This window comes from Chionomys nivalis, chromosome 3 (genome assembly GCF_950005125.1).
Source record: "Chionomys nivalis chromosome 3, mChiNiv1.1, whole genome shotgun sequence".
Taxonomy (NCBI): Eukaryota; Metazoa; Chordata; class Mammalia; order Rodentia; family Cricetidae; genus Chionomys; species Chionomys nivalis.
Genome location: NC_080088.1, coordinates 71,270,054 through 71,412,785, shown reverse-complemented (window position 1 = coordinate 71,412,785; position 142,732 = coordinate 71,270,054). Strand labels below are relative to the sequence as shown.

At 46.2% G+C, this 142,732-nt stretch overlaps 4 protein-coding genes across 7 annotated transcripts; 2 read left to right on the top strand and 2 right to left on the bottom strand.

Annotated features, from left to right (window-relative positions):
- Window positions 1-44,423: 44,423 nt before the first annotated feature.
- Window positions 44,424-46,876, bottom strand: Crygs (crystallin gamma S). Its single transcript, XM_057764661.1, has 3 exons — window positions 46,816-46,876; window positions 45,302-45,669; window positions 44,424-44,696 (listed from the first exon to the last, which is right to left on the bottom strand). The coding sequence occupies exons 1-3, from the start codon at window positions 46,874-46,876 to the stop codon at window positions 44,424-44,426; spliced, it is 702 nt and encodes a 233-aa protein (XP_057620644.1).
- Window positions 46,877-52,480: 5,604 nt separating this feature from the next.
- Tbccd1 (TBCC domain containing 1) lies at window positions 52,481-98,408 on the bottom strand. 4 transcript variants are annotated; one of them, XM_057766101.1, is made up of 8 exons: window positions 98,205-98,408; window positions 80,665-81,043; window positions 72,566-72,721; window positions 63,190-63,556; window positions 60,852-61,038; window positions 60,248-60,745; window positions 57,898-58,045; window positions 52,481-53,142 (listed from the first exon to the last, which is right to left on the bottom strand). In XM_057766101.1, the coding sequence occupies exons 2-7, from the start codon at window positions 80,998-81,000 to the stop codon at window positions 57,916-57,918; spliced, it is 1,674 nt and encodes a 557-aa protein (XP_057622084.1). In that variant the 5' UTR covers window positions 81,001-81,043; window positions 98,205-98,408; the 3' UTR covers window positions 52,481-53,142; window positions 57,898-57,915. The 4 variants fall into 4 exon arrangements, with proteins under 4 accessions (XP_057622084.1, XP_057622087.1, XP_057622085.1 ...); XM_057766104.1 differs by lacking the exon at window positions 98,205-98,408 and adding an exon at window positions 94,949-95,015; XM_057766102.1 differs by lacking the exon at window positions 98,205-98,408 and adding an exon at window positions 83,368-83,419.
- Window positions 98,409-98,696: 288 nt separating this feature from the next.
- On the top strand, window positions 98,697-114,940 carry Dnajb11 (DnaJ heat shock protein family (Hsp40) member B11). The gene is made up of 10 exons (XM_057766030.1): window positions 98,697-98,957; window positions 104,310-104,466; window positions 107,238-107,335; window positions 108,663-108,795; window positions 111,017-111,159; window positions 111,544-111,626; window positions 111,842-111,899; window positions 113,063-113,174; window positions 113,449-113,608; window positions 114,237-114,940. The coding sequence occupies exons 1-10, from the start codon at window positions 98,890-98,892 to the stop codon at window positions 114,299-114,301; spliced, it is 1,077 nt and encodes a 358-aa protein (XP_057622013.1). The 5' UTR covers window positions 98,697-98,889; the 3' UTR covers window positions 114,302-114,940.
- Window positions 114,941-134,877: 19,937 nt separating this feature from the next.
- Window positions 134,878-142,116, top strand: Ahsg (alpha 2-HS glycoprotein). The gene is made up of 7 exons (XM_057765352.1): window positions 134,878-135,143; window positions 136,716-136,826; window positions 137,576-137,660; window positions 137,977-138,140; window positions 139,254-139,355; window positions 140,861-140,944; window positions 141,512-142,116. The coding sequence occupies exons 1-7, from the start codon at window positions 134,931-134,933 to the stop codon at window positions 141,800-141,802; spliced, it is 1,050 nt and encodes a 349-aa protein (XP_057621335.1). The 5' UTR covers window positions 134,878-134,930; the 3' UTR covers window positions 141,803-142,116.
- Window positions 142,117-142,732: the final 616 nt, after the last annotated feature.

Here is a 142,732-nt window from a genome sequence, read left to right as displayed (position 1 = left end):
GTACTCTATTGTGTAAATGTACCACATTTTCTTTATCCGTTCTTCAGCTGAGGGATATCTAGGTTGTTTTCAAGTTCTGGGTATTACAAATAATTACAAACATAGTTGAGCACATGTCCTTGTAGTATGATTGAGTGTCTTTGGGGTATGTACCCAACGGCAGTGTTGGTGGATCTTGAGGTAGATTGTTTCCAAATTTTCTGAGAAATCACGACACTAACATCCAAAGGGGCTGTACCAGTTTGCGCTCCCACCAGCAATGGAGGACCATTCCTCTTACCCCACATCCTCTCCAGCATAAGCTGTCATCAGTGGTTTTGATCTTGGCCATTCTGACAGGTGTAAGATGGAATCTCAGAGTTGTTTTGATTTGCATTTCTCTGATGGCTAAGGATATTGAGATTTTTTTAAAGTTTCTTTCAGCCATCTTAGATTCCTGTTGAGAGTTCTCTGCTTAAGTCTGTACCCCATTTTTTATTGGATTATTTGTTCTTTTGATGTCAAGTTTCTTGAGTTCTTTGAATATTTTGGAGATCAGGCTTCTGTTCATTGTGGGGTTGGTGAAGATCTTTTCCCATTCTGTGGACTGCCGTTTTGTCTTGTTGACTGTGTCCTTTGCTTTACAGAAGCATCTTAGTTTCAGGAGGTCCCATTTATTGTTTCTGTCAGTGTCTATGCTACTGGGGTTATATTTAGGAAGTGGTCTTTTGTGCCAATGCATTCAAGTGTACATGCCACTTTCTCTTCTGTGAGGTTCAGTGTGGTTGGTTTTATGTTGAGGTCTTTGATCCATTTGGACTTGAGTTTTGTGCATGGTGATTGATATGGATCTATTTTCATTCTTCTACATATTGATTTTCAGTTATTCCAGAACCATTTGTTGAATATGCTTTTTTTTCCATTTTATATCTTTAGCTTCTTTGTCATAAATCGGGTGTTCATAGGTGCATGGATTGATATCCGGGTCTTTGATTTGATTCCATTGGTTCTTCTGTCTGCTTTTATGTCAATACCAGGCTGTTTTCATTACTGTAGCTCTGTAGTAGAGTTTGAACTCTGGGATTGTGATGTCTCAATCTTTTGTTGTTTTGGCTATCATGAGTTTTTGTTCTTCTATATGAAGTATTGTTCTTTTGAGGTCTGTGAAGAGTTTTGCTGGGATTTTGCTGGGCATTGCATTGATTATGTAGATTGCTTTTGGTAAGATTGCCATTTTTACTATGTTAATTCTACCTACCCAAGTGCATGGAAGATTTTTCCATTTTGTAGCATCTTCTTCAATTTCTTTCTTCAAAGGTTTAAAGTTCTTGTCATACAGGTCTTCCATTTGTTTGGTTAGTTACCCCAAGGTATTTTATGTTATTTGTGGCTATTGTGAAGGGTAGTGTTTCTCTCATTTCTTTCTCGGCCGTTTTTCACAGAGCCGATTTCTTTATGGGCACATCTGTGAAGGATTATCTTGATGGTTATATGATGTAGAAAGACCCAGCCCATTGTGGGCAGCACCATTCCCTAGGCAGATGGTCCTGGGTGTTATAAGAAAGTCAGCTAAGCATGGGCCACAGAGTGAGCCAGCAAGCAGTGTCACTCCATGGCTTCTGTTCCAATTTCCTGTTTGAGCTGTTGTCCTGAATTCTCTCAATTTTCAAAATGATTTAGAACCCGGAAGTGTAAGCCAAATAATTCCTCACCTAAACTGCTTTTTATCAAAGTATTTTACTATAGTAACAGAAAGAAAACCACAACAACTGCTATGGGAAGTTTGAGGCTGACTTGTTGGAAATCCATGAATGAAACAAAAGACAATACAGACTTCCTGTGGCATTCAAGTAAGCACTCAAAGAATGTCAGAAAGCCGGTTTACTATTCTAGTGAGCAGAGAGCCCCGCAGAGTTTGCAAGATTGCTGCTTGTCCAGAGGTGGCCTTTGTCTATAACTGATGAGGGTTTCTCATGTGTCAGCTACTATATCTAGATTTGGCTTGAAAGCGGGGCACTGTGGCTTGGCTGAAGTGACTAAGAGATGTGTTGTGACTCTTTGACTGTCAACTGCTGCATCTTGTAAGTGAAACCTATAAATCGTCTCACTCACGAGCCCCTCCCCTTGGAATGTGTCTACCAGATACAAGAGCCAGGGGAACTTTTTCACTGATACATGGACAGTGATATTCGTGGCAATTCAGTGACCCCACATAGAATTAAAATCTGAGAAGTGGACTGGAGAGATGGCTCAGTGGTTGAGAGCACTGGCTGTCATTGCAGAGGACCTGGGCTTAATTCCCAGCACCCATATGGTGGCTCACCATCGTCTGTAACTTCAGCTCCAGGGAGTCTGATGCTGCCTTCTGGCCTCCACAGGCACCTGATAGGCACATGGTACACATACATGCAGACACGCAAAATGCTCACACACAAAAAATAAAAAACAAACATAAAATCCTCTTTAAAAATCTGGGGAAAGGAGATAAAATATAAGCAAAAAGTAACAAATCAACAGGAACTAAATTAATAAAAAGAAATTAGACTTATAGCAAAAGGTTGAAGACATTTCTAGAATATGTTTTTTTTTTTTTAAATTTCTATCTTTTCCTGCTTCCTTTGTTTCTAGACAAGGTGGTAGAGGCACAGTAGTTATCAGGGGTTGATTATCAGAATTACACAGAACCAGAAGGAGAATGGAAACAGAGCTAAGACAGCAACCACTACCTTTAAAAAATAACTGGTGTTTGTGCACTCAGGAGACAGAGACAGGTAGATCTCTGTGAGTTCAAGACTAGCCAGGTCTACAAAGTGAGTTCCAGGACATCCAGGGCTACAGAGAGAAACTCTATCTTGAAAACTCCCACCCCTGTGTCCCCCAAAAATAGCTCTCAAAGCTGAGTCTGGTGACTTAGGGCTTGTCATCCTAGCTACTCAGAGAGCTGAGACAGGAGGCTCACAAGCTAAAGACCTATGTAGACTACAGACTGGGTTTAGTCCAGCTTGGCAGCTTTGTGAGATCCTGTCTTAAAGTAAAAAGTAAGAGAGGGGTGGGGCTGGAAGTCTACAACTTGGCGATAGAACTACACTCTGAGCCCTGCGTCCCTCATTTCAGGATCTGAACTCATTCCCCAAATTCGATTATTGTCCGGCTGTCATTTGCCCCATTTCCCCATTGCAGACCAGGAAGTGAGAAGAGCGGAAGCTCCTAACCCTCCTCACATAAGTGACAGATCTCTTAGGCTAGCCCAGAGACTGTGAAGATAAGCAGGAACAAACAGGTCCCTGTCTGCATCTCGGTAGGGCCAGCTCTGTCACAAGTGGCCCTGGTTGAGGAGAGCACTGTTGTTCCCTCCTGCCGTCACTCAGCCTGCTGCACCTTGTGCGAAACTATTTCATCAGATGCTCTGAGCCAGCAAAATTCCCACAGCAGAAAAGTAAGTGGAAGTCTTGACACAGATGTTCTAGAATCTAGAATGTCCTCCAGGGTGCATCCTGCCCCACACTGGGCTCTCGGGGTAACAATTTTAGACTTGGAACCAACTCTTTTACTTAAATTTAGCTTCTAACTTGGCGCATAGTAACTGTACATACTTGTGGGGTAAGGCTGGCCTTTCGATTCATGGAACCACATGTAGCGATTTAGTTAGCGAGGGCAGAGCTATCAAATATTTGTCATCCCCTTATATTATTGATAGCATTCAAAATCCTCTCTTTGAACTGCTTTAGGATGCACACTAAATACTTTAAAATCTTTATACTTATTTATGGCGCTTGGGCCTGGGCTGGGAGTGGGGGATTGTCACACCTGTGGCACAGAATGTGTGCGAAGGCCAGTGGACAACTTTCACAAGTCAGTCCTCTTCCTCCACCAAGCAGGTTCTAGGGATCGAACTCGGGCCCTCAGGCTTGGCAGCAGGTGCTTTACCCACTGAACCATCTTGCCTGGCCCCCTACAGTAAATGCTTGTTAACTGCAGACAACTTCCTAGCAGAATGCTAGACCTCATTCCCCTGTTTCCACTGCTGCTATCCCCAGTCTCGTCTCTTTTCTGCTGCTGTGCCAAACATCTTGACACAAGAGCACCTTGGGTGAGAAAGAATCTGGTTAGCTTATAATCCCATGTTATAGTCCATTGTTGTGAAGTCAGAATCAAGCACCACATTCACAGTCAAGAGCAGAGAGAGAATGATGCCTGGATCCCTGCTTGCTTGATCCTTCCGCTCCTGCATTGTTCAGGATCTTGCCTAAAATGATGTCACCCACATCAAATATCAATTAAGGCCAAATAACAATCAAGACCTCTCCCCCCCAGATATGCCCACAGGTCACCCTAAGGTGGATAAAGGTCTCAGTCTCTCCTCAGCTGATCTGAGGTTGGCATTTAAAGAGATCCATCACACCAGTGTCTTCCCACCTCTCTAAAGCTCTCAAGACCACCGTTCTACTCGAGAGCAGGGGCCGCGGGGCCTTACAGTCTCTGTGTCAGTGGATACTCCAGAGATAATCACTGAGACTTGTCTCCCTGAGTGATGGTGATTCCTCCTGGGGAAGCTGAGAGCAGCAACCGTGTGCCCACGCCACCCTGGTGATGGATAGTGTAGCAACAGCATGAAGTCTTTCTGCGGCTTTCCACTTCCAAACCTCACAAAGGAGGCAAGAAAATGCCTCTTCCTGGGCATGACTTTCCCTACTAGTTTTGGAAGTTTCTAGCATTGTTGGACTCTCTGAAAGCTTCATCCTCCATCTGAGAAGGTTGTAAAGGATGAAGAAAAGAAGGGAGATGAAGAAGATAAGGTGGAGGAAGAGAACTCTATAGACGGAAACTCTATAGATGCCTTTGCCCTGGTCCGAAGGACTCAGTCTTTCTTTCGGGCGATCCTGAGAGAATCAAGAGAAAACAGGACATTCTTTCTCTCCACTGCACAACTATGGACTATTTTGGTTGGTATTTTTGTCTCCTCACATTTTTTGGCTTTTATATCTAAAACAAATAAATAAAAACAGCGTGTTCTGTGAACTCTATAGAATGTGAGCTAATTCGGTCTTGTCCTTTCTAGACCCATTTGTAGGCTCTGTCCACAGCCCACGAACATTAGAAAATAACTTGTCACCCACTCAACTCCCCGTCTTATTCTTAAAAGAAAATATTTATATTATGCCACCGAAAGGGTTTCCATGGCAGTGATGACTACAACACTATCGCCTTAGCAACCAGTTGATCTGTCTTGAATGAGTTGAAATCCCCTTCACAGACAAATAAGGAAAATCTGTCAGTAGCCTTGCTGGATTCTGGGGAAGCCTTTGAAGACGTGTCTTCACCCACTGCCTAGATCCCCGTTAGCTCCTCCTCCTCTGGCATGGCCCCTCCTGCCACTGTGAGCCCTCTTAGTGGCCCCTTTTCTAAAGCCCACGATTCAGATCCTCAGGGGAGAAAGCAACGGGTTAAGGATTGGTATTCAGAGCCATGCCAAAGATAGCAGGAGGCAGGAGAAAGACACACACTGTCCTTTTTATAGAGGCCTGGAGCTCAGCCCTGTGGACCAATGCATGCGTTTTCATTCTCAGCTCAAAAATATTTTTGAGGAGTAAGTTTTACCAGACCAATCAGCCCTGAGATGGCAGATTGCCAGAGCATGTCGGTAAGTCTCTTTCAGGCCTTTGTGGAGTGTGGATCAAGGAATTTCTTATGAAACAAGATATATCATCGTCTCACCCAAAGTCATCTGGGAGATCCCTCTGCTTACCTACAGGAACTGCACAAAGAACACTGGAACAAGAGGATCCAATATTTCTCAAGCATCTTCTCAGCTATCAGCCACACACTCCTCCTTGTCAAGGTAGTTATTCGTGTGGTGAGCACTAGACTTCAGGATGCAGCTTCTGCTGAAGGGGCTCTAGTGAGCTGGCTACAAAAATAAATAAAGAGTCCTCTCCGGGAAGCATGGATTCCATGTGATGGAACCGATGGAAGCATCTCCATGTAATTCAGATTCCGTGTGATGGAATCGGAGAAACATTGCGGTGTAATTCAGATTCCGTGTGATGGATCCCAGGGAAACATCATGGTGTAATTCAGATTCCGTGTGATGGAACCCGGAGAAACATCATGGTGTAATTCAGATTCCGTGTGATGGATCCCAGGGAAACATCGTGGTGTAATTCAGAGTAATCTCTGGATTCTCCTTTCCCCCCTGACTTCACAGAAAAGCAGCTTGGAAAGCTCGGAGTACTGGCCTATTTTCTTTCATTTTTCTCCCATGTCTGACACAGGGGAAGCTTGTTTTTTAAGAGGGAGAATGCAGTGTCAATCATTTTACTAGTAGGCTAGCGAAACACATGGCAAACACCAGGAAAAACCATTTGGTGTGGTGACTTGGAGAAATGAATCAAATTATGGAGCCTGGGGTGATAAATAAAGGAGTATTGCTGTCTCTCTTTCCAGGCTAACTGGGGCTTACAGAAGTCAAGATGGGTGTCTTGTCCATGAGTGAGGTGTGTTCAGCCCAGCTCCAAAGCACAGCTTCAACTCCTGCACCCTCCTGCCATGAGGTCAAATGTCCGAATCAGCCATTTTCTGTTATGGAATAATCTTTTAATACACTAAACATGTACCTTTGCCAAAGCGACTTCTGATTGGTTTTAAAAAAGAGCTGATTGGCCAATAACTAGGCAAGAAAAAGTTAGACAGGAGAGCCGAACTAGGAGAACACTGGGAAGAAGAAGGGCAGATTCTGGGAGTGGCAGAGAGAATCAAGATGGGCAGGCCATACTGCCAAAAGGTACCAAGTCACCTTGCAAAGTTTAGATAAGAAATGTGGGATACTTCAAAATGTAAAAGTGAGCTGGTAATAAGCCTCAGCTATTGGCTGAACATTTATAATTAATATTACGTCGTTGTGTGGTTATTTGGGAGTGGCTGGTGGGACAGAAACTTCTGCCTACAATTTTCAGAGGAGTAAATCATTTTTTAAAAAAACAGAATCAAACATTTGCTTCAGGAGAAGCTGAAACACATGGCCAGAGCCCTTTGTCCTGTCTGCTTTCTGTCGCTGTGATAGAACACTGGCCGAAAACAACTCGGGAGGGTTTATTTGGCTTTCAAATCCCAATCCCGGTCCATCCTGAGGAGATGTCAGGGTAGCAACCTGGAGAGAGGAACTGAAGCAGAGGCCATAGAGGAATGATGCTTACTGGATTTCTCCCAGTGGCTCATTGTATTTTCTTTTTAAATATTTTTTTTAATTAAAATGTAATTGTATAATTTCCTCTGTTCACTTTCCTGCCCCCAACCCTTTCTGTGTACTCTGCCTTACTCTCTCTCAAATTCATAGCCTCTCAAATTAGTTTCCTTTAATTACATATATATATATTCATGTGTATATGTGTAAATATATAATCATGTGTGTATATGTGTACATATATACATACATTTATAAGTATATATGTATAGTCTGTTCATCCTATATAATGTTACTTGTATGTATATGATTTCAAGACTGACCACTCCTAGACAAAAAACTATAGGCAACTAAGAAATGCTAAGAGCAAAAGAAATAGTCTTTCCCAGGGAAGAGTCCCCCAATTGGTTATCTAATGCCAAGTGGCCATTTTTCTTTCTTTCTTATATAATCCAGGGTTACATAGCCAGGAGTGGTACCACCCATGGTAGGCTAGGCCTTCTCACATCACTCGATGATGATGATGATGATGATGATGATGATGATGATGATGATGATGAGAGCCCCCAAGAGGCTTGTCTACAAGGCCACTCTGATGGAGGCATTTTCTCAGTTGAGGTTCCTTCTTGCCAAGTGGTGCTAGCTTATGTCAGTTAAAAAAAAAAAACTAACCAGCACACCCTTCTTGGAAAGCAGAGTACCTGACAATGTCATGTCTGATGTATTCAGATATTTGACCTGAATGGCAAGATGGTGAAGGTGAACGGCAGGAGCTAAAGGTGAGCACCTGACAGAAACTTGGCCTCTGTAAGCATGTTTATTTGTAAGTGAAGCAAGCAGTATTTACACAATAAATCTCTGTTAAGCTTCTTAGGTCCTTGGGTCATGCTCAATGGGACTATGAAAGAACCCATCACTCTGAAAAACCTTCCACCCCTATTATGTTCCAGTGGCTCAATCTCACACTTAGGCAACATGGCGGCATTTGTGGGCTCTGGTGTATGTCGATATAAGAATTGGGGCTTACAATCCTGAACTAGAGGGTGTAACTTGATTTGCCTCAGAAACTAGAATTGACTTAAACTCAAGACATTGTGGGTGCCAACTTTAACCTGAGTCCTGCCCCCAGATTTTCTTAAGGGTCTTTTTTAATCTTTGTAAAGAGCCATATAAAATCCTGTTTCTGAACTCTAGAGTGGATCTTTGTTTCTTGTAACAGGAAGACTCTCTCCTTCTCCCAAGTCTATCGAAGACTGTGTTTGTACAATAAACTGCTGTATACAGTAGGCAATAGCTAGTGTTTGGGACAGGCAACCCTGTAGAATCCAAGAGCTAGGATTGAGCTAAGTGCCTGAAGTGGGGTACAAGATGCAACAGTCTAGTTTAGAAGCCAAGAGTTCTGTGAATAGCACATTCATCCCCTCAGGTTCCTACCTGGGATTCACCTAGATAGGAGCAAGGTATAGCTGATATTCTGAATATCTGAGAAAGCCAAGTAAAGTTCAACAGAATGGTAGGGATGCTGATCACACAGCCAAATGGAGCCTTAACTTTGATCTTCTGCAGTTTCAAGGCAGCTAGAGCAGTCATTTTATGACGTGTGAAGAATGACCTCACATCTCATATATTTGAACTCTTAGTCAGCAGGGAGTGGCCCTACTTGAGAAGGACTAGGAGGTGTGTCCTTGTCAGAGTAGGTGTGGCCTTGTTAAAGAAAGTGTGCCATGAAAAAAAAAGTAAGAATAAAGAAAAAAAAGACAAAAGAAAAGAAAGAAAGGAAATGTTCCTGGAGGTGGGCTTTGAAGTTTCAATAGCCCAAGCCAGCCAGCCCAATGTCTCTATCTTCCTGGGGCCTGAGTGTCTGGATGTAGAACTCTCAGCTACTTCCCCAACACCATGTCTACCTGTGTGCCACTATGTTCCCCACTATGATGATAATGGACTAAACCTCTGAAACTGTAAACAAGTCCCAGTTAAATGCTTTATAAGGGTTGTCATGGATATGTCATGGTCATGGTGCCTTTTCACAGCAATAGAACTAATACAGAATATGGTACCAGGAATGAACTGTGGGGGCCTAACCCAGTATGTTTCAAAGGGAAGAATACTAGTAAGTGGCCTAGAGACTGTTCTCATGATAGTTCGCCAAAGAATCTGGCTGTTTTCTGTCCTTGTACAAAACAAAAACAAAAAAACTGCCTGAGGTTCTATTGAAGAATTTTGGATTAATGTTATTGGCAAGGGAGAGTTTAAGACAGTTTAGTATTGACTCTACTGTATGCTTGCTAGCAGTCACTTTTATACAGATAAATGACAAGGAGCAAGCTGAGCAAGGGAAACCACAAAATGTACAGTTTGAGAAGAAAAGGAGCTAATGGTGTGTAATAGAGCTAAATCCAGTGCTCAGTGAAATAAAAAAGTTTCAAAAGAAGCCTGATGCTAAATAAAACAAAGTGTTGAGCTCAGGGCAAGAGCACACCCAGCTACACTTCCAACTTATGAGAAGGAATAAAGAAAAGTTTATGCACTGAGGGAAAACATCAACAAAAGGAAGGTGACACCGATGTAATTGACCAAGGAGGACAAGCTCCAGCACCATCAAGCATGAGAACTTAGCAGCTTTAGCCGTGTGGTTCTGATTTAGAGTCAAGAATACAAGAAAGGTCCTGAGTTCCTTGCTCGTGCTCTGTCTCCTGCTCTTGATTTGGACCTTGAGATTTCAGTCCGGTGCTCCAATGTGGGTCTTTGTCTCTGTCTCCTTTCATCGCCTAAATGTTTTTCTTTGGGTTCACCTTCTTAATTAGCTTCTCTAGGATCACGCATAATAGGCTCAACGTCCCCTATTCATGGCTAGAAACCAAATATGAGTGAGTACATCCCATGTTCCTCTTTTGGGGTCTGGCTCACCTCACTCAGGATAGTGTGCACCCACACACTGAGACAATGGAGATGTTCTATCAGGAACTCACCAAGGCCAGCTGGCCTGGGTCTGAAAAAGCATGGAATAAAACCGGACTTGCTGAACATAACAGACAATGAGGTCTACTGAGAACTCAAGAACAATGGCAATGGGTTTTTGATCCTACTGCACGTACTGACTTTGTGGGAGCCTAGGCAGTTTGGATGCTCACCTTACTAGACCTGGATGGAGGTGGGTGGTCCTTGGACTTCCCACAGGGCAGGGAACCCGGATTCCTCTTAGGGATGATGAGGGAGGGGGACTTGATGGGGGAGGGGGAGGGAAATGGGAGGTGGTGGCAGGGAGAAATAAAATTAAAAAAAAGAATACAAGAAAGGGGTTGTGGGATCTCCCTCCATGGCTAAGGAAAGCAATTAAGGTCAGGCATTTGTCAGGAGTGTCCCTGAATAGAATCCCATGGAGGCCATTGGGTGAAGCTTATAAGGTGAAGCCTGAATTGCGTTGTAGACCCCAAGATATTGGAGAGGCTAGAGCTGTGGGACACCTGCTAAGAGAGATTCTAACAGGGAGTAGAACCCTTCCAGAAGAGAGAACTGTGTTGCAGACAACAAAGCTTGAAGGAGTTGGAGATCTGAAGAGCACTTTGACATCAGACATGGAGATGCAGAGTTTGCAGTTTTCCTCGCTGGTTTTCTGTCTGACTTTGGTCCAGTATTTCCTCACTATGCTCCCTTTCTTCCCCTTTGGAATGATATATATTCTGCGCCAGTGGATGTTGGAAGTGTGTGCTCTGCTTTTTGATTTTGATTTTACTGGGGCTTACAGAGATTGCTATGAGTCTCAGAAAAAACTTTGAACTTCCAACTTTACGCAGTTTTGAGACTGTGAAGACTTTTGCTATTAGACTGAATGAATTTTTTATTTTTATATGGCTAAAAATTTCTGGAGGTTGGAGAGTGGAATGCGGTGGTTTGAGTAAGAATGGTCCCCATAGGCTCATGCATTTGAATGTTTAGTCATCGGAGACTTGCACTGCTTGAGAAGGATTGATAGGCAAGTCCTTGTCAGAGTAATTGAGGCCTTGCTAGAGAAAGTGTTACTGGGGATAGGATTTGAGGTTTCAAAAGCCCAAGCCAAGCCCAGTTTCTCTCTTTCTGGGACCTGCATATCTGGATGTAGAGCTCTCAGCCGCTTCTCCAGCACCAAGCCGGCCTGTGTGCTGCCATGATCCTCACCATATGGTAATGGACTCAATCTCTGAAACTATAAGCAAACCTCAGTTAAATGCTTTATTTTATAAGAGTTATCATGGCCATAGTGTCTCTTCACAGCCAGAGAACAGTGGCAAAGACAGCAATGATGAGAGGAGACTCAAATGGGTTGCTGGGTAAAATGGTTTGCAGCTTTTTACGGAGTGATGACCAAGGACTGAAATCATGTTAGCATTTGGCCAATTGGAAGACTTCATATTGCTTGCTCTTTTTTTCTGTTACTAGGGTTTGGAGATGAGAGGTCATTGTCAAGAGGACTGACCGAGTTCACTGTGTGGAGTGCGGAGAAAGGACTGGACAGCAGAAGACCAAAATGCAAGAGGAGCAACAACCACAGACACCAAGAAAGTGAAGACGACAGAAGAGCTCGCGAGGCTGCAGATCTCAGGACCACCAGGACACTGCCCTCAGAAAGCTCAAGGGACAGGTGGAGACCCAGGGAGGCAGAAAATAGAAGGGAAGTGCCAGCCACAGCTGAAGATAGAGAACAAAGCCAATACACTTTATGAGAACAAATAGCCTCCATCAGGAGGACGAGAGGAGCCCTGTGGTCCCAGGTCCCTCTTGAGTAGGTTCTCTTCTTCCTGCTACCTGTCAGCCAGTGTATGGCACAACCAAAGAGAACCGTGCTCTGTTCACATGTTGCCCAGCTGGGCACCAGGGACGGATGAAGTCCCATCTCATCTGTCTCTGACTTCAGCTTTGTCAGTTGCGGACCTGGACCTGTGTGCCAGCCATGAGTCACAAGCCCCTGTTGCTACCTCCGTCTTCACCCTGCAGGTGTCTTAAGCTCTCAGTTCTCAGAGCCAACAAGAAGCAACTGCAACATTCTGGGTCATCTCCTTTTCTACGGGGTGACCCGTCATCTCTTTTCTGAAATGAGGCAGGTTTGTTAGAAGAAATGGGGACGACTTACTTACAACTCAGTCTGTTATAATTATCCACACTAAAAACAAAATATGTAAAAAGCCATATATCCAACATATGTTTCCCAGGGATGGAGTGGCTTAGAAAAGCTTCCCGAGCTAGCCTGCCAACACCAGCCTTACTCCTTAGAGACATTCTGTCTGTCTCTTGCCTGATCTGCCTGGCTGTTTCATGCTCAGCTGTGAGTGCCTTTGCCGCAACAGGAATGGGACATACAGAGTGGAAAAAAAGGCAAAAATCCTTGAGGCAAAACAGAGGTAAAGAGAAACAGGTTAAAATATGTTTTAAGAGCTAGTGGGACACGCATAACTCCCAAACTCAAGGACTCTTTTTAAACCAGAATGCCCTCATTGTGTGTCTAAAGTCAGCCCAATTCTGTTCATTTCCTCCCTCCCAGCCCACTGTGCCCCTTCCCACATTCTCCTCGGGACACCTGGGGACTTCCCACTGTCCTTTCCCTGAGCATTTCCAAACCACGGTGCTGAGTTGATACATCTTTACACGTGGTCAGGTATGTTAGGAGGCTGAGTTATTCCCATTTCTGTTGCTGTGATTAAATGCCCCGACAAAAGAAAGTTACGGAAGAGTTTAGTTTAGCCCACATCTCCCCCAAGAACACAGTCCATCTTAGACTGGTGAGGCAGAAGAGAGAAAACGGGAAGTGGTGTCAATCTCTCCCCAGGGACATGTTTCTCCCATCAAGGTTCCACCTCCCAAGGGTTCCAAAACCTCCCTTAAACTACCAGCTAAGGACCAAGCATCCAAACACATAAGCCTATGCGTGACATTCCACATCCAAACAGCTACAGACACACTACTCTAAACAAGCCACAGTGTGACAGAGGACGAGTGACAGTCCTCCCAAGTGAACAATGCCAAGGCACAGATTCTCTAGTTAGCACACCTCTTGCCCATGCCTACCTGCAGGTCTCTCTGGACAGCGGGTAACCAAAGCCTGGGCATTCCAGCCCCTCACTCCCCATCCAGCTGTAGGATGCCTTTTTTCATCCTACGTGGTCCTGACTTCGGCATACACACACCTTAAGCTGGGTCACATGGTATGGACCTCCCCATTCCTAAAAGTCTATGAGTTAAGAATCCCATTTTCCTTTGGAATGGAAGGTTCTGCTTCGCCCTACAGGATCTCCATCACTCTAGCTCTTCTTTGGACCTGAAGGCTTATTCTCTCCCCTCGGGACCTCATCATAATGTCTGTGATGTGGCAATTTTCCTAAAAGTTTCTTCTGAAAGGTGATTCATCTTGGCTTCCTTTTTATAAACTTGTAGCATCTCCACCCCCCTCCCCACTCCTATATGCCCCAAGTCTATCTTGCTTATGTCTCCATATCGATCTCTATTAAGCACCTATCACAAACCAGGTCCTGTACGGAAGAAGACATCAGCGGATTAACTCCGTGTCCACTGTCCAAGAGTAATGGGTCCAGAATGAGTGTACCGGTAAGGGTGAAGAACCACAAAGTCTGTTCTCTCATTATTGCTCCAGAGTTTCACAGTTAGGCAGACCAAGACCTAGAGCTCAGCACCTATGTGCTTATAGTGTTCTATCATGAAGAGGACTTAGGGTTTAGGGATAAACTTCAGGTTCTCAGGCAGGTGATATGGAGACATGCAGTGAGGTCAGCAGAGACTGTGTTGAGTGGGAATATATGGACCGTTTTATCTTCACTCCCACCCTTCATCCAGCCTACTTAGTATAGAGACAGAGAAAGGGGATACAGTCCAGCCTCTTCTCTCTGTGGTTAAACACACTTGAGACTTGTCCAGCTTTATTTACATGACTTAACCAGCAAGCTCAACTTAGGCAGGCATAAGAATTCTCTGGGGAAGCTGGGTGGGGGTGGCACATGCCATTAATCCTAGTACTTGGGAGGCAGAGACAGGTGGATCTCTGTAAACTCAAGGTCAGCCTGATCTAGAGAGTGAGTTCCAGGACAGCCAGGACTGTGACACAGAGAAATCCTGTCTTGAAAAGCAGAAACAAAACAAAATAAAACAAAAACTCTGGGAAGTAAAATGTGAATTTCTGGGCTAGAGAAATGGCTCAGAGGTTAAGAGCACTGACTGTTCTTCCAAAGGTCCTGAGTTCAATTCCTAGCAACCATATGGTGGCTCACAACCATCTGTAATGGGGTCTGGTGCCCTCTTCTGACCTTCAGACATACATGGAAGGAATGCTGTATCCATAATAAATAAATAAATATATTTAAAAAAAATGTGAATTTCTGGGTCTGCTCTGGAGATTCTGAAATGAGCCTGATGTAACTAACTTGTCATCCAGAGAAAAGGGATGTGGAAGAGTTGAGCATCAAGCTGGTCCCTAGTACTCGGAATTCAGAATGTACTAGGCGAGCCCACTGTGACTCTTGGTTAGGCCTCTTATTTCCCCATACAACCTAAGGGAGTGGTGTGGGATAATGCCAGGGGACCCTCCAGTTATGACACCCCAGAATTGGGTCATTTGACAACTGCTGTGCACTCAAATGTCTTGAATTCTTGGGTAAGCAAAAAGACAGATTGGCCAGGGCTCTGGCCACACACATCCAGCTGCATGTAGTTCTTTGGGAAATGCTCTTTTAAGGATGAATCCTTGACCTGGTCAGAGCACGTTATGTCAGCCCATGCTTTCCCATCAGTGGCAAATGTTGATAAATGGGCCCCACCGGAGTCTCCACAGGTGCACTGTGCACTCCTATCACAACTGTCTGAATTCTGCTTCTTCCTGTTGCCATGTCTGATCTCCGAGGACGTTTGTTTACATACTAGGGAAAAGCTCACATCACAGACATAAAACATGGGACCCTTCAAGGGATGAGAAAAGAAGGGGGAACCAACGCCAACAAGAGGTGAAACAGACCCACCTTCCCTCTTGGAGTCCCAGGACATCACAGAGGGCACAGTCGTTGGGGTTGTACTTGAGGCCCAGACTCAGCTTTGCCACTTACTAGCCTGAGGAAGTGTAAAATTAACTTCTATGAGCCTCTTTAGAGTTTCTTAGCCTGAAAAAAAAAACAAAGAGGAATAATGAAGCTTACCTGCAGGGCTTCTGTCTTAGGTAGGGTTTCTACTGCTGTGAAGAGACATCATGGCCACAGCAACTCTTAGAAAGGAAAACATTTAAAGGGGAGGCTTACAGTCCAGAGGTTTAGTCCATTATCATCATGGCAGTACACAAGGCAACATGCAGGCAAACATGATGCTGGAGCTGAGAGTTCAAAGGAAACAGGAAGTGGTCTATCTCTCTGAGCACGACTAGAACATATATGAGACATTAAAGCCCACCTCCACACTGACATCCTCCAACAAGACCACACCTACCCCTATGAGGTCGCACCTCCTAATAGTGCCACTCCCTTTGGGTCCCATTTTCTTTTAAACTGTGAGATTTAAAGCCGATTACATGCATGAAAGTGTAGGCGCTTAGAATGCGGTAATAACTCTCGCCCTTCCCTCCACCTCCAGTCCTCCCTTGCTGGGCTCTGCTTTTGGGGAAGGCATAGCTACAGTCTCTTCAGCCTTAGGAATCATCCAACTAGAAGGTGTGGAGGAGTGAACCTCTTTAGTGTTATTGAAAAACACTCCAAAGAAGCATTTATACCAAAAGTAACTCTGAGGGAACAAAGGGACATGAACAAAGAAAAAGAAATAAATCCTTAAAATTCAGTGCAGATTACGGCTCCCGCATGAGCCTTTGACAAGCTTTTAGCAGTTGCGGTCTTCAGGGACAATGGTACCAACTGGAGCTGGGGGCTCACCTCAGTGAAAGATGGAAGACCTGCCCCTCCTGCAGGCCTCTAGCCTGTTCTCTCAGCCTGAGGACTGTGGGAGCTCAATCACTGATGGCTCAAAGCCCTCCAACTCACTGATCAGGCTTTGTAACTGCCTGAGGGCTCCCATCTAATGCCCACTTACCGCTTTCTTCCCATATGGCCAGTCATAAGTGGTCCCTACAAAAAAGCATGATGCAGCCACCTTCCCATGAGGGTTGTACATGCCATCATGTGCCCCAGGGCCTCCAAGAGACTGATTACTTCCACTAAGGTAGATGTTGAACAAACAGAAGAGGCTAACATAACCACTGCTGCCTTCCCTGCATCTGAGCTGTGGGAGTGGGGGTCGGGCGGCTCTTGAAGGGCAGACGACAAAAACACCACCAGGAGTCCTGGAACTCCACAAACCGCCACCAATACCCACGCTTAGCCCTGCAGGGTTGGGACCTCAGAGGACAGGGTCTTGTACAGCTGCCGCATTGAGAGCAGAGTTGGGTAAAACAGGCCGTGCTCTAATTTCAGGCAAATCATAGAGGGCTTCAAGCCCACCGCTCACAAGGACTGAAGGAAGTATAATGTTCTCAACTCAGCTTCCAGGTGAGCCAGGCAAAGGTAATATCAAAATGTAGGTTACCTTTGCCAGCACAGCTTCCAACCTGAGGAAGAAGGCCAAGATCAGCTCAGGGAGCTAGAGAGCCTGCCAGGGAGTTCTTTCAGGTGAGCCAGGGTAGGGTCCCAAGCTGGCATTGAATGTGTGAGCGCTCTTATCGCCTGAATACTGGGGCTATGGGTGTGTGGCACCCCTCCTAGCCGCACCGGTGAGTTAAAAGAAGCTGAAGGTGTTTAGCAGGGGGGAAAGAGGCATTGTAAGCACCTGGACTATACGTGTGCAGGCCCATCTGCAGGTGAGCAATTTGTCCTAATTTGGGGAAGAACTAAAACGAGAATGCAGAAAGCACAGAGAGGATCTCTGTTGCTCAGAATGGCTAGCAAGGAGCCACTGTGTTGAAGATTCGGAGGAATGACTGCTTGTCATTTCACAGAGCCGTGCCCCACGTACGATAGACATGCCCGCGAGTGTCACACCGGTTAGGGAGGGATAAATGGCCTCGGGGGATGCCTCCAGAGGTGAGGTGGCTGCAGGCAGCCTTCCAACAAGAAGGAACATGACCGGCTCTAAATTTTTACTTTGTCATGAGCAGATCTACCTGCCTCAGCTTCCACCTTTCTGCTTGCGGTCAATCGCTGTTCAGGAACTTGCCGTGGACTCTCTGTGGACAGGGACTGTGCTGGTGGGTCACGCTGAGTGCAGCCATGCCTGCACTGTAGAGACAGCCTTATTCCGCCAGAACGGGTGGTGGAGTCATTCTAACATTACATCCTTTTAGTATCAGGTCCTGGCCCAGTGAGCTCTGACACTCACCCTGCCCACACTCATCTTGCCTGGGTATGCATTATTTATAGGGTAACTGCTGGAGAGCTTAGCTTTGTTTAAGAGTCCTATGAGGGGACACTCTAAATGGCTACTGTTACAGGCTCTCTGTGGGTCATCCTTACTTTTCCTTGGCTCTTAATGGAGACTTACCGCCCTACACCCTAGAAAACCGGCCCCAAGCACAACCCTCCAGCGCTGTCATAGCTGTCCATCGTCACCAACAAGAACATCTCCGCATTTCAGAGCAGACACGGGAGGACCATTCTGTTTCTAGTTGGAAACACAATGACTCACAGGGACAACTAAGCATCTCTTGTGCTGAACATGCCTCATCTTTCTGTCCAAAGTGCTTTTCTGGGCTTTATGGCCATGACAATTTGGATCAATCAGCTGGAACAGAATGTGAACCTTGAATTTGTTTTGTTCAGTGTGTTTGACTCCCTTCTTGGCTATGCTGGAAGAGTATCATCAAGTTTTCCCTAGGATAAGAATAAAGCATCTGCCTGCCCAGGGAATGGCGGTAAGATGCTTTGATTCTCTGAATACCAACTCTTCCTTCAAAGAATGATCTTTCTTTCTTCCTTCCTTCCTTTCATCCTTCCTTTGTTTCTTCCTTCCTTCCTTCCTTCCTTCCTTCCTTCCTTCCTTCCTTCCTTCTTTCTTCCTTTCCTTCTCTTCCTTCCCTCTTCCCTTAAATAGGATTTTGCTTGTAGCCCAAGCTGGCCTTGAACTCAGTCTTTTTTCAGTCTTCCAAGTGATGAGATTACAACCATGCACCGTGCATAACTCTCATTTTTAGGGGCTACTTATTTGAGCTCCAGCATTATTTTCCTTTTTAAAGACATCATTTGGGGGATCTGCCAGTCTCTCATCATATGTAAACTGGTATGTAGCAGAATTGGAATGTCTTGACCCTAAATATGGAAACTGAACAGTTTCTAGGGAGTCCTTTCACCAGATTCTTACTCTGTCGCCCAATTATAGCAAGGGAGACGAAGAGGTGACCTATGTCAACCAATCAGAGTCTCCTCTAGGATTTTATATGTTGAGTAGGGTAACACAGAAATATCAGAATGGCAGAAGCAGCCACCTGAGTACTTCCTGTCCTGGTTTCAGGCCTGCATCTAAGCTCTCATCGAGTCTTCTCTCATTTGCATAAACTCTCTAGTGACTTCCTAATGAACCACATCCCCCACCTTTTTTCTTTTTCCTTAGATCATCTTTGAAGTCTCTGTCCAAAAACCAAAGAGGATTTCCTTCCCTGGAATCACTTTGATTCTCTAAAAAGAAACTAGGAGATAAAAAACCAGAAGACAAGGTATCGGGAAGTCAAAGAACTTTTCTGTCTCCTTTATTTTCCCTCCGGATGTTGCTGCTTAGTGACTGGCTAAGAGAAGAGCTGCTCCAATGGACCACAGTCACATAAGAGCCAAGAAGCCAAATCAGACAGCTCCCACTCCACCATTCCCGCGAGTGGCGCCTTCATACCAACGGTAGCATGCTCGGCCTTGAGTTGAGAGGAAGCGCCATTGCATTTACCAGTGAACGACAGCTCTTGGCCCAGCCGTGTCTCTGTTCTCATTCAACCATCTCCACGAGGGAACTCTTAGGAGAAAACCAAAGCAGCAGAAGGGATAGAAAGAATGGTATAGAGGCCGTTGTTCTGACTCATTGAGCCCAGTGAAGAAGAGGAGCTAAGACATTAAGAGCATGTGCTCCTTGCTTACAGCTGAAAGCACAGTTCATGCTGGGCACTCAGACTTGCAACGTCCATCTGGAGATGAGCTGAGAGTTTAAGTGACCTAAGAACTAACAAGGCGATGTGACTCATTCAAGCTAGAGATTCGTCTCCATAGCGTCTAGAATATTGGAGCTTGTTCTGGCCACACCCACCCTGAGGCACATCACCATCAAAAGACTGAGGAAAATCAAGATCTTGGAAAAAAGCAGAAGGATCTTATGGAGCAAAAGGTGAAAATGAGGAGCAATCTCTGTCACCCACATCTGATGGGGCCCGAGACTTCCCTGCCTTCTGAATACAACTGAAATCCATGGTTAGAAGCTTCACCACAGCAGCTTTGACTCACAATGAGGTAAATCTTCTAAACAGAGAAATCCAACTTACAACAGGTTATTTACAGGTTACTTATAGGAGGCTGACAGGGTAAGGGACAAGAGCCTGACCTTGAAAGAGTCAGTTGTCACACTGAGAGCCTTAGTCCTTATTTGAAAGGAAAGAAAATGACAGTTCCAACCTTCAGGGCTTCCTAAGGACCAATGAGTTCATACTTTAACCGGCACTGAGCAGTGTCTGATGGAGACATAGACTGGCTGTGGAGATGTCCAATATTAGCTAGGGTTCTGTTTGTGAGGCAGTGGAGCATCTAATACTGAAAGCGGTGGCACCTGGGATGTGTGACAGGTGTTAGAGACACTACAAGCAATTCCTGTACCCAATGTAAAATGGGATCAGAGTGGGATCTTGTGCAGGGGGCTCTGGTCTCACATCACAGAGCTACCACCCTGACCTTGAGTCAGGCATAACATCCCCAAGTCTTCGGACGAGTTTGCTCCCGAAGAATTCAATAATTGCACGCACAGAGACCGGCTATATTATTTGTCTGTTTCATGTTTCTGAAATCTCAAAAGGTAACATCCAGCATCTGTGGACTAACCGCCTACACGCATGTTTCCTGGCTCATTAGTGGTCAGGGTGGGCGTTATCAGTCCCCATCCTCCTCCCTCGGTACCCTGAAGCTCCCTGGATACCAGAGCTGGGCCTTGCAGCTTTCTGGCTGGTCTTTTTGTCCTTTCATGATGAGTGCCAGCTCCTTTCTAGATGCTTTGTGTGACTCACCCTTCTTTGCAATTAACTGTGATGTTCTGCTGGAGGCTTCCATTATAAATGATGAGAACAGCCACTTTGGCCTAAGAAGGGTCTGGCAGACTGGACTGTTTGACCTTGAGAGCTACTACCAAAGGACAGAAAATGAGCCCCATGCACAGATCATGCCTGGCTGGCTTCCTCCGGTGCCCCACTCTGTCCCTGATCCCACAAGGCATATCCTATCCCCAGGGTCAGACCTGTGTATTCACACCCACTCTCTGGCATCCGGGTGACTGACAGGAGCCAGGAAGCTAGGCTGGTGAGAGAGGCTGGCAAGAAAACATGCTGTTTCTTCTCTTGGAGTCCATCCTTCTTTTTATTCACAATGCTTTAATTGTACACCTACTCCGTGCCAAGCACACTGGGAATCAACCGAATCTGAAGCTGTTCTTGTTCCTTAAGCGTGCAGAATTCAACAGCAAGCATCGGCAGACCCCTGAACAGTCCCTAACTCCACTAGAGACTGGGCAGTTGTCACAGCAACACGAAGAAGAGGCAGTCCAGCAAGCCAGGGCCTAGAACAGCTTTTGCAGATGCCCTTTAACTCCGTCAGAACTCCAGGAGGTGTCCAAGCATAACCCCTGCTTTATAGATGAGGAATCCGGGGCTCTGAAGAAATGAACAACTCAACCGAAGTTCCATTGACAGAAAGAGAGAGCATCGGGAAAGATTCCCAGTCCAAAACCAAAGGTGTTTGTGGGTTTTTTTCCCCCAAGAAAGCCAGGTTTCGTATTTCTTGGAGGAAGCTGAATTTGCTTGGGCCTTAATAAGGCTGGAATCTTGTCGAGCAGCTCTAAAACGGAGGGCTTTCCTCCTTGCTCAGGACAGCTACAAATTGCCTACTACATGATGAGGCTAATGTCCTTCCCACTCTCTCTGAAGGAGCTGGTGAAGTCTGACAGTAAGCTGGAAAGGGCTAGCTAGGCTACTTGCTCTCCCACCTACAGCTTTGCTCCAACCCTAAATAATAATAATAATAACTTTACTTTCAATCCAGATCATATTCCCTGCCCTTTGAAACCAACAGCCCAGATTCATTTAGCCCCTGCCAGGGGACATTGCTCAGTGATGCACCATTAAGAACCCATGCAGCTCTAATGAACTGAGCACAAGCTCATCCCTGTGTTTCCTCAAGTTTGTTCCCACTGTGGGGCTTTGGATTATTGACCCTGGAAGATGACCAAGTACTGTGAGACAACCAAGTACCTCTTCTTACAGACCCCACAAAGAGGCTCAGAGAAGGGAAGGGGTGACTTTGGGAGCATGGGGAAAAGACATTAGATGAGAGGGAGGGCCAGACCAGATCTGCTGAGTGTAACTGCGGCGTTATCTAGGTGTTGGGTCGCCCCACTCCTTCCTCATCACCACTCCAACAACACGGGCCAGCATCCCATGTTCCATTGAGAGCCTGGACAGACTGAGGAGCCAGGGAAAGTGCCCAAGGTCACAGAAGAAACACAGCAAAGATGAGAACCCGTACCTACCTGTCTCTAAAATCCCGGCTCCAAAGCAGGAAGAAGCGGGTAGTTTCCTTCCACCCCCTTTGTGGCTTATGAAATCCCCTTTGCTATGGACCCTGGAGGTCTAGGACCCATAAGCTCACAGGGACTCCGTGTTGAATAGTTCCAGAGGGGTGTCCCAAAGCAGTGGGCAACCCCAGATAAGCACAGATTGACACATAGAAGACTGGGGAGAGGGCACTGGCATCTCTGGCTTCACTTCTGCGTGACTTTTGCAGTCCACAGAACAAAATTCATGTCTTTCCAACCTCCAGAAAATTGTATATCTCCCTTTTGAAAAATTACAGTCAGCCTGTAGAAGGCTCTGGCTTATTCTGGTGACACAGGGCCATCCTGTGGTCATTTCTCTGGACAGTCCATGAACTGAGAAGACTCCCCAAGACTAAGGAGTTCACTAAGACCTGCCTTCTCCTCTGGACCTACACGTGATCCTTTATTCCCTCTACACTAACAGTCCATGTGTGGTCATGAACTCTGGAGGCCCCATCACCATTTCAACACAGCCTCACTTCCTCCAAATTGCCACGTTACACATCTCTCATGCTTAAGTTTTTCGGATCTGTGGGCCCCCGCACCTCTACTCCACATCTCAGGCAATGGTGTCCCCCCTTGTTTTGTGTCCTCATGGTCTCCATGTGTACATTATTCCCAATATAAGCACCAGTCATTATTCATATAACATTGAGCATGCGCCAAGCACCCTTCTAAGACATATGTATGTGTGTGCACACACATGTGCACACTTCTCTGGTTCTCACTGTCTTCTGAGATGACATTGGTTTCATCTCTACTTTACAGGGATGGAATAAGACATGAGAGGTCAAGGGGTCACTTTCTAAGATCACTGAGCTTGTTAGTGGCAGACCCAGAAGCTGAGTTTCTTCATCAGTCATCAGTCTTTATGTGCCAGACTCTTTGGCTCTTCCTCTGGTCAACAGGGTGCTTGAGATGATGTCTTAGTCCTCCAGTATCTGTGCATCTGTGCTTGGTCCAGTGTCCCATCTACTGTAGAGTCTGGGGATATCCCCATGTCCGATCTCACAGTATGATACAACATTCCCATAACTCCAATGCATCTTCATGACTCATAACATGTTCTAAGCCCTGTTTTTGACCCCACCTGTATGGTGTGTTTAAACTTAGTTCTTCATCCTGTGAGACTTGAGGTATGCAATAGGCAGAGACACCCCATTTCTGAGTCAATCTTTCTTTGTCATTCAAAGGTACTAGTTATGTGTGTACACAACATAGGATTTTGGGTGATGGCAGCAGATTGGGCTATGTTCCAGGGACTGAAAGCATAGGGGAACAGCAATAAATACAAAAGCAAGTCTTCCACATCATGGCAAGTGCATTAGTTACTGTTCTGCTGCTGTGATAAAACAGCATGACAAAGGCAACTCACAGAAGCAAAGGTTTACTTGATTATGGTTCCTGAGGGATGGATCCACCAAGACAGGGAGGCAGGGCAGCAGATGGCAGGTGTGGCGGCAGGATCAGGAAGCTGAGAGTGTACATCCTTAAGTGCAAACACAAAGCAGAGAAAGTGAGCTGGAAGCCTTTAAACTCGCAAAGCCTGACCCTGGTGATGCTATCGTTTGCAGCAAGGCTAAACTTTTCTGTAAACTCTCCATATAGCACCACCAACTGGGAACCACGTGTTCAAAGGTACGAGTCTATGGAGGGCATATCTGTTTCAAATCACCACAGCAACCATATTTAGGTATCGTGTGATCCTTTCCCTGCGGAGATGTGAACTAACATCTACTCAACCCAGATAAGCCATTGACGATAGACCAAAGTAAAGATGCCAGCAAAGTCCAGCTCGATGTACCAGGGAGTGTGAGGTTGCCGGGGGATTCTTTCTGGAGACCTGATGAGGAGGGAGAGAGAAATGGGCTGCCATCTAGAAAACAAGACTCCAGGAAGAGGGGTCGGCCATCCTAGGGTTCTACCGTGGGCTTCTGTGGAGGACGAAGAACAAGGAACCACGGGGTTAGCAGCAGGGTAAGCCAGGGTGGCACTAGTGGAGTGATACAGATCCTCGTGGGTCATGGCGAGCATCTGGGTGTGCTGGGAACACCCCCAGAGAGACTGTACACAAACCCAGCACAATCTGACCCATGTTTGAAAGCCTGTGACATCTTCCTCAGAGTCCCAGCTCAATAGCAGTGTCTTCAGTGACACTTAGCAAGTCGTCCTTCCTGTTACTTCTGCCATGACTCAGAATCCGCCGAGTCTCCAAAGTGCCTGCGGTGGTTTGAATACGCATGGCTCAGTCTATGACTACTTGGCCCCCAGTTTGTGGAACTGTTGGTAAAGATCAGAAGGTGTGGCCTTGTTGAAGGAGTATGTCATGGGGAGGGGGAATTTGAGATTTCAAAAGACTGGCTTTATTTACAGCCCTCCCCCCATTTTGTTGGACAAATTGCAAGCTTTCAGCTTTTCCTGCCACCATGGTTTCGCTTTGCCATCATGAACTGTAACACTCTGCAGCGGTGAGCCCCAATTAAATGCTTTCTCTAATAAGCTGCGCTGGTCATGGTGTCTTATCACAGCAATACAAAAGTAGCGAAGACAGCCTCATTGTGTCCCTCATGATTCTAGCTGTCTTCAACTAGAAGTTGTAATCTAATAGGAGACAGCACTTAAGGAACAGTTGAAGTTCTGGTGGCATGAACTGGTGGCGGGGAAGCACAGGGGCCCTGTGAGCACTGAAAAGGGGGCTGCTCGTACAATGCATGGAAAGTTGGGCAGCTCTGATAGGACATGGCACTGAACTCAAGACCTGAATGATAAGGAGGGGTTGGCTAGGAGCAGAGGAGCCAGGCTCATGGCAGAGGAATCAGTGCTCTATAGACATCATGGTCTTGTTTTCCTTACCCACCTGTCCTTCAGTGCCTAGCAGGCCAACTCCATTGCCAGCCAGACTGGGCAAAACGGATCCTCCTGCCGAATACTGATGCAAAAATCTGTCATCCTTGGCTCCAAGACAAAGTCACATTTTAACCTCTGCTGGGCCTTTGACCATTCAGTACTTCCTCTTTCCTTGATAATTGACACCACACTCCCAACAGCACATTCTCCAGACTTCTGTGCTCTCTCCGAGACCTGACTTCATAATATAATAAACTCCTAACTCCTCACGTACCTCAAAGAATGTTTCTCTCTGCAGCCATCTCCTTCAGGGGTCTCAGAAAAAAAAATCATTCTTGAGTAAAATAACTCCTGGAGAGAGATTAGGCATCTGTGAGGCCTTGCCTGGATTTTACTGCTGAGTAACTTAAAAGACTAGGGTGATAAGAGTTCTTTCTTTATAGAAGGATTGTAGCTACAAATGTGAGTGCAATTCAGAATTAGAAAAAAAATCGCCTGTTTTATGCAGTCCTATTTGGTTTGAGTGAAAATTATGAGCAGATGAAACAATGAGCTCGCAGTTTCACAGGCAGGTTCTCAGGGAGAGTCCCGTGATGCCACCAAAAACCATGGCTTAATCTTATCACAATCACTAAGAATTGGTAGCCGATGATAGGGACCTCCTGATGAGGTAAAATATACAGTAATTTTGCTTTCACCCTGGGATCACTAGGACACTTTACCAACTACTGATATCTGGGATCCATCACACAAATGATCACCTTAAGTGTCTGGGGTACGGCCTTGGTCTAGAGATAGTATAAAGTACCGCCATATAAATCTAATCAACAACCAAGGTTGAGGTCACTGCCACATGGGACAGAAATCACCACATATGCTCATCCTAATCAGGCCTCTCAAGTTCATCTCCATCAAGCTGGAGAAATTTCCGTGGATTGAACATTGCATTACTCACCAAGGTAGATCATAAAAAGCCTCACAATTCTTCTGGTAGAACAATATTCTTGCTGCCTGGAAGAGTGGGCAAATCCAGCTCTACCCTGTCCTGTTTGTCCTTTTGACCACAGATTATCTTGTAACTACAGACTTTCCTGACTGGACAAGAAGAACAGCAAACAAATATGAAGCTATCTCCAAGAGAGTCTTGAGTACACTCAGACTTGGCCGTATTCCATTAGTTCAATTGTGACTGTTGGTTTACTAACAATGAGGCATAGTATGTTGTGACGGCCCTGAAGACCACGACTAAGAAAAGGTCACGCTAGTAAGAAGGCAGGCCGTCTCTCCGCCATGATTTCAGTAGCATCAATACATTTTTAAAGCAAGAAATGAAAGCAAGAAGTGACCACAACTATGCATTATGGGATGTCCTGTTCTAAAACTCTTTTTGTTAATCACACTTTTTACTTTTTAAAGAAGGCAAAATAAGCCCAATTACTTGAACTTATAAGAAGATTGACTTTAACACTGATCTCTGCTCCTCAGTCCCATGTTGTGAGCTTGCAACAGAAAAGCTGCCCTGAAAGATGTGCTTAGCGCTGAGACTGAGACAGTGGCACAGCTGTTAGGGAAGTAACTGCTAATCCTGAAATCTGCTTGAGCAAAGCGGCTCCCCCATTTTTGGCCAAATTAAAGCAAGCTTTTATTAAAATGTTAAGTAATGACCAAGGTGGAAACTTTCAGGCAAATGTCCCTGAAGCATGTGTTGTGGGGGCTTATAAGAACCAAATTCATAGGCCAGTGTACTTTCCCATGAAGCTTTTTTGTTATTTTTCAAGAACTACAACTCCCAGAATCCCAGGAAGTTACCAGGTGTTTGGAGCAGGTGTGGCTTACAGGTTAGCTTCCGGTCTAACATAACCAATCACTTTCTGCTTGGGTTTCAACCACTTCAAAGAAGAAATTCATCCTCCGAGGCACCGTAAACCTTGTCAAAAGCCCTTGGCTGGGGAGGTCATGGGCCCTATCGGGGAATCTACTATTATTGGTTTGGTAAAGGGAAATGATGTCAAACTTCCTTCTAAATACTTGTTTGTATCCACAGATTAGTGCTGCTCTCGGGCTAGTTAGAGAAATTTCTGTTTGCCATGGCAACAGTTAATGCAGACTTGTAACTGGTCAAGGTGCCGAGAATAAGTAAGTGGCTGTTGAGTGCTCAGCCCTTCATACCCCACCTCAAGGTTAGGGAAACTCTGTGAGAACAGAAGCAGTGTGTAAGAGCAGGAGGAGGGGAAAGAGTGTTAGGTGTCGTCTTCTAGGCAGGCTGTGGCTGTCACACCCACGAACCCACAGCTATAATGCTCACCTGCCGTTCCATCACAGATGGGGAGGGGCTCATAAGGTCTCGCACCTCTCTGATGACTAACATGGCTTGGGAGGTAGGGTCTTTATTAATACAGTCACTGGTAAGAGCTCAAATTAACCCCCACCTCGCCCCCATCCCAAGGCCAAACTCCTGCAACCAATCCTTATTAAATGCAATGGGACACAGAACAAAACCCCAAAATACCAAAGCGGAGGGGGAGTAAGGGAAGACACAACACGACAACACACAAACAACAACAAAAATATGTGACAGCAGAAATATGTGATTTACTTGGAAGAAATTCAGTGAGGGGGATGGGTAATGGGGGTATCATCATATTGTGTGTGTATGCCCATGTGTGTGCATGTGTGAGCACGTCTGTGTGTTCATGTGTGTGCGTGTGCACACGCTTTAGAATTCTTACAAAGCAGCTGGAACTCAGAATCCTGCATGCTGTTTGACCTCTTATCTGGGCATTAGGGAAATGGCTAACTTGTGTAAGCTGCAGGCGTGGTCCTCATAACAGTACCTGCCAATCAGTGTTGTGGGGAACACAACCTGAGACTAGGTTCTGAACTAGAGAAAAGAGACACACTTCCCCGCCCCGCTCCCGCAGGCCCCCACCCCTAAAAATACCACGTTTTGAACCAAGGACATCACACATGCTCAGAAAGCAGTCTACCCGGAGCTTCCCCCAGCCCCAAGATCTACACCGATTGACGTTTTCTGGACCCCCTGTGCTGTTGCCCAGGACCGTGTTGCTCAGCACTCAGATCTTGTCAGGGTAGGGCTGTTCCAGGTGCCAGAAGCCTGCATTTGCTCCAGCATGGGCCCCAGTCAGTAGCGCTGTGTCCTGTTCCCCAAGCCGCGTCCTGGGGCTCTCAGTCTTCAGCCTCCCTCGGGCCCGGAGGAAGGACCCTTGTGCCTGTTGCTGGCTGTGGTGGGTGGTGGGTGGAGGCTCTTGTTGGAAAGCTCCTGGGAACAGATGGGGTTTGACAGTGGCAGCTTGGTGTATAGTAACTAACTACTCATTATGAGGGGCGGTCCGGAAGGAGGCCTGCAGTTGAGTGGGCGACGGGGATCACACTGAGGGAAGTTGGCAAGCTGGAAGGCACCGTGTGGGCGGAGGCGCAGGCGGAGCTGCGGGGCAGCTTGCTCCTGAGTGAGGTGAGCAGGCTCAGGGGGCCAAGCATCGCTTATCAAGAGAAACACACTGGGTAACATTTGCTCAGCAGCTCACAGAAACAGCTTCTTGGGAACCTAGAGTCCGTGTACTGCTGCTGTGAGAGGCGGGAGAGCCGTTCTTTTCTTTTTCTTTTTAAAATTGAAATAAAGTGGGGGGGATCTCAGCGGGAAGCAACAGGTAACAAACTATTAAATGAAGAAGCATGGGAAGAGGATGAGGACGAGGGGGGATGAGGGGTGAGGGAGAAGATGGACACTCATGCAATAAAGGTTTTTCACAAAGTGGAGAGGAAATTCTGAAACAGACAGTTCTTCCTCCCCACCACCACCCCTGCCCCCGGGAGGGCTTGGGTCTTTTAAACGATTTTTAGTAGTTTAGGGTGATCCCCTTACCCTAATGTTGGTTTGTATAACTTAGAGAAGGTGGCGCCAATAGGCCATAACTTCATATAAGCTGAAACATGTTTATTACAGGCTTTGAACACATCTGACCATCTTGGACTAGTCAGCCCAAAGGGAGGTCCTGCTGGTGAGAAAAGGTCCAGAAGGCCTTTGTCTCAGGTAAGGACCGGGAAAGAAGAAGCAGAAGTTTGCAGTCTTCGTTATTTTTCCACCTGTCAGGGATCAACACCCACTGGAAAAGGTTCTAATTGCGTGGAGAATCTACAGATTTGCAGAGCCCAGTTATATGTAGCTGCCTTTGTAAGGGATAGGAAGATGAGATAGGGAGAGATCAGGAGTCCTGACCACAAACAAAACCAGATAGCTTCCATCCTTCTGGGAGGGGCTCTTGACCAGGGTTGTTCCATTGTATCCTTTTCCAGGCAGTGACTAGGGATCCAGAGGTAAGAGAAGTTGATCTCTCTGTCACTCAGCACTCCTGAGGCCACAGTTTGAGGGCGCTTGGGGGACAGGGCTGTGGATACACAGCTCACTCCTGTATCCTGTGGAGGACCTGGTGGAGATCAGCTAGAGGGGAAGAGTGTCTTGATAAGACAGAAGGGACAGGGCAAAAGGAATGAGGGAGCCTTGGCAAAGCCTGGCTCTCAGGATAGGCAGCCACCCCCTTCGGCCAGAACCCCTGCAGGGCTAATCTACTCTGGTCCTGGTTCAAAGGATGGCAAACCTGGAGGGTTTCCTTTACAGAAGGAAGCAGGGCCCCATGCACAGCACAGCCCATTTGCTTTGATGGCTGGAGCAACGGGGTTTTTACCCTGACAGTTCTTGACATTTTGTCAACCACGTGGGAAGTTATTCCTGCTGGCCCATTGTGCTACAGTTTAGACTGTTGCTGACACCCTTGGAAATGATAGGCAGCCTGGAAAAAGAGAGGCCTTTTGCATTTGATCCGAACAAAGTCCTGTTAGGAAAACATTCTTTTATTTCCAACATTCGGTTTCAAAGCCCCCTTTTAAAGTGGGGGTGGGGATGGGGCAGAGAGCTCGGGATGCAGCTCAGTGGTCTAGCACCTGCTGACAGCATGCAGGGCCCTGGGTTCCACATCCAGCACTGCAGTACGGTGGAGGCTAGGCTATGAAGTCTAGAATCGAGGCCAACATAGGCTGTATGGAGAGGCTGGGCAGGAAGGTGAGAAAAGAAATCGGTGCTCAGCTAAGCAAGATGGTAAGCCAGGACCTAGATTTGTCTGTATACACCAGTGGTTCTCAACCTGTGGGAGGTGACCACTTTGGAGTTGAACAACGCTTTCTCAGGGGTCACCTAAGACCATCAGAAAAGACAGCTATTTGCATTACGATTCATAACAGCAGCAAAATTACAGTCATGAAGTAACAACGAAAATAATTTTAAGGTTGGCAGTCACCGCAACACGAGGAGCTGTATTAAAGGATCGCAGCATTAGGAGGGTTGAGAGCCACTGGTTTAGAGGCTTTCTAGCCCTTCCCACTTCACTTCCTTACATTTGCTCATTTGCAGTGAACCAAACTCCACACATGGCCTCATCCAATCCTCAGAACCTTGATATCCACGAATTCCTTTAAGTCACCATTTTACAGAGGTGAAAACTCAGGCTTGGAGACGGGAACACAGCGTCACTATGGTTTAGGAGGAAACACTTGTCTCCGGGCAAAGAGACCTGGGTCCTATTCCTGGCCCTGCCCTCCATGGTCAGGCGTACATCCTCTCCTCTCAGACTTCCTTGTCTGCGAGAGTAGCTGACCAGATGGAGTCATATGCCCATCCGATCCCAAGGGGGCTGCTGCGGGTCCTCCTGAGGCTCGTTGCAGGGGGACAGTAACACAGCAGGACCTGCTGGGCCATCTGTTCATGTGCTACAGTTCACACCTCTGTCTCTGCAGCTAAACAGTTACAGTTTCTTAATCCTACCAGCAAGATGTCTAGAGTTCCATTAACTCCCCCATTAGACAGGACATGCCAAGCTGCTAAAAGTACCCCAGGGAGTGACACCTCACACTGTCATCTGCCTTTCCTGAGATTTTTTTTTAATTAGTGTTTGTGCTTATTAAAATATCGACTATGGGTTTAAAACCAGAGAACTCAAGACCAGAGTCCATGCAAAGGTGGAAAGGGGACCGTGCCCCATTCACTACTATGAAGGGGACAGTTGAGGGGTTAGGAGCTGCCCAGCTGCCTTTGGGAAGCTTCCGTTTGCTAGTGGGAGTCGTCACCCGGCTGTAGTGGCATTTCAGTTGTATTTTGATAAAGAAAGACTGCCTGAAGATCTGAGAGAAAAACAGTCCTGCTGGTCAGCCTTACAGACCAGGTTACGGTAACACGCACCTTTAATCCCAGTAACCACAATGACACAAACCTTTAATCCCAGGAGCCACACTAGTTGCCATAGAAATAGGGTAGTGCATGCCTTTAATCCCAGCCCTAGAAAGTAATATAAGACGTGGGGAGACAGCTCTCAGACACAGTCTCATTCTGAGATCCCGGGAGGCAGGATCGCCATTTCAGACTGAGGTCGAGGTAAGAGCCCGTGGCTGGCTGTTTTGCTTTTCAGATCTTCAAGATGAACCTCAGTTTCTCTCTCTGAGTTTTTATTAATTGTGCTGCACCCGGTGAATTAAAGCAGCAGCTGCAGACAGATGTGAGTAGATGCCCACAGAACTAGAGAGGGAGGTAATGAGGCCTTGTGAGGCATAGTGGACAGACTGAGTTTGAATCTGAGCTTTGTCAAAGGTGCTATGAGCTAATTCATTCTCTCTCTCTCTCTCTCTCTCTCTCTCTCTCTCTCTCTCTCTCTCTCTCTCTCTCTCTCCAGCATTTGTTTCATCATCCTTAAGAGGGGTGACAAGGATTTGAGTGTAAGGAAAATATCTGGGAGATGACACCAGGAAGCCCTGGTAAGAGAGTAGGTAAGAGAGTAGGGAGGTGGGACAGGAGAAATCTGTCACTCAGCTGCTCACCACGCCATGGAAGCCCAGTCCTGTTGCTGTGGGGAATATGTCCACTAACTTACATCATCACTAGTAGGGGATGTTCCTGGGGCATTAATGCTTAGCATTGCTGAGCATCCTCAAGACAGGCTGAGCATTTGCTAGAGGACCTGAATGGGTTTAGGATTCTGAGAGAATAATTGGTCTTCCTATTATCACTTCAAGGTGCAGAAAGAGTAACTTGCTTAGGTTATGCAGCTGGTAAGTGGTAAAACCAGGCTTTGTAGCCGAGTTGCCTGGCATAAATAATAATTATACTAGGCTGATTTTCTGAACAAAAATAAAGAGGGGGAGGAGGAGGAAGGGAGGAGGTGAGGATGACGCCAATGATGATAGTCACCTTCTCATCTGAGGCAGATTCCCTGAAGCCTGTCTTTCATTGTTGTGAGCCTGACTTCGTCTCAGGGAGTCCAAGTGGGCAAGTGTGTCTAGATACATGGGCTTGAACCATAGAGTCCCAACCCAGCTGCAGGATGTGCGACCCGGCAGCTGGCTAATGAATCTGGAGACTCTGGTCAACACCTCCCTTTCTCAGGCCAGCCTTTGGTCACATTCCCCTACTCACTCAGGATTTGTGCCTGGACCTCGCCTTTTCCCCAGACCCCGTGGCTGAGCACAGGCTGCTGCTTGTTCTTTCCTACAGGAGTGTTCTGCTTTCAGTGAGGGTGTGGGAAACCGGGAGGATGAGGGGGTCTTTCTGTCCCCTAAAGGGACCTGGGACTCTAGGAAATGACACAGCCCTTGACTCCCGCAAGCTCGCATTCTGAGGAGAAACGAGGGATGTAGTTGGTTAGCTGTGACTCTGGACACAGAAGACAGATGTGCAGGAGAAGTTGCATACGTTGTGGAAGAAAGGTATGTGTAACCAGAGCTCCTGTGGGAACATTTGAGTGCTTGCGAACGAGAAGAGTCACGGGCCCAAAGTGGACACAGTATCCACCACAGGAAACAGCGTGACTCTGATGTGAGTCCCGGAAACCAGCAAGAGCTTCCTCACCCCAGCTGTGTGTGACCCAGGCCTTAGGACTCCAGACCCTCAGTTGGTGTAGGAGTTCCTTCTGTTTGTGTGTTGCTTTCATTGTGTAATGAATAAAGAAAATGCCTTGGGCTAGTTGATAGGACAGAACTTAGGGAGGCAGAGTAGACAGAACTGAATGCTAGGAAGAAGGGCAGAGTAGCAAACGCCATGGATCTCCTGCCTGAGATGGACGCTGGTTAGAATCTTGCTGGTAAGCCACAGTCATGTGGTGATACACAGATTTAATAGAAATGGGTTAAATTGGGATGTAAGAATTAGCCAATGAGAAGTTAGAGCTAATGGGCCAGGTAGTGTTTAAATGAATACAGTTTCTGTATGATAATTTCGGGTGTAAGATAGCCAGGAAGCCAGGACGGAACAAAAGAGCCCACTCCATGCAACACTCAGTGGCCATCAAAGCGAGCCTGAGGCCATGTTTGCTGGCTGGTTTCATGTCACCTTGACTTGGGCTAGTCATTTTTGGAAGATGGAACCTCAACTGAAAAAATAATCCTACCAGATTGGCCTGTAGGCAAGCTTGTGACTCGTTCTCTTGACTGATGACCGATGAGGGACAGCCCAGCTCACCCTGTGGGAGGCGCTACTAGTCCTAATCCGATGGTTCTGGTGCCATAGAAAGCAGACTGAACAAGCCATGGGGAGCAAGCCAGTGAGCAATAGTATCCCACGGTCTCTGCTTCAGTTCCCGCGTCTAGGCTTCTGCTGAGTTCCTGCCCTGACTTTCTCTGTGATGGGGCGTGACCTGAGAGTTACAGGATGCAATCAGCCCTTTCCCACCCACGTTACTTTCAGTCATGATCTTTTATCTCAGCAATAGAAGCCCCAACGAAGACCCTGTTGTCTCGTGACAATGATGATTAAAGACGTGGACACACAGGGGTAAGCAGACTAAAATAGGCTTTATGGAGGAACTGTGAAGGAAAGGCACGAGCCCAGTGTCAGTAGGAGGGCCCTCAAGAGGGTTGCCGTGTGGGGGGTCTTGTATACTGTTTTTAAAAACTTTTATAATTACTTTTATTCGTGAGTGCATGTCAGGAGACAACCTGTAAGATTGATTATCTTTTCCACTACATGAGTTCTGGGAATCAAACTCAGGTTTTCAGGCTTGGTGTCAGCTCTCTTTGCTTGCTAAGCCATCTTGCTAGCCCTGTGGAGAATTTTTATGAGAATTTTGGCAGGAATTAGACAAAGACCAAGGTAATTTTTATGAGATTAATCAGTTCGCTGAACCTATCCTTGGTAAAGCTAATCAAACTGTCTCCGGCTCTGCATGCTCTTCTGGCCTAACCAGAGAGATGGTCACATGCTGTTCACCAGTTGAGGGTGGTTGAAGTGTGCCCCTGTCCTCTGTTTTCTGCTTTGACACTGCTGACCTTGGTCCCCTGCTGACCATTAACTAGCTAGCGGGTGACTCTGGATTGCTGCTCTTTGACTTTGGTTCTCTCCTTACTATCTGTTACACCGCTCTCACCATGCCCTTGCCACCTATAGAAAGCTGGCTCCTGTCACAACTCCCTAGAAAAATAACCCACAATTCCCTGAGCACAGGAATTGGAGGCAGGGGGTGAGGGTGCTACATGAGATCAGTCCCTGGGCCGAATAGAATGAAGGAGTTAGGCTCTCTGAAGCCTGCTCCTCTAGCAGTGCTCCCATTGGCTGGAACAATCTGTGTTCATGCTGTGAACTGTGGCGCTGGTCCAGTGTCTTACACTGTGATGGCTAAAGAAACTTCATTTTGTGCTAGACATCCATCTTGGTACCTAATAGCCATTTGTCTCTGACTCCAGTTCCTGGGAGATAAATCCCAGCAACCCTACTCCTCGACCCCACCCACCCGCCAATAAATGTGCAGCTATGATCATCTGCTTGCTATGATATGACTCACTGCTGATTTTTGGCTTACTTGCTTATGCAGACATTCAAGGATTATGTTGCATTCACCTTGACCGTTTGATCTTGGCAGAGCAGAACAAGCTCTTGTGGCTTTTGACTTTAAAAGCCCTTGCTTCACCAGCCTCTGGGCACACATCTCTGATTTGGGTTAGAAACTGTGGCCCTGCTAGCAACTTTAATAAATTTTTTCAATTATAATCTGAATTGAGTCTGGGGACGTTTTCCAGTCTTGAACTCTTCAACAACATCACGAAGAGAATGTGTCATGGCTCTGAGAGTTGCTGTTCTTTCCTGTACACACATGAACCCAAAAGACCTGAAGGGTTTACCAAGGAGATGTCACGCCACATGTTTTAGGAAGAGTGCCTGTGCTTGACAGGTTAGTGAGCCATGAAAGAGCAGGCGGAGATGCCACATCCCAGTCTGCAGCAGACACCCAAGTCGGGGAAGTGGGGGGACAAAGGGTGACTTTGAGACATCCTTGTAGGGTGGAATGGGAGAAAAATGATTTCAACATCATGGCTACATGCTAAGGGCTGGAGAGGGGGAGGGGAAAAGGGAAAGAGAGGGAGGATGGAGGAGGAGGAGGAGGAGGAGGAAGAGGAGGAGGAGGAGGAGGAGGAGGAGGAGGAGGAGGAGGAGGAGAGGCCAGCCCTGTCACCTATACCCTGGGTGTGCTCAGATCATCTGGAGCAGGATGAGGAGAAGGAGAAGAAGGGAGAGGGAAGAGAGGAGAAAGGAGGGGAGGGGAAGAGCGGAGAAGGAAGAGAGAGAAAAGGAGGGGAGGGGAAGGGAAGGAAATAAGAGGGGAGGAAAGGTGGGGAGACAGGGAGACTCTGGAGTCATGGAGGTTAGCTCAGAGAGAACAGACTGTGAAGAGAAACAAGAATAAAATGTCAGTGAGCTCTGATGCCTTAGAGACAGGAACAGGGAAGAAGCGGCGCACATGGACATTGGCCTCCATCTTTTCTGTTAAGTAGGAGGTTATCTGTAGAGACAGGTCATGTGATGGGGTTTCTGAGGAGAAAACAGTTGCTTGCGGGAGTGCATGAAGGAGTTGACTGGGGACACAGAGGACTGCCAAGCACAGACTGTGTTCTCCTGCACTGACAGCTGTCATCAGTCAGGGGACCAGATGGAAAGATGAGGTAAGACTAACCCAGCACAGAAACTGCACCCCATTAGTGAAGCAGGTACTGCTAGGTCCAGAGTTATCCTTGTGAACTATCAGAGGGCCATTGGTGCTGATTTGCTCATAGGAGCATGAAAAGAGGAGTGGATGCCTTCCTCAGTGACAGCCAGGGCAAACCTCTTTATAATTGTGAATTAAAAAAAAATGGCGGTCCATACATCAGATGCTTGAACATTTGAGCACTATAAATTTTAAAATGCTAGCACTGCCAGTCTGTATTCCAGCTGATGTCCTATCCACAGGATCATCTCGGAACGCAAGGTTCAAGGAGCTAAGATCTCTCTCTCTCTCTCTTTCTCTCTCTCTCTCTCTCCAGTCTGGCCACCTGTGCCTCTAGAACTTTTCAGACATGCTGGGATAAGATGGGGAGGGAGGCTAGACACAGACTAGGGTTCCTAGCTGCTGCCCTCTGAACCCAGGACAGGAATACAGCTAGCCAACTCTTTATGGAACAAGGCAGGAGGGTTTGGATGTGTCAGATCACCACCTCAAGATCCCCAGGCAGGTCTAAGCACAATACCCTAGTAGAGAGAAGAGGAAAGCATAGTTATTTTGTGGAAATGAGACCAGCTAGACACACGGTTCTGGAGACTTTAAAGACACTGCAAACCAAAGCAGAGTATCTGGACACAAGCCAGTTCCCTTCGCTCCTGAATTCTTGAAGATAAGAAGGGTGCATTTATAGCATAGATTCCTACTCATTAATAGAAAAGAACTCCTGATGTGTGGTACAGCACAGATGCATCCCTAAGCATCCTCTGTGTGGGAGAACCGGGCACAGACCACCACACTGCCTGATCCCACTCAGGACACTGGAAGAATTGGTACCAAGGGAAGGACAGTGGCTCCAGCCTAGATGGGAGCATCAGGACGGGCTTCAAGTAAAGGCACCTAAGACACAAAGGAATTTGACGGGGATGACAATGCTCAAACCTGATTTTGTTGGTGTTTACCTAGCTGTATATTTGTAAAAAGTCAACATACCAAACACTTTTAAAGGTGAACACTTTAAAAGGTGCATTGTATGATGTTCGGAGGATGTCTCCATGAACTTACCTTCCAAAGGTTAGTCAGAACTTCCTCACTTCCTAGGCAAAGCCTGTGACTTTGTCCCTGATCCATCCTCTCACATCCACGAGTCCCGGGCCATTCCTGCCTATGTGAAAGTGGAATAGCCCATCCTAAATGTTTCCCTGGTTGTTCAGAAACCCCGTAATCTTTGTAGACCTAAGAATGACTCTGAAGGCTATCTTTTTAAACAAAGAAATCAATACCTTTGAGGGGGGAAGCGGTGTTAGTGACCGACCACGGTGTTTCTGCAACCTCCGCTCTCAGTCTGAGAGTAACTTTGAACAGAAGACGAGATAGTCATTCTGACACAAATAGACAGATTGCCGAGTCTCTGTTGCCTGGGGGACCTCATGTAGCTGAGGTAACACATACTAGGCACACCCTCCCTAACTTGTGGACCTCATCCCTTTAAGCCCTATTCGTCACTTTGAGTCACTACTCCTGTGCCTCAGACACTGTTTGAAGCACCTGTCCTTTGACTATTACCAGACTCCAGTAAATTTACTTCATAGGCTAAAATTGTCAACTCTCCAAAGGCAAAGGGTAAGTTTAAAAGTGGGATAAATCCTCTCTACTTCCTTATTCCTCTTTACTCCATCTTGCACTGGTGGGGTGCACCGGGTGAGGGCGAGGATACCTTCCTGCCGTGGCTCACAATGATACGGAACTCTTTTCAAGCAAAGGCCTCTTCCTTCTGGGACCTGAGAACAGCGTGAGAAGGTCACAGACTAACAGTCTGATCTGAGTCCGAGGGGACACCAAGCTCTCACAGCCTGGACTGTTCTCCCACTATTACAGCTCCTAGGTAAGGAGAGATTTAGGAACGTTGTACCTTTGTTCCAGTTTTTAAGAGTTACCTTATGAAGAGTTCCCTAGGCAGTCATTTCAAAGTGGATATTTTCTCCTACTTTTCTTGTTTTCCAATTTGACATTTATTTTCATAGCTTACGTTTTCTGAGAAGATACACCCCAAAGCCAGGCCATCCAGCCCCTTCTTTGTTGGCCAGATCTTCTGTGTTTCTTTCCATTGTGAAAGAACAGGACTGGAAACCAGAGACGTGGAGGGCAGGGGGCAGGAGAAGATATAATACAACCAGCAATGCCTTAGCCTGTCAGTCCAGCGCATGTCTGCTCTCCTAATTCCCTCCCAGACCAGCACGCTAACTCCCACTTACATTCACTTGCACCTTAAGGGTCCTCGACACTGAAAGTGTGGTTATGATTATAAGAAACATGAGGCTAACAGTCTTCTTGAAATTCTCACACACGGGGAAACAGTTGGTATGGCCACTGTTTCAAAAGACTCTTCTTGATTCTGGGGCCCAGGAAGTCTGAAGTCACCTCTACAGGTACTTTGTCTTTCTGTGCCTCAGTTTACTCAAGTGGGAGGCATAGCTTCATCCTCTTTTCCCATAGTCAGGCTGAGAGCCAAAGTCCTGGGTGTCAAGAGCATCACTGGGACAGTGTAAGTGTAGCTGTTGCCCAGGAGCCCTGGGACACTGAGTAGGCAGGAACGTGGGACTCCCTCACAGCTGCAGGGGTGCCCGGCCTTTAGAGGAGTCTTCAGGAACTCATCAGTGACTCGTTCAAAATCCCCTCACAGGCAGCTCTCCTCCTGGCTCTTTTTTAGCCCCACTCCTGCTCATGGAAACAGTATGAAGATCTATCTGCCTTTCTGTACTCAGCACTGGGCACTGTAGTACCAGCCTGGCCAGGGCCACCAGACTTACTGTGAGCTTGGGCAATCCAGCCAGTGTGTATTAGGAAACCACCCTGATCAGCATTACCATCAGGACCCACCATTGTTCTGGCCTCATGGTTCAGTGAGCAGGCTGATGTGGCTGTTTGCTGAGCTAAACAATGGGAACAAATCCCTGCCTGCTCCCAAGAGGCAAACGCTGGCAGGATTCCCCCAGAAAACTAATCATTCCCCAATCACCCAACTGTGTTATGGCTGCTGGCTCACAAAGGGGACCACGGGTACTGGGAAGATGGGACAGGAGTAGAAAGAACTGAGATGAACTCAAGGGAGGAAGGAGGGTTCAGAGCCCAGAAAGGAAAAAAAAATGAGGGAGATTAACTTCCTCTTTCTGAGCAAGTAGCCACACCCACCACGTGCCCAGAGCACTCCAGACTCCCCTCTACTCCCCTGGCTCCCACTGCTCACCAGGCTCCTCCCTTTCTCCATCCTGTCTCCTCCCCTCCATCTTCACTCCAGAAAGGATCCCATAAACTCACTGGTAGACAGCTGAGCCAGGATCAGTGAAGCCCATGGGTTCCGAATCTGTTCATTCACTACCAAAGGGCTCCTCCTATGATGGTCCTTCAGGGACCTCGTGTTTGGAAGGTTTTTGGTTTTCGGGTAGCTGCCTTTGTTCAGTATGTACCCCTTTAAATTATAGAAAGAGCCAAGGCTCTTCTCATTGGCTCATCTACTATCAACACAACTGCTTGTGTCGTGTTGAATATAAGGAGGAAGTATGGGTTTGAAAACCTCTAACCTGTGTGAACCCTAGAGACAACCTTGTTATCTTTGGAAACTTTGGGAAGGCAGAACCAGGGAAGTGGCTAATCGGACAGCCAGGGGACGGACAGGCTGCTGGAATAGAAATGTGTGGCTCTTTTTCAAGGCTATGGAATGGCTTAGATGATTCTGATGTATTTCTATGAAGCATCTGCCAAAATTACAGCTACTGACTGTGGAGGTGGCTCGTTGAGTAAAGTGATGCTGTGCAGGCATGGGGACCAGAGTCTGGACTTCCAGGACCCATGTAAAAGCCAGGTGGTATGGGCAGCCTACCTATGATCTCAGCATTCAAGGGGCAGACACAGGGAGTCTCTGGGGCAAGCTGACTGAGTAGATAAATGACGAGCAAAAGAGCCTGTTTCAATATCTATAAGGTGGGGAGGAAATCGAGGAGGATACTTGACATCAACCTAGAGCCTCCATAAGCATGCACATACATGTATACATGCACCCCCACGTATGAATACACATCTGTACCTGCCCCCACACCATGTACATGTCATATGCACATTTCTGAAAGAATTATGGGATAAAGTAAAACACAATCAAGCTGGCTAACTATGTAAAAGACTGAAAGAAATTCAAACCACTCGGAACTAGGTAGTTACTACTAGAAAACAGCGGGAACCTGGTAGATACCGTGGTCCAGTGGATCCTCACCATGTCCGTCTCCACTTGCGAATCCTAACCATAGTCACTTTGTAATCAGCGGCCACTAATTGCTGTGTTTAAGGCTACTCATGGATGTGAGCAAAGAGGAGCCAAGATTGGTGACCTAATGCGTGTGATCCCAGCTGGAGTGGAACAAAGTCTACACCCTTTGGTCTCAGCTCTCACGCGTTGTACCAGGTTCACCTAATGTCATGAATGCTCTTTGTATTCCTGATCTTTCTGTTGATTATTTAACTGTTTTCAAATGCCCCCTATTGATAGCACCAGCATGTTCTCTAGTGCCCAAAGCTTGAGAAGGCTGTGACAGACCTTCACAGGGAGAGCATGGGCTGGAGAGTCGTTCATCCGGAGTGAGTTCCAGTGGTACTGGCTCTGAGGTCCATGTTACTGAATCAACAAGATGCTTCCAGTGTCTGGAAACAGAAGAACCCAAGAGAAGAGGTTTAGTGTTGTTCATTAACAAAAAATACTTGTGCCAGAGGCTCATGGAAACCTGATCTTACATCACTTCTCAGAGCAACAACTCAGCTCTTGCTGTCCAGGGTCTGTGGTATTTTTGGAACTAATGAAGATGGTAATAAAGTGCGCACGTTACATGTTTTTATATGTTGTTGTCCTATGGGTGAGAGTTGAATTCACTGCCAGAAAGGAACAAGATGCTGTAGTGTTTATACTAGACTGCTAGCTCTTAGGAAAATGTAGATGATCCCATGGCAGACCTGGTAGACTAGACCATTAAGAGGTATTGAGTCTTGTGGATGGAGACCTAGGTGGATCAGAGCTAAGACAGCAAGCTGGAAACTAGTGGAGTAGATGCTGACTTTGTGTGAGGGAGAGAGACTGTGGTATTTAGAGTTCTCTGATAGAAGGGGCAGGCTTAATGTGATGGTTCGAATGATAGCTGTCCCTCAGAGTCGTGGTTGTTTGGACTTGGTCCCCAGTTGGTAGCACTATCCGTGGGGAGGGGTTCAGAGGCATGGTCTTGCTGGAGGAGGTGTGTCATTGACAGCAGGCTTCAAGCATTTGAAGACTCTGACATTTCTAGTTGTCTCTCTGCTTTGTGATTATGGTTCAAGAGGTGAGTTTTCAACTTCCTTACCACCAGGGACCCTAACCCTCTAAAATCATAAGCCCCAACAAACTCTTCCTTTTATAAATTGTCTTGATCGTGGTATCTTATCATAGCAACAGAAAAAGTTACTAAGACACTTAGTCAAAACAAAACATAGCTGGGTGATGGTGGCACACACCTTTAATCCCAGCACTTGGGAGGCAGAATCAGGCAGATCTCTGTGAGTTCGAGACCAGCCTGGTCTACAAGAACTAGTTCCAAAAAAAAAAAAAAAAAAAAAAAGAACTAGTTCCGGGACAGGCTCCGAAGCTACAGAGAAACCCTGTCTCAAAAAAATAAAAAGCAACAACAACAACAACAAAAAGCCATATACAACCCCTCCCATCGCATACACCAAAGTCAAATGAAACAAACAAAATACAGAACATAGGCATGCAGAGGTAGCTTGCATGGGTCAGAGCACAGGGAGGACATGAGGAGAGGACAAACTGCATTTGGCACACACCAAGAGAGGAGTGGGAGAAAAGGAGCTGCTGAACGTGGAAACGATAGTGTGAAGGGAAACAGGGGTGTCTCTGAGTCTGTGGATGGAGACCCAGATGGCTCAGAGCTAGCAGGCTGGAAGCTGGAGGGGGACATGCTGAGTTTGTGTGAGGGAGATTTTGTGGCATTCGGAGCTCTCTGACAGCCAGGACGTGAAGCTAGTGGTCCATGGGTCCATCCACTGGGAACACAAATTTACTGTGCTTTCTTAAAACAGTGGATTTAAATGTCCCTCGTGGGGCCTGCGCCCGGTTCCGAAGCCTGCAGCATCCTGTGTGCTTTAATCCCAGCACAGTTTGTTGTGGTTTGCCTCCCTCTACACTGGGGGATGGGTACAGCAGATGCAGGTAAGGCTGAAGTCACGGTTTCAGACAAATGATGATTCTAGCATGTCCCACACAGAACTCAGGTCACATTTATGTTTATATTCCACCATCTGGTGTTTACTAATACGGCTCTGTGTTTCATCTGGCAGCTTCACCCTGGAGGCTTGGACATTGCATGCTGAGCAAGTGAACGCCATATCTGGGAAGTACTCAGTCTTGTCTCCGAGGAATGCATGGGATAGAAGAAAGGCTAACGTGGTTTTAGTGTGCCTTGCTCTTTGCTTTCCTGAGACACCGTTTCAGAGAACGCGATTGAGAGTAGAGATGGTAAACGCGGGCAGTAACTGTGCTATTTGGAGTACGCCTGCTGGATGGGATCTCAGCCCTCGACTCTAACAGCAGAGTCAGCGATCTTCTCGCCCGAAAGGTCTGGAATCTATGAAGAGAGGACAGATAGCTTCTGATCGTTAGCATCCAGTGCCGGAGAAACTGCTTTCAAGCAGAGTTAAGAGGCATGCGTGTGTAGAGTGAGGACGGCCTTTCTGAACCCGGGCGGCCGCTGACGGGCCTGTTGTTTGAGGGGCGTTGTTTTATGTCTCAGCAGCCATTTTTGCATCTCTCAGACTCTGCGTGGCTGTCCCGACACTGCTCGCCTGTGTTGCTGCCAGAGCTGGCCTCCTGCTGGCTTTGAACACCCTGTGATGAACGCCTAGGGAACAAGACAGTAGCTGCTAAGTGAGAAGAGGCCATCGCTAACTCACTGCCTCAGTTTCCCCACTGGAACATGACTGGTAAGATCTCTGAGGTCAGGTCAAGAAATTGCACTTTTCAAAGCCATGTCAGTGACCTTGGGTGTCGGCCATTTTTTTCAGTGTCCTCTAATGTGTTCAATGGAGAATGCTGGGTTTGGGGCTCCTGTGTTGGAGGTGAGGCAAGTTAGCGTCTTGGAAGGGTCCAGAACTGGCAGCGCAGTCGGCCCTGAAGCCCAGTGTGCAGCTTCCCACCCTTTCTCCTCGGTGTGTGTCTCTCTGACTCTCCCCAACCGTTCTCAAAGTCCTCACTGACAAAGTGAAAGAAAGAGGAACATAACAAAATAAATTCTAGGTTTGCAGTATGCATTGGAGTTTAGTGTTCTCATGCGTCGTCGTGGGTGAAAGACTATACAAGACATGAGCTTTGCCATTGAAGGGATTACTTTTACCCTTTATTAATTATAAAACTCGAGTGCAAATACAGACAAGAACCTGAGACAGTTACCATGGTAGTGATACACCCACCACACTGCCTTCTGGCTCCCAGAAAGGACCGGGCAACATTCTGGCCCTGTCTATCCAACTCGGGGTCACTCTTTCCCTAATCCTGGGCTCTCCAAGGCCTTGACCCATCCCAGCCAGCTGAATGTGAATTCGGCCCATTGAACCTAATGCCCAATTCAACTGGATAACGAACCACGACAGTGACGGAATTCCTGAAACATGCCGTCTCTTTTTAAGGACAGGTGCTTTCAGCATTTCCCCAAGCTCGCAGATGCCTTCCAATGCTCTTAGTGATTCCACGTCCTCATCAGGGTGAACTAAGTGAAGCCTTAGGAGTTACTCAGAGTGTAAAGACTCTGCTCAACTCCCTTTCAAATACAGCCACAGAGTAGGGACAAAGTACCACGTGTCCTTACTGCAAGCTCGGCACATCTGGATCCCAAGTGAGGGACACGGGACCACAGGAAGCTTGGCTACTTCCAAGTAATACCCTGGGTTGTGTTCTTGTTCTCAGTAGGGATCTTGTCTCCCGAGAGCGCTCGCAGTGGAGCCCCACTTCTCCCACCTTTTACATCTTTCGGGATCCTGTACTCACACTGCACACTAATCTCCAGCTGCTATGAGTTGAATGACTGAGCTGGCTCGGAGGGCTTTCGGAGCATAACTGTCCTAAAGAAATTCTACTTCTGCTACTCTCAGCATGGCAAGCGTGGTCCATTTGAAACCTCTTCTGACGTGTAAATTCGCTTACTTGTATAGACAGAGCACTACACTTATAGAGTGGGTTGGGAAGAAACAGATCGTTAGTATAGGCACTCTGTACATGGCGGCTCTGATATTTTCTTGAATTAATGCAAAACACAAGCAGAAGGAGCCATTCTGTGTGAGTGTGATTTCCCAGCCTTCAGTGCGCTCTCATCTGGTTTTGCACAAAGGTCTAGACTAGCTATCTGATAGCTGAACAGTTCTAACTGCCCACTGTGTGGGGTTCTAGTTTGTTGGTTCTGAAACACAAATAAAAGGCACTATAGTCAGCAGTGGGATGCATTCCAATTCTTTTATTTATGATACCTATTTGGACACCAGCCAGCCAGCCTTCGGCCCCCAGGGAGGACTCTGTGACCCCGTTCATGCCATCACTCTGTGATGCGGCGGAGTGACTGGACAGCAGGGGAGGTTGCACCCCAATCGATGGGCTTCCGGTATTCCTTCTTGTCCAGAAGATACTGTCTGCCACGGTAGTTGGGGAGCTCATAGAAAATCCAGGTGCCTTCTAGAACCTTACAGGAGTGGACCTCTCGCATCCGAAACTGCTCCATGGTGGAAGGGCAATCTTCTGTGGTTTCATGCATCTGACCATTAAAATCGCCCTTTTCAAAGAGCTGAATCTTATACTGACCTCCACTCGCCTGAAACACAGCAACAAAAAGAAATAAACAGCCATTATTAAAGAAATCATTAGCACTTCAGGAACTTAGAGGGCAGCATGGTTCACAGCCTATCACCCTGAAAGCAGGGTCATCAGAACTGTCTCTACTATAAAAGGCTGATTTTATTAAGAAAAGTATAAGTTTTATAAATATATATGAGGTAGAAAGAGAGTCGTAGAAAATTAATATTTAGTCTGCACCTGATCTGATTTCAGCCAAAAAGGTTGGGAAGTGAGGTCATTTAGTCTAGTGATGAAGTAAACTAAGATTTTCATTCAGTCAACAAAGCCTAACTACCCGAGAAGAAGTAGAAAACCTTAGGAAAAGATGTGTGGTAAGAGGGGCTGGAGAGATGACTCAGCAGTTAAAGAGTGCTTGCTGCTTTTCCAAAGGACCTGAGTTCAGTTCCCGAAATCTATACCAGGCCACCTGCAATTCTGACTCCAGGGGACCCAACACCCTCTTCTGGTCTCTGAAGGCACCTGCACGCAAATGTGTGTGCGTGTGCGCGCGCGCATGAGTTAAAACCTTAAAAAAGAGAGAAAAGATGTGGGGTTGGCCACACAGCAAGCTCCCCGACTCACCAAGTGAATAGCTCTGCAAGAGCCCAGGCGGTCGTTGAGGCCCATCCAACACTGGTACTCAGGATACTCGCCCTGAGGTAGGACGTACACGTGCCCAGCGAAGTTGGGCCTCTCATACACAGCCCACGTGCCTCCTTCCACTCGGATGGAGTTGCAGCGACTTAGGTAGGAGTAGAAGTCGGCACAGTCACACTCGCAGTCATAGCGGCGGCCTTGAAAATGTTTGTCTTCGTAGAAACTGATCTGAAGCACAGAGCAAGCAGAGAGCTGAGGAACTGGGCGACGTTGCGCACGCACAGGTGAAAGAAAGCTCGCGCTCACATTGGGACGGCATTCCCTTCTACTGTGAAGAAAATCACACACTTCCACTTTACCTCACATTTGGCTTCTGGCAATTTCGTCAACAAATGAGTTCAGGTCTTTCTTAAAATGGAGCGCAATGAAAGGATGTTCTAATAGAAGCCAGTAGTCGCCGAACTGCGGGTTTAAGTTCCTACGGCCCTCTATTCATACTGGGAAGTGCTGATGCTGATGCAACGGAGACCTCAGAGTTTTGATGTTTGAAATAGGGGACACCGGACCCTCTGGGGGTTCATCAATCGTTTCTAAATATCACCGTGAAAAACCAAAACAGACACCCCCTAGCCCTTGTTGCACAGTAATTCAACGCTCAGAAAAACTGCCGGGTTGTAAGGAAACGGAGAGTTGCGGTTGAGGTGGTTCATTTCTTGGCATTGTGCCGCCACCTTGTGGTTGATTTGATTTATTGACAACAGAAAAGCGCTGTCAATAAATGAGCAGAGGCCCCATGTTGCGTTTTTGAGTAAAGGGCGAGTAGTTTTCTAAAAGGAAAGGAAAGGGACAAGACCCGTCAAAAAAAAAAAAAAAAATTCGCGAAGAGAACAGCCCGTATTGGGAACTAGTGCACAGTGAATGTGGTAGACCGAGCTGGAGTTCGTTCCCTGGGTGCCCGGAAAGAGCAAGATCTAGGAGATGCGGGCAGCTGCAACAGCAAGCACTCTAGGGTCAGACCTTGGTGACCGTTAGATGGAGAGAATGAACGTCCGCAAAGAGCACAGGACCCTTTCCCTTTCCCCCTGTGTGACTCTTCCCCAGGGGACACTCCCCGAGCTGTTCTATTCTGCCTTGATCTTTCCTGTCCCCCTCCTGTCCCAAGTCTCTCGCCTCTAGTTCCTGTTCCCTATTTTTTTCCTTTCCCATTTAAAAACAAAACAAAACATGTGTTTCATTTCCTCCTCCTCAAATTTGTTTTTCGGCTCCCTCTCTCACTTGAGCATAGCAGATTTATAGATACATGGTACGTGTGTACAGATGAGAGGAAAAATTCCAGCACAGCTTACTAGCTATGTGACTTCCTTCGGGGGGGTCAGGGTCAAAGTGTGTCCTACAGAGGGGTGTTCTGAGGGTAAAATGGAAATAATGGTAGTCAAGAACAAAGTTTAATATTTGACTCAAAATTGCCAATGGAGGGGAAGGGGCTCATGGGAACCCACCCCTGCCTGAGAAGCTATAGGTAATCAAAGGTTGCTGGGAGAGCGAGTCACGTTCCTCCATGGTACAGACACTCCAAGTCAGTCGTTCTCCATCTTCCTAACGCTATGACTTTGATCCAGTTCATGCTGGGGTGACCTCCGACCATAAAATCATTTTTGCCGCTTCATAACTGATGAATTGTAATGTAAATATCCAGTCCACAATGGGGCTGCGGACCCACAGGTTGAGAACCACTTCTCTAAGCTGTCCTGCTCAAATAGCCCACACCCATGCAAGCAACCCTAATTAAATGCAATGGGACTGCATGCGCGCTCACACACACCCACGCAACACCGCACACAGAACTAGCGAGGGGGTTACAGAGAAGAGGTTTGTACCTTATACACATGTGCAAAACTATAAAGCACACTTTAAAAACTGTTTAAAATGCAACTGCTCAGTTTGTATGTTACGTGTGTGTGCGTGTGTGTGTGTTTAGGGCTGGCCATTTGGTAACCAATCAGTGTGCTCTTCCCCCACTCTTAGGCATTTCTTAGTCTCCTGTAGTTCTTTGTATTAGGTTGAAGTTTCATGAGCTTTCACCCTTGCACTTTTCTTTTCTTTTCTTTTCTTTTTTTTTTTTTTTTTTGGTTTTCGGAAAGGTTTCTCTGTAACTTTGGAGCCTGTCCTGGAACTAGCTCTTGTAGACCAGGCTGGCCTCGAACACCTGCCTCTGCCTCCCGAGTGCTGGGATTAAAGGCCTGCGCCACCACCGCCCCGCTCACCCTTGAACCTTAGCAAGCCCATTATTGTCATCCTTGTGCAGGTTGGGCAACCAAAGGTAAATGTTTAGAAAGACAGTAAGCTGTTTTTGTTGTTATGGACAAAGAGATGACTTACAAAGATCATTAGCTATTCAAGGCTAGCTATAAGCCCGTGGGCTGCAGCGCAAACCTCCCGCTGCTGCTTATGTGGGCCATTTTCTTTTCCTTCCATCTTCCTATGCCACGTGAGTTAACACATCAGCGTTTACACTCCAACCACTCAGTAGCACTGACCCTGCACCCCGGAGTCTTTTACTGTGACCTATGATGAGATCTTCAGGAAAATCGAGTAACTTCTCTAAGAATGGACGGGTTCTACATGCCTTCCTTCATATCCTGAATTTACTTTTGAGCCGCGACTTACCAAAAATGATTTCGTGGGAGCTATGCTATGGCAAATAAGGTTGAGGATTTTAATTCATAGGCTCTCACATTGACAGTCCTGCACATTTGCCTTATAGCAGTATCTGAGAAGTACATATATGCGCAGAGTCAGCATGTTGTCGCCCCCCCCCAGGCCAGCCAGTCACCCCACGTTGACTCCAGTGTGCATCCGTTTTCCATGGAGCTCCAGCCCCAGCTCTGTTCGGTGGATGAAGGCGGAAATGTGAAGCCTATCCACTCTATTGCTGATGGAGAGATGTGGCCTTTTGACATAAACTTGTAGAGAAGAGCCAAACCGTGCTGGTTTTTCTAGAAATTACTATATAATTTGTGTCACATGTGAGTTTATTTTTGAAAATTAGCCTACCAATCTAAGCAGGAAAAAAAATCTGGATTATCTCTGAGGTTAATGAAAATGTGCTTAATAAAATCTGTTGCTCTTGTGAGTCAATGTGCCTCCAAGGTAACAGGTAACAAGATGGTGAGAAAGGCCGGGCAGTGAGAAAGAACAGGTGTTTATATGTACACGATGTTGATGTACTAGCTTCCCTCAAGGCTCTTCAGAGTTTTCAGTGGGACATAAGTGGAGTGGTGTGTTTTACACTAGACAGCCCTTCTCCCCAACATCTGGATGGCTGTTAGTTCTATTTGTCAATGAGGAAAAAGAGCATCAGGCACTAGCTAACCAATCACAGAACAAGTTAACAGGAACAGACAACATGCATGGTAAGCACGCTTCTTGTTAGTCTGTCTAAAGATGAGGAGGCCACTGTGATATCAATCTAGATGGAGTTTCTCCACTATACTTGGGCCGAGCTTTGAAAGGTGTCCCTGTCTCAATAACAACAAAAACAAAACAAAACAAAAAACAAACAAAAAAACTGAAGGGGCTGCTCTAGAGGCAGAGAGAGAGAGAGAGAGAGAGAAAGAGAGAGAACAGAGAAAGAAAGCAAAGAAAAATAATCAAATAACTAGATGCATCATATGACATTAACATGCCCTAACATGTCTGGGGTCAACAGGAGAAACTAAATACGGTCGGAATGTTGGGTATTAGATTTAGGAAGAATCTTGGTGGTATGTTTATTGAAGGTGGAAAAACACACACACACACACACACAAAAAAAAAAAACACCCCAACCTTGTTTTTAGAAGTTGCTTATCTAAATACCCCAGTCAACAACGCAGTGAAGTTAGGTACTCATCAAAGGGCATGGTAAAGCAAATACAGCCCGGACGTTAGCAATCAGAGTATCAGTGAAAGACAAGTATCCGCCACACATTTTCCTTATTCTTTCAAGACTAGTAAGTCTGAAAGTTTTCAAAGCAAGGAGCTGAAGGAGGGAGGGATCAGGCACCACACACCGACTCCACCCTTCAGCCTCACTGATTACTACAAAAGCTAACAGAGAATCCCTTCCTTCCCAAAGCCTTGTCTGAGCGGTCACCTCCAGACAAGCAGTTGAGTCAAACGTTGGTGAGGACTCTGCCTGGAAACAAAAATAACTGCTTGATTAAGATTAATTGACTAATACTGTCAGATTAAGTTCACGGGACTGGCCTGCCCACTGGCCTTTTGGAACAACAGTTGAGGCTAAATTAGACATTACAGAATGTTGAGTACATTTCTAGTACAGTCTTCATCATGGCCTATTCCTGAGATTTAAATCATCCGTTGCCAGAAGGTAGCCCTCATGATGGTTTCGGTATTGCTTACCCATACAGTACTTAGCACAGCACCGTTGCTAAAGGTGAATCTTTAATGTGTTAGGTGATTCCGTCAGACTAGAAAACAAGCCGTTCTCCATCTCCTCCTCCCATCCTTGTCCTTCAAGCACTAGTTTCTTCCCTAGGCAGAAGCAAGAGCCTTTCTGCACGCTGCTTCCAACGTGTCCTGAGATGAAGAGCCGAGAGCTAAGAAGCCTGCGCGGTGTCTACTCACCTTGGCTCCGGTTTTAGACATTGTAGGTGCAGAGACTGATTCCGCACCTACTGAAGGAAATGCAGGAGTAGCCCCGGAGCCACGGCACAGGGACATTTATACCAGGCTGCTCTCAAATCAAACATTTGCTTAGTCATGAGAATTGGATCCAAAATTTGAGTCAGTCGTTTACAGTCTATTGATGCTTGCTGGAAAAACAACTGGGATTATGAAATAAAGGCAGGCTTCGTCGCCTGTCTAATGCTCACCCAGCCCTGCTGCATTCTAGACGCTGCTGAATCAAGGCACCGACCCAGCCAAAGTTTTAAAAATTCAAAACAAGTTTTTCTCTGTGCAGCTTGTTTTTTCAGCCAATGATGGACATTCCTAATGTCTTTTTATTCTTCGACAGAGAGCACACAGGAGAACCCAAAGACCACCATCTACTTCAGGGCAAAAGTGAGGTTTCAAGGACAGATAAATTTGCACCTAGAAGTTATGAATGTTCTTGCCTTGGGTGGGCTGGGAGTCACTACAAAAATACAAACAAACAAACAAACAAAAAACACAATGTAAAAGCTTTTAATATGGACTATATGTAGATACGGCTCTTGAATTTGATTACTTCCCTATAACGAGGTAGGAAAATGTCTGATTTTGGTAAATGTATGCTAACGTGTTTGGGTAAAATGATGTCGGCAGTCCACTCACAAGCTCTGATGTTAATGACAGAGAATAGATGAGTCAATGTGGCAAAATGTTAACAATGGGTATTCTAGTCAGAGAGTATACGGGGGTCAGTGTCCTGTCTTGTTTGTTTTTTAAGAATCTTACTTTGTTAGGTATCTCTGGCAGGCTTGGAATTCACTGTGTAGTTGAGGCTGGTTTCAAGGTCATGGCAATCCCTGTTTCCCAAGTTCAGGAATTACTGGCTTGCCACACCTATTCTTGCAAATGTCATTCAAGTTAGAATTTTTTTTTGCAGACACAAATTAGAAAGAACTGTGGCTCGTAAGAGAGTGCCAAGTTATATAGGGACAGAAAGCTGCCTTAAGACTCCAGAACTTTAGGGCTGGAGAGATGGCTCAGTGGTTAAGAGCATTGCCTGCTCTTCCAAAGGTCCCGAGTTCAATTCTCAGCAACCACATGGTGGCTCACAACCATCTGTAATGAGGTTTGGTGCCCTCTTCTGGCCTGCAGGCATACAGACAGAACATTGTATACATAATAAATAAATACTTAAAAAAAAAAAAAAGACTCCAGAACTTTCCAAGCTAGATGCTCTCTCTGCCTTTACACTGGGATGTGCCTCTAACTTTAGAAATGGGATGAATGATGGAGGAAGGTCATTGGTTAATTAATAAAGAAACTGCTTGGCCCTCATAGGTTAGAACATAGGTGGGTGGAGTAAACAGAACAGAATGCTGGGAGGAAGAGGAAGTGAGCACAGATGCAGAGCAGCTCCTCCCAGAGACAGAGGTCATGCCTGTACTCTCCAGGCCAGATGTGATGAAGCTCCGACCCAGGATGGACGTAGGTTAGAATCTTCCCGGTAAGTGCACCTTGGGGTGCTACACAGATTATTAGAAATGGGCTAAATTAATACGTGATAATTAGCCTAGAAGGCTAGATATAATGGGCCAGGCAGTGTTTAAAAGAATACAGTTTGTGTGTTGTTATTTTGGGGCAAAGCTAGCCAAGCGGCTGGGAGCAGGGTGGCAGGAACGCCAGCCCGCAGCTCCCCACTACAGATGAATACAAACATACATTTGTGCCGTCTCAGAGAAACAACAAGCCAACCTTCAGTTTCCCTGGCCGAGTAGTCTTCTTCAGTCAGTTTCTCCTTTCTGCCTTTCTACTATAAGTGTCCAACAAATACCTTTATAAACGGGACACCCATGAGAGCGGCTGATTTAAAAAGGCAAATGTGGAACTGGAGAGGCTCAGTGGTCAGGATGGCTTGCTGCTTTTGTAGAAGCCTGGACTTCAGTTCCCAGCAGGCACAGAGGCACTCACCACTGCAGCTCTAGGGAACCTGACTCCAGAACCTGCACTCACACGTGCATACCCAGAGATACACACATATAGACACATTCATACTAATAACAATACATCTTTAAAGACGTGGCAAATGCGCCTTGACATGTGGATCACGGAGAAGCGAATAACGAAGCACAGAGCGTATCTGCGTCCTCAATTCTGTGCACTTCCAAGTACCGGATACCCGCAGAGCCCACTAGTGCCACCCAGTGGCTCGGTGTTGGCTCAGTCTTTGTTTACTCGAATTTCACGTTAAAAACTATCAAGGCTTCAAAGACTTAGCAGGCATTAAGAGAGCTAATCTTACTGGAGGGCCATAGCAGTGGCTCTCGGAGGTGGTAACTATTAATTAAATACCCCATGTCGGTGACTAGAATCATTTCACTAATGTCTTAAAGAACAAGGCTTCCCAGGACCATGCAAACTCAACTTTGGTACAGTAACAGAAGAACAACAAAAACATTTTATTAAATTAAAAGTAAAACTTATCTTTTTAACAAACAGGAAAAATTACTCTTTAGAGTTTGTTTATTGAAATTTGAAGTAAAAAATAAAAATAAAAAATTTTACACAATTTTATATGCATTTTATACTTTAAGGCCTAAAATACCATTTTATAAAACTATCTCTGCTATATTTATATATCAGCTGACCATACTGTCGCTCTTTTTTAAAAAGGAGTAGAAATTTCCTTTTAAATAGTTACAAAGAACCAGACAACTCGTTTTGTTTTTCGAGACACAGGGTCCTCACCATGTAGACCAGGCTGGCCTGGAACTCACAGATCCGCCGACTCTGTCTCCGAATCCTAGGGGTCAGGCATGTGCCACCACACCTGGCCAACTTTTTCTGCTAGGACCAAACCCTTTCATCATACAAACTAAAACATGAGGTTAGCCTGTGAGCTGTACTCAGCCACTTAGACACTAACGTGTACATACATCTGCCTTGCCCAGTGCTCCATTTGGCACAACATGCATGGGTCTTCTAACCTTCTACACGTAAGATGTTTTTATGAAAGTCAGAAGCTAAAATCCAACCTAAGTGCGCACAGAACAGGAACCAACAAGGGCGTTAAAAAGAGGGAAAAGGCCGAGGTCTCGCAGGCAGCAAGGCTCCCTTTCCAATACAGTCTCCAGTGGGCACCATCCTCCGTTCTTCCTCACTTTTCCAGAGCCCTGCAGATGAGCAAAGAGAATGTAATGTACATAAATTCATTTTCATGTTTCATGCAATTATGAAAACTTTTATTTATAAACTCATATGGAAGACCATGACAGTTTGAAAAGGAGCGCACCAGTGGGAGGGGCACTTTCACCAGGTGCTGGAGGAGGTCCTGGGAGGGGGCACTTTCGCCAGGTGCTGGACGATGTCCTGGGCTTTTGTTGTGTCTATTTGTTCTGGAGTAAGTAAGGGCAGAGGTCAGTGGTAGCCTTCCACCATGGGGTTCCTGGGATTGAAACATTCTGTTTTTTCAAGGCTAGCTGTTGCATAAATTTCTGAATATAGTAAAATACAATGAATTCTTCACTTTAGAAAGCTGAGATGCCAGGCTCGATGGCACACACCTATAATTCCAGCTCCTTGGGAAGGTAAGACAAGAGAATTGCAAACTCAAGGTATGCTTGGGTTACAGGGGAAGTTCAAGGGCAACTTAAGCAATTAGCAAGATCTAGGCCCACAAACAAGTACAAAGAGAGCTGTGGATACAGATCAACGGTAGACTGATCACCTAGCACACGAGGCCCTGGGTTCCATCCTCAGTACTACCGAAAGAATGAGAAAGAAAAAGAAAAGAAGGCCCCAAACAAACAAGACGGTGAATTTCTTGCTATGTGAACTATAAAAATAAGCTTTTGCCTACGCTGGATCCCTAGTTTCATCTCTGAAAGACAAATGCTGTTGACATTTTTATACTCTCTCAGAAATCCTGTAAGTATATAACCAGTGTGAGTTTGAAAATCTCACTCTTTTGGTGGGATTTCTAATGGGAATGGTTATCTAAATTGTCGGCCAACACTGATCTCACCCCTTACTCTCCAGTCACTGTGCTATGCGGGAGAGGCCTTGCTCTGGAGCAGGGCAGGTTATTAACTAGCACAGAGACAGTGGACCAATAGCTCGGCCACTGGAGGAAGTCACATCCTCCCCCAGCAACCATTCACTGGAGGGTGGGGTAACGAAATCCTTATTTATGATTATGCGTGGGCTTGTGGTGTTTGTGTGCATGCATATCCAGGCCACAGTGAGCCTGTGAAGGGCAGAGGACAACTCTGTGGAGTCACTTCTTTCCTTTTACCTTTACCTGGGATCTGGGGATCAGATTCAGTCGCCAGCTGGTGACCCTTTTCCCACTGAGCCACCTCCCCACCACATTTCCTTATTTTGAAGTGAGCATTTCCACTTCTGCATGTTTTCCTAGGAACTACTGGTCTATAGCCTATGTCGATTTTCTACTTTTAGTCTTTAAAAGCTTGAAAATAGCAAGTTAACTTCTATGGTCCATCGGCTGGAGTGCAGCTGAGCGGTTGAGAGCACTTGTTGCTCTCGTGGAGGACCCAGGGGCAATTCCCATCACCCACGTGGTAGCTCACAACTGTTATTCCAGTCCCAGGAGATCTGATGCCCTCTTCTGCTCTCTGGGTACACATGTGGCCCACAGACACATATGAAGACAAACCACTCACATACATAAAATAATAATTTTTAAAAAAAAATCTAAAAAGAACCCTGGCCTACAAGAGGCCTCCAACAACAGCTCCGCTCCACGCCATTCAGCTGGGGTAGGTGGGACTCAACCAGGCACAGCCTGGACTTCCTACCACAAGACTCCAGCCCGCTGCCTTTGGGAACTCTCACGATCTGTCTGTGATGAGGAAGCACAGTCCTGTCCAGCACCGTGATGGACTGAGTGGGACATGGAGACCCACATGCAGGCCTGGGACGGTCACCCTGGCCTCCAAGGAGAAACCATAGTATGGTGAGGGAATGTGTGGTGTGGTATGGGAGAGGGAGACAGAATGGTTCATGTCCTGGGGACAGAGGCATATATATCTAAAGAGATGAAAGAGATGAGGAGTGGAGTGGGCTAAGGGAAGTGGCTTCATTGCCATCCAGGGCCATGGTGATCCTGGGCCTGGGTAGCCATAGTCTCTGTTGATGTCCATGGCTCCTGATACCACCAAAAGCTGAGAGGACAGGAGTGTAGAGTTGTCCCTGCCCCTCACTTCCTGCAACACTAGGAAAAACTGGTCTTGCCCCTCACCAGCTGAGGCATGCATGCAGGGAAGAGGGTCCCACACATCATCTGGGCAGCACAATAGAGCTGACCCTGTTCTCAGGGGAATGGGAGAGCTGGTCCTGAGGGAGTGAGAATGGGAAAGCAGGTCGTGCCCCTCTCATGTGGTAGCATGGGTGAGGGAAAGATGCCCTCCTCCCCTTGACCCTCTCTACTTGCAGCAGGTGGGGGACCTGACCCAACCCCCCACCTGGGGCGAGGGTGAGGCAGCCCTTAGTGTGCGAGAGGGCACAGCTGGTATTGCTATGAGATGTGATGGTGCGAGCGAGCGAAAGATGTCCTCCCCCATGGCCCCTACTGCCTCCAGAAGGTGGGGGAGCTGACCCTCCCCTTTACCAACTGCAACATGGGAAAGTGGGCCCTGCACCACAGCTGGGCAGCAGAGCAGAGCTGACCCTGTTTATAAGGTCATGGGTGAGCTGCCCCAAGAACATACGCACGAGAGATCTGGCTCCACCATATGGTGGTATGGATGAGAAGAGATGCCCTTGAGGGCTCCACTACCCCTCTATGCCTGAGGCGGTGGGAGAGCAGGCCCTGCACCTCACCTGGGCAGCACAATAGAGCCAGCCTTGTCTAAGATGTGGGTGAGCCAGCCCCAAACTTGTGAGGATGGCAGAGCTGTCCCCACTACTCATCTGTCATGCGGCAGCATAGGTGGGGGAGAGATGTCCCCCCTTACCCCTTGCCCCTCACCACCTGCAACAGGTGAGGGTGCTGACCTTCCCCCTTACTAGCTGGAGCACTCGGAAAGTGGACCCTGCTCCCCACTGGGCAGCACAGTGGAGCTGACCCTGTTGGTGGAGTTTCAGGTGAGCTGGCCCTCAGAGTGTAAGAGTAGATAGCTGGCCACACCCCCAACTCACCCACCAAGGTGCAGCACTCGGGAAGGTGGGCCCTGCACCTTGCCTGGGCAGCACAGCAGTGCTGATCCTATTAACATGGGTACAAGTGAACTGGGGCCAAGAATGTGAGCTTAGGAGATCTGTGCCCCCACCCTCATCTGACATATGGTGGTGTGGGCAGGGGAGAGATGCTCCCTCACCACCCCTCGTGATGGGTGGTAGAGTTGGCCCGGTATGAGCAGGAGAGCTGGCCCTGTCCCTTACCAGCTGCAGCACTCGGGAGAGTGGCCCCTGACCTCACCTGGACAATCCAGTAGAGCTGGCCCTGAAGGGCCAGGTGTGGGAGGGCCAACCCCGAGGGCATGAAAGCAGCTCACTGCTGCAAGGGGTGAACAAGCTGGAGGCAATGCTGGAGAGCTCACCCTGGTGGGGAGAATGGCTGACTGGCTGACCAACCCTGTCACTAGCCAGGCTCAGAACCAGTGTATGAGTTGGCCTACCCCAATGTCCACTCCATCTGAGACCTGCTGGAGCACACGAAGGGACCGGTCCTGCAGACCCAAAGCTGCAGGATTTCCACAACACAGGGAAACAGAAGGAAAACCAAGAGGAGTCCCGGTGAGGGCCCAGCATCGATAGTGTAGCAGAAACCAGAGGCCTCGAGCCAGACCAATGACTCTGCAATGAACTCTGCAAGTAAAGATGAACAGACAAAAGGGCGAACTGTGTGACTCACTGGGCCATACTACGGCTTCCGTGACGAGAGTTTTCCTGTTTTCTTTTTGTTTTTTCCTCTTAAATTTTATTTTGGGGGAGGTCGCATGGGCAGAGGGCAGATGCAAAGGGATGAGAAAATGAATGGGATTGAGATACATGATGTGAAAGACACAAAGAAAAAAATAAAAAGAAACAGCATTTGGAGTAAGTAATTCTCGTAAGTTTATTTCTTTCTATAGTCTCATCTGCATATTTAATTTACGACTTTCTTCTAGTGTTCAGTAATAAAATATTTATTTGGACAAATTAAACTAACCTATTAAAAATGTTCTATGTGTGATTATTAAAGACCTGTTTTATTAAATAGTTTGTGGTGATAGGGAAAAGCTATATTAGAGAGGAGGAATAGAACTTAATGCCTGGGCTGGGAAAGAGAACTCAGCAGCTAACAGCATACATTGCTTTCCCAGAGGACCTGAGTGCAACCTCCAAAGCCAATGTCAGTCAGTTCACAACCACTGTGACCACAGCCCCATGGGATCTGACACCTTTAACCTTCTCTGGGCACCTCACTCAACCACACACAGAGATAAACACATACCTGTACTTACAAAAACTACTAAAAACAAAAACAATGTCATTAATGGAAAAAAAACATTTTTAGTGCTACAAAAATTGCAAAAAAAATAATAATAAATAAATAAATAAAAAAGGGCGGTGGCGGTGCATGCCTTTAATCCCAGCACTTGGGAGGCAGAGATATGTGGATCTCTGTGAGTTCGAGACCAGCCTGGTCTACAAGAGCTAGTTCCAGGACAGACTCCAAAGCTACAGAGAAACCCTGTCTCAAAAAATAGATAAAACTTGGCCGTGATATTTGCCCAGATTTCTCTAGGTACCTCTTGAATATTTTAGTTTTCTCTTAAAAAAATATGTGGGTATGTATCTAGGCGTGGTGGGGAAGAAGAGAACACTGGCAAGGAGAGCATAATCTAATGCACCTTCTCTTCTGTTTCGTATGCGATGGAAGATTTCCCAAGAGTCCTTAAGTGCTCCGTGATCTAAATGCTCACCAGTGGTCCATGCAGGTCCTATCCAGGCACTTGTTTGGAGGCTGCTGAGTGTGGGACGAGGCTGTCCAGCTGTTGCCGGTGTCCTGTATTAATCAACCATTCATAGAACTTGTTCTCCACAAGGACCTGGAACTGCTTCCTCTGTTCCCTGAAGTTGTGATTGAGAGCAAAAGCATTTGAGAAGGCAAACCCCAACAGATCTACTCCCGCAACACCACTGAAAGACTATTTCTAGTTACCCCTCAGTTCTCACTGTTCGGAGCACAATGACAGACAACATCTCAAGGTTTGTTCGCTGTCACAGTCTTACTAAAGACAGAATGAATGAGGCAGTGTTCTGACTGATGGGAATAAATGCATGAAGAAAAGAGACTGGTCTATTGCCCAGGTTGGCACACTGTGATCTCTGTGTATGTGTCCCTGTCAACTGTAAACCCTTGTAGGGAATATGGGGAAGAAGCAAGATAAATATATAATACAAAGCTAGGAACTTATAAGAAAACGATTTGTTGGACAACAGTGGAGCATCAGGTGACAACACAGTGTTACTGGGAGTGCTATTGTAGAAAGAGGGTTGACAGACGATGTCTCTCCAGTACACACTTGAACAGAAGTCTACATGAAACAGCGGAGGAAGCAAAATGACTGTGTGGAATGGACTACCAGACACAGAAATAGAAACAATAAAGGCCCTAATGCGACAGCCTGATGCAGGTAGCAAAGAGAAGAGTAGCCCTACAGCTGGGACAGCTCGCACATCAGCCTGGCTGTGCTGTATTTCTGCAGGACACAAATCCACAGCATCCACAGGACACCAAGAGCAGCAGTCAGCCTGATTGTCAAAATGCGACCTAACCTGACTCAGTTCACTTAGCAAGTTTAAGGGCCACTGTATGGCACCCAGGATCCCACTTTAGCTTCTGCCTTTCAGACATCTGCTCCTCCAGTACTTCAGAGACATTCAAGACTAGCCCTCGCCCCATGCATACATCTCATTCTTAAGACCCGTTACAAATTTTACGTCCTGATATGCCTCCCTTAACTGTTCACACTGGTGTCTTCTGACTCTGTAACTGCATGCTATGTCCCTGGCTTCTGGAGTTCAAAGTCCAATATCCCTTGAATAAATAATTGGGCATAACATAGTATTTACAGCTATATCTGTTATCCTGTGAATGCAATTAAAAAATAAGTTATTTCAGTGCCCCTAAGTAGGATGAAAGACAATATTTTACACTGCAAATCTAGCCTTACAAAAACAAAACTACTCTCCCACTTTAGCATGGACTAAGGAAAACTGACAAGAACTAGCAACAATCCATGGTCAGCCTTGGAAAGACGCCATTCAAGAATGTGAGTTTAAGTCTTTGGTGTGGTGGGAACCATTAAAATCTCTATTTTTAAATAAGGTTCTTGGGGGATTCTAGTGCCGAGTGCAGTGCAGTTAGGAAGCCACCAGAATAGTCCATGTGTTAGAGTATGCCAATAGCTAAGTCATTAAGGCTGAATCATGTCCCATCTTCTAGGCAAGACTGCTTCAACTCATATAAGTCTTACCTCTGCCAAATAAACGTAAGCTTATTTTTATTGTGAGGAGGAGTCTTATCATGCAGCTCCCATTAACTATGAATTTGTGATCCTCCTGCCTCAAGCCTTTTAGGTGCTGGGATTACAGGATTGTGCCACAGAGCAATTTCAATGTCTTCAAAAAAGGGAGCCTAATACCTGAGTACTGGCTTGTTCCCATCCTCCAGTAACAACAACACCTAGAATACTAACCTGCCTGTTCCCGTCCTCAGTAACACAGCACCTAGAATACTAACCCGCCTGTTCCCGTCCTCAGTAACACAGCACCTAGAATACTAACCCGCCTGTTCCCGTCCTCAGTAACACAGCACCTAGAATACTAACCCGCCTGTTCCCGTCCTCAGTAACACAGCACCTAGAATACTAACCCGCCTGTTCCCGTCCTCAGTAACACAGCACCTAGAATACTAACCCGCCTGTTCCCGTCCTCAGTAACACAGCACCTAGAATACTAACCCGCCTGTTCCTGTCCTCAGTAACACAGCACCTAGAATACTAACCCGCTTGTTCCCATCCTCAGTAACACAGCACCTAGAATACTAACCCTCCTGTTCCTGTCCTTCAGTAACACAGCACCTAGAATACTAACCCTCCTGTTCCTGTCCTTCAGTAACACAGCACCTAGAATACTAACCTGGGTTCAAGCCCTGAGAAAGGATGCACACGCCATTTAATTAGTGTGGCTGGATACTATAAAGCATCCAGATTAGTCTTCCCATCAAGTTTCATACGAACAGCAACACTGACTCTAGAAAATACTTACTTCGTCAGACGAGCCTCCTTCACAGTTTTCTGCCAGACCTGAATCTTCTCCTCCCTTTGAGCCAGTGCTTTCTGGTAGGCAGCGGGGAGACCCCCGGGTATCTCTGCTGTGTCCCCTTCCATCTCAAAGGGAATAATAAAGACGTAGAACTCACACGGTGGCAGGAGCTGGAAGACGCTCGTGTCACTGCTTTCTCTGCACACAACCATTGGGTTATCCCAATAGTTGGGTACCGTAGCGAGGCCTGTCCTGGCCATGTGGTCCTCCAGCATTGGGTAATGGGTATGAAACGGGGCAAAAGTCGCTCTTTGGTTCCCAGAGAGAATAAGTGGGCGTGAAGGCGTCAAGACGTGAAAGGTGCAGCCTGCTGTGGAAGAGATGGACAGTCGGTGGCAAACAGCAATGACTTCCACGTTCTCACAGTCATGTAGGTGAAGAGCTGTCTCCACGGGACCCAACACGAAGGTGCTATTTCTGCATTTTTCAATTGTCACGGACCTGAAAAATTTTTAAATAAGTTAAATTCTTCTGAATTAATTACCTAGAATAAAATTCTGACTTAAAAAAAAGAATCCTCCCCAAAAGAAAATATCAAAATGCTTACCGCAAGGGGGAGAGCAGATATATGAAAGACTCATTGCAGCGATGAACCCTGACGTGAGCTCCCACTAGAGTGTCTGAGCTCTTGGCCAGTGTCTGTTTGTAAACTTGGCTCATTACCACCATGCGGTGCAGCGGAGGGGACACGTGAGTATTGCAAGCAATCTTTGCTCTTTTGGTCGTACCTTCCACTATTTAAGGAAACACACAAATAATAAGATAGTTGCAAAACAAACAAACAAAACCATTTTTTTACCCATGCCTAACCTCAAATACATGTGAAGAAAATATAATATTTAAGAGTTAGGGGCTGGAGAGATGGCTCAGAGGTGAAGAGCATTGACTGCTCTTCCAGAGGACCTGAGTTCAATCCCCAGCAACCACATGGTGACTCACAATCCTCTGTAGTGAGATCTGGCGCCCTTTTCTGGTGTTCAGGCAAAACATGCAGTCAGAATACTGTATACATTATAAATAAATAATAAAAAAGGGAAAAAAGTTAATGACAAAGTACTGTTGATTGTTCTTTTCTGTGAATATGCAATCTTTCAAAATTATTATGAAAAATATAAACCTATTGTTATGCCCTAGTTTCTGGTTCTCAAATGAATTCATGGAGCCAGATTTCTGATGCAAATTACATGAGAGTTTTTAATATTCAAACTTAAGTTTGGACCAATACCTTTCCAGCATCCCTGCATGGTGGGTGCAGAAAGTGTGGCAGGGAGCCCTGCGAGGACAGAACTTTTAAAGGGGAACCGCTGTAATCAGGGGAGTTCATGTCCTGTTGTCTTGGGATTGGTAAGGAGTGCATAGGATAAGGTATTTCTAAAACCACTGGTCAATTTGGGGTGTGAAAACATAACAAAGAGCCATAAATTACTGACAAGGTATCTTCAAGGACAGGATGCCTCCCAAGAACATCTGGACCTCATTAAATTTTATGGTCCTGCATCCTAGTTCCTTAATTGGCTATTTTCAGGGTATCCACTCAAATTCTGCCATCACAGAACACTTCTAGAGCTGAGATTGGGCCCTGTTCTATACGGTCCCTTGTAATGGACTTCTCAAATCGCCCTAACATCAGTTCCACAGCCCTCTCAACTTACTAACAGCATCATTCCATAAATTCTACCTGAGTTCATGTCTTTACCCCAATTTCATTACTACTCAAGAGCACATCTTCCCCTCACAGGTTCCCTCCTAACACATCAGTCCAACACTTGCTTCTCTGCCTGCACTTCCCACAAACCATGAAATCAACCTGTACTGGGCCAATGTGGAAAGGATACACAAATATGATAAAATTATTTTTTTAAAAGACTTAGCTTTTAATTGAACATGATATATGGTTGTGTAGAAAAACAGCATTACAAAGTTTAAAAAATAGTTTATTATCTTACCACCTCTGTTAACATTTTAATATACTCTTTGTTGGCCTTGAACTCACAGAGATCTACCTGCCTCTGCCTCCTGAGCGCTGGGATTAAAGGCGTGTGCCATCATGTTGGGCTAATGTATTTTAAACATATACGGAAGCTATTTGTATGCCTATCTTTGAAACTCTGAGACTAGAAACATAGCTTACTATTTTTTTTCCCTCAACAACTTGGCCTGTCACCTAGCTCAGTAGCACAGACATCTGCAGAAACGTTTTCCTGGTTCTTCTCAAGAGCCCACAACATTAGAACCTATCTGTTAGCCATGAGAGATGACCAGGGATAGACAATGACATAGCAAACGCCGTACTCTTGCTGTTGTTCACACGATTTCGATTTTAGAAATATATTCTGTGCCTGTACCTATGCAGCTAAAAGACCCTCGTCTCTAAAGTCTGATGTGATGTCTACTGGTCGGCCAAATTCTGCTGCTAAATAGAAAATCAAAAAAGCCTCAAGCAAATAAGCACCTGGCAGCAAAGGAAGAAAGAATCAGTGGAGGACAAACTATAGTCATGTGAACCATAACGAAAAGCCCAAGTCAACTCTGAGGGTCCTGTCTACCATGCAAGTCACATACAGAAGATGGGTCTGCTCTTATACTGGCCTATTTTTCATTTACTTACTTAAGGTTTTTTCCCTGTACTTTTATCATATGTGTACAGGCATTTGGCCTGCATGCATGCTGTGTACCACATGCATGCAGTGCAGAGACAGGGTCTCACCGTGGAGCCCACTCGTAGCCTTGTGTTTGTGATTCTTCTGCCCTATCTTCCAAATGCTAGATTACAGGCATGTGCGACTGCACAGGCTAGCAGACATCTGATCATTAATACACCAGAAAACAGTAGGTTTCCTAGTTGGCCAATTTAATATTAGGGAAAATATATTTTAAAAAAATACCTTGGTGAGCCCAAGCCAATTTCTTCCCAGATTTGAGGCAAGCAGATGGACCAAATGGATTTGTAGTCAAAGAGGCTCTCAACCAGGCTTCCAGCTTACAGAGAGAGAACGTCTTGGAGACCTTTGAGAAGCCACTGTCCGCATGCAGCGGTTGCCACAGGGCAAGTTCATGAAGGGGATACACCTTCCTGGTTCTGCTCACGGTGCCTTCGATGAGGAAGCTGAGTGCCAGGATGGCTTCTCGAGACAGCACACTACTGTGGGTTGAGTGGAAGGACGCGCTAAGTTGGCCTGGGTCGAGAAGCAGCTCGAGGAGATCCGACAGATGGTCGCAGACGAAAGCCTGGTGACTGTAGTCATTCCAGTTCTAAAATAAACAAAGAAAACCCGCTCAACAGAATGAAGATATTCTGTAAGATAAAAGCTTTATATTTTAATTATACTGTGTTTACATGCATTCTCATTCTCTCAAAGAATGTAGGTAGCTATGTAAAAGTGACCTTTGTGTATAACGTATTTGTAAACTAACTCAAAAGCACTACAGATTCAACACCCCTTATCAAATATGTTGAGAACAGAACTGTTTTGAATTTTTTCAGATTTTGTAAAACTGACATTTTCACCCGAGGATGACATTTTCACACCTTACACACACACAGCCCAAAGGTAATTTCATACAACATTTTTAGTACATGTGTTCAGCTGCCATCTGATTAAACATGAAAAAAAGTATGGTAGTCACTCGCTCCAAAAAGCTCTGGGTCTCTTGGTTTGCAGTCACGGCTTTACGGCGCACAGATTTAACAGAAATGCCACCTTGGGAAGAAGGCTTGAGTTGGCGAGCGCCCCTGGTATTTGCCTCATCTATGTGGAACATATTTGTCTGGAACCTCGGGCTGGCCTGGACTGTGCTAGATGATGAATAGGCAGACTGAGTAAGACAGCTCTATCCTCAAGGAACTCAGGAGCCCATGGTGAGAAGACAACAGAGATACAGGAGACACCCATGTAAGAGCTGCACGGAGATCTGTAAGGCATTCTCAAGCTCAGAGAACTCCCTCATCTGAGGGAAAACATCACGGCGGAGTGCTATCTGAGTAAATTCTTGATGGATGCTGGAGGTGAAGTGAGCAACTATGAAAAAAGACATTCAAGTAACAGAAATAGCAAAGACTTCAGCTCTGTCAGAAAAATAAGTTCTGGGTGGGGTACAGGAAGCATAGTGGGAACAGAAACTAAAACAGCAGGCAGGACCAATCACAGTAGGCCTCGATCGTCAGCTACTAAAACACGTGGACTATAGCTGTCACGTCAGAGACATTTAATCCATATATTTTTCCTCTTTTAATTTTTTTCTTTTTTAAAATTTTATTATTTTTTATTAAATTTATTCACTTATTTTACATTCCAACCTCAGTTTCCCTTCTCTCTTCTCCCTCCATTCCCTCCCCCCCCTCCTCCCCTCTGCCCCCCTAGTCTATTTCTCTGTTTCTGTTCAGAAAGGGACAGGCCTCTCATGGATGACAACAAGCATGGTATATCAAGTTGCAGTAAGACTAAGCACTTTCCCCCACATTAAGGCTTGGTAAGACAACCCAGTATGAGGAATGGGTTCCCAAAAGACTGCCAGAGCATCAGAGACAGGCCCCACTCCCACAGCTAGGGGTCCCACAATTGAGCAAGCTATACAACTGTCACATGTCCTGTGCAGGCTCCCTGGCTGTGGGTCTAGCATCTGTGAGCTCCTATGAGCCCAGGTTAGCTGTTCCTGGATTCCCTTATGATGACCTTGTTGTCCCCTGGCCCATAAAATCCTTCCTCCCTCTCTTCAACTGAACTCCAGGTGCTCAGCCCAGTGCTTGGCTATGGATCGCTGCATGTGTTTCCATCAGTTACTGGATGAAGGCTTTCTGATGACATTTAGGGTAGTTTCAATCTGATTACAGGAGAAGACCAGTTCAGGCTATCTATCCGTTCTTCCTAGGAGTCTTAGCTGGGGTCGTCCTTGTAGATTCGTGGGAATTTCCTTTGCACTAGGTTTCCACCTGACCACAAAATGTGCCCCCAATCAAGACATCTCTTTCATTACTCTCCCCCCATCCTGCCCCCAATCTGATCCCTCATGTTCCCATCCCCACCCACCCTTAGTTTACCCGGGAGATCTCTTCTATTTCCTCTTCCCTGGGAAATCCATGCATCCCTCTGTGGGCTCTCCTTGTTACTTGCTCTCTCTGGGACTGTGGACTGTAGCATGGTTGTCCTTTACTTTACTGCTAATATCCACGTATGAGTGAGTACACACTATGCATGTTTGTCTTTCTGGGTCTGTGTTACCTCATTCAGGATGATTTTTTTCTAGTTCCATCCATTTGTCTTTAATATTCCTGATGTCACTGTTTTTAACAGCTGAGTACTCCATTGTGTAAATGTACCACATTTTCTTTCTCCATTCTTTGGTTGACTGACATCTAGGTTGTTTCCAGTTTCTGACCATTACGAATAATGCGGCCATGTACACAGTTGAGCAAGTGTCCTATGAGCGAGCATCCTTTGGGTATATGTCCAAAATTGGTATAGCTGGGTCTGAACTAGGTTGATTCCATAGTGGTTGTACAAGTTTGCACTTCCACCAGCAATGGAGGAGTGTTCCCCTTACTCCACATCCTGTCAAGCATAAACTGTCACTAGTGTTATCATCTTAGCTGTTCTGACAGGTGTAAGATAAAATCTCAGAGTCATTTTGATTTGCATTTCCCTGATGGCTAAGGATGCTGAACTCCTATAGCTGTTCAATGTATTTTTCCTTTTAAATAAACTCTTAAACACTCATTTGGATTCCAGTTAAACAGGTCAAGGAAGAGCAATTTTAAGATTCAATCGACATTTCTCATTCTTGTTATACCCATGGCAAGCAATATAAAAATGACCATGATAATAAGGAATCATTGACAGAGTTAAACAAACAAACAAAACCCACCTGTACTTTACACAGCCCAGCAAAGTAGGGTCTGACTGTAGACTAAACGCAGGGTGACCGGCCATGATCTAATGATGAAGTCAAGCAAGAACAAGAAGTCTGGGTAAGAGCAGAGGAGGCAGGATGTAAAGTGCTCTTCTGGGACCGAATCAGTGAGAGCCGGCAGCTACTAGGTATGGCTAGAACTAGAGAGTGCTCAAGGAGGCAGGCGTAGCTTCCCCCAGGCTATGGGAAACAAACAAGTGTAGACTGTACTACAGGGATACACACTCGTCTCCCAAGCTAAAGCAGAACCAGAGCTTATTACAGAGCAGGAACTGGAGAGCCATATGTTCCTCTTTCAGAGGCCACGGTCTCACCACACACCTGTTCCTCAGATAAGAAGAGGTCTGTGCTTCAAGACTTTCTAATCCGCAGGTCACTCGTGGGCCTCATGGCTATTCTACTAGGCCCCAATGCCACGTAAGAACTCACACTAGTTAGTAAATTCTTCAATCTAAAGGGTCTAGGTCTTCATTTCAAATCAGACCAGTGAAAGTCAGGCATGGAAGCACAGGCTGTCATTTCAATTTCTTAGGACACTCAGGCTAGAAGATCACATATACCCAGGAGTTTGGGGTCAACTTTTTTTTTAATATAATGAAATTCTGTTTCAACAAAGTCAAAGGTGTAGCAGTGAACAAGCTACTCTACTGAAGAGTCCACTTCTCCATGTTCCTTGAGCCTTAGGTGTAGGGACTATGCTATTGATGTACTGGTGGGAAGTCCTTTTGTCTATGTGTTGTTTTTATTGGTTAATGAATAAAGTTGTTTTGGCCAGTGGCTTAGCAGAATAGAGCAAGGTCAGAATTTCAAGCAGATTGAGGAGAAAAGAAGGTGGAGTTAGGGAGAAGCCATGTAGCCACCACAGGAGACAGATGCCGGACAATGGACTGAACCTTACCAATAGGCCACAACCACACGGCAACACACAGATTAATAGAAATAGGTTACTTTAAGAAGTAAGAGCCAGCTAGAAATACGCTTAAGCTACTGGTCAAACAGTATTGCAATTAATATAGTTTCTTTATGTTTATTTCGGGTCTGGGCAGCAGGAAAATGAGGCTGGGTACTCCACAACCACTTATTCCCTGTATTTTGACCACAAATGAAACTCTGCCATTGCCTGCATTTGCTGAACAAAAGAAGCTGCTTTGATGAGGGGTGAGAGATACTCTCATCTGTGAACATGAAGACTCGTGTTTAGAACACAGCTAAACTACACTGATTTAGCATAGTGGCAGCAGTAGGTCCTCCTCTAACATCTATGCCTTCTCCAGCCATAGGAAGTTATTTGGCTGGGTTTACAGCACTAAGCAAGAATCCTTTCCCTCAGATCCGATTAGACAGTTGTTGGTTACCTCCAAGATTTAAGTGCTGCTATAGCACTGTTGGAGATACACGGCCAGGCCAGTCACTGTTGTGGTTTGTAGGCTTTAATTGTGGCAAATGATAGAACAACTGTAATCCAGAGGACCAGAATAACTGCTTATATTACAACAGAGAAGCTGTATCTATGAAATTTTAACAACATGGTTCCATTAAAAAAAGACCTGCTGGATAGTGGTGACACACACCTTTGATCCCAGCACTTGGGAGGCAGAGGTAGGCCTCTCTGTGTGAGTTTGAGGCCAGCCTCCAAGCTACAGTGAAACCCTGTCTCAAAAAAACAAAACAAAAAAACAAAACTATAGCCGGGTAGTGGTGGTTCAAGTGGTTCTTTAGTCCCAGCAGAGGTGGGGGCTCTTTATGAGTTCAAGGCCAGCCTGGTCTACAAATTGAGTTCCAGGGTAGCCATGGCTGTTACACACACAAACAGAGAGAGAGAGAGAGAGAGAGAGAGAGAGAGAGAGAGAGAGAGAGAGAGAGAGAGAGAGAATAACAACAACAAAAAGACCTGCATGATGCCAGCTGACACGCCAAGGTGGATGGGGAGGGATTTCATAAGACCTCACCCCCAGATAAAAAGGTACAGGAAATCATAGCTACTAAGAATCACTTTTCTCTAGAAATAAGCCCTCTGAGAGGTTATACAATCCTAAGAGGTCAGCCTAAACACACACACACACACACAAAATATATGCACACACATACACATACACACAAAATCTATGCACACACACAGCAATAATAATTAGGGAAGAGACCATGAATCCAAAGGGGAATGGTGGGAGGAGATGGGTACAAGAGGGAGGAGCAGAAATGATGTAAATATAGAACTCACATAAAAATCTCAAAAAAGGCAAGATAATTAGAATTAAAAAGCTCACTCATGATACAACATAGGAATTTTAAAAAGATTGACTTATTTATTCATTCACGTATATGTTTCTGTGCCTGAGTGTACGTGCACATGTGTGCTGGTACAAACAGCACACTGAGTGTCCTCGATCTATCACTTTCTATCTATTTGCTTTGTGGCTGCGTCTCTCCCTGAACCTGGAGCTCACAATTTCTCAGCTAGGCTAGAAGCCATCAAGCCAACAATTCAACAAAGGACTTTTTTGTTTTTAATTTCTAAAAATTACTATTTTATGTGTATGGGTATTTTGCCTGCATGTATGTCTGTGCACCAGGTGCATGCCTGGTGCTGGTAAAGGCCAAAGGAGAGTGTTGGATGCAGTTTATATACCTACACTATACGTACAATCAAACATTTACTGACAATACGCAGTGAGAAACCTATTTAAGGTGAAAGCAGAGTTTGCACTGGACAGAAGACAGAGGGTCAGCAGCCACTTGGGTGAAAAACACCTCTCTAAAAGAAGCTCAGGCTGAAAGGCAGCTCTGCAAGCAGACACCTTGCAGAACGATTTGCAGCTAGAGAGAATAAATGAATACCAAAAATGGAATAAACTAGGGTTTCCTACTGACTAAGGTGGCCAAGGCTCTATACATCTTACTGAAAGAAATTCTTCCAAATCATATGGCAATGACATACTATCATAGCTACTTGACATCTGGACTCAACCTGACTATATCTGGAATCAACTAAAACCCAAGATTTCGGGACCACAGGTAAGGGATTTTCTTAATCTGGTTATTGCAGTAAGAAGATCCACCCTAAACCTGGACCACAGTGGTGGCAGTCCCAATAGAGGACTGGAGGAAGGAAGCTCTGCTTTGTGCCTGCTTGTAACTTCTTCAGGATTCCAGCTCTCCGGGAACCCTCTGGGATACAGCACCAGACTGGGAGAGCAGAGACATGCAGCCTCAGGGACTCCACGACTACCAGATTCTCAGGCTTTCTACTGTGAGGCAGCCATTGCTGGTTACCTGGACCACATCTGGTATAGAGTCTAATAAATCCTTTTTACTACCAGTACTGTTCCTTGAGAACCCTGACTAATAGGTGCACCTTGTATTCTAAAGCAGAACCCAGTAACAAGACTTCCTTCTACTGAATGGTTCTGCTCAAATGAACAAATGCAGAAAGGGATTTGTTCCTGTAAAGTCGAGTATTTTGTCTTAAGTATTGAAGGGTCTAACTACATTAAAACTGGGAAAAGTTACAGGAGTATAATAAAGGATCCCTTTAAGAATGATCTTCAGAGCTGAGTGGTGGTGATGCACACCTTTAGTCCCAGCATTTAGGAGGCAGAGGCAGGCAGATCTCTGTGAGTTTGAGGCCAGCCTGGTCTACAGAGGGAGTTTCAGAACTGTTGTTAGTTACACAGAGAAATCCTGGCTTGGGGAAAAAAATGATCAAAAAATATATGAAGCAGAACTACCCTTCAATTAAGACTAAGAATTCTGGGTATCCTGGGATAGCTCCACAAGTGTTGAGTATGTGCCATGGAGTAGTAGGGCCTCACACGTTCTGAGCACCTAGAACCTTACAGTTCTATTTGGTACAGTATGGCCCTGCTACTGGTACTGTGCAGATGGACTTCCCAGAGAACACACTGCTGCACCTACAAGTGTCCACCGCACAAGGTGTGGCCCATCGAGTTGGGTCACCACATGCTCCAGTGGCTGCTACATCTTCCTTGAAGGATGACTTGAAAAGTCCTAACTATGTGAAGAAATCCCAATCTTAAACACAGAGAAAACTGTGAAATTAATACTGAAAAAAAATCTTCATCAAAATTTACGCAGTATTCTTTCACCAAGACTAAAAGTCAGAGGAAGCAAGGATGATGGCACTGGACTTCATGCTGTGGGACTGGAGGTTTGAAAGCAGAGTCAGTTGAAGAAAGCAAGAGAAAGAAGAGGTAGTGTCGTGTACTGGAGATGCAGCAATACCCCAACAGAGCGAGCCACACAGACACACAAGAACCAGAGAGAGGGCTGTGGAGATGGCCCGGGGTGTAAGAAGACTTGCTTCAGAACATCAGGACGCACACAGAAACCAGGCTTGGCAGCAAGTGCATTTATCTTGCTGGCCACAGGCACATCTTGCCTGGCTAATCAGTATTTCAGTGTTGAGAGTTAGATTCATTGAAGTCTTTTCTTTCCAACCAGCTGACGCAACACCTTCTGGCACTGTTAATACCAGCCAGCAGGGAGGCGGTTTCCTGGTCAGTTTGAGATTGGTTTCTCTGTCACTTAGCCAAAGTCTAGTATCTTCGGCAATAGGGTCTTTCCCATGTAGTTGTGACCAAGGGCAATGGCAATTACTTGCGTTGCTTTGGAGGTTTCTGAGGCCCCCTGTGCCTGTCAGGAGCCACAAGGGCTATATAAGCTGCTGCCATTAGGCTAATAAATGGAGGCTTTGACAACAGATCTTGCTTGGCCTCCTTCCTCTTTCCCGCCCATGTCTTTTCAGATAGCGCCTCTTTGGGACCCTGGAATAACTGATCTGCCAGGCGGGTTACAACCTTAGAATAACTGACCTGCTGGGCAGTTACAGTTCTCTGCTTCCTTCCCTCTCCTCTCCCCTTCTACTCTCTCCCGTATCCCCACACTCCCAATTTACTCAGGAGATCTTTTCCTTTTCTCCTTCCTATGTAGATCCATGTATGTCTTTCTTAGGGTCCTCTTTGCCTCTTTGTTGTCTAGGTTCTCTGAGATTGTGAACTGTAGACTGGTTTTTCTTTGCTTTATGTCTAAAAGTCACTTATGAGTGAGTACATATTATATTTGTCTTTCTGGATCTAGGTTACTGAGGGGAGTTTTTTATTTTTGTTGTTGTTGTTTTGTTTTTTTTATGTTTTTTTATTAATTAATTAATTAATTTAATTATTAAAGATTTCTGCCTCTTCCCCGCCACCACCTCCCATCCCCCCCTCCCCGAATCAAGTAGTGGGAAGTACTCTACAACACATGGGCACAGGAGAACACTTCCTACGTATAACCCCAGCAGCACAAACACTAAGGACATCATTGAATAAATGGGACCTCCTGAGACTGAGAAGCTTCTGTAAAGCAAAGGACACTGTCACTAAGACAGAAAGGCAACCCACTGACTGGGAGAAGATCTTCACCAACCCCACAACTGACAAAGGTCTGATATCCAAAATATATAAAGAACTCAAGAAATTAGACCGTAAAAGGTTAATCAATCCAATTATTAAATGGGGCACTGAGCTGAACAGAGACTTTTCAACAGAAGAAGTTCAAATGGCCAAAAGACACTTAAGATCGTGCTCAACTTCCTTAGCAATCAGGGAAATGCAAATCAAGACAACATTAAGATACCATCTTACACCTGTCAGATGGCTAGAATCAAAAGCACCAATGATAGCCTCTGCTGGAGAGGTTGTGGAGAAAGGGGCACACTCATCCATTGCTGGTGGGAATGCAAACTTGTGCAACCACTTTGTTTTTGTTTTTTTGAGCTAGAGTCTCACTCAATAGCCCAGGTTGGTCTTGAACTCATAACCCTCCTGGTTCCATCTTCCAGGAACTAGAGTTACAGGTATACTCTTATAGTGGCATATTATTTGTGTTTTAATAAATAAAGCACTTGCCTGAAGATCAGAAGGCAAAGCAGCCATACTAGTCAGCCATACAGACCAGGGAGTAGGAGAGGGAGAGAGAGGCAGAGGCAGACGGATCTGTTAGTTCAAGGCCACCCTGGACTGAATCTGTCTAAAAGAGAAACAGAGCTCATACAAAGGTGAGCCCAGCACTTGGGATCACACACCTTTAACCCCAGGACTAGAAAGGTGGAGACAGGAGCTCATGCGAGTGTAGAGTCTAAGGCTGGTGAAAAGCACTGCTGGATCGCCCCTTTGGTCTGAGCCTTGGTAGAGGTAAAAGGTCTCTCTAGTGGCTGGCTGCTTTGCTTTTCGGATCTTCAGGTGAGACGCCATTATTTGTTTTTATTACTCTTGCTTCACTCTACAATGCCTGGCTGCATTACAACATACTTTTTGGGGAAGGGGAAGCATTTCCCTTACAAGATATGATCAATACCTTACTGTGACAGCTGGCCCGTTCAGTGAGGCTAGGAGACTGAGGTCTGCTTCTGGAACTGGGCCACTCTTCCCCAATCAACGATGTCCGCAGGGAGATCTTGTTTAACTGCTGGATGTACAAGAAGAGCAGAAACTGCAGCGTGTCCACTGAAAGCTGTCCGGGAAACAAAAGATGAACACACCTTAAAACAGCACCCACCATAGTTTACAGGTGCGTATACAGTAAGCAGGGTTACACAGCTTCCTGATCTTAAAAACATCAAATTTAGAAATGGCTATCACTTGATGCCCAGACAGAGGAACTTCTAAACTATGTAACTGTAGTCACTTCATAGAAAGCTATAGGAAGTCTTTCTGAAAACCAATGTCCTTTCCAAAAATATACTGCAGGCGAAAAAGCAGCCTCGGCATTTCAAATATGTAAATGAACAGGTGCAAGGAGGGAAAAAGAAAGAAGTTGAACCAAGCATAAAGATTTAACCTAGATCCACAGGCTGACCAAGAAAATCTAGGGCATCAGTCTAACTGCAGCTGGTATCAGAGTGGCAACAGGAGCTACAGTTTCTTATCATGCGCATTTGGAGGGGAATTGTCTTCGAGCTGGTAGCACATCTATAATCCCGGCACTCAGCAGGCTGAGGGGGAAAGACGGTGAATCCTGGGCTATGCAGTGAGACACTGTTTAAAATAAATAAAACCACACACAACCAAAACCAAAAATGCCTATGTTCTGCTGTCATCATCATATCTGAGAAGGCTGTGGTTTGAAGCTCATGATTTTCACATTCCCATCCCAGCACTCATGCAGGAGTGAGACAGTGATGAGATGCATCTGGGTTCACACTCAGATCCTCACAATCTCTGGCGAAGAATTTCTAACCCCGTGAGCTCGTCAGTTTTTGTCAGTTTAACAAAGCTAGAGAACCCTGAGAAGAGAGACCCTGAACTGAGAGGCGCTGTCTCTATCAGTGTGACCTGTGCCCGTGTCTGTGGGACATCTTGATTAATGCTTGCCATAAGAGGGCCCAGCCCTGGGAAGGTGGTCTGAGCTGTATAAGAAAGCACACTGAGCAAGCTAGGGGAGGCAAGCCAGTAAGCAACACTACTCTCTGCTCTCTGTTCCTGCCCTGACTTCCCTGGATTGACTGCACCTCTAAGCAAATAAACCCTTTCCTCTCCAAGATGATTTTGATCAGTGTCTTAACAGAGCAAAAGGGGGCAAACCAAACCTGAGATGCTGAAACACAGATTCCCAGGATCACCCAAATGCAGTCAGTCAAGTGTCAACTGTAAATTCATACATTTTAAGAAATTAGAGAGGATTTTATGCAGCCCAAGCTTGCCTCTCGTTTGCTATGTAGCCAGGGATGACCTTGAACTTCTGATCATCCTGCCCCCACCTTAGAGCTGGGGTACAGGCATGTACTACCACATCCAGTTTATTCAAGGGAGGGAATGAACCCAGGGATTTGACAATGTAAGCAAGCACTCTAGCCACTAAACTACACCTTTCTTTACTTTCTTAAACTTTTTGCAGATGTAAGAGATAAAGTAGATCACACGTACTCTTCACCCAGCTCCTATCTTTAAAACTAGAACCGTGCAGCAGCACTGAAGCAGTCCAGAGAGAGAACGCTCCCGTCTCTCCTACCACCTCTACCCCTCCCCTGGCTCTTGGCATCCACTTACCAGTTCTCCATCTCAGCATTCTAAGAATGCTACACAAGAGGAACCACCCTGAGGCAGGCAAGCACAGGAGCTAGTGCAGCTTGGGACCTTCACTAGGTTTTGGGTTATGCACACCGCCATCATGCAAGAGTGTACTTAGCAGCCTGATTCCTTCACCTGTACATACCATGCACACACAACCTTCTCCAAACAGTGCACCTGGCAACCTCAGGACTCAGCTCCCCACCTGTGCCAGGTTACTCACACACCCATATCTGAAGAGCACTGTATGTTTCCCTGCCCCTGGCAACAATGACATTTATAGTTTCTGTCAAGCATGTCTATAGGTATGACATGGTATGTCATGACATGTCTATAGGTACATAGGTATGAAGAACAGAAGGGCCGATCCAGCCTGGGCTGGTTTTGAATGTACATAGAATAAAGTAAAATTGTGTTCTCTAGAAATGCTTTAGTGAGAATCCTCTATTGGTCATCTTAAGTCTATGCATACTTGGGTGTGCACATGACCAAAATCAGATGCACTGTGGGGAGGTTCATATGCAGTAGGAAAAATGAATACATGATCCAATCTTTCAATCAAAATAGAGAATCACCTATTCCCCTTAATAGCCAGCCCTTCCTTCTCTCATACTCCATAAAAAGACCCTAGACTACAGTCCCGGACCCTTCAGCGTCTTCTCTCATGTGGCCTGCTGTCAGCCCTGACAATGTTTCCCTCCTAATCTACACTGCCACTTTCTCCAGGTAACATCACCGTGCTTCTTTTGTAAATCTGTGTGAGCCCTTATTTTTAATTCTTGGATAAAGAAACACCCAAGCTAACAATTATTTTCATGGATTGGCTTCTTCACAGCGTACATTCCTTGATTTTATACATCTAGTTTAACAATCATTATTGCTTTAGACAGTCTTCCCATGAGACAGTAAAGAGTCTTCTTTTTTCTACTTTACTATCCACAGTAACCAGCAAAAACTATGGTACACAATAAACACCCAAAACCATGGATGCTTCTTGACGTTGTATTCATCCTCATGACCAGGCACCACTGTACTAGCATCCAACCCTAGTGAGAAAAACGTGTGGCTGATGACCGGCTGCAGCGCCCTCCACCTAGAGGTTGTGGGACAAACTTCTTTTCAGCTTCCAAACCTTTTTTTAACTATTAGTCCCATGTTGCAGACACTGGATAGATGCTAAGTCCGTTTTGGACTGAGATAGAGGTAAGAGTCAGTGGCTGGCTGTTTTGCTTTGCTGACCTTCAGGTTGAACCCGTTTCTCGCTCTGAGTTTTTATGAATTGTGCTTCAGCAGTATGGGAGGGCTCCTCTTTTCCCACCTCCTCATCTGTATTCCTTGGCATTTGTCTTCTACAACATCCATTCTGACTGTGGTAAACTGGATTCTGAAAGCGGTTTGAATTTGCATTTCCTTAATGGCTAAAGACACAACATTTTTCTCACATATTTATTGCCTCATATTTTTTGAGACTTGCTATTCAATTCATTAGCCCATTTATTGGTCGCATTGTTCGTTTTGTTTAATTTCCTTAGTCCTCTATAGATTCTAGACATCAGCCCATTAGATGTATGGCTTACATTTCCTCTTGTTCTGTGACATTCTCTGCACTCTGAGTATTTCCCTCGCTGTGCAGTTTGAAATCGCACACAATCCCCAGTATCAACTCTCGAGCCTGTGTCCTGTGCTCTCGGAGTCCTTCTCAGCAAGTCCTCGTCTGTACTTTACACTGTTCTCCTCCAACGTTTCTAGAGTTTTAGGTATTTGATACATTTTTCTTTGGTAATATTCAGAACAGAGGGTTTATTCTTATTTTCCTACACATGAATATCCAGTTTTCCCAGTACCACTTATTTATAAGATGGTACCATTCCTCCCTGTTTCTGACGCCTCTGTTGAAGGTTTGGCAGCGGTAGCTGTGCTTGTTTTTCTCGTGGTCCTCTAGTCTCTCTGGCAGTCTCATGCCTGTTTCTGTTACTATGGTTCCTTACTATAATTTGAGATCAGCTATGGTGGCATCTCCAGCCTTGCTCTTTGGCCACAGAACTGCTTCAGCTGTCCAGAGTCTTTTGTGCTTCTATACGAATTCCAAGATTGTTTTTCCTAGTATTGTAAAGAATGTCATCAAAACTTTGAGTTGTACAGAACCTATAGATCACTTTTGGTAATATTGCCATTTTTACAGCATTACTCCTGTTAATCTGTGAGCATTGGTACCCTTTCTATTTTCTGTGTCTTCCACAAGTTCCTTCTTCAGTGCTAAAAATGTTTGTTGTAGAGGTATTTAACCTCCTTTGGTAAGTTTATTCCAAGGTTGTTTCCTTGCATTTTTCCTCCCTTATTTCTTTCTCAGCAAGTTCTTTCTCAATATATAGAAAAACTACTGATTTTTATACATTGTTCTTATATCTTGCTACTTTTCTAAAAATGGTAAAGTCATTAGGATTTTTTTACATAATATATATGCATTTTACTTATTTTTTATTTTGAGATGACATTGCCCAGGCTAGACTTAAACTCACACTGTAGCCCAGGCTGCCCTGAACCTGTAATCTTCCTGTCTGGGATACGGGCCTGTCCCTCAGACTAAATCTGTACCCTCTTAATCTCTCATGATGAGCATTAAAATCCAACACAGGATACCATGAAAGACACTCCAACCACAGCACATCCAAAGTCTAAAAGAGAATCAAGTCCACAGAAGCACAGAAGAACAGTGGCTGTCAAATGCTGGAACAAAAGGGAAATAGGTGATTGTCAAAAGCTAACAAAGTCTCAGTTACACACGGTAACTTAGTTCTTCAGGTCTGCAACACAGCAGCATGCAGCTAACAATACTGCAATTACATAAAGTTTTCTAAAAAGTTAGAACTCACGTGTGCTTAATTTATGCAGTAGTAAAATAAAAACAACGGATTGTGACAAATTTAGGAAAGTGACAGATATGTTCCGTGGCCTTCACCGTGGTGACTGCTTCACAGTCAAGACCTATTCTCCAGCTCACTATGGGGGAAAGGCAGCTGTCTCCTCCCACTGTTCTCTTCCCATCTGTGACAAAATCAGGCATGGTCTACAAGAAAGCAATTCTTCCCACTGCCAATCACAGCCTGGAAGACAGCCACAGCTTGTGTGGCCTCTGTGTAAAGGGAGCAAAAGATCAGCTACTGTGGCCCTGCTGCATTTCTTTGTCTTACTTCACCCCCCAGCAAAGTCATTTAACACTAAGTGACTCCAAAATACAGAAACATAATTTCTTGAGTCACTGCATCTGGAGCCCTGAGATTCACCCATCAAGCGTGGCTCTGTAGGACTGTTGGACAAATGATAAATAAGCTACTATTGGCCCAAGCCACAGGCATCATAATTAAACTGCTGTATATAACTAATATACTCTGTGAGTTATCCCTACCACAAGAATGAATCACTCTCAAGTCCATTTCTAAACTTTACTGTGCGACCGTTTTACACCCCAGTCGTTCCTACTAGCTTACGGAGTCCATGGGGACAGAGATGCTGTCTGTTATGGTTTGGGTGGAGTTTGTCCTCCTGTGAGTCTTGAGTTGATGCTGGACCCCCAGGGTGGCAATGTGGGGAGATGGTAGGACCTGTATGAGGTGGAGTCTAGTAGGAGGTCTCTGGGTCTGGCTGAGGGTGCTGTCCTCAGGGAATATACACTCTCCCAGGGTATATATAACTCCCTTGAGCTAGCTCTTGCAAGAGGGCTGTGTCTGCACCCACCTACAGATTTACGGAAGGCAGAATTTACAGTGACAAACTGGAGTGCCTGGCAGAAGAAATACTCAAACAACAAACAGTCGAGTTGTTCCCGGGTTACCTTTTAACTTCACAAAAAAGGGTGTAAAAGCACCATCTAAGAATAGAATGTAAAATTAAAAAGAAAACAAAGCAAAAGGATTTGAAAGATTTGCAGGTCATCCAGCAAAGGAGCAAAGAAAAACCATGTAGGGTGCATCCAGTAACCTTGCCAAAGAGATTATCATGGATAAAATGAGGCCAGACGCATCCGGACAATAGGAGGGAGACCTGGAGGGCACCTCAGAAGTCTGTGGGGCTACTTTTCTCACCACAGCCCAGTGGCTTAAAGGAAGAATGGTTTCAGAGTTCTCTCTGTAAGTTCTCACCTTTTGCTCTCTGCTTTCCAGAAGAGCACTCTGGCCACTTCGGCTATGCTCAGGGAAGCCAGGTACAGCTAACAACCCTAATCAAAGGAGGGAGTGAGCAAGCCAGGTACAGCTAAGACTAACCAAAGGAGGGAGTGAGCAGCCAGGTACAGCTAACAACCCTAACCAAAGGAGGGAGTGAGCAGCCAGGTACAGCTAAGACTAACCAAAGGAGGGAGTGAGCAGCCAGGTACAGCTAAGACTAACCAAAGGAGGGAGTGAGCAGCCAGGTACAGCTAACAACCTAACCAAAGGAGGGAGTGAGCAGCCAGGTACAGCTAACAACCCTAACCAAAGGAGGGAGTGAGCAGCCAGGTACAGCTAACAACCCTAACCAAAGGAGGGAGTGAGCAGCCAGGTACAGCTAACAACCTAACCCAAGGAGGGAGTGAGCAGCCAGGTACAGCTAACAACCTAACCAAAGGAGCAAGTGTCACCTTGCAGTTTCACAATTACTGTAGGCATGCATTATGCAAGAGCTGTGGAGGCATGGCAGCTTCCACCCAGATTTCAAAGGAAAACTTAGAAGGCGATATAGAGGCCTGGCTTAGGAGTCCTGCTAGAGAGGGTCCATGCCTAATGAAATCGTAGGAAGGAGACTAGCCCAGGACTCTGTAACTGGGAACTACCAGTCTACAACGCCAACCTGGGAAAGGCGTGGTCATGACACTCTGAGCTAAGAGCTAAGTATGGGCTGAGCCTAGCAAAGACACAGAGGAAGAACTACATGAGGTGTCAGGGATACAACCCCTTCCCAAGACGAGAGAATTCGGAGGTTTAACAACTTGTGTCTGCTGACGGCTTCTGGATGTGATCCGGCCAATCACTGCTTTCTTTTCTTTTGCTTTTCAAGACAAGGTTTCTCTGTGTAACCGCCCTGGCTGTCCTGGAACTCGCTGTGTAGAGCAGGCTGGCCTCAAACTCACAGAGATCCGCCTGTCTCTCCCTCCCAAGTGCTGGACTTAAAAGCCTGTGCCACCATGCTCGGCCAGCCACTGCACTCAGTAGTAGCCTTTGAGATGGAAATATTCACCCACTCCATAGCCTGTCCCACTATATACTCTGAGTAGATAACTTGAATTTACAGTCTTACAACTGAAGAGTTTGCCTTGAATCTCAAATGAGACACTGGAGTTTAAATGCGGCTTGAATAAGTTAAGACTGTGGATCATTTATAGAGGACGACTCCATCTATGAGCGTATGGGCTACGTGGAGCAAGAGACAAGAGCAGGACGCTATGGCTTGCACATGGTTTGTCCACTCTGAGAATTCATGTTGGAATTTAATCTCACGGTCAGGGACTAAGAGGGTAAAAACAATGTGACTAGTGTTGGGTGGGATTAGGCGGTAGCTAGGATTAAATAAAGATATCAGATCAGAGCCCTGAGATTCCATATTGGTAGCTTTATAAGTGGAAGAGAGACTATTGAACACACACAGGAAAACAGTGTCTCTCACCATGATGTCCTCCTGTACTGCTTCAGGTCTCTACCAGCAAGGATGCTATAGCCCAGTGGCTCTCAACTCTCCTAATGCTGTGAACCTTTAAAACAATTCTTCATTAAATTATTTCTGTTGCTACTTCATAACTGTAATGTTGCTCCTGTATGAATCATAGTGTAAATATCTGTGTTTCCTAATGGTCTCAGGTGACCCTGTGAAAGGGCTATCTGACTCCAAAGGGTTGAGAACCACTGCTATAGCCATCACATGACCTCTTGACCTTGGATCTCCAGAACAATGAGCCACAACAGAGTTCCTTAAAAATAACCCCCTCTGTGGCATTATCTTATTAGCAACAGAAAAATGGGTGAATTAATAAATACAGTCATAAAAATGATTTGATTCTAGTATACAGCAGAAGTTACTTTTAGACGGTCAAGATAGAATGAAGGGGCTGCTAAAGACTTAGGCGCCTCTACCTGTAACATCAGCCGCACACTGGCCCCAAGATACATCCACAGTCAGTGGAAGAGCTGCCAACACACGGGTCCTTCAGGAGTGGGGGAACATGAACTACGTACGACACAAAAGGACTAATTCATTGATCGCAGGCGTCAAAACACTTCCAAGCTGGAAATGCCACAATTCGGACCGCACTTTAGAATCACGAGGGCCAACAACCCAGAGCCCGAGCTGCACTGTTAGGACACAAACGAGGGAGGGTTACTGTTCAGAGGAACTACATACACAGCGGTCCATACATACCTGACTTCTTTGCTTTTCTACCTCCTCTTCAGTCGTGCAGCTGGACAAAATCTCAGACCATTCCAGGCGATCCTCGGGTGTCTTCACCGAAAGGTTATCAAATATTTCAAAGTAGAGCCATGCTAGCTCCTTGGCCAGCTGCAGCTTTCCGCATGCAATGTGCCTCCATGTAGACCAGGAGAGGCGTGGGTAGGCGCCCTCTGTGGCCCGCGTCTGCACATAGGCGGCTATCTTCCTGAGGTAGTGAAGACTGAATTTGGATGGAGGTGGGACTTGCAAGGCACCCACTATAAAAGGTTCTGCTTTTACCCAGAGGAGAACTCCGGACTGATCCATAGTATCTCTGAAGACATCAGGACAAAGAGGCTTCTTTGCATACCTGTGAAACAAAGTTCCTTTACAAACACGAAACAAATGTCCTTCACCCCTTTTCTTGGGAAGTGACCCCCTAACTATCTTTAAGCGTGTTGTGGCCTCAGCTTAACAGCATCTCTGACCCTCACCAAAAGCAAAATGGACTTCTGGTCAAATTCCACTGCAATCTATTTGAGAGAAAAACAAGATTATGAGTTCATCACCTTATTTAAGTTATTTGAAATGGCTGTTTTAGAAAAGTATGGAAATGCATACAGTCTAGGTTCTATTCCTGCCTAGAGAGCAAAGAAAAGGTATTGGGCAGGGGGCATCATCCTGTCCCATATGCTATGCTGGAGCCTGCTGGGAAACACTGGTAGAAATAAAGTGGAATAAAATTTTACAGTTGTTAATAATGATTTGGATATACAGGGACAGCAAGCTGGCTCAGGGATAAAGGCTTTTGTCACTAAGCCTGATGGCCTGAGTTCAACCCCCAGGACTCAGACGTTGAAAGAGGGAAACCCATTTGTGAACTTTATCTACTAATCCCCACAGCTCCCCACACCCCAACTAAATAAATAAAATTAAAATTATTTTTAAAGATTTGGATGTGTGAGGTGACCATGAGGCGCAACACCAGGCATTAGCTCCAGGTGGCAGACAGGAATGTGGACGCAAACGTGGGTCAAGGAAAGCGAACGCAGCAATGAACGCATCTCGCTGCAGTGAACTGGCTCTGGTGTGCAGCTGTGCTCAGTTGAGGTACAGCGCTCCCAGAGCTGTTACACACAGAACTATAACACGAGCGGGGGGGGGGGGGCACTCATATTCTCACCACTAAAGGGAAATCAGCTAATGGCTTATGGTACTTCCTTGTCTTTTTTTCTAGGTTGGATGCTACTTTGATTTTGAATGTTTGTGGTTGCGGTGTATAGATACAATACTGAATTATTTTCAAGGTATCTGAGCACTCCAAATGCACTCCGGTTTACTTTTCAACACTTAACAGTTCTCAATTTTTCATAAAACAAGATGGGCAAAACACTGATGCCTGTTGATAGTGATGGACAGAGGGACCTATCTTACTCTCCTTTTCCTTTAAAATTCCCATTTTATAAGTTTAAAGCTTTCAGCTATTACATACAATGTTCTGATTATCTCTTTCTGCATATTATGCACTATAAATTGCTTCCCAGGGACTTTTAGATGTGCATTAAAAAAAACAACAACAACAACAACAACAACTGGCATTTCTGGAATTCCTGACATATAGCCCTTCCCAAAACAACCATCAAATACATCATCATCTAACCAAAACATTCATCTCACTGAGCATGTCTTAGCATAATTTGAAAAGAACTTTCTGTATGACCAATTAGGACTGGTGTATTATTGCTTTCTGAAAAGAAATAATTAGGAGGCAGAGATGACTCAATGGATAAGAGCGTTTACTGCTCTACCAAACGACCTGGGGTTCAAGTCCCAGCATCCACATGATGACTCACAGCCATCTGTTAACTCCAGTCCTAGAGGATCCAAAACCCTCCTCTGTGGGCACTTCACGCACATGGTGCATAGTCATACAGCCAGGCACACAGCCATACACACAAAAACACAAATATATCTCATAACTGACAGAGCGCTTATGTGCCCGCAGTGGGGGGCGCCGCCAGGGGAGGGTGCATCTTTCACCTCCTTTCATTCACACAGTCACCTATATTTCCCTCACTTCAGACAAGCTTTGAGAAGTTAGGGGACTTGTCGAGAATCATGTTTAGTTGGCAGACTCTGATTTAGGGTTCTGGTCTGCTTTGAGAACTTCATGGCTACAACTTTGGGAAGTCGTACAGGGAGAAATTCTAAAACTGAGTGGGTCTAGAAGAGAATGACAACCCTTAGACACAGGAGGCCTTTAAACGGACGGAAGGCCACAGAAAGGTCAACTCATACGATGGATGTAAGGAGGCAAAATGTCTATGGTGGTCCAGTCCAATCCAGGAATGGCTGAATATAGCACTATGGGGAAACCTTCAGTTTTCTCCAAAACGGAAACAGGGAAGTCTTCAAGGCAATAAGCACCTGATGCTGCGACCCCTGTACTTGGCTCAACAGGAGCAATTAGTAAGTACAAACCCGGGAGGTGGGGGGTGGGGAGGTGACGGGGCAGCTAGCTACCTGGACAGCGCTGGCTCGGGTGTGCGGGGGCTCCCCGGGACTCCCGAGGTCAGGCCGTGCTGAGGTCCCGCGTGGAGGCGGAATAGCCAGGGGAGCAGATCGAGTCGGGCTCTGGGACAGGCAACCCACCCCTCCCCGGAGGCGGCTGGACAGTTCCCGCGCAGCACTCACCACCAACCCTCTCCACAGCCGCAGCCTGAGCTTCCCTCTCGCCCGCCCCGCCGTCGCCCCCGTGCAGTGCGCAGGCGCCAGGCCTCCCACCACAGAGCCCTGGCGGACTACGGCTAGAGCGACCTAGAGCGACCCGCGGTTTTCCAGCCCCAAGGCAAACGGCTTGCGGCTGGGAACTTTCTGGCGCTGCGCCCTTCGCCCCGGGAGTGAGAAGTCTCCCTGGGCTCCGCTCCGTGGAACCGTGGTCCTCCCACGTGGCTGGCAAGCTCTGATGGGTAATTTATAACGCTCACTGCAGTTTAGAGCTACTCGGGGGCGGGTACGTGTGGTCTCAAGTGCTAAACCGAGGCATGGAAAGTCGAACTCAGCACACCCAAAGTCTTTTTTTTTTTTTTTTTTGGTTTTTCGAGACAGGGTTTCTTAACACAGCAAGAAGCTGAAGCGAGAGTCAGATCCCTTGGGAATGAAGCAAGAGCCATGGCTTTCACCCCTGAATTCGGCTAACCTTCCAGCCAAGCTACAGACTTCAGGAAACTTTTTAGATTCCACCCAGAAGATGGGAAAGGAAGAAATTTCCTCATACTGGCTTTCGATATTCCTACTTTCCTAGTTCTTTACAGCTTCTCTAGATGTGATAGACCTTAAAAAATAATAGTTTCTAGGCCGGGAGGTGGTGGCGCACACCTTTAATACCAGCATTCGATCTCTGTGAGTTTGAGGTCAGCCTGGTCTACAAAAGCTAGTTCCAGGACAGGCACCAAAGCTACACAGAAGAACCCTGTCTCGAAAAATCAAAAAAAAAAAAAAAGTTACTGCCGGGTGATGGTGGTGCATGCCTTTAGTCCTAGCACTCAGAAGGCAGAGGCAGGAGGATCTCTAGTTCGAGCCCAGTCAGGTCTATAGAGTGAGTTCCGGGACAGCTAGGGCTACTCAGAGAAACCCTGTCTCAAAACAAAAGAGTAATAGTTCCAGTTTAGGTAATTTCTCTCCTCCCAGGGAGAGAGGAGCAACAGTCTAAAGCAGAGGGCTTCAGAAAACCACACAATACTCTTCTTTTTTTTTTTTTTTTTTTTTGGTTTTTCGAGACAGGGTTTCTCTGTAGCTTTGAAGCCTGTCCTGGTACTCCCTTTGTAGACCAGGCTGGCACAATACTCTTCTTAAGCAAACATTTTTTTAATGGGAAGGGAGACACCATGTGAGGTGGTTAATTTCTGTCAACTTGACACAAACTGAAGCCATCTGGGAAGAGAGACTCTAAATTGAAAAAGTGCCTCCATCAGACAGGTCATGACCATGGGAGCATTTTCTTGATGAATGATTGATCCAGGAGGGTCCAGCCCAATGTGGGTGGTGTCATCCCTAGACAGGTGGACCTGTATGGTATAAAAAAGCAGGTTGGGCAAGCCATTGGGAGCAAGCCTGTAAGCATTCCTCCACGGTCTGCTTTGGTTCCTGGCTTGAGTTATCCCTTGCCTTCCCTCCATAAAATGGACCATTACCTGTAAGTCATATAAGCCCTTTCCTCCCCAAGTTGCATTAAGTCATAGTGTTTACCCCAGCAACAGAAACTCCTGATATTCTGGGTATTCAACAAGAGAGGCTCAGAAACCATTTTAAGATTTCTGCCCCAAACACTCTGGGAACCTGGAACAAATGCCCTAGACTATGCTGGAACCTGAACAGCAGATTTCCTCTAGACTGTTGGAAGGAACTTGGCAACAAAGCCTATTCAGCAAGCAACAAACCTAGTCAAAGCCAGAGTCGGCAGGCTTTCAAGCCAAGTGCCTAGCATCAGGAAGGAGTGGCCAGTACCTTCCACTTGGCTCATGAGGGCAGGCCAGCACTGTGATAAGGACAGCAATCACCACCTGATCTCTGAAGACTGACCAGAAGTTCACCCATACCTGTGAGTCCTCCCAGAAGGATGGCCAACTGACAGGATCAGTTTTCGTGGCCCAACCTTGCAGATGACTGTCTACAGGTGTGCCTGGCATCAGAGGGCCTAGGAAGGGACACGGAATCCCGGCTGACAACAGCAACAGTCAAGAGATTACATTCAGTGGGTGCCTCACCCAGCCCCCTCCCCTACATTTATCCCTTTATTCAATACCCAGGATCAACTTACAGGCCAGTGTTCTTTGTTCTCATTCTTTTTTTCCCTTACTTCCTTTCTGACTTTTGACAGGCTTTCTCAAACACAGGCTGGCCTGTTTGGTGGGGTCTGAGTCTCCTGAGAGTGGAGGCTATTTAAGGTTACATGATGACATCTCTTTTCATGCTGTCTTTAGCCCCAACAGCATCCTCTCCCCTCTTGTACCCACTGCTCACTCATTCTATTTTCCCTCCTCTATCTTTAATCACCCAGTACTAATCAATTACTGGTTGTTGTGTACACTAAGCATGGTGTAGCTGCTGGTCTCTAACTCTCACCAGCTGTGATCATCCGCAAAAGACCTGCACAAGATTGGGTCCACTGGTGTTCTACAATGGAGGGTGCAAAGGCTCCTGCGGGCGGCCCCTCCCGGAGCACAGGCAGTTCACGGTTGCTAGGGTGGAAAGGCTCAAGAAGTCTAGCCCTCTCTGAAGACACACAGGCAGTGAACGATTGCTGAGAGGGAGAGATTTTCCTCAAGATGCGGTCTTTTGTAAGTTTCCCATGCTCCTGTTGAAACCCCTCTCTCGTGTTCCCATAAGTAACCCCAGTAAATTCATTGGTTATCACACTAGATGCGTAGATGATTGTTTTTGCTGTTGTTGGTTTCTTCTCCAGCTTAAACAGATATCTGTTCACACAGTACTTGTTGCCCGAGCCTGCGGCATCCTGGAACCAAAGACAGCTTTGTGATGAACACTTACACTTTTGGAAGCTGGTTGTTTGAGTGTGGAGACTCCACCTAGACAACCCTTCCAAATGTGGCACAGGATGGCATGGCTTCCAGTGTACATGCTGGGGGTAAAAAATAGACCACTGAATCTGCTGGGTCTGAGGAGGGGCGGGGTGGATCTCAAGGTATGGAGTGCCATGCCTCCTTGACTGATGGGGTGCACTTGTGTACGGAGACAGGATGGATGAGAGAATATACTACAGTCCCTCCAAGTAGCATGTATGGGACAAGGCTTCAAGCAAACTGTAGCCTAGCCCCTTATCTAGACAATAAGACATACAACTAAGGTCTTCCAGAAAACCAACTAAGGTTGACCTGTGTTCAAAATTGCCATCAAATGGGAGGAATTACAAGAAAAAGGCATGTAAATGACAGCCACACTCACCTCTGGACTGGCCAGAAAGGGGGTAGTGAGAGACGATGAGAGGGAGGTGCTGATCTGACATTTCTTATGGTGACAGAGGGAAGGGGTAGAGTACAAATTAGATCTGTAGTCGATAGCCGCCTTAGTATTCCATTGCTGTGAAGAGACACCATGACTACGCTAACTCCTATGAAGGAGAGCATTTCATTGGGGCTGGCTTACAGTTTCAGAGGTTGAGTCCACTGTCACAATGGCTGGAAGAATGGCACCACACAGGCAGACATGGTGCTAGAGAAGCAGCTGAGAGCTCTACATCCAGAAGCACAAGCAGCAGGAAGAGAGAGCTGCTAGTCCCAATGACACACTTCCTCCAACAAAGCCACACTTCCTCCAATAAGGGCACATCTCCTAATCCCTCCCATGTGGTGCCACTCCCTTGATGACTAAGTATTCAAACATAGGAGCCTATGGGGGCCATTCTTATTCAAACAAACACATTCCACTCCCTGACCCCCATAGGCTCGTAGATAAATCATAATGGAAAAACTGCACTCAGTCCAACTTCAGAAGTCCCCATAGTCTGCCAGTCTCAATAATGTTCAACAGTTCATAGACTCATGGCCATTTCCTAACTGTAACCCCTTGTAAAATCAAAATCAAAAGGCAGATTACACATTTTCAAAATACAATAACACAGAATACACATTACTGTTAAGTTGGGAGTGTAGACCCCAGCCCCACCCCTCGCATCCATCCCAGCCCCCAGGCCTGAGAGTTGTATTGGTCTGGACTTCAAATCCCAGCATGCCAGGGGTCAGGACCACTCCCACAGGGTATTTAAGTGAGCTCCCCAAAGAGGAACACATTAGTGGCCTCCCAAGAGCACAAGAATCCCTTTAAACCTGGATATTTCTTAATTTGGCTTGTGATTTGGCTTGATTGAGATTTTTGCATCAGCAGAGAGCTCGCATTAGGAAAAATTCCTAACAATTACCATTTCAAAAGGGAGGAAAGAGGAAATATTGGACCAAAGTAAGACAGAAAAGCAACAATGAAAACTCCAAATTCTACATTTCTGTTTATGTTAAAGAGCTCTTCAGATCTCCAACTCCATTCAGCTTTGTTGGCTGCAACATACTTCTTTTTCTTGGGTTGATTCCACTCCCTGTTAGCAGCTCTCCTCAGCAGGTATCCAACAACTCTGGCATCTCTAACATCTTGGGGTCTCCTGGCAATCCAGGCTTCACCTTCACAGCTTCACATAATGGCTTGTCTGGGCCTCTGTGCAGGGACACCCTAACACGTCTGACCTCATTCACTGTGTTTTCTCAGTCATGGGGGGAGATTCCATAACCCCTTTCTTGTATCCTTGACCTTAAAGCAAGAACCACGAGGCCGAAGCTGCCAGGTTGCCCTCTCCTTCAATTGCATCTGCATCTCCTTTTCTCCGGTTCGCTGATTAAGCTTTTCTTTAACTCTTTTCCAGAAGTTGGAAGTTTAGCTGGGTGGGGACTTGCCCTGAGGTCATCACTCCCTTTATTCCATTTAACATCAAACTTTTCTTTAAACATTTTGTCTACTTGAGTACTGGACTTAGCTCTATTATACTTCCTAGTGTTCCTTTTCTCCTCAAATTGTACAATTTGTATTTTTCCTTGAGTTCAGCTTGCTCTTTTTCATTATAGATTGGCATAGGTGTGACCACTGACAACCACACAACAGTCAATACTAGGCTGTCTTGAAATCTTTGCCAATGCCATTAATCCAAAAACTCTTCAGTTTAGTCTCAGGCAGATTTTCTGGACAAGGGCAAAAAAGTAGCCATATTCCCTGCCAAAATATCACAAGAATGGTCTCTTGACTACTTCCTAATTTTCTTTCCCTCTGGAACTTCTTGGGCTGGACCCCTGCAGTTCAAATCTCCCTCAGCACTGTCTTTCATGCTCCAACTAGGATGACCCATTAAGCCCCCCTTAACATACTCAACCACTTTCCTAATTTGAAGGCTCAAATCTGCCAACATGCAGCATGACCAGGCCTGTCACAACAATACCCAGCTATCTGGTGCCAACTTCTCTGTCTTAGTCCCCACAGAGCCCCTCATGGGAGCCCAAAACTTGGGACACTGAGGCAGAAGTGATAGAAGATATCTAACCATCCAGTCCAGCCTTTAATACAGAAAGGAATATTCACAGTACAGTACCTTAGTAATGGTCCAAAACAAGAAACTGATAATCAGGGAATAGTCTCTGTCAACTGTCTGAATTGGGAATGGCTTTTTCATTGTGTGTCTGTGCACATGTGTGGCACGTGCTGTTTCCAATACTGCTTCCTGAGTGTAGATACAATGTGGTCAGCCACTTTCATGCTCCTACTGCCATGCCTTCCCGGGCATGAAGGATTGTCCCTTTAGAACTGAAAGCCAAAATAAACCCTTTCTCCACCAAGTTGTTTTTAGCCAGGGCATTTTTATCATGATAACAGAAAAGAAACTAATACAGGAAACGGTACCAAGTGGAGTCATTGCTGTGGTAAATCTCACCACATGCCCTTTGAACTTTTGTTTTGTGGAATGTTACAGTTTTAGAACTCTAGGCTGGAAAGGCATTGAATGCTGGAAACAGAATGTAGGAAGTCATTCTCATGGAGGCCGGAAGACAGCAATGCTGAGAGATCAAGGCAATGGAGCCTTGTGCATGATGCTCATTAGGAAACAAGGACTCTATTAGGGCCTGGACTAGGGCACAGTGTGGTGTTTAGGACACGGACTAGGGCACAGTGTGGTGTTTAGGACCTGGACTAGGGCACAGTGTGGTGTTTAGGACCTGGACTAGGGCACAGTGTGGTGTTTAGGACCTGGACTAGGGCACAGTGTGGTGTTTAGGACCTGGACTAGTGCACAGTGTGGTGTTTAGGACACAGACTAGGGCACAGCTTGGTGTTTAGGACCTGGACTAGGGCACAGTGCGGTGTTTAGGACATGGACTAGGGGCCAATTGTGTGATATTTTGGCTCAGAACCTGGCTGCATTCTGCTCCTTTCCTAAGCATTTGAGTAAGCCTGACTCTAAAACAGAATGAAACTTCACTACAGTACAACACTCAACCTGCTGCATGGTTATTACTAACTACTCTGATGCAGGCCTACGATAAAAAAACAAGTGGGGCAGGATGAAAGAAAGGTGCAGTCCAAAGAGGAAAAAAGCAGTAAGAAGCTAACCCTGCCTCTAAGGCATGTCCTGGAAAAGAGGTAATTGCTAAGAGAAGCCTCTTGCTCTGCACAGTAACAAAAGGAAAGGAGTTCTGAAGACAAACCCACAACGAGGGTCCCAACCATGGAAAGCAGGGCCCAGGTGCGGTCTCCACTCTATACCGAGAAATACCTAGGTAAGTTTTCACCAGCTGTAGCACACTGAAGTTTTGCAACAGTGGTCCAAGGGGCTTGTGCTCCATCCTGAGCTGGAAGCAGAAATAGGTAATATGATCCACATCATACTGGATTTGGATGCATGCAAGATGCAATACCGAGGAGGTCATAGATTCTTTCCCATGAGTTTCAGAAGGCACCTGAGTCCAGGCTGTGTGTGTGTGTGTGTGTGTGTGTGTGGCAGGTTGGGAGTCCCTGCAAAGCCACTGTGCTGAAGTTGTGAAGAAAAAGCCTGGGTTACGATGGAGACCCTTAAGATGTTTGAGAGACCATCACGGAGGGACACCTGCCAAGGAGGGCTGCAAACAGAGTGTACTCAACCCAAGAGAAATGTATGTTGCAGGCAGCAAAGCTGAAAGGGCAGAGTTAGGTCTTGGAAACTGAAGTTCCAGGTGCCAAAAATAGTGCTAAAGGATTTGATATTTGCTCTATTGGATTTTAGTCGTGTTTTGGTCTGACCATTCTTCACTATGTCCCATTTCTCCCTTTCGGAGTAGGAATGTTTACCCAGTCCTATTCTATGTTGGAAGTATATAATCTGTTTTTTGTAGTTCGGAGATTTGAACATAGTTCAAAGATTGCCTAGAGTCTCAGAAGAGACTGGACTTTTTAGAGCAGTGTTGGTATTCTTAGATTATGAGAACTCTGGAAGTTGGACTAAATGAATTTTGCATCATGAGATGGCTGTGAGCCAATGGGGACCAAGGACAGAATGCTATAATTTGAATATGAATGGCTACATAAACCCAAGGGTTTAACACTTGGTCTTCAGATGGTGGAGCTCTCTAGGAAAGTTATGGAACCTTCAGGATATGGAACCTTGCAGAATATATCACAAGAGGCAGGCCTAGAGGTTTTTATAGGCTGGGCCCACTTGCTCTTTTCTCCTGCTTTCTGAGCGCAGATGCCATGTGACCACCTGTTTTGTTCTCTTGATACCATGCTTTCTCTGCCTGTTGCCACGTCTTCCCTGCCAAGATGGGCTCTATCCTTCTGGGGCTTTAGTTCAAAATAAACTTCTTGTCAGAGTATTTTACCCCAATGCCCAGTTCACTGAGCCAGGCAGAACTGTGTTCACAAGAGTTAAGGCTGATTCAGCTGGACCACACAGTAAGACATAATTTTTTTTTGGGGGGGGGGGTAAGATATAATCTTTAAAAGGGGAGAGAGGTACTAACAGAGCTGAAGTATTTAGACTAGTGTGTAAATTAAGTTTGTAAAATGCTAAAACAAGGGGGGAATAAGAGAAAGTAGACAAAGGAGTCTATGTGGGTGTGCTGGTTGATCTTGGTCAACATATCACAAACCTAGACTTAGCTAGGAAAGAGGGCCTCTCAATTGAGGAATTGCCTCCCTCAGACTGGGCCTGTAGGCAGATCTGTGGATGCATGTTCTTTTTTTTTTCTACTTTTCCTTTACTGAAATAGCTTTTTTTCTGTTAATTTTTTTTTTTTTTATCATTTTACATACCAGCCACTGTTCCTGCCCCACCCCCATCTCCCATCTACTCCTCAGAGAGGGTAAGGCCTCCCATGGGGAGTCAACAAAGCCTGGCATTTCAAGTAGAGGCAAGCCCAAGTCCCCCCCCCCCCCCGCCCGCCACCACACACACACACACACACACACACACACACACACACACACACACACCAAGGCTGAGCAAGGTATCCCACCATAGGGAATGGACTCCAAAAAGCCAGTTCATGAACCAGGGATAGATTCTGGTCCCACTGCCAGGGGTCTATGAGTCAGTTTTCTTGACTGATGTTTGATGTGTGAGGATCCAGCTCACTGTGGGCAGGCGGTGCTGGGTTGTATAAGAAAGCAGGCTGAGCATGCCAGTAAGCAGCATTCCTCCATGGTCTCTGATCCAGTTCCCGCCTCAGCTATCCCTTGGTTTCCCTCCAGAATGGACTGTTAACTGTACACCAAATAAGTCCTTTGCCCCCCAAGTTGATTTTAGTCATGGTGTTCATTGTTGGGAGCAGTGAGCCCCCAGATCCGGAATTTCTTGTAAACAACTTGCTTTCCTTTGCTCTGAGACAGCCTGCAGCTGCTCTGAGCACGAGACCCTCAGGAGTTCCTGAGGCAGGGGAGTGGTTATCAGTCAAGGATCTCTATATAAGCAGCCCTGGCTACAATAAAGGGGGCATTCTTGGGGCATTTTGGCATCAAGGATGACCTGTGTCTCTGTCTGTGTGTCTTTGTGTGTTTCAATCTCCAGCCCCTTGCCCGATTCACGAACTGTATGGTAGCGCATGGAGTGCAGACGGGTGGGGTGCGCTACAGTTCATTAGAGCAACAGAAACCAAACTAAGATACTGGATAACTCAAAAGAAAAATGTGCATTTGTATTGACCTGGAGTATCTAAAGACAAAACAGTAGAGTCCAGTGCATGTCAGCCTCTGGAAGGCTTTAAGGTTTCCCAGGACAAAATTTTAAAGAATGAATGAATGGTGGAAAAGTACAAGGACTAACCTTGTCCTCGGATGTTAGTCCCTACCTCACGCCTATCTCCAGTCATCAGTATACATATCCCTACTGCAGCGAGTATCCTAGGGACAGAAACTGTTTGTGCAGCCCAAGGCCCTGTCAGCAGTCATATGCAGTCAATGGAAAAGCCACAACTAGGGCCCAGAGAAATCCCAGTTCTCTAGAGGAATGGGACTGATTGTGTGTGTGTGTGGGGGGGGGGGCAGAGACCTGTGGTCTGGCTAGTTCAACAATGGCTGTCGTCTCCTGACTGAAAGTCCAGGAACACAGTATTATTCAGTCCATGAAGGTAGATGTCTCAGCTGGCCTTCCTTATTTGTCAGAATCTCGAAGAAACAGCCTCCAATGAAGTGGCTCTCAACCTTCCTAATGCTGCAACCCTTTAGTGTGGTTCTTCATACTGTGGTGACCCCCAACTATAAAATTATTTTTGTTGCTACTTCATAACTATAATTTTGCCACCGTTTTGAATCATAATTGTTGGGTTGGAAGCATCACCTCTGCTCCCTGGCACCCCTTTATCCTAAGAGTCTGGAATGTTTGGTTGAGGGCTTCACCCCAGCTCCTGGCATCCATTTTGGAATGTTGGGTGGAAAGTTCCATTTCAAAGCCCCCTTCCCTGGGAGTTGCCACAGTCCAGACTCCACCTCCGAAAAAGCCCACCAAACAATGACCCCTCCTCAGAGAGGATCAAGACCACTCCCAAAGGCTATCTAAACTGCCCTTCAGAGAACAAAGGCGTGGCTCACCAGTTCTCCTCGCCTCTCCCCTCTCCTCTCCCCGCGTTTTCCTGGAGGGCCACCCAGAGGCACTGGAATCCATTAAACCTGGGCTTCTTTTAACTTGGTCTCATTTGGTTTGATTCGGACTACTGCATTGGCAGAGAAGCTTATCAGGCTGGAAAAGCTTTACAATAATGTACAATCTGATATACAGGACATCTGATAGAAGACCTCCAGGGGACGCAACCCACACGTTGAGAACCACTGCTCTACGCCTTGAAGGAACATCTCAGCAGGTCATTTGAATTTGCCAGTGAGAATGAGGGGAAGCAGGCAAAGGGCAAAAGCTTTCTTCCACAGCTTTCCTATAGGCTGCCATCAGAAGATTGAGAGTGGATCTTCCCACCTCAAGTGATCCAATCAAAAACAAAACAAAAATCCCTCACAGGTGCCAGCTGCTTGGGTTTTAAGTTAATTCCTGACATAGTCAAGTTGATATAAAAGTGTAATTCAATGAGGAGAATACTGAAGAAATGAAAGCTTCAGTAAAGCAAATAAAAAGTTCTGTGTGCTGCGGGACAATGGTCTTGTACTCTGCAAAGATTTGTCTCTTGTACTTGTTTAATAAAATGCTGATTGGCCAATAGCCAGGCAGGGAGTCAGTTCTCTCCACTGTTTGGGTGCCACAGATTGAACTTGGGTAATCAAAACTGACAACATCCCTCTTTACTCACTGGGCCATCTCACCAACCCTCTCCTACTGTTTGTGAGTCTTTGCTTTGTGCTGCAGGCTAGCTGGACTTCAAGTTTTCAGATTCCCTTTCTCTGCATCCTGTCTTCAAGTAGGCATGTTGAGATTACACATGTGAGCTATCACAGCTAGCTTTCTATGAGGATCTCTAGAACTGAACTCAGGTCATTAGGTTTGCATGCTAAGTGCTTTTCCTCACTGGGCCATCTCCCTGTAACCATGAAATTAGTTCTAAGAGGGAAGTGCCTACTTACATTTTAAAAAATCAGAGACATCACAAATAATTTTAAAATTCACCTTAGGGTCTTGAGAAAACAGGATAAGACAAACCTCCAATCAGTGGGTGGAAAGTAAGTGATTTACAGGGCATTGACTGTAAGGTGGCTGCAAGGGTTAGTTTTTAATTGTCAATTTACCAAAATCCAGAATCATCTGAGAAGAAAATTTCAATTGAGGAATTAACTAGATCGGGTTGGCCTATGAGCATGAATGGGGAATATTTTCTTGATTATTAACTGACCCATTCCCTGGATGGAGCCCTGACCTATATACAAGTAGAGAGGCTAGTAGACCTGTGAGCAGGCAGGCAACATGGATACTTGTATGGTAAAGGGGCCAGCCAAAGAAACACACCCTGACCCTGAAACCAGAGCCAGCCAAAGAAACACACCCTGACCCTGAAACCAGAGACAAAAAACACACTTTGACCCTGAAATCAGTGAAAGAAACACACTCTAGCCCTGAAACACACTCTGCTCCTGACCAACTCATCATAAAAACCTGAGCAGGAAAACCAACCCATACCTGAGCATGAAACCAACCCATTCCTAAGCACAAAATCCACCCAAGCTCAGGGATTGAAATCCAACCAATTCCCACCCTGAAAAGCTTCACCGTGGAAAAACTCTGCCCCTAAGAAGTTATATATAAACCCTGTACCTGTTCAGCTGGGAGCTGCCTTTTTCCACCCTGGCCGAGGCAGCCACACTCCTGGATGCTTTCCTCCCAATAAATCTCTTGAATGAATTTTGGGTGAAGACCTTTCCCGGGAGTGGAGCAGGGCAGAGAAGTAACAACTTCTGCTGGAGCAGGAGCAAACTGCTACGTTTCTACTGGGGTTTCTCCCTTAGCAGAGAGAAGCAGAGAAGTAACTCAGAGGAGCAGAGCACTCAGAGAAGCAACTGACATCGATCTCTGCAGGGAACCTCCTAGCAGAGCGGAGCAGAGGTGAGCTATAATGGCTCTCTCTGAGAGGAGCAGGATTGCTACATTCCTGTGGGGAAACCATCCCCCACCCAGAAGAGGGCTATAGGTATAGCCTGGCTTCTGACAACCAGGATACCTTTCCCTTCCGAGCCATAACACAGTATTTTTGTTTCTGTTCCTGATTGTGGATGTGTTGTGAACAGCTATTTCAAACTCCTGCCCTAAGACTTCTCTGCAATGACAGGACTTTTTATGTAACCTGGAATTGTAAGTCAAAGAGACATCACTCCCCTGTCGTCTTTTTTCAGGATATTTTTATCATTGCGACAGAAATGAAATTAGGACAGAGCTCAGCAGGAAAAGGCACTTGCCGCCCAGACTGACCACCTACATTCAATACTTAGGATTGACGTGGGGAGGAGAACAGGCTACAAGGGTGTCCTCTGGCCTCCATGTGCACACTGCACAGGCATGTGCACACATGCAAAATAAACACAGTATTAAATGGAAGGGGCACAGAAATGAACAAAACTGAAATGGAAAAAGATATGAAGAATCCATGAAATGACAGAATCAACAAATCTAACCCAAACTAACCAACACACAGACAGAAGCCCTAATTCAACAAAACAGAGATAAAATGGGAACCATTACAAGATAACAAGGAAAGTCCCACCACCAGGAAAATCTAAAAGAAAACGGACAAATTCCTAGAAGTATAAAACCTGTCAGTTACATGAAGAGGAGATAAGTAATTTAAACAACTGTGTAACAAGCATCAATACTGAAGCAGTAAAAATAATAAAAAACAATAAAAATCTCCCAACTAAAAAAATTGCAGCGATTTGAAGAATGGCCCTTATAAGTTAATACATTTGAATGCTTGGTCACCATGGAGTGGACTTTTTGAAAGGATTAAAAGGATGAAGTGTGTAATTGTTGGAGTAGGTGTGGTCTTATTGGCAGAAGAGTGTCACTAGGGAGTGGGCTTTGAGGTTTCAAAAGCCCATGCCAGGCCTAGGCGCGCGCTCTCTTCCCGTCTGTCTCTCTCTCCTTGTGAATCAGGATGAAGCACTTTCAGCTACTGTTCCCGCACCTGCCAGCATGCCACCATGCTCTCTGCCATTATGGTAATGAACTAAGTCTCTGAAACCATAAGTAAGGTCCCAATTAAGTGCTTTATTTTCTAAGTGTTGCCTTGGTCATAGTGTCTTTTCACAGCAAGAGAACAGTGACTAAGACAAGCCCAAACCCAGATCCAGATAGATTCATGGCAGAATTCTACCAACCTTTAGAAAAAACACCAACATTTCTCGAAGTAGTCCGTAAAATAACAGTTTAAAAATAAAACCAATTTACCCTCCTAGTAACACCAGACAAAGATACTACAAGGAAAATTATAGACCTATCTCCCAATGTAAAAATTCTCACTATAACACTTGCAAGCCAGGCTGCAGAGATGGCTTGGAGGTTAAGAACATTTACTGTTCTTCTAGAGACCTGGATTTGATTCCTAGCACCAACGTGGCTGCTCACATCCATCTGCAACTCCGGTTACAGGGGATCCTCCACCCTCTTCTGGCCTTCTTGAGCAACAGGCATGTACTGGCTTACATGCAGGCAGAGCACTCATGCACATAAGAACAAGTCTTTTTATTAATGCACAAAAGGGTTTTGACAAAATATCAATGTTTGTTCCAGGGCAATTCACAATAGCTAAGATACAGAGCTAACATAGGAGTTCAACAGCCGCAGAATAAAGAAAATGTGTTTTACATAGACAATGATTTTTTTTGTTTAACTATAAAGAATGCAGTTAGGCTGCTTACAGGAAAATGAATACAAACTGAGATATTCATCTGAAGGGAATTAAGCCAGTCTCAAAGAGAAAAATACATGTCTTCTCTCATTTGTGGTTCCTAGATTTTATATAGGTACTTAAAATTACATATGTACACATGGAATGAAAGTAGAGGCCAAACATTCTAGAGAATCAAAGGAAATAACAGGACAGAGAGAAAAAGAAAGATAAGAGGGCAAATGGTGAGGCAGAATATGCTCCATGTACATTATATACTTGTGTAATTTGCCTATGCAAGGAAGTACCGTATACAATGGATACATACAATGAAAATGTTTAAATAGGAGGAAGGGAGCTGATTATTCTGGAACGTTTTAAGGTATTTAACAGGGGAGGATACTGATTATTAAACTAGACAGCTTTGTAAGTTGCCATAGAGTTGGCATTTTACTTTGAGTGAAATGAAAAATCATTAAGGCTTTTAAGCAGGAGAGTTGACATGACTTGATCTATTTTTTAAAAAGTCATAAGGACGTTGGGGAGACAGTTTTATTCTGTAAAGCTTGCCACTTACTTACTGTACAAGCAGGAGGCCTTGAATTTCACCCATAGTAGCAATGAGGCAACAACGGTCTGAAATCCCAGGGCTGGCCAGACAGACAGATACAGGACCTTGGGCTCCCAGGTCCACCAGTTTAGGCTAATCTGTGATCTCTAGGGCCCTAGTGCGATCGAACGTGCACACAATCATGGGGAGGAGAGCAGGACTATTTTAAAACACTGTATCGAGATAGAAAGTTTGGAGGGAGATGATCGGTTAGACTTTTGCAAACAAGAGATAACTGACTTGGGCAAGAGGTGGAGCTATAGTGGACATAATCGAGATACCATTCATTGGTAAAGATCTGGATAACCTATGCAGGAAGCAAAGCTAGGCGAAGAGGTTTTGCTAAACAACTAGTTTTTCTGTGGTAAACGAAACTGGAGGAAAGAACAACCAACGAATAAGCTCTATTCCGAACTATAATAACGGCTTTTATTAATTACATGCTTACTATGTGCAACTCTGCTGGGAAACTTACGGAAAATATTTCAATTAAAAAAATCCCAACACCGCCAATGAACGCTTTGCCTGAGTTTTCTCGAAAGCGGGTTCTGAAGTGGGGTGGGGGGGTGGGGTCGTCTCACCGCTACGGAGTGCAGGAAGTCGAATCTCAAGTCGGTCTCCGCGGCAGCTTCTCTATAAGGAACCAAGTCTCTTTTCTACGAAATCGAGACCATTTGTAACCAGTCTGTACTATGCGATCATATCCCTATGCAAGGCTCCTCATGTACTTCGGCACCGAGCAATCGCCTTGGCGATCGCGCGTCCCGGGCGCACACGCGTAGTTTCTAGACTGGTAACCAAGTTAAGCCCTCTCGCAAGCAATTGGTCAGAACTGGGAAGGAGCCCCGCGATTGGTGGACGCTCGAGTTTCCTCGCGGAGCGCCCCTCTCCGCCTGAAATTCTCTCCGAGTCGCAGGCGCTTCCGGGCGGCGCGAACCTCTGACGTCTCCTCTTCCCATTGGCCGGAGACCGCGGCCACAGTTCCGTTGTCTGACTGGCTGCCCCCGCCGCCTCGGAGGTGAAGTGTACCGCGCTGATTGGCTGCGGAGTGGCGGCCGCGTGTGATGTCCCCGACGGCGATTGGCCCACGCCTGGCTGCTCGCCGGCTCTGGGGGCTCCCGGAAAGTGGCAGCTGAAGAGGGGGCGCGCTAGCTGTCTCGGCGGCCCGGCGAGAGACCCCGGCGTGAGGCGGCCTGTCTGGGCCGGAAGGGCTGGTCAGTGCACGCAGCGGCACGGGAGGCCGAGAGTGCGGGACCAGGCGACACCATGGCCCCGCAGAACCTGAGCACCTTCTGCCTGTTGCTGCTGTACCTCATCGGTGCTGTGATGGCCGGGTGAGGACGGGGCTCCGCGCGGCACGGGGCCCGAGGGGCGGCCTTTGCTGAGAAGGACGCGGGTGGCAGCGAGGAGGGGGCAGTGAGCTGGACCGAGGGACGGAGGGGTCGTGTGGGCCAGGCTGGCCCTGCGGAGCCAGATTTCCCAGAAGAGCGGGAGTTGGTTGCAGTTGGTTTGGGCATTGGAGGGAGTTAAGTGGCTGTGAGCAGAAGTAGGGACACGGAACTCTGAGGAAGGGACCGGGCTCCTGATGGAAATGAAGGTAGTGAGTGCCAAGCCGGAGTTGAGGTTATGGACATGGATTTGCTGAAGTCGAAGGTGGGACCGTGGGATACCAAGCTTGCAACCAGCGTCCGAGGGGCGGACACTAAAGTGGGTGGGCCTTGATGCCAAGTCAGATGCAGGTAGGGAAGCCAACCTCGGACTGAAGGAAATTGGTTTGAGGGAGCCACAACACCCTTTAGGGAACCTTCGTGCTTCCCACCTTCTTGGGCTTAGCGAACCTGAACTGTCATCTGGGGTCCCTGTCTCTCCACGGTTCCTTCTTGAGCTGGATGGTACTAGTGGGAAGTGCAGTTCACTAGCAGGTAGTAGAAACTGGGAGCCTAGCCTTAGGCCACTCTTAGAAATCATACAAGTTTGAAGGAACTTTATCGATGTTCTGAAACCAGGCAAAACATTGTACCTCCCTTCAGGGAAAAAGAGCAGACTTTGAGGTTCTCCCAGCATCTAAAATGCACGACCCCAGAGTTCCGATGACACAGGAGCTATGCCAGACTTGAGTTCTAGAGCGCCTGCACCCTTAGTCCCAGCTTTTGGCGGGTGGAAACAGGTGGATCAGACTTCAAGGTCATCTAAGGAGTGAGTTCCAGGCTTGCCTCACCTACATCACACCCTATCTCAAATAAATAAGAAACCACAAAAATAACACACCAGAAACTAGCAGGTGTCAGATTCTGACAGTCTGTAGGTTGTTGCATTACCTCCAATAGCTTTTAAAGTTGTTTTTTTTATGCTCTTTGCCCTTTGCATATGTGCCTACATTTTGTCATTTTTTTACCTTGTGAAATATTTTAAATTTCTAAAAGTTAGCATTTCTTACATAGACTGTATTGTTTTCCCTTAGTTTGATTAAACCATGAGTGCCCAAAGCATTTAGCAAAACATCAGCATAGAGTGTTGCAGTTGGGAGTTGAGGTGTGTTGATCTCCAGCTCAGTGTGTAGCTAAGGGGAACCTTGAACTCCTTCGTGCTCCTTCAGCCTCCGCTTCCCATGTACCGGGATTCCAGGCATGAGTGACTATTCCTGGCAAATACTAATATTTTTAAATTCTATAGCTTTAAACTCCAGTCACTCATAAAGTAGCCTCTGGGGAGTAGAATGTTGGCACTGAGCTATACCAGCCATTTTATTGAGCTGACATTTAACCTCTTCCCTCTTACTTATTCCCTGACAACTTCATACACGCACAATGTAATCATACCTACCCACAATTCCCCACCCACACTCCCCCTGGGCACACACCAGCATGCCCCCTTCCCACCTTCACGTAACTCACTGAGCCCACTTAGCGGATGTGGCTGCTGGGATGGGGACTGATGGTGTTGGGGTGTTCTTTGTGAAGGTCTAGTTTGGGCAGCCATAACTAGAGTGAGACCGTGAGTACCATTTCCAGAAGACAGAATTTGACAGCGTTCCTCCCCTTCCCCTGCTTTTACGTTCTTTCTGCCCCACCTCCCATGGTGTTCCCTGAACCTTGGGGATTTGGGGAGAGGCAGGGAAGGTTGAAATAGATGTTCCATTTAAAACCAAGCACTTAGCAGTCACTTACCTCTTCTCCACACTTGGACCAATCTCAATGCACTAACTACTGCCGCCTATAAAAAGATGCCTCTATGACCAAGGCTCAGAGTGTGTGAATCTATCTATAGCCATAGCCTAAACAGTTACAAGATATAATTATATTGCAGGTATAACCTAAAAATCACATGTCTATTTAACAAAATAGCAGTACTAGGTCTCCCCTACTCCAGGGCCTATGACCGCCCCAGCCATGGGCTTTCAAACAGCTTTACAATACTAGATAGAAATTCCCTTCTGTGGAGCAGGCCTCAAATCCAATCAGAAAGCAGTAGGTTAGCCCTCTAATCTTTGCATCACTATTGCACCAGATGCGGGTACATCAGGCCTTTTTGGCCAATATTAGTAATTTTTCTCCTCACACAGCCTATGTAACCTGGCGCTGTGAAAGCTGGCCAGGAGGCAGGAAGTTCTCATGTCATCTCCAACTTGATTTCTCTGTATCCTGTAACCAAAGTGTGTGTGTGTCATCAGCAATAGAGGCTTCCATCGACTTATGATGGACAACGAAGGACAGTGGCGACAGCCTCTTGTTCAGGGGGCGCTGAGATTTTCACCTCATAATCCATGCCTTCTAAGGGAAAGGTCATCCACTCGTGCAGGGTATCTATGTTCAGAATCCTGTCTCTGTGTTTGTGTATCCATCTGTCTTTCTCTCACTAAGATTTTATTTTTAAGTACATGTACATTTGTGTCTTTGTGCGGGTATGGACATGTAAGTGCAGGTGCCCATGGAAGCAAGAAAAGGGTTTTGTATTCCCCAGAGCTGAAGTTAAAGGTGGGTGTCAGTCACCCATCATGGGTGCTGAAAACTGAATTCAGCTCCCCGTAAGAACTTTAAGATAATGGTTGGAGAGCATTTTATATGTTTTTTGAATTAGCTAACAAAGTAGTGGCTTTCCATAGTTTTTAAAACATCCTTATTTAGCTGGGCGGTGGTGGCGCACGCCTTTAATCCCAGCACTCGGGAGGCAGAGGCAGGCGGATCTCTGTGAGTTCGAGACCAGCCTGGTCTACAAGAGCTAGTTCCAGGACAGGCTCCAAAACCACAGAGAAACCTTGTCTCGGAAAAAAAAAAAAAAAGAAAAAAAAAACAAAAAAAAAAACATCCTTATTTTTGTTTAATCCACCCTTCTACATAAGCATATTCTTAAGAATATTACTTAAGTAAGCCTCACTCTCCATAGTTATCCTTTTCATTATTAAATAACTGCTTCCTTTCTCATGAGATGTCAAGAGTTTACAGATTAGGTAGGGACTTCCTGTGAGTGATAAGTTTTAAAAATGATATAGTTGAGCTGGGCTGGGTGGGCACGCCTTTATCCCAGCACTCAGGAGGCAGAGGCAGGCAGAGCTCTGTGAGTCTGAGGCCAGCCTGGTCTACAGAGTGAGTTCCAGGACAGCCAAGGCTTCAGAGAAATCTTGTCTTGAGAAACAAAACAAAATGATATAGTTGAAGCCGGGCGGTGAGTTCGAGACCAGCCTGGTCTACAAGAGCTAGTTCCAGGACAGGCTCCAAAACCACAGAGAAACCCTGTCTTGAAAAACAAAAAAAACAAACAAAAAAAAATGATATAGTTGGGCTGGACATGGTTCATATGCCTATAAACTCAGCATTTATGAGGTAGAGGCAGGAGGGTCAGGAGTTCAAGACTGACCTCAGGTACATAGTAAGTTCAAAGTCTTGAAACTCTGTCTATCAAAACCAACCCAAACCCTGACAGAATGATTAAAATACCAAATGACTTTTCAAACAGTGTGACTCAGAGTATAAACTAAGCACAGCATCCTGAATACCTGGACTGTAGGTGTGTGCCATCATGAATTCAGGGCTTCAGAAATTAGAGGCAACCACTCTACTGACTGAGCTACACCATACAATACATTATTCATTTTCCCTATACATTTGAAGATTGCCATCCATACTATGTTAATATCTATTCTGTAACTTTCCTAGCTCCTTATTAAAGTAATGTTTTCATAATAAATTCTCATAGCTAAAATTCTGTCCAAAAAAGTAGATGGTGTGAGCATTCGTATGTGTTCAGCTCATTCGGGGATAATCTGGATATGGCCCTTCCCTGGAATGTCTTTTATAGTCTTATTCTAGCTTTCCATTAACACTTCCTGCAGAGAACCCTTTATGGCTGATCCCAGCGCAGCTCCTGGCTGTGTGCTCTACTTTATGTCCCAGTTCATGCTATGTGCATCCTCTTAACTACCAGGATATAGAGGCTCCTGCCTGTGAACTGTAGAGGCTGTGTATCACAAAGACCTGATCTTAGCAAGTTAGTGTAGTTGCTCACAATGAATATATAAAGTGCATTTTTTCCCAGCAAAATGCGCTGTAATTCTCACATACAGTGTAGTGCTATTCTTCCTTCAAAATTACTATTTAAACTTTGCTTACCCTTTATTTTAACTCCTTCAGTGAATCCATCTTTAATGTTCACAAAGTGCTACTGCCGGGACATTTATGTGATACAATCTTTGTGAGTAAAAAGATAACTCTCTTTTGAAGTTATTTGACTTTTGGAAACAGTCAGAAGTCACTGGGGTGGATCTGGAGAGATGGCTCAGCAGTTAAGGGCACTTGCTGCTCTTGCAGAGGACCCTAGCACCCACGTGCTGGTTCACAACCACCTGTAACTCCAGATCCAGGGGATCCAGCTTTTCTCAACTCCTGGGGTACCTGCACTCATACCCACACACAAACACATGCATGTGCTCATAATTAAATCCTTAAAAAATCATTTGAAGCCAATGTAGGGAGTAAAGAGAGAATTAATTTGATTGTTTGGGTTTTAGCTCTAATTACTTGTGTGGAGCCATTAAGCGCAAAAAAAGAAAAAAGTACTTCCCATTTTTAAAAATATAATACATCCTGAGGCTAGAAAGGTAATTCAGTGATTGAGAGCACTTGCTGTTCTTACAGAGGACTGGGGTCCAGTTCCCAGCACCCACATCAGGCAGCTCACAACTGCGAAGGTTCTGCATTCTACAAGCACATATAGACAGACAGGCACACATACATATTCATATGTTTTTAATTTATTATAGAGCTAGAGAGATGACTCAGACAAACAAATTTTAAAACAAGCAAAAAACGATTCATCCCTCCCTCCCCGAGGAAAGAGCTATTGACAGTTAATGGTTGCTGGGTGAGGGAGAGTCATTTTTCCTTAGGGATGCAGTTGCTTGTAGTTGTCCAGGCTCCAGTAAATACTTCCTTGCCCACACTTATATAAGTCTCCCTGACCAAACTCAGTGGGCAAAAAACAAACAAAAAATAAAACATATGAGAATAGGAAAGGGGGCTTATTGGGAAGAAGGGAGTTTCAGTGTGAGTGAGGGGTGAGAGGGTTAGACAGTAGTGTGAGAATGACTAGAGGACATTATATGCACACACGAAGTTGTCGGAGAATAAAGAAGTAAATTTAAAATGTCATGCGGAACTCTCTAATGAAGTCTCATCTACACATCCTCTCAGGCGAGATTTCTACAAGATCTTGGGGGTGCCTCGAAGCGCCTCCATAAAGGACATCAAAAAGGCCTACAGGAAACTGGCCCTGCAGCTTCATCCTGACCGGAACCCTGATGATCCCCAAGCCCAGGAGAAATTTCAGGATCTGGGTGCTGCTTATGAGGTGAGTCGTGAAAACCAAAGAGGAGCAAAACCTGTGTGTGTGGGGGAACACAGAGAGCCCTCCCTCAGCCGTTTCTGTTTGAAAGCAGATAGTGCAGTCATTATCTATAGATCCCATCTCCCGCCTTTTTAAGGGCCTGTTTTATTTGTGTGTATATGTGCTAGGTGTGTGTGAGTACCCACAGAGGCTAGAAGAGGAATCAGATCTCCTGGACCTGGAGTCACAGGTGATTGTGAGCTGCCTAGTGGGGGTGCCAGGAACCAAACTCGGGTCCTCTGCAAGAGCAGCAAGGGTTCTTAATGGCTGAACCATCTTGCCAGCCCCTCTGACAGAAATTCCTAACCTGGGCCCATGTGTAAGTCTGAGGGCTGGTGGCCCCTAAAATGACACATAACATTTTGTTTCTTGTGAGATAATAGACTTCACATTTTGAACTGTTTCCTAGGAATAGTGTTATTATTTGTTAGGAACCCAGTACTCAAAAATACTTCCATGAAAAGCCAGATTTACACTTCTTTATTATTGTTGTTCAATGCTTTCCAGTGCTCATGTGCTTGTGTGTGTGTGTGCGGGAGATGGGGGGGACAGAGAGAGAGAGAGACAGATAAGGTGTTACTATGTAGCTCTGGCTATCCTGGAACTGACTGTGTAGACCAGGCTGGCCTCACGATGCCTGACTTTATGTTCTGCTCTTGATAATGAATCCGCAGTGCTCTTTATCCATAACTGAGCGGGCTATTCATATCTTACTTATGAAATTGAGGTTTATTTGACCCTAACTACCTTTGTGGTATTGTTTCACGTTTTCATTTTTCTTTGTGTCATTCAAACCTTTTTGCCTTTCTCCCAGGTAAATTAGTATGCACAAATCAGAACATTCATACAGTTCAAAGACTTTTTAGCAAAAAAAAAAAGGGTTTTTTTTTTCTTTTGCTCTGCTGAGGTAAGATTGATTATTGTATTTTAGCTAGTTGAGAGTCTGTATAGCAGTTGGCTAGTCAACTACTCCCCTTCACCCCACCTCTAAAGTAGACTGAGGATAGTGGAAAGCACCCATGACTCTAGCTACCTGCAAACTGAGCTAAATGCATCGCTTGAGCTCTGGGATTAAACCCGGACTAAGCAACATAGTGAGGAGGTTACACACATCCAAAGGAAGATTGAAAGCTCTTAAATTTCAAAAGTATGTATGTGTGTTTATGCTTCGGGTTTCTAAAATAAAAGAACTTTTCTGTATTTTATTTTCAACAGTTATTTTACTATTTATACATGTATGCATGTGTATGAGTACAGGACATACTCACAGAGGTCGGAGGCGTCAGATGCCCTGGAGTTGTGGTTACAGGTGGTTGTGAGCCACCCAGCATGGCTGCTAGGAATCAAACTTGGGTCCTCTGCAAGAGCAGCGTGTGCTCTTAACCACTAAGCCATCCGTCTATTCAGCACTCCGCTCTTTTTTATTTTTTAAATTAATAAGCTTTTAAAGAGAAAATTATGTGGGTGAATGTACCTGCTCGTCTGTAGGTATACTTTGTGCATGCCTGTTGTCCATGGAAATCATAACAGGGCATTGAATCCCCTGGAACTGGAGTCATGGGTGGGTGTGAGCTACCATGTGGGTGCTGGGAACTAAATCCAGGTCCTCTATAAGAGCACCAAATGCTATTAACTGCTGAGCCGTCTTTTTAGCCTTCTTTAAAATTGACATACAAAGTAATGGATTTCGTACATATATATTTTTATACTTAGTTTTTAATCAATCCCCTATATACATTTTTTTCTTCTTGCATGTTGAAAGCAAATTTTTACATGCTTAGAAACAAATTTTTTCTTACATTCTTTGGATCACACAAACATTAAGCAGGCAGTGAAATTTACTCTAAAAACATAGAGTAATGGTCATTAATATTTCCTCAACAATGTATTTCTCAACAGCTATTTTCTTGAACTGAAGATGTCACAAAGTTACATGCCACATGCGCATGCACGCAAACACACACACACACTCACACTTTAAGACAGACAGCATTCTTTTACAAATGGATTTGTATGCATACCAAAGCATGAAAAAAAGAAGCATAAAAATGTAGCTATGGATTTTACTTCAGGGCCTATGAGCCTGTTTTCTTGACACACCCGTCTTCTAATGTGTAGTGTGTGTTACAGGGGTGGGTAGTGTTTTTAAGACTACTAATTTAGTGCACCTATCAGTCATGATAATCTGCCATAGTTATATTCTAGCTTGCAATTTAGTGAGAATTATTAGCCTTGAAATTGAATTGCCTAGAAAATTAACCTGCATAGTAATTTCCTCTCTTTCTTGGTGCCTTCTCAACCTTCACAGTCACATTTCTTAAATACCATTCTTAAAGTACTAAATCACTAAAGTACTGAAGCTAAAAGCATGAACTGGGCAATGTGGAATAGCTAGGGCATCAAGAGTTCAGTCTGTTAAAACAGCCTGTCAGTTGTGGTACTGTATGTCTAGGATTCTACTCAGGAGGCTAAGGCAGGTTGAGCATGAGTTTGAGGCCACCCAGGGCTACATTTGGAAGTCTAGACCAGCCCTAGCCAAGTAGGAAGACCTTATCTCAAAACTCTAACACAAACACAAGGTAACAACTTTAAGTATGCCTTAATACCATATGATGAAAATCACACTCTCTGGAAGGATTGAGAAACTCAGGGTCAGGATGGAAACCAGCTGTAGACATGAGTGTATCTTAACTGACTGACGGAGCATGACACTTTCCCCACTCTGTGTATCCCAGGTTCTGTCAGACAGTGAGAAACGGAAACAGTACGATACTTATGGGGAAGAAGGCTTGAAAGACGGTCATCAGAGCTCCCATGGGGACATCTTCTCACAGTAAGTTGTTTGCCCGTTTGCAAAGTATTACATCACATCCTGAGACATTCATTTAGGCACTAAATGAATTATTCTCGGAAGCAGAGAGCAGAGTTGCCTCTGTTTTATCCTATGGACAGCAAAGGGGTGGCTGTGATAGTCCCCATCAGAGAAGGAAGTCGTAGGGTCTCTTGACCTATCGCACTTGGCTGCCTGGGAACTGAGGATGCTGGAATGCTAACACACACTTCTCACTCTGACCCTTCATGTTGACACTTGACTCCATACATCATGACGTTTTATACCAGGAGATCTAAGCCAGAGTTCACTCTGTGATTATAAACAGAAAGGTGCTTGCATCTGCGCTTGTGTGGTGTGAACCTTCATCTCTTCAGATTTCCAAAGGCTTCTGTGGACCTGTGCCTCAAGTAAGATTAGTTCCATATGGTTATCTGTTGAGCCTGTCAGGGAAATGCCTCTTCCCCCACCACTGAAGCGATACTGGAGACGTCAGAAGGAGAAACTCCCCTCCTCTACACGGCCCTTTCTCTTCAGCTGAAGGGTTCGGAGTGCAGGCATCTGACAACTCCAGCTGGGAGTCCTTTCATTACCTCCAAACACTGATTCTGACCTTGTATAGGCCAGGACTTCCTTTCACTATGGATTACAATGTCCTGAGGCTTTGCTTCCAACTTGAAACAAGTGCCCAAGGCTTTTGTACGGAGTGGTAGCTTCTTTGTCCAGGTCAGTCTCTCAAGAGCACATGTAGTGAACACACACAATATGTTCAGATGTCTTAGGATCGCATTAAAGAATTCCTTAAATTAGGCCTGGTAATGGTGCACACCTTTAATCCCAGGTAGAAGCAGGTGGATCTCTGAGTTTGAGGCCAGCCTGGTCTACAAAGCAAGTTCCGGGATGTCCAGGACTACACCGAGACACGCCCCACCCCCAAAAAAAAACCAAAAAAACAAAATTTTAACTAACCAGAAAGTTTAAATTGCATAGGATTATCTATATTAGGTCCTTTTTCATTAAGTCTGTCATGTCTGGATTTCTTCAGTATTGAAATGGATTATTTCATTGATTGAGCCAACATTGAATCCATTGACATGCTGTGTGTTCCTATATTGCTGTTGTGTATGAATCATATTGTGTTTTTATAGTGGGAGGCAACCTGATACTATGTAAATTAAAATTTTTATGATACTTGACTCCAGTATATTAAAAATGTTTGTTTATATAGTGTGCTGGTAGGAAGCAGTATTTTATCAGTGTGAAGAAAATAAGTAATTGTGAGACATAGGATTTGAGTTCTTTTCCTCATGAATTTGCCATCTATCTACAGCTTCTTTGGAGATTTTGGCTTCATGTTTGGAGGAACCCCTCGTCAGCAGGACAGAAACATCCCAAGAGGAAGTGACATCATCGTCGATCTCGAAGTTACTTTAGAAGAAGTGTACGCAGGAAACTTTGTGGAAGTAAGTTCACAATACACCTGCTCACACTGACGCTCAGAACTTGCACCTTTGACCAAAAATCAGAGATTTTAATGTCTTTTTTGTCTTTTAGAGGACAATTGTGACTGACATACAGTTGAATTAATCATAATCCTAATTCCTAACACAGACTGAACTCATTACCTAGCCCAAGAACTCAGTGAAACAGCATCGTGCCTTTCCTGCTGTGAGCTGCTCCGCATCTCATCCCCTACTTCACCGCAGAGATAACCTTACCATTGCTATTCTGGTTTATTCACGTACATGAACCTAAGCAGTGTATTTTTGTTGTCTTTGAGTCTGTAAAGATGGCATATCATCATTTTTGAGACAGACTTGTTTCTATAAGTCATGCTTGCAGCTGTCAGTCTGCTGAATAAAATCGCATGGTGACCATCCGTAGGGTTGTTTGGTTTTGTTTGGTCTTTAGCTCCCAAAGAGTCCTATACGTAAGCATTCCTGTATGTATTCTAGTTACACGTAAGCAAGGACGTCTCTGACATGGGTAAGTGTAAAATAGCTGGATCGTGTTAGCACACGTTCATGCATCACGAGAAAACGCCATAGGATGTTTGAAATTGTGTCAACACTCGGCATGCCATGGCAATTTATGAGGCTCAGTAGATTTGCTCCCCTGCCCCCCAGTTCTGGAGCTGTGGGAATTGAACCTAAGACTTCACACATGTTGGCAGGCACTCTACCCATATGGGATGTTACCTCATTGTGGTTTTGGTCTGTGCTTCCTAATTACCAGCTAGGATAAGTCTCTTTTATTGGCCCTGTTTGTTTCCTCTTGTGAAATGCTCCTTTGCCGTGTGCCCTGTTTGTCTTTCTCTTAAGACCACTTCATTCTTGCTACTGTTTTGGTTAGCCGTAAGACAGATATATCTACCCATTTATAATATAACTTGTCTTTACACGATATTTAAGATTTATTTTAATTAATACAAGTACTCATTTTAATGTGAAAAATTCTGGCCCTTGTTAATTTTTGAGTCTTTTCTTTTAGAAATCTGCTGTAAAGTGAGGAGGTTGTCCTATGTTCTCTAGTAAAAGTTTGTATTCTTTAACCTGAGCTTATTGTTCCTTAAAGTTTGGAGTGGACTTTGCAGCTAGACTGCATACTTTCAAACCCTGCCATTTAGTTAAGCATATGGCTGCGGTTCCTCACTGTTCATGAGAAGAATGAGAGCTGCCTGTAGAGCTGTGGTTAGATGAATGTGTGCACGCCTAGAGGTGTCTGAGCTCTGCTGTGGGTGGGGGGGCGAGTCTTCTCCAAATGCTTGTGTTGCTTTGCTGCATGAATGCAATGCCATGCAGTCACACAAATACAAGAATGCAGAGCTTTTGTAAAGTTTTTTATTTTTAATTTTGTGTATGTCTGTGTGGTACGATGTGCACACAAGTATAGATGTTCAAGGCATCAGATATAGATGCTGGAAATCAAATTCAATCCTCTACAAAAGCAATATGTGCTTTTAGCCACTGAACCATCTCTCTAGTCCCAAAATATGTTCCTTTTGGTTTTGGGGTTTTTTTTTTTGGGTGGAGGGGGTGGTGCGCAAAGTATTACACAGTCCAGGCTGGCCACGGGGCCACAAGCTCACTAGGTAATTGAGGAGATACAGATATGTTATATATCATTATATCTACATAGATATAGATATATCTTTTCATTTCTTGTTTTTGTTTGTACTGAGAGGGATTGATGTTTGAAAACAGTCATCTACACAGAGATGATTGTTGTCTCTTCGTATATGTTGGTATCTGAGTGGTGACAGCACTGGGGATCGGTTTTGGACTGGGTTGCCTAAAACAGAAAGGTGGTTTGGAGAGATGAATTGTAGAGCGGGTGGTAGTCACACAGCAGATTTTGAATGCTTTGATTGTTCTTTGGGGGGTTATGTTTTACAAAACTCAGATTTCTTAATAACGCAGTAATCCTATGAGCTCTTTAATTCAGTAGCCCTAGGTGTGTCGTGGAAATGCTGGTGCTTCACCTTGTTTTGGAGTCTCTTCTCATCCCGTCTCTACTCCTACAGCTTTGTGTTGAGCTTGGAGTCGTTTAAGTATGTGTTTGCGTTGTTCTTGTGTGGAGTTTGATTTGAAGTGTCAGTCTCTGTGAGGGGTAGCTTGCAGAAAAGGCAGATGTGTAGAGCATTGCTCCACTGAGGCAACTAAAGGCCGTTTTCTGCATTCTTAGGTAGTTAGAAACAAGCCTGTAGCCAGGCAGGCTCCTGGCAAACGGAAATGCAACTGTCGGCAGGAGATGCGAACCACACAGCTGGGGCCGGGGCGCTTCCAGATGACCCAGGAGGTGGTCTGTGATGAGTGCCCCAATGTCAAGTAAGTGAAAGGCCCTCTGTGGGTCTCTTGAGACACATGAATGTTCTGATTGTCTGTACCTGGCTGTCCCCTCCCCCACCACGTTCCACAAGAAGAGAGCACTGAGGTCTCTAAGCTATGAGGCGGTACCTTTCAGTTCTGAGCGACATGTTGCAGAGTTTGTTTCTCCCCCGCTCTCACTGAGAGCAGACCCTGATGTTCGTGTGATGCAGAGTCTCTCTGCCCTGAGTGTTGGCATCTTGAAGCCCTAAACAGGCCCAGATAGCTTTGGCAAGCAACATCGTGTGACTGTCCAGGAAAAGGCTCCCAGTACAGTGGTAAATCTGATTATATCTGGGGTCTTGTTACTATTTCCTTCTCCCTTTTTAATTCCCTTTGTCTCAGACTAGTGAACGAAGAGCGAACACTAGAAGTAGAAATAGAACCTGGCGTGAGAGATGGCATGGAGTACCCCTTTATTGGAGAAGGTGAGATAACCAGTATTTATCATCTTAACTCACTTCTGCCTTGTCCCACACCTTGATGGCTACCCAGGATGTGGGAGGAATGGAGCCGTTGCCTTCCTAAACAGACTTGATAGAGCCATTGCCTGAGGCAGTGGATTTAGAAGTTACTCGAAGTGCCACATAAATACGTGTTTGGCTTGTGTAACTTCTGGTCTTCTTTGAACTGTTCCGACCAGGTGAGCCTCATGTGGATGGAGAACCTGGAGACTTACGGTTCCGAATCAAAGTTGTCAAGTAGGTATCAGCTGGGAGAGGTGTCTCTCAGCCCTGCTTCTCACTTGAGTGATTATGGAGTTGATGCGTCTACACTTTTTCTTCTGTTTTAGGCCTATTAAATCATCAGCAATTATTTCTAACTCTGTAATAATAATGAAAATAGGAGGTGAGGTCCTGACCTTGATCCTCAGTTATTTTCTTAGGAAAGACTCAGTAAGAATTGAAGGAAAGACTCAGTAAGAATTGAAAAGAGCTGGGCATTGGGAGAGTACTTGCCTAGCATGCACAGAACCCTGAGTTTGGGCCCTGGCACTTTATAAACCAGACTCGGTGATACATATAATACCAGTGTTCGGGTGATAGAAAGAAGCAGATCAGGAGGTCAAAGTCATCCAGCCTGGGATACACGAGGTATTGTCTTAAACAACAAAGCAAGAAATAAAAAGAGCTGAAAATGAGAGGCAGTCTGCAATAGGAACCAAGGAGAGCTGTAATAGTTTCCCATAAAAAAAGACCTTCCAGTCATTTAATATCCAGCTTTTATAGGCTTCTTCTCTCTAGTGTGGAGTGCTGCTTAAACACTCCCAGGATTTTTGCCCAGGATCTGGGCTTTCTTATATATTATTCTCTCTTATTATAGTTGGAAACCAGCAATAGGTCTGGGTTTAAGGCTTGACTAAACTATTGTTCCCACTGGGTTATACAGAAATGGTCCCCCTTCCCTAGTTGCCCTCTCTGCACTCTGTGCTGGGTGATCTTTCCTGTGACTTCTTGCATACCTTGTCCCTTCACAACTTCCCTGAGAAACTAGAACTTAACATCTTTGACAGGGTGTGGATGACGCACTTGAGAGATGTCAGTCTGTCACCCAGACTGGCTTTGAACTTAGTGATCTCTCTGTCCCCTTACTCACCTTATCTGCTGGACTGCATGGGAAATTCAGCCAAGCATTGTCTTTCTTTTCTGTAACCTAATGGTTGGCAGTTTCCTTGCCTTTGTTTCCTTCTGCTGATTGTGCACACCTTAGAAATTGAGCTCAGCGTGACTTACGTGACTCTAATCTCAGATAAGGCTGTATGCAAGGCATGCCTAAGGCTCACTGTTTGGAGGAAACAGCTCATCTTTTCCCAAGACTCTTCTAGCACTTTAAACTAGAGTGGTTTTGCCTTTTTCTATTTCAGGCACCGTATATTTGAGAGGAGAGGCGATGATCTGTACACAAATGTGACAGTCTCACTAGTTGAGGCTCTGGTGGGCTTCGAGATGGACATAACTCACTTGGATGGTCACAAGGTAAACAGCCAGGCTTCCAGTTTTGTGGTCATGTGGTGGGTTTAGGTCATCTGGAACCAGGCTCCTTTCTGGTCCTCTGCCGCTGTCTCTCCTTTCTCTGAACATCCAGCAGCAGCATCTCTCTGTGCTTGCCAGCCTAGGGTTCTCCTTGCCCTCTGTCCTCCCTTCTCTGTTGAGCTGTGGCATCAGCTTTGTTACCAGTGCGCAGGAGAAGTTGTGGGCTGGACTTAGGGTGAGCTAATCCGACTCCACTTGGTTCACTTTTGCTTTCCAGGTACATATTTCCCGGGACAAGATTACCAGGCCAGGAGCCAAGCTATGGAAGAAAGGGGAAGGACTTCCTAACTTTGACAACAATAACATCAAGGGCTCTTTGATAATCACTTTTGATGTAGATTTTCCAAAAGAACAGCTGACAGAGGAAGCAAAAGAAGGTACTGTGTGTGTGTGTGTCAGTGTCTGTCTGTGTGTTTGTTCACACATATTTGTACACATGAGTGTGGGTTGAATATATGGAAACAATAGCAAAACCCTTTGGAGGCATGAGACATAGATAGCTTTAGGCCTTTCTGTGTACAGGCGATAAGAAATCATCCTGTCACTGTTCACTAAAGGCTGTGCACCTCAGTGAAAAAGCTAGATCAAACCAAAAGGGAGGGCAAGATGTAGAATTGGGGTGGGTGGGGCGAACTTCTCTGTGCTAATTGAAAACGGCAGCTGGTGTAAGCATTTAAAATAGTAGGAGAGCAGGTAAAGGGGTGAAACTGGTGAAAGAGCAAGGGAGAAGGAACAGAAGATCAGCTGAAGTGACTCCGCTCCCTTGTTTTGCCTGTTCTTCTTTCCTGGAGCTTCTTGGGATTTGGGGGTGGGCCTTGAGAGAAAGAAACAAGTGATCACACGTGTGTATGTTTTGACGTCCACATGTGATCAGATATTGGAGATGTGTACATGTGAAGTTGAAAACAGGGGTTGTCATCCAGCCATTGGGCCTCTCCATGACGCCTCCTGCAAACCCTGGGCAAGTCACATCTTTGTTAATGTGATCACTCGTTCTTTCTGCAGGCATCAAGCAGCTGCTCAAACAAGGATCAGTGCAGAAGGTATACAATGGACTGCAAGGCTATTAGGAGTAAAAGAAATTGGACTTTGGTTGAACTAGGTGGATCGGCGATATTTATTATCTGCAGGGGTTTTTTGTGTGTGTTCCATTATTTTCAATATGCAAGTTTGGCTTAATCTTTTTTTCCCTGATGATCGTCATGAATAAGAGGTTCAAGAATCTGTCTATTGTGTTCAGACAAGAATGACCAGCAGAAGGTTAACTAATACCTCTCCCTCTGGGGATATCATGTCTGGTGCTGCTGCCCTAGGTTCAAGGAGTAACGTCTCAGAGGACGCAAGAGCAGAGGAAACCAGATGAGGGGTTAGAGATAATTGTTAGCCATTTCAAGATGCCAACTGGAGAAGACTGTTTTTAAATACATCTTGTTGTTATTTTTTCCTTGACTCCTGTTTCTTTTTCCTGTGAGTGGATGGGTATTCTTCCCATCAAGCAAGATGGACACACACAGCATGCAAAAGAATGATAAAGGTCCAACCCCCAGACCCCACTTAACACATACTGTGTCTCATAGCAACGAGCTTGAAGAAACCTAATAGATCAGAGACTGAGCTATATGAATTAAAATTACACAAAGACCTCATTGTCTCTGAGAGAACACATTTTCTCGTTTTCTTTGATAATAATAAAATCTGATGTGACTATTTTACTGTTTAGAAAGTACTTTCTGTGTATCTATCCCAGTTGGCCTTATAATAAGAAACCTGTTTAGGAATGAAGTTGGCCAGCTCTAGAAAATAAGTATTAGAAGGACGGCAGGTGGTTTTTCTCCCCGTAGCACCAGATTCAGATGCTATCTGACTGGAGCATACTTGACTTTTGAGTCTCCTTTGTTTCTCCAGTCCTTAGGACTTCTTGCCCTGGCTGTTTCAGTACAGTTGGGCAGTCGCTGTTGCAATCTGTGGAAGCTGCTTTTGAACCACGGTGTAGTTCCATCTCCCTGCCCTCAGCTGTGCAGCAGCCGGTGCTGTTTGAGACTCTCAGAAACCCAGCAGACCGCAGAGATAGACATGAATTCATCGGACTTTCTGTACATATACATGACATGTGTTCTGGTTCTGTAAACACATGTTCAGGTCAGCGGACTTTCACAGTTTATACACATACACACGTTCGGTGGGGTAAGGTCTATGGATCTTTGACACAACCTTCCCAATGCACTCAGAGTGAGCTAAAAGTCAGAGCCCAATGATGGGAGGAACTCCCTAAATCACAAGTCTAGGCTATGAATAAAAAGTGACAAAGACCCCAGTGACATTTCTTTACAGTGTCCAAGGCTGCCTATGGTAACCCAGGAGTACCCTGTTGCTAATTCACTTTTTCAGTCCACCCAGAGCCGAGGCTGCTGGTTTCAGCTTGAAGATCCCACACAACTCATGCTCTCACTATAAAGAAATGTCACTGGGGTCTTTGTTCTTTTTATTCATAGCCTAGACTTGTGATTTAGGGAGTTCCTCCCATCATTGGGCTCTGACCTTTAGCTCACTCTGAGTGCATTGGGAAGGTTGTGTCAAAGATCCATAGACCTTACGTTAAACTGCAGAGGTATGTCATGGTGGGAACGGCAGAAAAGATCATAAAGCTAGGCTCCAAAGCTCATGATTTTTGCACAAGCAAGTGCCCTCCAAAGGCATTGTGGTCTGAGACAGCAAAGTCCCACCACGTGCTGAAGATATACATCTCAAGATTCTGCAGGGCTTCTAGGCCTAGGAGTCTGTAGTACTGAAGGGACTCCAGCCCGTCCAAGCATGGCAAACATGGCTCTGGCAGGCCGTGCTCTTCTCCCCTTCTTCCCTGCCCTCTGTCCCTCTGGGGCAAATAAATCTTTGTGCTGAGAACTTGGTCTTGGTTTGTCCTGGGCCAATACCCATCCTTTCAGGATGGATGCAGCTGAGGAGGTACAGCAGCAGGGGTGAGTCAAAAAGATAGCTGCGTCACCAAAGCCCACTCCAGCACTAGCAACAGTTCGGGAGAGCTGGACCGTGTGACCTGCAGACAGCTTGACCTAGCAAGAGCCCTGAGGCTATCTGTGCTCTCACCCCCGACCTAGCTGCTGTGAACTCCTCAGGTCCAGCCTGGGAGCTTGCAAGCTTCCTCTTCTCCAGACATGCCTTTTGTTTATCCCCGGAGTTCTGGATGTTTACGTGGGAGGAGCTGCAGACTGTGAACAGCGAAAACTTGTTCTGTTCATTGACGCTTGCTAAGGGCCTGCTATGGGCTAGGCTGTGTTCCAGGTACTTTATATAGATAGACTCGCTTTAAATTGGAAACATAGGCTCCTGAAAGTATCCTTAGTACAGTGTCTATGTGAGTACAGGGATATTGTTGGAAAACAGGTGGTAGAGGCTGGAGACTCAGCTCAGTGAATATGGGCACCACCAAGCCCACAACCTGAATTCAATCCCTAGGACCCATGTGGCGGAAGAAGAGAACAGACTTCTGCAGGTTGTTTCCTGACCTCTGCATGAGCACTGTGTCATGTGTGCATGCACATGGATGACAAATAAATAACAATAGATCCAGAAAAGGAAATACATGCTAGGTAAAGACAGCAGGAGCAGAAGTAGTATCTTCCGATCTGCAAGGGAAAATGGTGTTTGACGGGGCTCTAGGAGGCAGAAGAGATACCTGGCCTGGAAACAGATGACCTTGGATGCTGGAAGCCAGCTAACCCATTTGATCCTTGTTACCTGTAAGATGAAGGGGGACAAGGATGGGGTATTTGGTTTGTTTTGTTTTCCAAGACAGTTTCTCTGTGTAGACCTGGCTGTCCTGGAACTAGCTCTTGTAGCCCAGGCAGACCTCAAACTCGCAGGGATCCTCCTGCCTCTGCCTCCCAAGTGCTAGGATTAAAGGCTTGTGTCACCACCACCTGGCTAAAGGATGAATTTTTAACTTGAGCTTTTGTGCATTTCCTGGCTTCTAGTTTGGCTATTCAGACACTATTTCTTCCCGTTCCTCAATTATTGGCTAAGCCGTTAGATTCCCAACATATGTGGGTGTCAGTGCTTGGAAGCCATAGAGATAGCTCTGTGGTAAAATGGCTTGCTGCACTGACCTGATAACCGAAGTTCCACCTCCAGAACCCACCAAAGCCAGCTGCTGTGCCTTATTTCCTGTATCCACACACTCCTACCTCGAGGTAAGAGGTAGAGACTGGAGAAATAACCAGGGAAGGTTGCAGGCCAGCTACCCTAGAGAGTGAAGCAGGCCAGAAACAAGATGGACTTTCAAAAGTTGCCCTCTGACCTCAACACCTGTGCCATGGCACATGCAAGTCTACAACCACACACACACAACACAAAGTAACTATAATAAATGTTTTGAAAAGTTAAGCCCAACTGAAAAGTTTTTATCGTTACAACAAATAGGAATAAAAGTTTTTATTTTTTTCAAGTTCTTCTAGTTCTAGTGGTGATCTGAAAACACAAATATGTTCAAAGACTCCAGGAAATAAGCCAGAAAAACATACCCTAATGTTCCCTTCCTTAGATTCTAGAATTTCCTCCACCATGACTGCCCCTGCACTTGTGATCAAGGCTTGAGTAAAGTCACCAATGGTGAGCCTCAGTATTGTTCCTTTGTAGGTGTTATATGTCAAAAACCCAGACCCAGCCAGAAGGATGGCTCAGTAGGTAATGGGCACTTGTTGCCAGCCTGACGACCTGAGTTCTATCCCTGAGATCCATGCTGTGGAAGGAGAGGGCCAGTCCTTCCAAGTTGTCCGCTGACCACAAGAGAGTCTTGCATATACCCTTCCCCCACAACAAAGATGGAATACTTCCGCGTAGGCAGATCCCCCTGTTAAAGCATCCTGCCTAAGAATGATGTGACTGTAAGGCAGTCTCCCTGGAGGCCTGAGTCGTGTGGTTCAAGAGGTTCAAGAAATACAAAATATGCACTGAATTTTTTTGTTCCTTTTCGAGACAGGGTCTCAAGTAGCCCAGGCTGGCCTTGAACAAGAACCTCGGGTTTCTGCCTCCCAAGTGTGAGGATTGCAAGCATGTTCCCCCATGCCCAGATGACGAGTGCTGGAAGTCAGCTCTGGGGCTTTGTCCATGCTAGGCAACACTGCCAGCTGCGCTAGAGCTCAGAGCTTCTCTACACTGGATTTTGAAATTTTAACTATAAAATGTAAATCATCTCAATTTTATATTACGATTCTACTATAATAATACTATTTTGAGTATAGGTTAAGTAAGATACTGTCTGCAAAAGAATTTACTATTAAGATTCATCTAAGATTTTTTTTAAATTTTCAAAATATGACTATTAAAACTGTTAAAGTACATTTGTAGATCACATTCTATTTCTGCACCCAGGCTGTCCGGGTCCACGTGGGAGGAAGGGATTGTATGCAGGCATCTCCCATTCTGTAAAACTGTGTTGGGGTCCTCCAGCTGGGCAATCCATTATTTTGCCTCTGCCTCTTCACTGTTAATCTGAATATTTGCTGAGGCAGAGATTTTCATCCAAAACCTAACAAATTGCCACCAAAGAACAGACAACCAACTCAAGACTTTGCTGCACTAGAATGTTTCAGCGAAAATAAGTCCTTTCCATCCAGCCGTTTTCCTGTCACGCCTCCAACACTGTGTGGAGAAGCTCACTTTGATCCAGTTACCACGAGTCTATCAGGAGATGAGCCTGGCTGAGCTTCTTACTCTCTGGGAGCTTGTGTGGGGCCTTGGGGTCAGGACTTCTCAGTTTATGGTGATCAGGAGAGATTGGCCATCAACAGACTTTAAGGCCTCTCTTCACGATGTCTTCAAGCCCCCGACATGTTTAGCAACCTTCTCGACATGCTTTGTCGACAGCCATTGCGCCCTGAACATAACTGATCCGATCCGAAGACATGGTTTTCTTCCACGTGTTACGACTGTCTTGTCAATCGCTGCTTCCCCAAGAACCTCCTTTTTCTCCCTCCCTGCTGGTATTCCTTCTGTCCAGGGTGTTTCTAACACTGTTTTGACAGAAGAGGGAAGTGAAACAGGAAGTATCCATGCCCTAGTGGGAAAGTGTGTATCTAGACTCAAATTCAGTGGGCTCACATTCCAGTTTTATCACAAACTACCCCGACTTTTCCACTGTAGAGTGCTGGTTTTAACAATACCTATTTCATAGAACTAGTGCACACTTAGACAGTTACAACTCGGACACCTTTCTTGGGACAGACAAGCAAAAAAAAGAAAGTCGGTATCTCTGTTTATCCAATGGTTGGAAGGATTAATTTGCTTTTGGTTTGGGGTTTTGTTTTTCCCCCCCCGTTTCTTCCCACTGCAATAAGCAATGCTTGTCCCTAGATGGCGCTAAAAAGTCCCCAGATGGTAGCGTGAACTCTGTAAAATCAGCCCTGGGGCAATAGATTTTTTTTTTTAAGTCGTTTTCCGGTGATTGACAATGAAGATCAAGTTATTCTGTAGAGCAAATAGCAATCTAAATTCAAATAGATAATGTGCCCTGGCTGTGCCTCCCTCCCGTTAGCCTCCCTTAATACTGATGAAGAGAAGGGAGATTCCACATGGGTTGGTTTTTTTTGTTCTTACATTTATGTATACATCTGTCTGTGTTTGCATGCGGTGTGCATACGTGGGTGCCACCGTGTATGTAGGGAGGTCAGAGGACAGCTGTGGGAGTCTGTTCTCTCCTTCCACAGCGTGGGCCCCAGACATCAAGCAGGTCATCAGCTCGGCAGCAAGCACCTTCCACACATTAAGTCATCTCGCTGGCCCAACATGGCCTGGGTTTGTATTTGGAGCTTGCTTCTGCCTAATATAAAAACTACAGTATTAAAAGCAAAGAGGAAGTCTGAGAACGGATGAACCACTGTCCAGGCCTGGAGTGTGTCGTCAAGAACAGAGAACTAGTTGAAGCTTTGGGCTCCCCTTTGAACTTGCTCACTAAACTGGGAGAACAGGGGCTGTATGTAACAGACAAGTTTTCTGTAAAGTGTGTGGAGATCCGTCTTGGGGCATTCCCGGGGAGGCCTGTCACTGGAATCATACCTTGCAAATTGCAGTAGCACCTGCTGTAATAAGCGAATGGCTCAGCCAACACAGAAGGAAGGCAGAGATCTGTCGGCACAAGGGACCGTGTTCTGATCTGCTCACAAAGGGGCCGTGTTCTGATCTGCTCACAAAGGGGCCATGTTCTGATCTGCTCACAAAGGGGCCATGTTCTGATCTGCTCACAAAGGGGCCATGTTCTGATCTACTCACAAAGGGGCCGTGTTCTGATCTGCTCAATACTTTTATTGGCACTGAGGGCACAAATGCCAAATGCCTACTGTGCATGCAGGCTGTGGAGTCCTCACAGCTCTTGCCAGTCCAAAGAGCTCAGGGAAAGACAGAGCCCATTAACACCAACCCAGTAAGCTTGTTTGATGTTGAGGAAGTGTGGCTTGACAACCTGTCGGGCGTTCACTTGGAGGGATGTCTGTTGACACCATTACAGATGAGCTTGTCCTGCATGTGTGGGCAGAGTAACTCTCAAATGAGCCAAAGGAATAAAGGGTCTAACCCCAGGGGCTACAAGAGGCTGTATGACTTCACATTATAATAAACTACATCCCCACTCCACCCCCTGGGTTTTGTGGTTTGGTAAAGGAGTGTCGACTGCTCGAAGCCGAGGACTTCCCCTGTGTCTGCTTGGCGGCTGCGCTAGAAGAAAGGCCAGGGTCGCCCAGGGCCACGGGGACAGCAGATGAGACTATAAGGGTTGTGTCCCATGGACACAATTACTCAACACAGTGGCTCAAAATAGCAACTTTCCCCCTCTCGAACCCACGTTCTAGCTGGGCTTGATGGAGACAGCCTTGCTCCACTTGGCGTCAGAGTGGCAGCTTAGGGCCAAGAGGCTGGAGTCATTTAAAGGTCCTCTTCTCATATCCTAACAGTTGATACTCTAGGACAGCACTCCTATGAACCAGTCTCAAGACACACGCCCCCAAAGGAAGAGAGACCAGGGTGGAGGCCTTGTTCCTGCCCACGATCGACCTTCACAGCCCCACAGCGCCTCCTCTGCTACTACATCTAGGTTGAGCAAGGTTTACATCCAAAGAGAATAGGATCCCATGAAGCCGTATCTGCAGTAGAGACACATCCCAGTGTCACTCATCGCTGGCCCTCAGTCTGCCCCAGCTGTCAACCACATTTAGAGGGGGGGCTTGGTTGTTCCCATGCTCATTCACTCCCAGTCCAGTTGGAGTTGGTGAGCTCCCATTAGCTCAGGCAAACTGTCTCAGTGGATGACCCCCACATGGTCTTGACTTCCTTGCTCATACTCTCATTCCTTCCATTCTTCAACTGGATCTTGGGAGCTCAGTCCAGCGCTCCGAAGTGGGTCATTGCTTCTGTTCCCATCTGTTGTTGGGCGAAGGTTCTATGGTGATATTTAAGATAATCATCAGTCTGACTACAGGGTAAGGTCAGTTCGGGCACCCTCTCCTCTATTGCTTAAGGTCTTAGCTGGGGTCATCCCTCTTGACTTGGGTAGGAGTTCTCTGTGTTCTTTCTAGCCCATGGTCTCAGGCAGAGAGAGAGAGAGAGAGAGAGAGAGAGAGAGAGAGAGAGAAGGGGGTCAAGACACATCAAGTGTATGAACTCTCTTGCATGGCCGGCTTAAGAACTTTAGTATGACAAGCTGAGAACACCTTTCTTCATGGGGAAATTGACATGAAAGCATTATACTCTAGTGGTCCATGGAGCGCTTTGAAGCTGCTGCTGGGTGAATTACTGGGGAACCAAGGATGTCCAGATCCCAGCCAGCGAGCAGCGGAGGGCAGCCTTACTCCACCATGCCCTTCACAAACGGTCTCCGGATTCCTTCCCAGTGCACAGCTCATGGAGTTGCGTGAGGGCTTTCCAATCCATGAGACCTTGTGGCCCAGTTCTTGCTGAAGATGACTCTGGTCCTGCTGTCGTCATGTTGGGTCCCTTGCTAGGTTGTTTGCTTCCCCCTGAAGTCTGGCTTCTATCATTTTCTCCCTCCTCTCCTTCTTCGACCTCCACACACAGCCTTCTCTGGCAGTGTCCCCTGCACCTCCCCTGGGTATACAGCCCAGAACCAGATCCTGGCTCCTTCCTTCGGGACAGGAAAAGCAGGACCTGTGCCAGCTCAGCTGCTACAGCATGTCACGTGAGCTCCGAGAGATGATTACCGCCACCCCCACCTCCCTTTAGTCGTTTATCACAAGAGAAACCATAAGAATGGAATCAGCTATTAAACATGCTTATCAAATTGGTTAACAAATGCCTTTTCTTGAGGAAAAATAAGTAGTGAAGAATTCAGGTCCAATAACCAACATTGGTCTCGTGTGTGTGTGTGTGTGTGTGTGTCTGCGCGCGCGCGCGCGCGCACGGGCGTGTAGGGACAGAGTCACTTAGAATAACTGAATCTAGTCAGACCTTAACAAATTTGTATGTTTGGTTCTGAGGTTCTAGGCTTGGCGTCTGGTCTTCATTAGGGCATAACAAAGTGGCTTTGCCCATTTCCAGGGGATCAGGTTTCCTGGTGCTATCTTCTGTATCCCAAGATGACCTCCCCATAAAGAAAAAGCATGTGGGGGCCTAAGAAGAGGGGTTTTCTCTCCCCCGGTGAGTATAGATGCTCTCAGTGTGGAGGGAGACTCAGAACTCATCTGACAGCAGCGGAAGAGAGCATAGGCTTGGCGACACTGCTGGGCTATCTCTACCTGACAAGGTGCAGGGCACGAAAATGGGCTAACAGCTGTGGTGAAGTGACCTTACATGTTGGATGGAGAAAACATTACTTGCTCACAGTAAAGGAAGAGAGCGCTGACCTCTTCCCGCCCACTCAGGGTCACCTGTTCCCCTCCCTTCCTGCTGAGGTTCCCTTGCCAATAGCTTTTCCCCGGGCTTGTGTTTGAGGACACGTGAATAACAAGCTGACTGTGGGCGTGCATTCCATTGCATCACAAAGTAAATTAGCCTTGAACTGTTAGTTTGGACTGTCTACAAAAGATAATGTAGCTATCCCCTTGCTACGTGTAGTTTCTGGGTTTCAATGTCCTCAGGAACCATTTCCTGTCTCTTCTGAAATGTGATGTTCCCAGACGTCTTTAGTTAAATGTCCCATAATCTGCTCAGTTCTCAAAGCATGCTCTATAGTAGCTGCTATTCATGAGTACACGTTACTTCAGAGTCATCTAGTCTGATTATCTTAAATATCACCATAGAACCTTTGTCCAACAACAGATGGAAACAGGCAGAGACCCACATCAGAGCACTGGACTGAGCTCCCCAGGTCCAGTTGAAGAGTGGAAGAAGTGAGAATATGAGCAAAGAGGTCAAGACCATGAGGGGTTCATCCACTCAGACAGTTTGCCTGAGCTAATGGGAGCTCACCAACTCCAATTGGCCTGGGAATGAATAAATATGGGGTCAAACTAGTCCTTCTGAATGTGGTTGACAGTTGGGGCAGACTGAGGGGCCACTGGCAGTGGCACTGGGATTTGTCTCTACTACATGTGCTGGCCTTTTGGGATCCTATTCTCTTTGGATGTATACCTTGCTCAGCCTAGATGTAGTGGGGAGGACCTTGGACTTTCCACAAGGCAAGGTCCCTTCCCCTCTCTTAGGATTAGAGGAGGGTGGGGTGGGAGGGTTGTGGAGGGAATAGGAGGAGGGGAGGGAGTGGGAATTTAGATTGGTACTTTTTAAAGTAATAAAAAATTTATAAGAAAAAAAAAAGAGGCCTCCTCTCCCTGTGGCACTGATAAGGTCCCTTCCGACTTGAAAATGTGCACAATAATAAACCTTATTTTTACATTTCAATGAAAAAAAAAAGAAAAAAGAAAAAAAAAGAATGATCTAGTCACACAGGGAGTGAGTACCATGCCCTTCTTCAAGGAATTTTTCTCTGTCTCTGGCCACCATGGCTTGTTGCTGAGCATAGCTACCTATTCCTGAAGAGAGCTGCACACCCCTCCGCTCTGTGCCCTTCTTTGAAACACTTCTGTTTAAGTATGGAGATTCCTGCCTCTTGGTGAATATTACCGCTCATCTCAGGACACTTCTCAGTCCCTTCTGCACCCAGGCACTGCTGCCTGATGTTGCCGTCATCGGTGACTGCTGCCTGGCTTTAGGGACTACTCCTTTCTACAGGGGATCAAAGCAGTCCCCTGGCCACCACTGCCCGATACTTGACACTTGGCTTTCCCTGGGACCCTCTTTCTTCTTTTTAAAGTACTTCGGTCTACTTTCTGGCATTGCTGCCATCTCTTGGGCATCATTGCCTGCCATGAATACCGCTTTCTCTTGAGGGAACACATTCTGCTTGAGTTCTGCTGCCTGCCATAACCACCACCACTTGGCTGTGGGCACTGTTGGCTGTAACTAGGCACTTCCCCACTTCATGGCACAGCTGCCTGCCTCTGGGCACCACTGCCTCTCACTGAACAGTCACTGCATGTGGCTGGGCATGCTGCCGGGCATGCTGCCGCTGGGCACACGGCCTACCCTGAGCCCTGCAGGCCTTTGCCCTAGACACTATCCTGAAGCTTTGTCTCCTCCAGTTCCAGCTCAGGTCTTGAACCCAAGAGCTTTGTAAAAGGTTTTAAGATAATGCCTCTTTGTTTTCCTTTGTCCTTAGTTGGGCAATGAGCACTGAAACAAAGGTGTTGGGACTTCTGAAGCCCTCTGAGACAGTATCCCTTCAGTTCTTAGAACACAACTCAAGTATTTGTGTTAGGAGACAAATCTGAGTGACAGGCGCTGCTGTACTTCTCCAGGTGTACACAGAGGCTCCAGTACAAAGCTAAACCTGTTAGTCCAAGGAGACATGTTCTCCTCAAGAAGGGAGCCTCCTGGAGGAGGAGCTAAGAATTGTACATTAGGATCCAAGGCAGCAGGAAGAGAGAGAGAGAAACCTCAGAGCCCACCCCCAGTGACACACTTCCTCCAACAAGACCATATCATTCCCTGGTAACCAAGCATTCGAACATCTGAGCCTATGGGGACTATTCTCATTCAAACCACCACAGTTGACCCCTTCCCTTAGGTGGTCCGTCCCATAAATCCCTAGAAAAGCATCCATGCTGCCTGGGGTGAGTATAACGTATACTAGATTGGCAAATTATCACATATTGTTTGATCTCTCTCTGAAAAGCTAACTCTGGGAGCAGGGCTGCACTCCCTCCCCCATTGCAAACCCAAGAACATTTCTCTCAAAATTTCCGTCAACACGCCTTATCTGAAGGTAGGCTGGTCCCCCTAATTCCTGAAATAGAAAGAAAGACAGCTGCACCCTCGAGTACTCTCAACAGAGGCTCCTAATGTTTGTCCCGTGACATGAAAGCCCCGTAGCAGGAGGAAGTTGAGCTAGCCACGGCAAGCTCAGCTGCAGGAGGCTTGGCTGTGTAAAGAAAGCTCCCTGGCCTTGCCCCGTTGGTTTCTGCTGGATACTGGGAGCACCCAATTTGATGATGTTGTCTCTGTCTGTTGCTATTTGCTTTTTTTTACTTAGAAGTTGGTCTGTCTGGGACCCTCTAGCCATCCAAAGCTCCAGCTGGCTGTTTCGGTTCCCAGGGCTTCCCCAGCTGGTTCTGCTGCTGGTGTGAAGGTCTGATCTGACACTCTACTATGTTTTTGTGGCTTGCTGTTTTATTATTTTACGCCCGCCTGCTGTGTACTTAATAAACTCAGTACTATGACCAGAGATTTGGCTATCTATTGTCTATAGAGAACAGACAAAACAGAGGCCCCAGAACCCAGAAAATATCTAGCTGTCTGTGCCACTGTCCCACCAGGGGAGAAAACTCAAATCTTGATAATCTTGATGAGTCACAGGACAAGAAAAAGCCCCCAATGTTTGTTGAATAAGTGAAGTTGAATAATTGTGCAAATCAAATGGAGAGAACAAAATGCAAAGTGGCTTGTCATTTGTCACAAGTCGTAGTACGAGAAACGATGGCATTTATTTTACATCAGCTTCATAGAAACAGGACTTGAAATGTAAATACAAGCATAGAGGTGTTGAAAATAGGGACAGTGAGACTGTTTTCTAAAGAAAACTACCTTTCTGTCCTTTTTCATGGAGTCTCTAGGGATGACTTCAGGCACTGGGTAAGTGCTGACTGGTGCACTGTTCTCTGGGTCACTCCAGGTTCCTGTATGGGAAAAGCATCGCGTTGGCATGAGTTGTATCGGTGTGGGGTAGAGGATACAGACTTCGGTCAAAGTTCTACCACTATCACTTGGCTGCTGTGCCAGTCCCCACCCAGAACCATCACCACGGCAGAAGCCGAAACAACAAGTCAGAGTATGGGGCTCTTGCCTGCCAGTCTATGCCTGACTCATTTTTTTTCTTGACACATATTTTTTATAGTGCCAGGGACAGGACTCAATGCATTACACATGACACATAACTCTATAACTGAGATATACTCCTAGTTCTTATGTCATTATTTTTAATTTTTATTTCAGTCACCATATTTTTCACTAAGAATCTGTTGGTGGGCTGGAGAGGTGGCTCAGTGGTTCAGTGCATTTGCTGCTCTTCCAGAGGACCTGATTCATTTCCCAGGACCCACGTCAGGTGACTTACAACCACCTGGAACTCCAGTTCAAGGGGATCTAATACCTCTGGCTTCTAATTCACATATTTAGAAAAAAACAAAAAAGAGGTCAGGTCGGTGGTGGCACACACCTTTAATCTCAGCACTCGAGAAGCAGAGTCAGGAGGAAGTCTGTGAGTTCGAGGCCCAGGACAGCCTGGACTACAGGGCTAGTTCCAGTACAGCTAGGGCTGTTACACAAAGAAACCCTGTCTCAAAAATACCAAAATGATGATGATTATAGTCATCATCATCATCATAAATAATGTTTTTTTTTAAAAAAAAAAATCCTTTGGGAGCACTTTAAAACAGTGCTCCCCCCGTTAGCACTTATTTCAGAGATGGTTTTGAATAACATGGCCAGACATTTGATAGCATAGTTGATTTATTAGTTGGGCAGGGAGCTGGGCTGGCAGATACCATCTGGAAAAAAGGTCTAAAAATTATCCCTCAAAAGGTCAGCTGAGCGTGGGGGATCCAAGCTGTGAGTAACTCAGGCAGACCTCCACTTGTCCAAACCCTGCCCCCTCATTCTCCTCCCCTCTCCTGCGGCTCCTGGCTGGAAATGAGCCTCCCCTTTTCTGTGGATGCCTGCAGCTCTCAGCTCCTTTCACGCCCTGCTTGAACTCGATGGGATTCCTACCTGCTTCGCGCAGCCCGGTGCAAATGAAAAACTCAGGTTCCCTTATTAGAAAAGAGAATGTTTAAAATTTCAAGCCATCTAAAATGCAGTACTCCACCGAGCACAGATTGGAGCCCAAGTGTGGGCAGCCAGCTGGGAAGCCAGACCAGACTGCACTTGTCTATGCCAAGGGGAAACCGAGAGTACCACCAGGCAAACCATCTTTCAGGAGCATCTTGGAAGCCCTCCCGGGGAGGTCCGAAGGTGCCTTGTTTCTGGGCTCCAGCATTATATGCCCACTTCTCTGACCAGCCATTCGCACCGGGTGCACACAGTCTTGAGCCCTGCCTTGCTGGCTTCCTGGGATAGGAAACCAATTGTTTTCTTCTAAAACCACCATCTCCATTTTGTCTTCTGATTCCTCCATTGCCAGAAGTCACCAACACAAGGCCTCTCTGGACAGCGCGGATAAAAAAGCAAAGTGCATATACGATGCCCCTCACTGTCGCCTCTTACATCCCTCCTGTGCTGTTGGTAATAGAGATGGTACCTGCCAGGAGCATCAAGTGTACTTCTTATTTAATGTTATAAACCCGTTTATTCACTACTGCAATCACTCCTTTTACAGACGAGTAAGATGAGACTCAGAGTGTGCGCAGCTTGTCCCGAAGGAGATAAAACCCAGAGCCTTTCAGGCATTGCTTCCCCTGCTTCTGATGTGGGATATATAAAGGCAAAGGGCCACCTCTGTCTTTAGCGTTCTCCACATATTCTCTGTGTACTCTCCATACTGGAGCATTGGGACTATTAAGAACTATCTTTTGGTAGCCAACCTGGTGCCAGGCTTCACAGTGACCACTCTGCTAACATGATCTCACAAAGTCTTTGGGTTATCTTTTCTAGCCTGGTTTTAGTACCATGTTTAACTCATGGAGAAACTGGAGCTTAGAAAGACTTAGTCTCTCTAAATGGACAAATAGTGGAGAAGGGTTTAGATTTTGGTGTGCCTTTTGACTCCTTATGGAGGCCCGGAGTCATGCTCAGCGGCCCATGGCCATGCCTCCCACACAGCTAACGTCTCTCCATCCCTCTTGCCCTCACTGCTCCCGCCACTGCCTGGGTCTCTGTAAGAATCTAGGTCCTGAGGTTCAGCCTGCCCCTTAGGCCATCAGATGGCTGGGCTTCTGGTTGTACAGTCTCAGCACACAGAAGCGTTGCCCCGGCCCTGTGATCTGCACCTTCACTATGAGCTGTCCTGTTGCTAATCAATGTTTGATAAGAACACATGCCACAGTGACGGCCCACCCCACCTAAATGCAGTCAAGAGATCAGACAGCAAGAAAAAAACTGCTATCAGCTTTGCTAGATTTAGGATCAATGGGAGGCCTCCTCTACCTTACAACGCCAGCATTGGCATCTATCTTTTACCTTTCCATGTTCAAGAAGCCTAATCAAGGCAATGCATATGGAAGAATGTCTAGGTTTTGACTTCATTGTTAACCCTTTTGAGCATCCAAATAAGCCTCTGGGCACCAGGAGAAATCCTTCTGGAACGGCGATTGACCAGCTTCCATCGATTAATCATTGAACAATATATTTCTAAAGATGCAAGCCAAGACTGCTTGGCTGTGTGCCTGATCGATTCATAACCACAATGACTTATCTTGCTGCTCAGCCGTTGGCGTCAGTCTTGCCAATTGATTGCCAGCTATTAGATTGCCTCAGCATAGATTTAAGTGAGCAACAAATGAAGGAGGAGAGAACAGAGCCTGGAAAGGGGAGCAGGTTATAGCCCGGGTGTTCTAGAGCCCAATGCAGAGAGCTGGCATTGAGTGTGTGTACCTGCAGCAGGAGAAAACGTGAGAGCCCCATGAGGTTTGAAATCATGCTGGTGGAAAGGAAAAGCTCCCTCACAACTAGAGTGAGGAAACAAGAGAAAGTGTTGCCACAGATGAGAGTAAGTTCCTGCGTCTGGACATTCTCCAGCAGACTCCAGACACCAGAGGGAATTCCTGGGTGAGAGGCTCTTCTGTCCCTCCGTGCCGGGTATGAGGCCCACTCCAGGGCTGTGTTCTTCTGGGTTACAGGCCGAGGGCAGGAACCTGTTCTCTATGTCCTCGCTATATGCAGCAGAGAGCCATGCTGTCAAGCATGTGGCAAAGGAACACAAGTAGAAAGGGATCACACTTTCCAGCTGTGTTTCCTTGGCACACAACACAGACAAGTGCAAGAAAAAGTTATGAAGTTAGTAAGTGTGTGTCCAGAGACTATCCCCTACAGCGAGCAGACTCTTGTGTCAACTCAATGATGAACAGACCCACAGCAACCTCAACTGTCCACAGGATGGATTGTTGAATGTCCAAACTCAACAAGGTGTCATGAGTTACTTGGTGTTGGTGGCCCCAGATAACCTTGAGGGGCAAGGCCATGGATCTTCTGGAAGTCTTTATGTCCAACCCCCAGCAAGCACATTGCACGGCTCGTTCACACCCCTCTCCTGGTAAAGAGTGACACTCACCTTGAAGATGGCAAAGGGTGATGAAGAAGCCAACAGGGGAGGTGGGTGTGATGCTCTTCACTGACTAGAAAGTTTTCCCTGGAAAACGTTTAACTAGAAACAGTGTAATCATTTACCTCTTGTTTACCTTCTCACCCACAGTTGAGACAATGTCAATGCCACCCAAGTCATCACTGAAGTTTGTAGAGGCCGTTTTTGTTTTTCAGAAAAAAAAAAAAATGATTCCTAAGAATTGTTTAACTAACTCAAATTATGCAGGCACACTCATTCTCTTTTCCAATGTAAACCAAACTTCTTACACTTTTATTGTCCTGTAGCCTCACCCTAGCTCAAAAGTCAAGCTAAGAAGTTGCTAGCTGATCCCTAGTGACCAAGAGTCAAGTTCCAGCTTCTGTTAGGATCTCCAGCCTTCTGGCTACGGGTTACTAGAGAAGCAACATGAGTGGGCTAAATCCAGGTTCTGCTGTCTTGATGTGTTGGCGATGTCAGGTTCTAAAATCTCATGGAGCCTTTGCTTCCTCCACTGTAAAGAAGGGATGGTGGGAACAGTGCAGCTCCCCTACAGTAAGGAAGGGAGGGTGGGAACAATGCAGCTCTCCTGCAGTAAGGAAGGGAGGGTGGGAACAGTGCAGCTCTCCTGCTGTAGAGAAGGGAGGGGGAACAGTGCAGCTCTCCTGCTGTAAAGAAGGAGGGGGAACAGTGCAGCTCTCCTGCAGTAAGAAAGGGAGGGTGGGAACAGTGCAGCTCTCCTGAATTAAGAAAGGGAGGGTGGGAACAGTGCAGCTCTCCTGCTGTAAAGAAGGGAGGGTGGGAACAGGATAGCTCTCCTGAAGTAAAGAAGGGAGGGTGGGAACAGTGCAGCTCTCCTCCTGTAAGGGAGGGAGGGTGGGAACAGTGCAGCTCTCCTGCTGTAAAGAAGGGAGGGTGGGAACAGTGCAGCTCTCCTCCTGTAAGGGAAGGAGGGTGGGAACAGTGCAGCTCTCCTGCAGTAAGGAAGGGAGGGTGGGAACAGTGCAGCTCTCCTGCTATAGAGAAGGGAGGGGGAACAGTGCAGCTCTCCTGCAGTAAGGAAGGGAGGGGGAACAGTGCAGCTCTCCTGCTATAGAGAAGGGAGGGGGAACAGTGCAGCTCTCCTGCAGTAAGGAAGGGAGGGTGGGAGCAGTGCAGCTCTCCTGCACCTCCTAGACAAGGAATGGGAGGATGCTGGCTCCCTGTGGAGGTGAGATTGCAGCTTCAGCAGCCACACACCTCATTTCTTTGACTCTAAACTGGTTTTTGATTTTTGTGGGACAGTGCATGTAATCAGCATCAAGGCCACACTGAGGAGCAGCCCATAGTAGAAGGCCTTCCTCTGGGCGAAAGAGAATGGAAGATTCCCGTATTTTTCTGGGTCACATACAACCAACAGCACGAATCACGATGTTCCTGCAGCTTGGCTCAGCAGCTCAAATGATAAAGACGGCAGCAGTGGTGGCGGCAGTGACAATGTCCCTTAAAACAGAAGAAAGAAGAGAGATCTGTTGAGATCCAAAGAATTCTCTTGCTGTTCTGTGTGTATATCCTGCCTCTTCACTAAGGCCACTCAGAGAGAAAGAGCCTATCGCTCAGAACTGAAGGGGGAGCAACCTCGGGGTAGCACCTCCTTAAACCTGGAACCTTCGTGCCTTCCTTGCATCACCTCAGCCTGGCCCTGCTCTTCCCTTGCATGTCCTCATGGAACCTTCTTTGATTTTAGAACTCCAGAACCACTGTGGTCACTAGGCCTGGATCACTGCCTTTCATCTTTTTCCTTGTGGTCAGGCCCATGCCTTCCAACTGTGGTGCCCTGGCACTGAGTAAAAGGTTCTTCAGATAAGTGGGCAGTGTCTTATAGGGCAATTGGTGCAGAATTACCTTCCCATGATACCTGATGCACCCTGGGAGAAAGGCTGACTGGCATCCTGTTGGTTGATGTTTTCTGCCGGAGAACTAAAACCCACTCTCACTCCACAGACTAACGGCGCTAACAGCATGATGGCTTCGTGCCATAATCTATGGTTTCTAGGAGATCAGATGTGGCTGAGTCCAATGCGATGAGAGAGAGCCTTCAGGACACGAGATGTCTTCTCCTTGCTCTGTGTCCTGGCACCTGACTTCACAGATAGTAGATACCTGCCCCACCAAATGTTTGTTCTTCGAACATAGGAGCGAAGGAACAGCAGGATTATCAGAAGTTAGGTGCCTGGCTTCACTGGGCTTTGGCCTCTTAGGAACCAGAAAGGGCAGAATCAAGTGGCTGGGCTGTTACTAACCCAACACTGAGGCTTCTTCTTGTCCATGGCAGCCAGTCAGTCTTCTGGCTTTTGCTGGCGTGCACACATTCATGCTCTGGTTTGTGAGGAGCTGTAGTTCTAACTATCGTCCTGACCTCACTTGGCACTTCACCCCATCCTATGCCACCCTTCTGTTCTGAGAGCTCTGACAGGAGCCTGCCCTGAAAAATCTGGCCCGGAATTTATATTCATTCTCACTGTGCTGGGCCGCCCGTCCATTCTCTCTCTCATTCTCTCTTTCATAGTCTCTCTCTCTCTCTCTCTCTCTCTCTCTCTCTCTCTCTCTCTCTCTCTCTCTCTCTCTCTCCTCCCCCCACCCCCTCTCTCTGCCTACTACCCTGCTGCCACCTTAGGAATCGCGATCCTGAGACTTAGGACCGGTTTCCCTTAGCAAGCTTTACTACACCGCATTGTATTTACTGTGAGCACAGAGCACCGTTGCCCCACAGTGACAGGAGTGCTCAGGGGGAAATGTACAGGCGTCATTAAAATACCACAGTCACACAACATGCTTGCATGTTGTCCTTTCCAGCATGTTTTTATGTCTCTTTAATAGCATGGAGCAACATTTATCGTTGATGGCGTGAGGCAATATTCATGTTTCAATGCTAAATGGAAGAAATAAATGGCCACATATTCTATTTGATCTAGGAAAAGGAGGCATGTGGTTAAGAATGACTTCTGCCTTCTTTCACTGCATCACTGGGTGACAGGGCGTCAACCATTATCTTAGGCTATCAACAGTGTTACTGTTTGGTACATGGCCACCTTGTCTTTTTTTTCTTTCATGCAAAATCTTCTGGTAGGATTTAGATCTCTTTCCAGGCATACGGGTGCAGCGCTGAGAGATGCCCTTGAGAGGCTGACATCAGAACATTGGAGAGACTGTGACTTCAGGGTGTCCAGACAGATGGGCACGAAGGCTGTTAGTGAGAACTCCCCATTCACCATACAGACAAAGCAGTCCCATCCCTCCAGGTTTAAAGGGGGAATTGGGAGAAGGCCCGAAAGGCTCTCACGGCTGGGATAGGGAGCCCCAGCCAGTTGGAGCTGACAGGAGGGCTGTCTTGCTATGGGTCAAAGCAGAGATAAAGAGTGTACTGCTCACAGGTAGAGACTCCAGGCTAATGATGGTGCAGATTACCTGGCAAAGGGTTCCAGAATAGGCGCTTACAGAGCAAGCAGAGGTGTACATCCCTTTCCACCTCTGATTTATGAGGCACTTCCGTAAATTGTCCCTTTCCACTTCAGGCTTATTCTAACCCCAGTGGGGAACAAGTGACCCTAACCAAAATGGGTTTCTATCCAGAGGTCTGAAAATCGTCTCTGAGAGTTAGGACCCCTCCCCAAGAGAAGCCGCAGTCCCCATTCAGTTCTGCGCATGTGTGCACAGCCGGAAGAAGATGTAAAAGGAGCCATCAAAGCCACCATCGCAGCCCTGTTACCCTCCCTCACTGCCCAATCTGCCCAAACTACAAGTTGATGCCATTAGGATTTCCTTCGGGAGTTTTCTCTTTCTCTTCTTTTCTAAAAAGTACTTTCCCCCTGCTTGAAGCCACATTAAATCACGGGACAAATCCAGCCCAACGCGATGATGAAATGGTCTCTGTGGGAAGGCTTCTTTGTTCTGGGTCCTTGCACAATGTTTCTGAAACGTGTCTGCCCACTGTCCTGCCCACACTCCCTGGAGGTCGTGTCTGGGCTGTCAAAAGCCCCAGATACACTATCATCGTGGGGAGGCCGTAAAGAACGTGGGATAGATGAGTGTGTTCATAACTGCCCTTTCCTGGGATGCTGGAGGCCACTCCAGAGCTGTGTCACATGAGGGGCTCACAGTAGTCTGGAACCCCACTGCACTGCACATGCGCCCTGCCTGGGACCAGAGTGCTGCTGGTGCCAAACAGCCACCCAGAAATCACAAAGCAGGGCCTGCCTGTGCTGTTCCCTGGAAGGCTTGGTGGTGAGGTCTGCAGGAAGAAGTGGGGGAGGGGAATCCATACAGCGTGTTGGTCATATCCCTCCCTGTCGTAAGACCTCTTTCCTCTCACCCTCATTCTTCTTACCAAAGACCCTGTCATCTCCCACGGCTTCCTGTATCTTTGCTACGCATGTGGACCTTATTCTCCCTCCAGGATGCTTCTTGCAGGGGACCAATTGGCACCATTATTAGACTTATCAGATTGTTACAGATTGTCCTCTCCCTCCTGGGTGTCATGGCATACTCACATTCGGGTAGAGGACCCTCCCTCTGCTGCCACCCCGGCTGCACCCTGGGCCGGCCATGTCCATTTCATCTCTCACCTGCCTCCTGTCTCTGCTGTTATCTCTGTGCTCCAGGCAGACTTTGGACCATCTTCCCCCACAGCAGCGTTGACTTTGGCAGACTTACTGGGGATGGCTGATGTCCTAACCTATTTGCTTTTCCAGAGCAAACTTGCAGGGATTTGGAATCAGAACAAAATTCGTCCCACGCCCTTATGCAATTCCTTCGGCAGGCTCTATCAGATAAATAAAGCCGCCTGCCCCCCTCCATTGGTCTAGCTCTCTGAGCTGATTATTTGGGCTAGTCCTGGTATCTGCCCATCTTCTACAGCCTCTCTGGGGGCAGCCATGAAGTCCTTGGTCCTGCTTCTTTGTTTTGCTCAGCTCTGGGGCTGTCAATCAGCTCCACATGCTACGGGAATGGGCTTTAGAGAAGTGGCTTGTGATGACCCAGATGCAGAGCAAGCAGCTTTGACGGCCGTGGACTACCTCAATCAACATCTTCAACACGGATTCAAGCACACCTTGAATCAGGTTGACAAAGTCAAGGTGTGGCCTCGGGTAAGTGAGCCTTTCACGACTGGGTACAACCCAGTGCCTCAAAGGCTAGCATCTCCCAGATATAGATAAAAGTGTAACAGAGACTGGTCTCTTCCCAGAAGCAGGACAGGGGAAGGGGAGAGCAGGAGAGGCCACTTCGGTACTGTAGTCATGAATCACACAGAGGTTGCTCCTTCTGAGAAGAAGAAGGGACTCAATGGTAGTTCACAGACCACAGGCGGAAGGCGGGACTTCTGGTAAAACTTGGGCTCCTATTTGCCGATCTAAAAACCACTTGTCTTTCTTGGCTTCTGTTTGTCTCTGGTGAAAACTGGAAGTGGCGTTTGGCCAGGGCTTAAGTGTGACAGCCATTTAAACATAGATCATTTCATTAAAACCCCCCTTTCCCCCATTCCAGCCTGTGTGGTAGCCACGCTGTTGTGCAACAGATGTCAGATGCTATGGGCACTAGTGGGTTGAAACCATAAACTCTCCGATATTTGGCTGCTTTTGACAAAGTTGGAAATTCCATATGGTTCAGCTTAACATAAAGATGGGAAAGACATGTTTGTGTCACAAGAGACTTGGGATTTAGGAGGGAAAATAACCATCAGAATACCAAGATGGAGGAACAATATCCAGTATGACCAAGGAGCAGCTGATTTGAGACTAGGATTCTTGCGAGAGAACTTTTAGGACAGTGCATAATTTTAAGAGCACACAGGCATAATGACCAGATCAGTAGTATTATGATGAACACACAGTATACATATTGCAGGGAAAGCCACAAGAGAGCACGGTGCGCTAAACACAGAGGTTGAGGGCTGCTTTCTTTGGGACTCCCAAGTAGAGCAGGAAGCTTTATGTCATCATGGAATTGTTTGAGCCATCCCTGCACATAAAACTCGGTGCTTCTACTCCCAGAGGTGTTGAAGTCTCAGGCGGAGCTGAAGGGAGAGGTCAGCCAAGCCAGGCTGAGATTGTATAAAATTTGGTACATTTCAAGATGTGAAAAAAGGGATAGATGAACAGGTAGAGTAACTGAACAACCTCATGGGGTCATGCAGGTTTCCCAGATTGCTTCCGCACTAGCGATGACAGCTTCCTGGCCTCAGAATAAAGAGGCAGGAAGCAGGAACTCACTATACATCCAAGGCCTGATGAGCTAGACAATAGGAAAAGCCAAGAGAATCCTCTAAGGAAAAGAAAACCTAAAGGAGAAGAGGAAGAGCGTGGACAACTAGAGAGAAGAAAGAATGGGGCAGAATGAGGACTAGAAAAGACATAGCAAGATAATAAACTGTTCAAAATAAAAAGTAGGCCCCAGCACCTCTGTAAAAGAGAGCTCCGAATAAGAACGGGGGCTTGCATAGCCATCCAAGCCCCCCACCTTCTGGCCCCCATTTCACACCTGCTCCATCTGTGGAAGACAAAAACCAAAGACACAGTGCAGAGACAGAGGGGGTTGAGACCGGTGGGGCCTCTTCTCACTACTCCCAAAGTTCACCCTCCCCTAAGCTCTACCAAGGCTTCACACCTGCTGACACACTGGATGGGCCGGAAGTCGCTCACCTCTTCCTTCCGTCTTCACAGCGGCCCTTCGGGGAAGTGTTTGAGTTGGAATTAGACACGCTGGAGACCACCTGCCATGTTCTGGACCCCACTCCCCTGGCCAATTGTTCTGTGAGGCAGCTGGTCGATCATGTGAGTGCCAGTTTATGGGTCCTACCTTATGGTGGGTGGGTGGGGCCTGGTCACCACGGTCCAGCAAAGAGCAGCTGGGCCTTATCCAACTCATGGTAGCTATCATGGTGAGCCAGAGTGCAATTTTTCCCCTTTTTTCTTATGAAGAAATTTCTTAAATACAATCTTTTCTCATGTTACATAGCTATCCCCATTCCCACTCCCTCCCCTTCTCCCTCCTTACCCTCCCCTATCCCATCCCTACCCACGCTTCAGAGAGGGTAAGGCTTCCCATGGGGAGTCAACCAAGTCTGACACTTCACTTCCAGCAAGGCAAGACCAAGGCCCTCTCCCCTGTATCTAGGCTGAGCAAGGTATCCCTCCAAAGAGAATGGGCTCCAAGGTGCCAGTTCAAGCATTAGGGATAAACCCTGGTCCCACTGCCAGTGTTCGCTGACTCTGGACTGGCAGCAGGGGAACCTTCGAAGGATCAAACTAGGCTCACTGAATGTGGGCAACACCTGTGAGACTTCTGTGGTGTGTGAGGACAGAACAGTCTCTGAAACTGCTCTTGGGTGGCACCTGCCCTGAGGCCAGTTTTCACAACCCTTGAGCTGTCTTTTTGAAGCCCTCCCTGAAAGCACCTTATCATTATAAGATCCCTGGAGGCGACCTTGGGCAGGTTACCTCCCACAGCCCTGCCAGGATGCTACCCAGGTGAGCAGCCAAGACGTAAGGCTCCTGGGCGTCAGCACGGGTTTCTTTCCCAGGCGGTGGAGGGAGACTGTGACTTCCACGTTCTGAAACAAGACGGCCAGTTCTCTGTGATGCACGCCCAGTGCCACTCCAATCCAGGTCAGATGATTCTCCTGCTTATTTTTATCTTGTGGAACGAGAAAGGAACCAATAATTTCATACTCAAGTAGGCCTCACTTCATTGGCGAGGATTTCCGGTCTTGAGGTTGTAACACGGTTTTTACTAACAGAGCTCGTTCCCATGGGTGGACATCATCCCTCATGGCTATGACTTGGTGAAGGTTCACGCAGGTGCTCGAAGGTTTAGGGAAAAGGTAGATTGCAGCCAGAGCATGAGTAGCTCTCTCTAAATAAGCCAACAGTGGTGTGTGCCTTGGACAATGATGGTTAAGACCCCATTCATCTTTCTGCCCAGACTCTGCAGAGGATGTGCGAAAGGTGTGCCCAAATTGTGGACTGCTGGCTTCGTTCAATGACTCCAGCGTGGTGAATACTGTCAACGCTGCCCTGAATGCCTTCAATGCACAGAATAACGGAAGCTATTTTAAACTGGTGGAGGTTTCCCGGGCTCAAAATACGGTAAAACCCTAAGACTCTTTTGATAGACTTGGGCAATTTGGTGACCCTTGGGGAGTGTTTGGGGGTGAAAAACCAGAAGACAAGGGGATATTGGTTGAAAAGGCTATCAAGGGGTCTCCTAGTCCTGTGCAGAATCCTTAAGGCTCAGCAGCACTGTCCTAGAGAGCCACTTCAACCTCAGTCAGACACAAAGTAGCAGTTAGGCAGCAACCTGGTGTCCCTGCCTGTGCCTAACACTTAACACCAGGGCTCTGGGTTCAGATATAGTAAATTCACTGGATGCTACACACTCACCACCCCACCAGTAACATCCACTGTAGACTGGAAATCAACACCAAAAATGGTATGGGCCTACTCATACTGACAGGCAGATAATGGGAGGTTCCCAGTTTACCCTTCAAGGCTGGAGGTGTGGGGCTGGGAGGGGACCATCCAATTGTACAACAAGGGTTAACTATTTGCGTGCAACAGAATTGTGGTGTTTAAGAAACGTGGCAATCTGTTAGCAAGCCAGGATATACTTGCAAACACATTAATGTAGGTGGGAATTCTGTAATTCCTGGAAAGTACCCATCTCATACTACATCAAGTAGCAGATGTGCTGTGCTTGCAAGGCTCCAAGCAGTACAAGGAAGGAAGCCACAAGCAATGCCTTACATTCCTCCATCTGGTTTGCTTCTCCCTTGATCCTGGTGTATGAAACTGGGGTGGGGCCGTTTCTTTGTTTCCCCCTCCAGTCAGGAATGATGCAAACATTGGGTTCTGATGGTTGAGGGATTAAATAAGAGATGCTGGGTTTCGATCCCTGCCTGTCTAAAGTTGGCCCTTTGGTTTCCTGCTTCCTCTCTAAAAATTTACCTCTGCCCTGGGCAATGGACAATGAAGCCTTGGCAATTCTTTGAGAAGACTTAACTCCTTTCTCCGCAGCCCAGGGCCACACACATGGTCTGTGTGCATTGTGTTCTTTCAAGCTACACCAGATCATGGTCTCCCTCCCCCACCCCTCCCTCCCTCCCTCCCTCCCTCCCTCCCTCCCTCCCTCCTGCTAACCTCTTCTTGTCCCTGGCAATCCTGATCATCTAGCCTCACACACCTCTGCATTTTTATTCTCAGCCTCCCCCAGTTTCTACTTTTGTGGAGTTTGTGGTAGCTGCTACCGACTGCACTGCTCAAGGGGTCACGGATCCAGCCAAGTGTAACCTGCTGGCAGAAAAGGTGAGCGGGTCACACCCTGGGGCTCTTGCCACCTGGCCAGCCTGGATACCGAACAAAGCATCACTTTGTAGTTTACATCTTGTAGCTGAAGGAAGAAAGTTTAAAAAAAAAGTGCAACAATGTCCACTTGTAAAACTGGAGAAATGGCAGATAAAGCACGCACTTCTGTTTATCTAGAAGACCCAAGGTCAGTTCCCAGCATTCACAGCAGGTGGCTCACCTTTAGCCCCAGCTTTGATGCGTCTGGCCTTTGCAGGTACCTGCACACATGCAAGTGCTCACAAACACGTATGCTTACGCGCATGCACACACACACACACACAACATACACATAATTAAAATTGATCAAATCAAATCCTAATTTTTAAAAAAATGTCCACTTACCCACTTGTTATAGAGTTGGACCATGCCAGGTCTTTCTCTGGTGCCTGTCCTCCCCTCTTAAGTGTAGTCAGCAAACTATCTCACGTACGAGAAGCGCATGAAGTATGATGGGAGACAGTGGTCAGTTCCCAAGGCTGTCTGGTGTGTGTGGCTGCTGGGTGTATAGCTGCTGGCAGCCTGAGTCGCAGATTTCCTACATGTGCCTCTGACGCTTGGAAACCTTGAGGGTTTGAGTCTACATCTGTGGGGATTTAGTGTCAAGAGAGTGTCAGAGTGTTTGACCAAGTTACACCCCTAAAGATGATGTGTCATCGATAACTAATGGTGGGACACAGAGACGAGACCCCAGTGTTTGGTGAGAGCCACTGAAGAAGGTGGGGCACATAGGTGAACTGTGACGGATATGGACAGATGTGAGAAAAACATCTGTAGAGTAATTGGAAGACACAGGGCATCAAAGTCATGTACAGAATGACTTCACGTCATAGTTGAAGTTGTATTTGGCAGAATTTATTTCAAAAACACCACACCTACATTAGCAGTGGCTTTTCGTGTGTCAGAACGACCTCAAGGATTACAGGCACGTGTTCTCGCTCGCGTAGCATTTCTGTGTATTCAATGCTATCTGGAGGATTGCATACCATATGTTTTATAAGCAGAGACCAGAAGTATCATTTGAAGCAAAGATAGGGTTTATTAAGGGACATATGAGGTTTTTAAAGAAACTGATGGCTTAGATTTAAGTGAATATGTATATGGGGGGAAGAGAGACAGAGAGAAGGAGGGAAGGAGAGAGAGAGAGAAGGAGGGAGAGAGAGAGACAGAGAGAGAAGGAAGGAGAGAGAGAGAAGGAGGGAGAGAAGGAAGGAGAGAGAGACAGAGAGAGAAGGAAGAAGAAAGAGAGAAGGAGGGAGAGAGAGAGAGAGAGAAGGAAGGAGAGAGAGAGAGAACTAACTGGCTTTCATTACTTAGGACATGGGTGTGGCTTCTCAAAGGGGCAAATTTAGAAGAAAAGAATTAGAAACTTAAGTTCCTTCGCTTCAAAATGTTATAGTATAATTGAAACTGGGAGAGAACTATTTCTATATCACTTAAAATAATCCCTTTCTTTCTGGGGACAGCAATATGGCTTCTGCAAGGCAAGTCTTGTCAAAAAGCTTGATGACGAAGAGCTTTCAGTGGCCTGCAAAGTTTTCCAAAAACAGGTAACTTCATGGATCCCCTTCAGGCTTCTGCCGTGGATTAGGAGGAATGGGACACTAGCTGCCCTGTCCTAAGCCTCAAAGTGGGAGGGCTCATTGACGGGGGAAGTGTGTTCCGGTTGGGTCCTTCTGTCTCACGCTCTGGTGGCTACAGGGGAGAAGAGTCCTCATATATAGCTGGCAAAGCCACCTTGTTATGTGTAAAAAGTGGAAATGCTTTTCCTCTTTCCAGAGACCAAGTGGGCTGCTCTGCCTGGCAGCTCCTGGGTGCTCCCAGGAAAGGGTGAAGGTTCTCTGTGGGTGGGGTACGTGTAAATGAGACTGTGTTTGTTGAAGTCTACGGGGATTGCAGTAATACTAGAGAGACTGGAGCCCCATAGGCCAGTCACCTCTTCCCATGAGGGTCCTCAGTATTTTACCAGTTCTCTTTAATTATGTTCTCCCCAATTCACAATCATTACTGGGAGGAAATAGAGAGGGGCGTATCCCAGACTCATGGGGAGACCTACCTGGGAGGAGGAAATAATCTTACCTGAGAAAATGGTCCTCTCTCTCCTTGTGTCCCTGCAGCCACAGCCAGCCAGTGTCGACGCAGCAGGTCCTGCACCCGCAGTGGACCAAGCTGCACCCCCAGCCCCACCAGCTAACCCACCAGCATCTCTAGTGGTGGCGGTTCCTCCAGGACCTCCAGCCCACCGAACCCACCATGACCTGCGCCATGCCTTCTCACCTGTGGCCTCCGTGGAGTCGGCCTCAGGAGAGGTTGTTAACCTGCCTAAGGTGGTCCACTCTGGCCCTGCAGGTGCTGCTGATCCAGCAGTCCGCCCGTGCCCAGGCAGGGTGAGACACTTCCGTATCTAGGCTAGGCTCAGTGAAGTAAGGTTTCGGTAGAGAGGACATAGCCGCTATTTTGCCCAAGACTGGACATGAGGCTGGGAGCTTGTCCCCTGACAAAACAAGTGCCACCTCACAGCTTGAATCTCAGTGTTCTTCGTTCCTCAGAGAACGGGGCAGAGAAGGGATGGCCATATTTGAGGAAAGGCACAATGGCCACTGTTGTGATGACAAATGTCTGCCACTGTTTCTCTGCCTTCTCACTGACCTCATAGAAAATGGTTGCAACTGTGACTCGGAAAGGTGCTCTTGCCAATCTTATATACACCCATGAATAAAAGCGCCCGAAGGACCTTTCTTAAATAGGAAGGTTCTGAGGCAAACTGTGGTCATGACCATTGTCTACCTCCTTCTAATAGCCTTGGGTATGGTGTCAGGCCAACAAGTACACCACTGTTGCTTTACCAAGTCTACATGGGAACAGATGCAGAAGAGAAGCAGGAGAAAAAGCTGCTGGGTTGCAATAATCAGGAAAGCTTGAGACCAAGGTGTGCTTGAGGCCTTTAGGAGATGACCATTTCCTCATGAGAAAACAATTCTGTTCACTGTCGGAGGACCAAAAACATTCTTACAGGTGGGCCCAGTGCCTACACTTTGGAAAGACTGAGTTGACTTTTTCGAGACTGATTGGTAATTAACACAGGGACCTCACCGTCATTGGATTTGTTCATTAGGCTTGGGCTGATGAGATGGTGATTGCTGTGTGAGTCCAGCAACCTGGCTCCAACCCCCTAGAAACCACAGGAAGGTGGAAAGAGACCCACTTGACAAAGACCTGCTGTGTGTACCGCCTGCTGTGTGTACTGCGTGCTGTGTGTGTACTGCGTGCTGTGTGTACTGCATGCTGTGTGTACTGCTGTGTGTGTGTGTACCGCCTGCTGTGTGTGTACTGTGTGC

Excerpts from the sequence above, each read along its gene's own strand:
- Crygs (XM_057764661.1), bottom strand. The coding sequence starts at position 46,876 with ATGGAGGAACGTGACTCGCTCTCCCAGCAACCTTTGATTACCTATAGC. Across the intron at positions 45,670-46,815 it reads CTATAGCTTCTCAGGCAGGG|TGGAAGTGTGTGATTTTCTT; the intron begins GTGGGTTCCCAT and ends TGTGAGGTAAAG. Across the intron at positions 44,697-45,301 it reads CTTGCAGAGCTATTCACTTG|GCGAGTGGAGGTCAGTATAA; the intron begins GTGAGTCGGGGA and ends GCTGTGTTTCAG.
- Tbccd1 (XM_057766101.1), bottom strand. The coding sequence starts at position 81,000 with ATGGATCAGTCCGGAGTTCTCCTCTGGGTAAAAGCAGAACCTTTTATA. Across the intron at positions 63,557-72,565 it reads GGGCCAGCTGTCACAGTAAG|AACTGGAATGACTACAGTCA; the intron begins GTATTGATCATA and ends TGTTTATTTTAG. Across the intron at positions 60,746-60,851 it reads TATCTGCTCTCCCCCTTGCG|GTCCGTGACAATTGAAAAAT; the intron begins GTAAGCATTTTG and ends AAAATTTTTCAG.
- Dnajb11 (XM_057766030.1), top strand. The coding sequence starts at position 98,890 with ATGGCCCCGCAGAACCTGAGCACCTTCTGCCTGTTGCTGCTGTACCTC. Across the intron at positions 107,336-108,662 it reads CATGGGGACATCTTCTCACA|CTTCTTTGGAGATTTTGGCT; the intron begins GTAAGTTGTTTG and ends ATCTATCTACAG. Across the intron at positions 111,627-111,841 it reads GTACCCCTTTATTGGAGAAG|GTGAGCCTCATGTGGATGGA; the intron begins GTGAGATAACCA and ends TGTTCCGACCAG.
- Ahsg (XM_057765352.1), top strand. The coding sequence starts at position 134,931 with ATGAAGTCCTTGGTCCTGCTTCTTTGTTTTGCTCAGCTCTGGGGCTGT. Across the intron at positions 136,827-137,575 it reads TGAGGCAGCTGGTCGATCAT|GCGGTGGAGGGAGACTGTGA; the intron begins GTGAGTGCCAGT and ends TTTCTTTCCCAG. Across the intron at positions 139,356-140,860 it reads GTAACCTGCTGGCAGAAAAG|CAATATGGCTTCTGCAAGGC; the intron begins GTGAGCGGGTCA and ends TTCTGGGGACAG.